Consider the following 143,242-nt stretch of genomic DNA (forward strand, 5'->3'; position numbering starts at 1 on the left):
TATTAATCTCATGAAAAATCTGCACAATCACCCCAGATCAAGTCATTGAAGAATCTTTACTCCTTCTGTTGTCCCATCTCCAGCTCAGTTTGCCAGCATAAACGTTGGCCATTGAAGTCCCCCTGGATGCCTTCATTCTGTTTTTGCGTTCCTTTCTGTTTTCTTTTCTTTTTTTTTTTTTTACTTTTTTTTTTTAAATATATTTTATTGATTTTTTACAGAGAGGAAGGGAGAGAGATAGAGAGCCAGAAACATCGATGAGAGAGAAACATCGATCAGCCGCCTCCTGCACACCCCCCACTGGGGATGTGCCCGCAACCCAGGCACATGCCCCCGACCGGAATCGAACCCGGGACCCCTCAGTCCGCAGGCCGACGCTCTATCCACTGAGCCAAACCGGTTTCGGCCCTTTCTGTTTTCTTGAGGTCTTCTTCTTCTTATACAGGTCATGTCTTGCAAGTCTATGTTTGGGTTCATTTTTCTTTGCATTATCCAAGGGATCATAAATCATGCCAAAGCCAGTTGTCTTGCCACCACCAAAATGGGTTCTGAATCCAAACACAAAGATGACATCTGGAGTGGTCTTATATATTTTGGCTAGTTTTCCCTAAATTTCTATCTTGGGTACTGTTGCCTTCCCAGGGTGAAGGATATCAAGGACCATTTGTTTCTGCTGAAGTAGACTGTTGGTCATGAACGTCCTAGTCCATATAGTTACTGTGTCATTCATGATAGAGTTTCATCCCCTTTTGGTTAATGATGTCACAAAATTACATCTTTCTACAGTGAAACCCACAAACATAAACTAATTCTTCTAAATGCATTAGTCTCCTAAATTATGTAGAAAACAAGACCTGCAGTTACAAATCAGTTACAGTAATATTAGCTTTTACATTACCAAGTTTTTCTTTGTTTTTTAAGTTGTAGAAAAAAGTAGTTACAAACTACTGTTACAATAATACTAGCTTATATATTGCCTATGCATTTACTTTCATTTAGATCTTCATATGTCTACATGGCTTTGAGATGCTGTCAACGTGAATGAATCATTTCACCTTGCAGTACTCTGTGAGCAGTTCTTGCTGGGCATGTCTAGCTGTCATCAACTACCTCACTTTTCATCTGGGAATGTCTTGACTTCTCCCTCACTATTAAGGACAGTTTTGCTGGATATACAACTCTTGGCTGACTTTTGTTGTCTTGTTTTAGCACTCTGAATATATTAGCCCAGTCCTCTGGTCTCCAAAGTTTCTGATGAGAAATCTGAAGACAATCTTATTGAGGAGTCCCTGTATGTAATAATTCACCTCTTCCTGCTTTCAAGACTTGCTCTCTTTTGAAAGTTTATGTTTCTTGGTATAGGTCCTTTAAAATCTTAATTGGAGTTTGTTCAGTTTCATGTATGTTTATATTTATATCTTTCATCAAATTGAAGAAGTTTTCAGCCATTTCTTCAAATATTCCCTTCCCCTTTCTCTTTCTGGGACTTCCATATGTATACTGGTCCTTTTGATTGTGTTCCATGGGTCTTTTAAGCTCTATTAGTTTTTCTTCAACCTTTTTTCTCTCTGTTTCTCAGCCTTGAAAATTTCAATAGTTTTATCTTCAAGTTCACTGATTCTTTTAATTGTTCAAATTGGCCCTTTAATCCTAGTAAATTTTTCATTGTAGTTTTCTGATCAAGAATTTCTTCTTGGTTTATTTTTACGGTTTTTTTTTGTCTGATATTTTCATTTTGTTCACACATTCTTTTCTTGATTTTCTCCACATCTTCCTTTAGTTCTTCCATCTTAAGACAATTGTTTTAGATCTTTGTCTAATATATTTGTCATTGTCTTTTTCTTAATGGACAGATTCTGTTTATTTTTTCATTTGAATGGGGCCATATGTTCCTATTTCTTTGTATGCCTTGTGATTTTTTTAAACACATCCAGTAATGTATTAACTGAAAATCAGATACTCCTCCCCAATGTTTTGTTGCTTTTTGTTTTGTTCAATTATTTTTATTGTTGTCAGCTGTCTCTTTGTCAAGAATAGGCCAGAGGTGTAAACTTGTTTTTCTCATGTCCTTCCTGAGTAAACAGTGGGTATGCAGCCACCTTCTAATTTCCCCCATATGCGTGGTTATGTTTGAATGTCAGTCTTTCATATCTGGCTCCTGAAAGGAGAAAAGCAAAAACTGAAGTGGGTGGAGGAGGGCACAGCCCATGAAGTTTCCCACTAGTCACTTCAGCTAGAGGAGGGGCTTGCAACAAGGGGAGAGGTGCAACAACAACGGCTGCCAATCTCTTTGCCTGCACCTTTGTGATCAGAAGTAGCAATCAGTGATGGGAGCACAGATCCCTAATAGTTAGGACAGGGTCTCTTTTACCATCCTAGCTCCCATGCTGTGTGCAAGCTGCTGAACACTGCCTGCCAGGCAGCTGGGGGTAGGGGAGGGGTAGCTGCTACTGTGCCAAGAGCTGAAATTGACCAAAATTAACCAGTTTACTAGTCTTTCCCTGGAAGTTGTAAGCCTTTAACAGACTCAAGTTCCAAAATAATTATATCATTACTGGTGTTATTTTAACCATATTTTCTGTGATTGATCCCAAAAAAACTTTAGTTATGCAACCATGTGGTCAATGTTATAAAAACACATGTTTATTGTTTCAATGTTCTTACATAACACCTCGCCATATACTTAGTCTTCATGTTGAATATAAACAAACAAAAACTAAACAAATCAGCAAAACTGCTGGAAGATCCCTCCAAACCATGAACCCTTATAAAAATGCAGAGAGGATGAGATGATCTTACCTTAAGTCCCCATGCTCTGAAGATTAACTGCAGCCACATGTGAGTGTGTAAGGAAGCAATAAAGACAAAGTGACGTGGAATCGCACAGAGCGAGCTGGGCAAGTCAAATGGCTCCAGGAACATTTCGGCAAAGTGTCATCTTTGTGTAACAAAGATCAGGGGCTTGACCTCAAACTATAGGGTAATTTCAGAGCAATACCAGGGCAGCATGGCCAGAAGACTTGGTAGTCACATGACTTCAGAACATGAGTTCCCAACGACCCACCGATGAGGAATACCTCCTCTTTACTCTGAAAGCCTGTCCCAGAGCCCTAACTCAAAACCAGGTTACTAAAAATGACTAAGGATCAGCACCTGTCTTGAAAATCCACAACCGTAGCAATACTACATGTGTGCATTTAATACCTGGAGAACTCTTGCTGCATTTCAAAACAGAAAGTTTTGAATGTTAACCTCAAGAGAAAGTTATGATATTTCGGCTAAAATACCCAGGTCAGGACTGGCCTAACGTGTCTTCCCTATAAAAGTTGAGATCTAAGTCCATGAGCAACAGGAGACACAGTTTCCTTCATCTTCTCTCACAGGGGTGCACTGGTGCAGGGGCCTGTCCTTGTCACAAGTCTCCCACGGTCCTCTTCAGGCTGGAGCAATGGAAACAGCTGGTGGGATGATCCCAAGAACTCACCACACCCAAATCCCCCACACAGGCATAGTTCAGCCCCAACAGTTTGCATGCCCTGCTCGGCCACAGCTCCGTGCCAGCAGTGCAGGATCGGACAGCCTATGACAGCCACCAGACACCCAATCTCTGAGTGCAATGGCAAAGATGGCCATCACCACTTCCCAGAAGGCATCCCACACTGACTTCCATGGTGGGTCAATTACGAGGCTCTGTGGCCGGGGGGCTCCGGACCGTGGACATGAGGTGGGACTTGTAGGTTTTGCTCAGGCCTGTCATCCAGAACTTGAGCAGTTTGACGTTGTCCTCCTCAGACGCTCCGAGGATACTCAGGAGCTTCTGTGTGTCCTCTTTGGGCCGACTGTCCACCTTGGTGAATTTGAAAAGGACCTTCACTTTGCTGCAGAAAACCAAACAAAACACTCAGATGCCACAGCACAATCACTGAGCTCTGGTCTGCAAGCAGAGCTGGAATTCAAACCCTCAGAAGGGACAGCACAGCAGGGCCGCAGACCACCTGCAACCTTAGGGTCTCTAGTTTGCCCATCAGTGACAGCCTTGGGTAGTATGGTTGGTGTATCAAAATGGAAAAAAAGGAGAAAAAATTTTTCCCCTTAAATTCATGAAAGAATTCGGTTGATCCTAAGCTTCGCTGTATTATTTGAAATCAGGATAATGTTTTACTAATTAAATTTGACAAAAAATTACTAAGAAGGCAGGAGGAAATAAAGTAACTTGCTTCAGTAAAACAGAAATACCTATTTATCTGACTTTCAGATTTTTAAAGTTAATTAAGCAGCAAAAATAAATGCTTCCCTTGGAGGCAGGTGTCACCCCTGTCTCATAGAGGAGCAGCCTGCAGCTTGGGGCACCAGGTCATTTGCATGGTGTCACCCAGCCAATATATTCGTAGAAGAGCTGGTGATTGAACTCGCTCTTAACTGCTCTCCGGTAGCCACAGCCTCACCTCCTTCTCTGAAAACAGCTTCTGGTTCTCCTTAGCAGACACATTGCTGCCGGCAATCCAGCCCTCTCATCAGCAATGAACGCCCCAGGAGTGCAGTGGCCAGTACTTACTTCATCCATTCTTCTTTGAGGCAGATGAGGCACTGGTCAACCACATCCACAGACAGATTCTGGTTGGTTAGAGCAGCTTCCATCTTATTCAGAATGGTAGGGCCCACTGGGAACAGGGAGGGGCACAGCAGGCGGGGGAGGAGGGTCAGCCCAGGAGGGGAGGCGCACTCCCTCTCCCAATCTCATGGTGCAGGCGCCGCCCAGAAGCACCCACCTCGGTCTGCAGCCACAGCACTCCCACTGGTCACCACGAACTCGTACTTGCTCAGAGACTGGTCGTCCTCACACCCAGCCGGGGGGAGGCTGGAGGGAGCGGCTGTGTGGACCTCCACTACGACAGCAAATTCTGCAGCAATACAAACACACTGCTCCCGGGAGTGTCCTCCACTCGGCAGCAAGCCCACCTCTGCCTGCTGTTCAAATCACCTGATCACCCAGGGATAACCCGTCTCCGGAGATGAACACTTGGGCATTTAAAACTTTCTGTGGTTTATTTGTACACAGTTAAGGTTTAACTTTGTTAGACTAACACCATATTATTTTATAATAATGCTAATTATATATCTCAATTTCCATACTACTAAACAGCCCTATGACTGCTAGAGAGAGGTGCCAAAATTCCCCCATTCTGTAGACAGGGAAACGGACTCAGAAGCCACGTGACTCGCCTGAAGCCACTAGAAGTGGTAAGACTTTAAGCCCATCCTGAAACCTGAGCCTGCGTTCTGAATCGGACCCAGGACAGAGGCCCAGGCTCGGTGCTGAATGGAGGCTGCTCAGGGCTGCGGAGGGCAGCCGCTCTGCCACTGCCCCGCCCACCACCCGAGCGCAGGGCTGCCCCTCGTCGGTGTTGGAAGCCCCGGCCGCCTTGGCAGCTGCGGTGGCACCCAGGCTGACTCCTGAGCTTCCTAAACCAAAAGTGAGGGGTGCTGATTAGCTTCTTGGTAGTAAGCTTGCGGGCGCGGAGGGCGGAGCCGGCTGAGCAATGGATGTGGAAGATGCAAATAAAAGGGGAGCATCTGAGATCATGCTCCCCAGCATGTCCTCAGTTTGGGCTCAAATAAGCTCTTGTTTTAAAAAAGACATGTAAAAGGAAGAAACACTTGGAGGGAACAAGGAAGTGTGACAGAACATGAGAGAGCAAAGGAGCCCACGAGACGCATGGACCATGAAGGCGGCTGTCGCAGCCCAGCAAGCCCCCAGCGCAGCGGCATCCCTGACTCACCTGCCCAGACGCAACGACAGTCCTTTGACAGCCACTGGCTGTTCCCACTCCCAGACTGCGGCCTGCCCGCGACTGAGAGCCACGCCCTGTAAGCCACCCTGACGATGAGGCTGCCAGTCCATCCTCCCCCGTTGTAAAGGCAGAAGGCAAAGGCCCAGGAGCACGGGGAAAGCTGGTCCTGCAGTGGGGGGCCCGGTCCCCAGGCCGGCAGGCGGCGTTCTCGAACGCACAGCGAAGGCCCGGCCCACGTCTAAGCCCTGGGCGCTGGGCCTCAGGTGAGGAGAGCACGCACCTGAGGAGAGCACGTGGGTGGGGATCTGCACGTGGGGGCTGAGCCCCAGGAAGTTGCAGCGGTAGGCCTCCTCGTACTGGCTGCTGTAAGGGATGACACGCACACAGCCCACGGGCAGCATGGTCTGGAGAGGAGAGAGAGACTCAGAACCCACAGCAGATGGAACAGCCTGGCCCTGCCTGTCTCCATCACCCACCTCCCAGGACCCTCCACAGCGCCGTCCGAAGTCTCCCTCCTCCCAGGAGGCGTCCCTGGTCACTCAGCCCCCTGGGTGTCCCCTGGCCATTGGTCAGGTGTAACTCGTGCTGCCTCTTGCTTTATGGTGCTAATTCCTATATAATTCTTGTATTGCTCAGACAGCGGTCTCTTCCCGCACCCAACAAAGAGACTCCATGCTTTCTGAGAGATTGTCATATTCACTTTGTGCCTCACAGGCCTACGCAGCAGACGGCAGGCATTCACACTTTCTAGTGACTTAAACACATGAGCGCCAAACCTGGGCCGTGGCACCCATCGCACCTCTGGGATGGGACAGCGTGCTGCCCCTGCACCACCCCCATCGGACTGTTGTGCAGAGGCAGTGCGGCGACCCAGGGCTGCTGCCACAGCAGCTGTGATCACCCCATGGCTTCTGCAAGTGACTCAGGGGATGAGGACGGGAGAGAGTGTCATTAGTTCTCAATCTATCAGGAAGCACAGACTCCTTCCACTAGAAATAAAAGCCATAAATAACTGTCATTTTTAATAGTGGAGGGAAACACGGATCTCAGGAAGGAGCATCAGTGCACCCTAACAATCACACCCAACAAATACTGTCCTGCTATAGAACAAGGAAGGACAGAAGACACCCTTACCCGGAGAACTTCAAACGCTGACAGGACAAGGTCTGTGTCCCTGCTTTTCCAGATCACCTGGTTCCCCATGAGAACGTGCCAGGCCAACATGCGAAAAGACGAGGCACCCAGGACCTGAAAAACAGAGCTCGGTGCTCTCTGCCCTGAATGTGCATTCTGTCCAACGGATGCTACTTGTGTGTCCATCTAGAACCTTCTCTGTACAGTAAAGGAAGGCAGGTCAGAGAAGCCGCCACTTAGCTTCTCGGGGAGGCTGACTGGCTTGCCCAGGTCAGAAGGCAGACAGTAGTCCCCAGATTTGTACCTAAAATCAGATCCTAAAACTCTTGCACATTTTTATAAAATCTTTTTCTCATTTTCATTTTCAAAGCCTTGAAGCAGAAAAAGTATTAGCAACATTTACCTTCTCTGGCTACACACTTTACTTTGCTGAACCACTTGAAAGCAAGTGGCAGGTATCAGGGCACTGCAGGCCCAGGAAGAGCAGGGGTCTCCACAGCCCTCACTCCACATCCAGACGCCGCCGATGTGGCAAACCCAGCATCCAGAGTCAGCCTGCTCCAGCCAGCGCTCCTCCCACCAGGCCTGTCCCCGCCACGCTGCTCCCCGCCCTGCCCACACTGGTCTCATCCAGACCAGCCCCTGCCCCCCGTTTTTAATCTTCTCAAGGATATGCTGTTTGTTTTAGTTACTGCTTTTGTAGAGAGAGAAATATGCTGTTTCACTGGTGGATTCCTGCATGTGCCCTGACGGGCATGGACCCGCAGCCACCAAGGAGGTTGGTGGTCACTCCTCACCACCCGTCCCTGCGGGTCTTGAACACCATGAGCCCCAAGGACCAAGTGTGCTGGAGGGGACGAGGGGGTGGGGACGCGGCTCTGGCCCTCTGCTGCCTACCTGTCTCATGTGCCGAAGGGACTGAAAGACGGACAGCTTTCGGGGCTGCCAGCTCTCACAGTCGGAGAGCGAGGAGGAACCTGTGGGGCATTTGGTCAGCTCCCGCCCCTCCGCACCCTCTGGCAAGACAGAGGCTTTTTCCTCTTCAGCCTCCGAGTTGTCCCAGCTTTCTGATTCCTCTTCTAAATCTGCAGGACGGACAACAAAGACAGCTATGAAGCCTGCCGCCCCCTGGACTCCCCCACTTCCTGGCTGCGATGGTCTCCTTGTGTGACCACTTCAGCCCAAGGCCCCTCATGGTTAAGCTACTAGAGGCCGTGGATTGCTGATTGGGGCCAGCCATCTCCACTACTCTTTACTGTTGTTAATTTTCACCCGAGGACATTTTTCCCATTGATATTTAGAGAGCAGAATGGAGGGGGTAGGAGGAGAGAGAAACACATCGATGTCAGAGACACATTGATTGGTTGCCTCCCACACACACCGACCAGGGCTGGGGATGGAACCTGCAACCCAGGTACGTGCTCTTGATGGGGAATCAAACCCATGACCCTCCATGCACAGGCCGAAGCTCTATCCACTGAGCGCACCGGCAGGCCTATACTTCTCTTACCCCATGAGCCTTGCGGTGAGGGCCCAGAGCCTCACTGCGTTGCCAGGCACCTGCAGAACTGCGCGGTTCCCACAGGGGAAAGGTCACGCAAACGGCACGGAGGACAGAGCCTGGCTGCCTGAGCTCCTCCACGGCCAGGACTACTCCAGGGACCTCCTCACCTCCTCACCCTTTCACCCTCAATACTATCCTCCTCATTTTAAAGATAAAGAAATGTCTATTATTTCAATTAGTCTTCATACAATCCTCACCTGGTGAGGCCCTCGGGGAGGGCTGTGCCCAGCACATGGAACAGAGCAGAAGGCAGGCCCTGCAGATGGGTCAGCCGCCCCCAGAGCCTGTGCTCTGAGCCTCCTGTGACCAGAACACAGACCAGGATGGGACAGAAGCCTGGAAGGTTGTCCAGATGCACGGGGCTCTCTGTGCAAGGAACTCTCACCACCTTCACTAGCCTGGAAACTTACAATCACTACAATAATGGACACTCTAGGGCCAGCCTGGCCATGACTGCAAAGTTTTCTCTATTTGCTTTTCTCTACTCAGGAGAGGGTTTGCGTGCAAGCATGTGGAAGTCACCTGACTGCAGGAGGGGCCTTGCGACAGCTCCAGTGTTTTAAGGTCAATTATCTGCCATTGCAGCACACCAGCACGGCTAGCAACAAGCTACACACACACCACAGTCGGATCTACCCACCACGCCGCTGAGACTGTAGACCTCAAACATCAGGCGAAGGCCCTCTGGAGGAAAGCACAGCCGGGCGGGACCAGGGGTTCCCGGGGAGTTCCTGAGCGCACGGGCCCTGCGCCCAGACACGAAGAGCTGACCCCACACCTGAGAGGACGGCCCAGACAGTGAAGCGGGAACCGCCGCCCTTGATGGGAACCCTGGCCCGGCGGCTGCACAGCTCTGTGCTGCTAGCGAGCAGAGTACGAGAATCTGGAGAGGCTAAGCACTTGGTTAACGATAAAACAGGGACAAGAAAGCTTCCCATCGGCCAATCCTTACACAGCCCGACAGGGGCTTTTCCCGGCTGCCTGGGTCACAGACGCTCCTGGACTGTCCAGGAGGATGAGACAGGAAATCAAGACAGGAGCACATGGGCTAAAGGGCAAGCCTCTCTGAGAGGCTCCTCGTGGGCTTACCCCAGGGCCCCCGGTCAGCTCTCTGCCAGCCTGGAGGAGGCCGCTGGCTGGGATGGCCCCAAGGCCGCGTAGGCAGAGGGCGCCCCCGCTTACCCGCGAGCTTCTCCATCTGGACCAAGGTGTCCTCGGTGGGCGCGCCCTCCAGGAGCTTCTCCGTCAGCCGGCTGCCGCACGCCTTCAGGAGCCTGAGAACAGAGCCCTCATGTCTCTCGTCAGGAGAAAGCTGAACCCGAAGCCCCTCAAGCCTCTCGCTCTAACCCCCAGTTTATAGAAAACGGCGCAAAAGAAACCAATGGCCCAGCTCCCCCAACAAAAGGCACAGGAAAAGCAGGGCAGGAGACACGATTCCAGATAAGAGATTTACAACAATCCACACACTGCGTGTGACCCAATTCAAAAGTCACTTGTGAGGGAAAGTGAATGTGGACTGGGCTGGATGGTACTAAGAAATTAGTCCATTTTGTCGGATATGATCATGGTTTTGCAGCTGAAATGATACAATTGACATCTGCTGTAAAAAACTCTAGAAAAATGTGAGGGGCACATGAAAAAGCAGATGCTGACAGCTGCCAAAGCTGGACGACAGGGATGCCGCGTGCACGGTGCTATTAATTCTACTCTGAGCCGCTTAGAAACGTCCCACATAGAAGTGACCTTTAAGAGCCAGGGGCGATGGATGTGGGAGGTGGGATTCGCAGGTCTTGGGAGCTGCACCCGAGGCCCCCCCTCTGAGCTCCTCGCCCACCAAGACCTTAGACAATGAGCCCTAGATTTCGCACTGACCGCACAGGAGTGAGAATGTGGGGGGGTCTTTGGAGGATCTTGTAATGGAGGGACTGAAACAATCGATGGCCAGAGGACAAACAGTCGTCATTTCAAATACATCACAAATCCATGGACGCTCCTCCCTTCCAAAGCGGAAGACTAACCCTCTCCTCCACCGAGGCTGGCCTCGGGGACACAGCACATTCCTAACAAACAGCGGGACACAGCCGTGTGGGCTGCGGCCGGTCAAGACCTTGCGTATCCCACCCCCTGCTCTCCTTGGCCGCTCACTCTGAGGGAAGTCAGCTGGTCTGTCCGCACCGCGGGGGCTGAGGCCTCTGCCCACAGCCAACACCCCCGTGCCAGCCCCGTGAGGGAGCCAAGCCGGATGGCGGAAACCTCCTTAGAACCTGAGCCAGACTGGCCAGCTAAGCCTCTCTCCACTCCTGACCCACGGAAGGTGTGGGGGGTAAATGCTCATCACTGGCTACAAAGAAGGGAGAAGATCCCTTGTCTTGGAATGCAACTATCTTTTTTTAAAAAATGTATTTCTACTGATTTCAGAGAGAAGGAAAAGGGAGGGATAGAAGCATCAATGAGGAGAGAGAATTACTGACTGGCTGCCTCCTGCACACCCCCCACTGGGGATCGGGGGTGTGTGTCCTGACTGGGAATTGAACCGTGGCCTCCTGGTTCATAGGCAGACGCTCAACCACGAGCCACAGCGGCCGGGCCTAGCTTTTTTTTCGAGGACGTTTATTAAGGCTGGGGACAGCAAAACAAAGGGCCTAGGAAAGAAGCAACTGGAGAGGGACTCGCTGGGGAAAGGCGTCTCAGCTGGGCTGCTTGGGCTCAGTAAGAAGTCCGAGAAAAGGGGGACTGAGGACAGGGCCAGCGGTTAGCCTGAAACGAGCTGGGAGCAGCCACTGCCCACTGGCCCCTGGCTGCAAGTCTCCTGGGGGCCCTTAGAGTTTAGGAAGGGCGCCTGTGGGGAAGAAGAGGGAAGGGAAAGGCACAGGCGTGCTCCTGGGAGGGAGTGTGCACGCTGGGACTAGCATTCAGAAACATCACTGGGAAGGGAGCTCTACAGGACACGTCTCAGGGAGAACCGGGTCCAGGTCAGTGCTCAGTACACTGCATACCAGGGAGGCACCAACACTGCTCTCCCCGAAGCCTCCCCTGCTCTCTCCAGAGCTGCTGAAAGGCTGCGGCCTCCTTACCACGCGAAGGAGGTGTGCAGGCACGCCCAGAGGTTGTCATCGCTGGTCAAGGAGGTGAGCGACCGGGCGGCGTTGCCGTTCCTCTGGTGCAGGAACGGGGTGAAGGCTGTGTTCATCCTCTGGGCGCGCTGTGGGCACCCGAACTGCTCTGCCTCAAACACCTGCAACGCAGAGGAGGGAGCCCTGTACCCGAGCACAGCAGCCAAGCAGCCTGGGCTCCCAGCCAGCATCCCGATGCTGCCCTGAAGCCTGTCCCCACCCCACGCAGAGCACAGAGCGCCAGTCTCGTGATTCCGACAGAAGGGTCTGCTCCCCGGCTGTCGGGACACCCCTGCCTCTCCTACGAAGGCCTTCTGGGGCGCTGGAGAGACACTGAGGCAGCAGGCGTGCTCACGGCCACGACTGTCATGCTCCACATCTGTCCAGTCCTCCCAGTCCAGGCACATGGAGGGCTCATCACACAGAGCATGTGGGAGGACACATGACCAGCACCCTCACTTCCCTCCAGCAGGCAAACAAGCAGCATGGCTGTCGGGACCCTACAACAAGCAGATCCCCCCAGTCCCTGCAATGGACAAGCAACCTGAGCCAGAGAAAAACTTGCCAGGCATCACTTGGCCAGCCCTGAGGTGCAAGGCCAGCTGGGGGTGGCGGGTCTGCAGCCTGGTCAGTGACCAGGCCTTTGCAATGGAGGCCAGAGGACAAAGACATCAGAGGAAGCCAGGTCTGACTGCAGCCAAGAAGCCAGAGCTGAACCAGACCAGGACATCAGAGACCAGAAAAGCAACCGGACTGACTGGCCGACTGCCGGGCCTCCGGCCACAACTCCGACCCTGAGGCCAGGAAACGACAATTCACTGGCAGACAGAGCAGCCACGGCAGGACCACCGCGCACACCCCGCCGCCCGCTCCCCCATCGGGGCCACCTTGAGCGCCTTGCCCTGGAGCTCATCGATGATCCCGCGGATCTTCCCGAGCAGGAAGGGCCAGGAGTTGATGAGGTAGATGCGGTCCATCATGATGGTGATGATGCTGTACCAGCGCTGGAAGCCGCGGGCCAGGCTGTCTTTGATGAAGAAGGTGTGGCTGAACACAAACCCGTGCTGCTCGTCCCCAAAGAAGATAGGGCCTTCGCGGCCAGGGCAGACCTGCGCCAAAGACAGTCCTCGCCTTGCTTCCAGGACAGAGTCAGCCTCCCGCTCAGATTCCCTTTCTGCACTCATCAGCCACGTTAATCACAGGGAAGGAAAGAGGAGGGACTGGGAGGAAAACTGCTCCCATCTCCTCCTGGGACCCAGCTGATTGTAATCATGGAGTGCAAGGGCCAGCCCAGTAGGCTCATTACATTTCCTACCTTGAGCCCTAAGTAACTCCTACACAAATAAACCTACCCCAGACCCCTATCTGCCAACATCCCTCTAAACGCACTGGAGAGCGGCAGGTGAGACAGCCACTGCAGAGCCCATGTGATAAACGTGCTGCATTTGTAGGAGGACTCGGGGCCCATGACAGCCATGCTCCCTGTACACACAACCCCTTCGGGCATGATCGCCTGCCAGCTAGCAGGTTAGGAGCAGAATAGCAAGAGGCGGGAAAGAGCCAAAGGTGGGCACAGGGAACAGTAAGTGAGCCCTGAGAGTGGGGCTCGGGGGTCTGACCAGGGGGGCACAGTGACAGGAAGTCTCAGTTACTGGATATGAATTCTCCCTGAGAGATAAAACCTGAAAGCTAAGACTGAACCGCAGCAGCAGCAGCCACGCAGCTTACAGACACTGGCGCCCCCTTCAGGAGGGTCTGAGCGCACGTGATGACTGACGGGTAAACTGCATGCCCAGCAATATCCCGTACCTTACAAATGTGTCCGTTAAGATGAACAAATAACCAAAGTTTGGTGCTTCAAGTGATAAGTTAGCAGCCACTAGCCCAGCACAGTGTGTTTTGGATTGTGGAGAAGGGGTCCCTGTAGCCGTCCCCCCCCCCAACCCCCGCCTGGCTCAGGGTCTGCCTGTGGCTTCTCTATAGGACTGACTCCTGTCTTCCTTCCCATAGCCCCCTGGGCCTGTTCAGGGAATCCTGGGGTACATGAGATCCCCCAAAACAGCCACCCCTCCCACACCGCAGTGCCCACCTCACAGCTCAGGCTGCGCACGCAGGCCTGGCGGACAATGCTGAAGAGCTGGGGGTGGCTGGGGTGCTGATGGCTGACATATTTAATCGAAGTCTCTTTATCGTGGCTCAGGTACCCGGGATGCCCCACAGCAAGTGACCGGCAGCCCTGCCCACGAGAAGGAAAAGAAAACCAGTTAGTCGGGAAGCAGGCACCATGCTTTCTGGCCCTGTGCAGAGCTGAAGTGGAGACTCCATACAGTCCTAACTGCATGCCAGTTATACTTCCCTGAGGATTTCGCTGTTTCCTGATGAGGACACCCAGGATGCAAAGACCACAAAGGTTTCACAGGGTACGAGTAACAGATCCAATATACTGAGCGCTTACATAGCAGGTGTTAAGAAAGCTCTACGGCCCTGGCCCGTGTTCTCAGTGGTTAGAGAGTCAGCCCACGCACCAAAGGGCATGTACCTGGGTTGCAGGTTCAATCCCCAGCCCCAGTCAGGGCATGTGGTAGAGGCAACCAATCGATGTGTCTCTCTCACTTCGATGTTTCTCTTCCCCATCCCTTCCACTCTCTCTAAAAATCAATGGGAAAAATATCCTTGGGTGAGGATTAACAACAACAAAAAGCTCCACACACATTATCTCTTTAATGCAAAGACCAGCCTTATGAGAAAATTAGTGAGACTGCCCATCATACAGAAGGGACAACTGAGGCTCACAGCTGCGAGTGGCGCACAGTGCGCTGTGCTGGCATCTGTCCTTGGTGTTGACACAGCCACTTGGCAGGAGTCTCAGGAAGAGGCCACAGGTATCAGCATCAGTGTGAGCCAGAATCCAACACTGCCTCTGATGGCAGGGCCCAACCCAGGTCCCTCACGTGAAGAAGTGACCTGGTGAGGGAACTTAAACTCCGCTTCCCAGAGCTCACAAAGCAGCACACAGGAGCCCCAAGACCCCGCGAGGAGGAAGCGCCGAGAACACCAGCCAGAGAGAATCGGAGCCTGGGATGGGCCAATGTGGACACGAGTGTGAACAGAGCGTGTGGTGGGGAGGCTGAACGGCAAATGGGATGGTGGTGGCGACAGTCTGCTGGGACAGGGCGGGTGGAAAGGCTGAGGCTAGGATGAAGGGAAAGAGCTAGAAGGACATAAAAGCAGCCAACTCCCTCCATGGAGAACGGTCTGCACACACCACTGGAGCCCACACTCCTGGGAGGCCCATCCACGGCACCACAGCCCCTGCGGCCCCCGGGAGGCCTCCAGCACAAGCGTCCTGGAGGGAGAGAAACGGCCCAGCCCCCGACACTTGCCTCGCACATGTCCGACTTCTTGGGTCCTGGGCTGCTGGACTCCGTGCTGGCCCCTTCCGCTGGGCTGTGCGTGCAGATGCCACTGCTCATCTGGATGCCACCCTCCTCCTCCTCGGCCTGCTCCCCCTGGCCAGGGCTGTCCCCAGCCCCCTTCGGAAGAGGGGCATGCAGAACCTCCGTGCAAAAGAGAGTGCGGGGGCCGTGGAGCTCACAGAAGTGGCAGAGGGCGACGATGGCATTCATGGTGCCCTGGAGACAGCACGGCCTGTGATGGGGAGGAGGGAAGGCCATCAGCTGCCTGTGGGCTCACACCACACACCTGCCAGCAACTCTGGAGCCTGGGACTGGGCAGGTATCGCCAGGGGCCTCCCACCGGGCAGAGGTGGCCACTCACCAGCCGAGCACCTATCCAGTGCCAGCACTGTCCTTGGTGCAGGGAGAACAAGACAATCCCTGCCCACGAGGAGTTACAGCCAACAGGAGGGAAAAGATACTTCGGCGATCACATAGACAGCCCTTCAGTCAGAGTGCTGAGCGGGCCTCGAGGCCACAGCACAGAGGGCAGTGCCGAGGGAGCTCAGCCTCAGGGGAGGAGGGGCATGTGAGCAGCTGCCTCCCCTGCACGATGCGCTCGGAGGGCCTGCACAGGGGTCCTGGCCGAGCCGCACCAGAGAGGGATGTGGTCTCGACAAGGGCTCCTCAGCAAGCCCTGAAGGAACAGCGGGCAGGGAGCCAGGGGCTGAGGCGGGCACGGCTGGGGGCTGAGTGTTGGCAAAGCTGAGGGAACAAGGGCAGAAAACCAGGAGGAAGAAGATGTTAGGGACCTTTCATGCCATGGCAAGACCCTGAACTTCTCTGGCAGAGATCAGAGCTTTTGCTGGGTTCTGCTGAGAAACATGATAAACATGAACTCTGAGTCGTGCCTGCGAAGTCTCCCAGGGGAGATGGTGACGGCAGAGGGAGCACGGGCTAGAGCTGAGCAGGGGGTCAGTCTGGTGGGGCCAGGGGCACCTCAATGGGGCCCAGAGCCCTCCCAGAGCCTCGATGTGAAAGGAGGGAGAGCTGGACACAGTGACAGATAATGGCAGGCAGTGAGGTGAACTCCAGTGTCACCTGGAGACCAAGTGAGCACCGTGGGAATCGTGAGGAGCAGAGGCCGGGGGGGGGGGGGGAGGCCGCGGAGGGTGGGCCCAGCACACAGCGGAGGGCTGGGCTTGGGCAGCTTGTTCATCTTAAGGGAGGGGAGCGGGATGTGAGTGCAGACAGTGTCCGCTAGTCGGTAGAACCAGGCAAGGCTGTAAAGTAGGAGCGTGTCCCCTGGGCTGGCAGGCAGAGGCGGTTTGGAAAGGAGAATACAGGCGCAAAGGCACGGAGGAGGGACAGTGACGGCGGCTGACAGCACGTGTGTGACGCGGGGGGTGGGGCTGAAAGACAGCAGCCGTGAGCCGGCACTGAGAGTGAACACACTGGAGGCACGTGCCTCCGTCCGTCCCTCACCAGCCACCTGTCAGGTGTCCCCCAGCGGCTGCGCTCACAGTGCAGACCACGGACCATTCCCACCGTCCCGGCAAGTTCTGCCAGGAAGCCTCGCTCAGAACAATCGAGGAAACATCCAGGTTCCTGAATGAGACTGAGGGGTGGACACTGCCAGGTTCTAAACCCTCTCTCCCACCCCCACTACAAGCCAAAGAAGGTGGGCAGCCTCTGTCCTCATGCACGTGTAGGCAAGGGCATGTCCACAGCCTGGCCACAACAGGGCCTGCCTGGGACATGAACCTACAGGGAAGCAAAGCCTCAGCGTGTGAACATGCACAGCGGGGGGCGGGGGGGGGAGTCCCCTGGGAGGGTGCCCCATGGGGGGCTGCGTCCTCAACACCCCTCCTGAGGTGCCCCTGATGTGCCTCCGAGCAGCCCCTGCTGTGGCTCTGCTCTGGCCATCAACCCCGCAGCTGCCACCACGTCCGCAGTCCTTGTCCTGGAGGCAGGGGCTGGGCTCAGTGGGTGGGGGCAGCAGACACTGGGAGGGAGAGTCAGCTGGTCCGACAGCGCATCAGGCTCAGACACGGACACAGGGTGCTGGCAGGTGTGGGAGCCAGGGCCCTGTGTTTCCGGGGAGTGGGCAGCAGGAGAGGAGACGGAGGACACTCAGTGGGAAGCCTCGAGTTACAAGCCTGGACTACAGTATCAGAGCAGCTGAAGAGAAAGGTCCCAAGCACTCCTCACAGCCTTGGCCTGACTCCCTCCTCACCAGTCAGCCTCTGCGTGCGTGTCCCCTGCCAGGAACGGCACCCCTCATCCGCCCACCCAGAAAAGCCGCCACTTCTCCCCTCCCACCTCCCCACTCTCTCCCCTCCCTGCACGAGCATTCCCATGTGAAGAGGCCTGGTCGTGTCCACAAAGTTCCCGACACATTAATAATTTAGGATAAAGTGACTTAGAAGCTGCCCACAGGATGTGGAGGATCATTGAGGGCAACAACCAGCAGGAAAGGCTCAACAACACAACCATGGGGAACACCAAGAGCCTAGTGTCATGGGAACCAAATAAACTGAATTTAAATAGAGTCCACATGACTGACTATAGTGAAGTCAAAGGAAACAATGGTTTAAAAATTCATTGTGGGGACAACATGAAATTTACAACATCCATATCATAGGGATACCAGAAGGAGAAGAAAGCAAGCAAGAGATAGAGAATGTGTTTGAAAAAATGACAGAAAACTTCCTGAGCCCAGTGAAGAAAAAAGTCACACAAATTCAGGAGGCACAGAGAGTCCCATACAAGATTAAACCCAAAGAGATTCATGCCCAAACACAGCACAAAATGTCAATAAAATAAAATAAATAAATAAATGGCCAAAATTAAACACAAAGAGAGAATCTTGAAGGCAACAAGAGAAAGTCAGTTACCTACAAGGGAGTTCCTATTTGACTCAGCTGATTTCTCAGCAGAAACACTTCCGGCCAGAAGGGATTGGCATGAAAGTATTAAGAGTGATGAAAAGCAAGGACCTGAATCCAAGATTGCTCTATCCAGCAAGGCTATCATTTAAAATAGAATGTGAAATAAAAAGCTTTCCAAACAAAAGAAGACTAAAAGAGTTCATTACCACCAAACCAGCATTGCAAAAAATGCTAAAGGAACTACTTTACGAAGAAATTGAGAAAGGATCATGGGCACTGGGAAAATAGCAATAAATATATATCAATAATAAATAACCTTAAATGTAAATGGATTAAAGGCTCCAATCAAAAGACACAGGGTAGCCAAATAGATAAGAAACACGACCCATACATATGCTGTCTACAAGTGTTCCACCACAGAACAAAAGATACACACAGGCTAAAAGTGAAGGGATAGAAAAAAATGTACCATGCAAATAGAAACGAAAAAAAGCTGGGGTAGCAATACTTCTATCTGACAAAACAGACTTCAGAAACAAAGGCCATAAAAGAAACAAGGTCAGACATCTCTCACAGCAATATTTTTGCAGATATGTCTCCGAGGGCAAGGGAAACTCAGGAAAAGATAAACAAATGGAACTACATCAAATTAAAAAGCTTCTGCACAGCAAAAGAAACCATCAGCAAAATGAAAAGAGAACCCACTGTGTGGGAGAACATATTTGGCAATGATACATCTGATAAGGGGTTAATTTCCAAAATATATAAAGAACTTACACAACTCAACACTAGGGAAAAGCCCTGGTCGGTTGCTCAGTGGTTAGAGCACTGGCCTGCAGAGAAGGATTGAGGGTTCAATTCCTGATCAAGGGCATGTACCTAGGTTGCAGCTTCCCCAGCCCCAGTAAAGGTGCACATGGGAGGCAGGCAATCAATGTGTCTCTCAGACGATATATTTCTCTCTCTTTTTCTCTCCCTCCTCCCTCCCTTCCACTCTCTAGAAATCAATGGAAAAGTATCCTCGGTTGAGGATTTAAAAAGAAAAATTGGGTAAAGGACCTGAATAGACATTTCTCTAAAGAGGACATACAGATGGCCAATAGACATAAAAAAATGCTCAACGTCACTAATCATCGGAGAGATGCAAATTACAACCATAAAGAGGTGTCCAGCTGGGGTGGCGCAGCGATTGAGCGTTGGCCTATGAATCAGGAGGTCACGGTTCAATTCCCAGGCAGGGTACACGGCCGGGTTATGGGCTCCATCCCCAGTGTGGGGTGTGCAGGGGGATAGCCAATCAATGATACTCTCTCATCACTGATGTTTCAATCTCTCTCGCTCTCCCTTCCTCTCTGAAATCAATAGAAATATGTATTTCTGAAAACTACAAAGAGGTATCACCTCATACCTGTCAGAATGGATACTATTAATAAACCAACAAACAAGTGCTGGCAGGATTCGGAGAAGAGGGAACCCGAGTGCACTGCGGGTGGGAATGCAGGCTGTGCAGCCACGGTGGAGAACAGTATGGAGTTTCCTCAAAACATTCAAAATGGAACTGCCTTTTGACCCAGTGACCCCACTTCTGGGAATACATCCTAAGAAACCAGAAACACCATCAGAAAGAATGTGTGCACTCCTGTGTTCATAGCAGCACAATATACAACTAGAGGCCTGGTGCACAGAATAAAAAGCGGTGGTACATTTACACATGGAGTACGACTTGGCCGTGAAAAAGAAGCCTTACGGTTTGTAATAACATGGAAGGACCGGAGACTATTCTGCAGGTGCAATCAGCCGGTGGAGAAAGGCAGCTACTCTGTGATCTCACTAATAAAATAAGCCGAGGAACAAAATGGCAGCGGAGCACGGTCCCATGGAGCAGACTGGACCGTGCCCGGGTGGGGAGTGACTGGATAAGGAACACATGCCCACCCATGGACACAGACAGGAATGGGGCCAAGTCCAGGAGGGGGGCGGGAGCATGGAGGTGGGCAACGCGGGGCAGGGGGACTCCTGCAATAATATCAACATGAAAAAATGCTTGGCTTTTTAAAAAAAATCCGGTGTGGAAGAGGGGGTGAGCAACCACTGATGGACTAGGAACCCCGGGGAGGCCACGCCCTCCGGAGGGCCCAGCGGGGAGGCGCCGTGTTGGGGGGGGGGCATAGGGGGGGACACAGAGGCAGCCGGTGGCCAAGGCCCGTCCCGCAGCGCGGGAGGCACAGGCGCCGTCCGGCGTGGACGGAGCGCGCAGGCCACCTCCACACGGTCCGCGAGGACGGTGCGGCCACACTCAGAGCTCATCCTGAGAGCAGGGGGCTCAGCCGGCCGGTCGCAGCCAACCGCGACCAGAGCACCAGCGAGGGTCCGGGGTCCCAGCCGCCGGTCCGGTCGCCGCGGCACCTCCCGGGCCGCGCACACACAGGTGTCGCCGCACATCCCGGAGACGGAGAGCCAGCCCTCTCCCCTCCCCGCCGGGGCTTAGGGGGCCGCGGCCCTGGAGCAGGGCTCCCCACGTCACACTCACCGGGAGTCGCCGGGCACCGGCCTCCCTGAGGGACTCGGGGCCCCCTCTGACGTCACCACCCCCGTGGCCCGCACTCGGCGGCGAGTTCAGGGCGGTCCAGGGCCGGCCCTCCTCGCTCTGCAGGGGGCCGAGCACACCAACGCCTCCTTCCCAGCAGCTCCCGATCCCGGCGGGTCCCTCTGCCCGCCCCCCGGGCCGAGCAGCCACGCCCCACGCCCCAAGCCCAGCCGCAGCCGGAACCGCCCCCGGGGCGCCTCCCGAGCCCCGCGCAGGGGGACATCGCCGGAGCCCCTCCCGCGGTGCCGCCCGGACCTGCGAGCAGCGGGGCGCGGCGTCCCTCCTGCGCCCTGGCGTCGGCCCGACCGGGAGGCGACTCCTGACCCGCGGCCTCCGGGGCCAGCGACGGCCTCAGCCACGAGGGACACGGCCCGGCCAGGCCGCGGGGAGGAGGGTGCCCGCCGCCCGCTCGCCAGGAGGAGTCGAGGCGGGGCCTCCTGTCACCTGAGGCCGCGGGAGGAGTCACCCGCTCCCGACCCCGGCGGGCGGGCGGCCTCCCCGTGGAGCAGCGACCCCCGCCTCCTCCGTCCCCGCCCATGAACCACCAACCCCCAAAAGGCTACCGGCGCCAACGTGACCCAGCGGACGGTTCCCCGCTGCCTCGCTCACTCCCCGAGGCCGCTTGCCTTTCGGCGGCGATCGATCCTCCGGCCGCACCAGGAAGGGGGCGCTGGCTCGGGCTGCGCGCCCCCGGGCCTCGGGTCACCGACCGACCCCGCCCCGCCCTCCTCGCGGCCCTCGGCCCCGACCACGAACCCCCGCCCCACGCACCTGCGGTCCGCTCGTCCCCTCCCGACTGTCCCGCGCCGGGCGCACTTCACGCCTCCGCCGAGGGCCCCACCCACGCTCGGGCCTCCGTCCGCACGGTCACCGCCGCGAGCCGGACTCAGCCGGCGGGCAGCACCGCCCGGGCCGCACTCAGCCGCCGAGCACCTGACAGCTCGCCCTCTCCCGTGGCCGCCCAGCGCCCTCAGCCGAGCGTCTCGGGCGCCTGACTCGGCCGGGGCCGCACCACCCGCCCGGGCCGCGGAGGGGCGCACGGGCCGCACCACTGCCCAGGCCTCGGAGGGGCGCACGGGCCGCACCACCTCCCCGGGCCGCGGAGGGGCGCACGGGCCGCACCACCTCCCCGGGCCGCGGAGGGGCGCGCGTCCGGCAACTCCGAATCTGGCCGGGAACCTGAAGCCCTGCCCACCTTGCTCGGTCGCCCCCTGTTCCTCGCCCCCCAACCAAGAAGTATGAAATGGTTCAATCCGTACCGGTGGGCCTATTGGAGGAAACCATTCCAAGAGGGGAAAATACTTAAATTTTTTAAAGAAACGAACACATTTTCAAGAGCTTTGATGGAAGATATAGCCGTTCTAGGGCTCCCGGTCCACATCGAGGACGAAAGGAAACAACATCGCGACGTTATAAAAAGCACTGTAATTTCTCGGAAAAACTGGGTTTTAAGCCACTGGTTTTTATTAAGTTGCCGGTGAGCCAGTCTTGGGGGGGGGGGGGGGGTGAAAGGGGCAGGTGGGGGCGTGGCCGCGGGGCGGTGGGGGCGTGGCCGCGGGCCGGGGAGGGCGCCTCAGAGAGCGCCTGGGGGCGCAGTGCCTGGGGCGGGCGGTGCCCTGAGTGTTGGGCGCCCGTGCGCAGCCCTCAGTAGAGGGGGAGTCAGTGTCTCTGGTCGCCGAGGTCACTTTCGCTTTGGTTCCGTGTGTTGCCGAGCAGAGGCCTGGAGAAGAGGACACTGCGCTGCCCTGGCCCTGCCCGCGGGCGACCAGGAGCAGGGGCCCAGCTGCCGGCCCGCAGCCCTTGCAGGTTCCTTATTCCCACCAACCAGCCCTCTCGGTAGCGGGCCGCACAGGCTTTTACGAGCTGGGCCGAGGAGGCAGATAACAAGGAATGTGATCCATACATACTGGTAAGTCACAGGAGACCCGGTGCATGACACCCGCGCCCTGGGGGGCGGCCCTGAGCCCCAGCCCCTGAGCCCTCAGGGGACGCCCGCCTGCGGCTTAGGCCCGCGCCGGGAGAAGTGATTGCCGCCAACAGGCAAACAACCCCGGAGAGTGAGCGAGCGGGGAGCGGGCCTAAGCCGCAGGCGGGCGTCCCCTGAGGGGCCCTTAGCGCTGTCGGGAGCCCGCCACCACTGCTGCAACTGCCAGCTGTCAACCCGGCTTCTGGCTGAGCGGGCTCCCCCTGTGGGAGTGCACTGGCCACCAGGGGCCTGCGTGGAGTGACTGCCGCCTGGTGGTCAGTGCACATCATAGCGACCGGTGGTTCCACCATTTGGTCGAGTTGCATATTCGTCTTTTATTATATAGGAGACTAGTGACCCATCTCACGAAATCCCCGAGACCCAGGACCCCTCCCCCCCTCCCCCCTTCCACGTGGGACCTTACCTAACGCTCTGGGCACAGACCCCTGCACCTGCTACTGAGGTGAGGTTCATGCCAGCGGCCATCTTGGCTACACCCGCCTATGCCTCGCACCCCTCACGGTCCGTCATTTTGCTTACTCACCTTAAGCCACCCTTCCGCCCAACACCTTAAGCCACCCTGGCCACGCCCCCTAAGGGCACCTGGGCTTTGCTCAGAGCCTCTTCCACAGCCAAGCGCCTGCGCTCCCTTGGCCCCGCCCCTGTCCTCCCCCTGGGTCCAAACCTCCTTCTAGCAGGACTTTCTTCCTGAGCCTCTGAGGGCAGCAAAGCCTCTCCCGACCGACCGGGCACACCTGGCGTACAGAGCTCTGTGACCCCCCCCCCCCCCATTGGTGTTCACTCTCCTGCTGCTGACTCCACATCTGTCCCTTGTTACCAAATCCCCGCTTTTTAAAAAAATATATATTTTATTGATTTTTTACAGAGAGGAAGGGAGAGGGATAGAGAGTTAGAAACATCGATCAGCTGCCTCCTGCACATCTCCTACTGGGGATGTGCCTGCAACCAAGGTACATGCCCTTGACCGGAACCGAACCTGGGACCCTTCAGTCCACAGGCCGACGCTCTATCCCCTGAGCCAAACTGGCCAGGGCCCATTCCCCACTTTTAACTCTAGTAATTCCTGTGCGTGAGTTTACCCTCCCGCAATCTCTGGGCTAGGCCACGGCACGCCCCTACCCACAGGGCCACCTGCGCGCCTTCCCACAGTTCCAGGCTCTGCTTCAGGTCTGAGCAGTACGCCCCGGGATGGCCCTGAGTCCTGGGGCCCCGGAACCACACGAAGCGGGTGCCAGCCCCGCCCCCGCTGCCCCACCCCCACTGTGCTTGACGGCGTGAGTGTTAACTTGCATATTACCTCTTTATTATAGAGGATAATACAAGGGTAAGCCTTCCTGCACTCACAGCTGTAGGCCTGCTTTGGCCCACCTGCGTATTTTGTCGTAAGTCACAAGACTGAAGCAGACAATGGCAGGAGCCCCATAAGGATGCACTGGCTTGCATTTCTCTTCTATTTTGGTATCAAGAAAGCAGACTTGAGTTGTATTGAGTTTGCATAATGCCTGGAAAGCCTTAGACCCCTGTATGGCAGTGCCTTTCCAATTTCTATAACAAAACACTTCTAACATTTGTCAAAGTGAAGAGGTTTCACCCTGAAAACAGCCACAGCAGCCCTGGCTGGTGTACTCAGTGGTTAGAGCATCACCCACTAAGGGTTGCGGGTTCAATTCCCGGTCAAGGGCACGTACCTCAGTTGCAGAGTTGATCCCCAGCCCGGTTGGGCACATGCAGAGTCTTTCTTACATCGATGTTTCTCTCTCTCCCCCTCGCTCCCCCCGCTTTTCCACTGTCCCTGAAAATCTATGAAAAAATGTCCTCAGCTGAGGATTAACAACAACAACAGAAAATGGCCACAGCAGCAATTGAGTACAAATCTGATTGGGCTCCACACTTAGTAAGCAAAGAACTTATAAAACTACAAGCAGATTAATTAGTTACCATGACCGATTTTATTTTATTTTTTATAGTAAACGGTGGAAATTTATCGAGAAACAAGCACAGACTCCCACATGGGGAGGGGAAAGAGTCCCATCATGACTAATGTTATTTAACGAGGAGACTAATATCACTTTTTCCGTAAAAATCCAATTATATATTTTATTGCATCAATTAATGTGAGGTCTGATCAAATAATTCAAGGGACACCCCGCCTCTGGGAATGACCTTTAGACCGCTTCCCAACAGACATTCCCTTTTGCTTAGCACTTGCTACGACCACATCCTCTTGCTAAAACCATTATCTCTCTCCTCAGGACCCGCCCAGAGAATTCTCTGCCTAGGGTCCTTTAAAACCTCTGACTCTCAGTCTTTGGGGGCTGGTGCCATTTTGGGGCTCAGCCCATTTGGTTTTCCAAATGACCTAATAAATTCATAATTCTTCACTCCTTCTGGCCTTGTACGTTCCTCCTTCAGCGACCCTAACATTTGGTGCTGAAACCTGGGAGGGTTCCACGGGGATGGGGGGCCATTGCCCCAGCTTCGGTCACCCCGAGTTTGCTACTTGGAGAGCTGTAGGCAGCGGCAGCTCGACCTGGGCTTACCTCCGAATCCTCCTCGGGTGACTCGACTGCCGGCCTCAATCAGGCCTCCCTCCCTTACGGGCCCTCCTGAACCAGCCGAGGAGGACGCGGATGGGGAATCGCTCCTCCTCCATCGCTGGCCCTCCATCCCACACCGGCCCGTCTCCTCTAGGTGAGGACGTCCCACAATTCCCCTCGTCTCGGGTCCTCTGCCCACTCTCTCTCACTGACTTCTTGAAAGTCTCTCGTCTCAAAAGTCCTAGCGCTGGGCCAGAAGCCTCGGCCATGTGACTTGGGTCCTTCTGGATTGGGGACGCCCAGTCCGGAGGGTCACCTCTCGTTTCTCATGGTGATTTGTTTAGCAATGGGGACGCCTGCCCTAAACAGTCCCCTTTGGACTTGTGGTCTGTCACTCACCCTTCCTCTCTCTGGGACAAACAGCGCTTTCCATTTTAACACACTGAGCAACTTAGATAATTGCTGTCACCCCAATGCAAAATGGTCAGAGATCCCCTCCATCCAGGCCTTTTCACCCTTCAGTCCCAGCCCTCTCTCTCCGTCCTGCTCTACCCGTCAGATCCTTCTCCTTCACACAAAACATCACCACCTAACACTTCTGGTTCTGAATCTACGTTTGGCCCAGCAGACCACCGACCTCCACCCCCTTACACACCCCCTCCCTCACCTGCAGATTCCCAAAACCCAGACCCTCCTAACCAGCAGCCACCTCCCGGCCCCTGAGAGCCCAACTCCCAAGAACTCAAGCGCCAAAACAGCCTTTTCCCACCTAACACTCGCTCTCGAGCCACCCAAAGACCACCCTCAACAGCCTTTTATTCCCACTCCCATTCTACCCGAGGAACGCGGCAGGAACTGAGGGTATCGTGGTTAATTATGACAAACTTAATGAAGTCACTCAGGGCCCTGATGAAAACCCAGCTCTCCTCCTCTCCCACCTCATGGAGGCCTTGCAGAAATTGACCACCTTAGGCCCCACCCCCCAGAGGGAACCCTTATGAACACCCATTTTATAGCCCAACCAGCCACCGAGGTACACCATAAACTTTGAAAAATAGACACAGGTCCACAAACCCCTCGAAAAGACCTCATTAACCTGGCCTTTAAGATCTTTAATAATAGAGCTGAGGAGACCCAAATCCAAAAACAAAAGCGTGATCAGGCCAAGGCTGAGGCCCATTAGGAGGCCTTCCAGCTCCTAGCCATCGCTCTCATGAACCCCAAACGAAGTGCCGGTCCTCCAACTGCGGGTAAGTCAGGGCTAAGCCTCTTCCGGGCCCATGCTTCAAAGGCAGCAAGGAAGGACACAGGGCCAAGTCCTGCTCAAACCCGAGACCCCTGCCTGGGCCCTGCCCAAGATGTGGAAGAGAAGGCCCCCAGAAATCAGACTGTAGTCTGGCCCTCCGGGTCGGACCTCAGCCAGTCCAGCAAGGCAGCCCTCTGGATCCGGCTTGGAGCTCCCAGACCTCCTGGGATTGGGCACTGAAGAAGCCGCCCAGGCCCTGACAGGGCCCCACAGACTTACATCACCAGGGCAGAGCCTCAGGGAACGACTGTGGTGGCAGGTAAGCTGATCTCCTTTCAACGGACACTGGGGCTACTCATTCTGCCCTCCCCGAATTCCCTGGGACCCTTGTTCCCTCCTCAGTCTCTATTATGGGGGTTGACAGATTAGTCTCACAGCCATGAGCCACCTCACCTCCACACTGCATCTTACTAGACACCCCCTTTATCCACTCTTTTCTCGTTCTACTTCAGTGCCCGGCCAGGGCTACCGTGCGTCCCCTCATAAAGCCCAGTTGTCCCAAACCTCGGTCACCAGCCTCAGTTTCACTCTCACCCCATAAGGCCCAGCCATTCCTTGCCTTATCTCCTCCATGATGGCCGCTCCTTTAAACAAGAAGTGGTCTCCTTTCTTGGGCTTGCTGCGTACTTTCCCCTCTGGGTTCCCAGCTTCCGTCTCCTCCCAAAGCCCCTCTATGACACGGCCAAGGGGCCTCACTGAGCCTTTAGGTCCCAGGGCCGCATTCTCACCCCTTTAATGTTCTGAAAACTCTCACCTCAGCACCTTCTCACCCCCCTTACTTAACAGTCCTGCTGCTATCAGAAGCTGAACTCATTATCACCCAAATCTTAGCCTGTTATCCCTGAGGAAAATGTGGCAGTATTAAATCCAAGCAGCTGGAGGCCTAGAAGCTGCAGTCCTAGAACAGGCCGTGGGGCCTCGTCCCCAGCGCACCCCCCACCCCTCTTCTCCAGCCTCATGTGCCTATACATAATTTTCCAAAGTCTTTGATAACTTAAAGGCTTTGGAGCATTGCTGGGTTAAATGATAAACATCTAAATATTTTTAAATAACATAAAATACTGAAACATTGAATGCTAGACAAGTTTTAAATTCACCTGCTCTTAGCTTTCATTAAAGATGGTCTCTTGTACTTTGTTGAAGGTATATTTTCTTGAAAGTAAGAGTGTGTTTAAAGTGTGTTGACAAATATCAATCTAAGAAATGCTGGCTGTTTACTTTTTGGTTATCATTGGAAATTAAGGTTTTTAAGTTAAGAATTCTAATTAAATTGGAAAGAAATTGTATGGTTTTGATAATAGAAGGCATGAAGAATGGACATGCATTTTGAAAGAAAAAGTGAGTTAAACTTGTAAGAATGTTTGTGAAAATTCTAAGAAGGTTTGTGAAAGTTACAGAAGGTTTGTAGGGAGAAATGTTAAAAGAAAGTTATATAAATGACACAGGACAGTAAGCCAGAACAAGCAGAATAGGGAAACTGAGATAGTAAAACAGCAGTTTGCAACCATTTAGAAAATCCAGGTGCCAAGCAGTCCACAGCCATCTAGTAAACCCTATCTTCTTAAACCAAGGACAAATGAAACTAAGAGAATAAACCCCATTTTGGTATATTAGACTACAACCCTCCAAACTAATGTCTCTTTCCTTCCACCAGACCATTTGTCATAGTTCTTGTTCTTCTGGCTTTTGCCCGAGTAATATGAAGATGTATAAAACAGTTTGTCTCCACTAGGTTAGGCAGCTTAAACCCCTGACCTTTTCCTCCCTAAAGATCATGTCTAGCCCTGACTGGTTTGGCTCAGTGGATAGAGCGTCGGCCTGCGGACTGAAAGGTCCCAGGTTCGATTCCGGTCAAGGGAATGTACTTTGGTTGCGGGCACATCCCCAGTGGGGGGTGTGCAGGAGGCAGCTGATCGATGTTTCTCTCTCATTGATGTTTCTAACTCTCTTCTTCTCCCTTCCTCTCTGTAAAAAATCAATAGAAATATATTTTAAAAAAAGAAGAAAAAATAAAAGAAAGATCACATCTAGGCCTCAGTTGTATTTCAGCTCCAGGCTCAGAGAAGCAGCAAAACCAGACAGTGACGCTGTGGCAGCCTCAGGACCAGCCTTTACCTCCCAAGTCCCTCAGCAGGATGCTCTCCAGCTGTCACCAGCCCGTCAGTCTCTCGGGGAGATCATGCTGCTGTGACCCTCGTCCAGCCGACTATCTAAGTCCATTCCCCTGGGATCTCGCTGTCCCCCCTCAGCAGGAAGTAAATACGGAAGATATGCTCTTCGTCCCTATTCCATAAAACAGACAGGCTGGGGTGTTCGCTCTGATCAGATAAATGATCTCGCCGTCCCCCTCAGCAGGAAGTAAATACGGAAGATATGCTCTTCGTCCCTGTTCCATACAACAGACAGGCTGGAGGGGAGAAACCAAGATGGCGGCATAGGTAAACACCGAAATTGCTGCCTCCTACAACAACTTCACAAATACAACAAAAAGACAAAATGGACATCATCCAGAACCACAGGAAGGCTGGCTGAGTGGAAATTCTACAACTAGAAGGAAAGAGAAAAGCACATTGAGGGTCAGGAGCTGCGGAAGTAAAGTGCAGAGGTACGGAGGCTCGAGCGCGTGCAGAAAGGGGCTGGTACCTGAGGACGCGGCTGTCTTTTTGAATCGGGAGGGAGTCACAAGCTCCCAACTGCTCTGAACTCCAGTTCTGGGAAGTCTCTGGGGACCCAGGACTCATACGGGGAGAAACTGGACTGTCTGGCAGTGGGCAGAACTAGGAACTCGAGGGCAGCTTTCCCTCAGAGGTGCTTGCAGCAATTAAATTACTGGGACACTGAGACGTGGGGCCTCTTAGGGCAGGGCTGAGGGTCAGTCATAGCTGCTTGCTCCGCCCTGTTGGTTCCTTGAGACCCCGCCCCACCCAGGCTGCAGCAGAGGCTTTTGCATATGAATGCCCTGGCCCTTTGCAACCTGAAAATTACCTAACAAATTGCAGCTGGGCCAGACAGACCCAGAACTTCCAAGAGAAGGCCCAAGGCCCCACAGCAGCTTGCATTGCTTCACAGCTGGGCCTCATCTGGGCACCTCCAAACTCCAAAAAAGGAAGGGGAATTGGCAGATCTTTTCGTAGCTCCTGCTGGGTAACCTCAGGCAGAGACTAAATTAGCACCTCCTTAGATCCAAGAGCCAGTGTACTCAGTGGTCAGAGTGGGACCATCCATATTACAACTCCTCAAATCCATAAGGGACACACTCAGGGGGAAGACTCAGTGAGCACCAAAGCCCCACTGAAGCAAGTCTTGCCCCAGAAGGGTGTCTTCAGCACAGAAGTTCTCCCACTGCAGACACAGCTGATTCTAACAGCCAATTGGCCTGGAGGTCAATTCCTCCCAGTGATACCTACAACAATCAAGGCTGAACTACAACAAGACTGTGCACAAAGCCCACAAGGGGGTGCACCAAGAGTGTCCACCTCAGGTAACTGGGGAGGCTGAGCCACTGGGCCCTATAGGACACCTAGCACACAAAGCCACTCTACCAACACAGGGAAGCAGCCAAAATGCAGAGACAAAGAAACAGGTCACAAATGACAGAAATGGAGGAAAGCAAATGACTGGATATAGAGTTCAAAACCATGTTTATAAGGTTTTTCAAGAATTTTCTAGAAACCGCCGATAAATTTAGTGAGACCCTGGAAGATATGAAAAAAGACCAACTAGAAATTAAGCATACTCTGACTGAAATAAAGAATAATATACAGAGATCCAACAACAGACAAGAGGATCCCAAGAATCAAGTCAAAGATTTGAAATACAAAGAAACAAAAAATACCCAACCAAAGAAGCAAAAAGAAAAAAGAATCCAAAAATATGATGATAGTGTAAGGAACCTCTGGGACAGTTTCAAGTGGACCAACATCCGAATTATAGGGGTGCCAGAAGATGAGAGAGAGCAAGATATTGAAAACCTATTTGAAGAAATAATGACAGAAAACTTTCCCTACCTGGTGAAAGAAATAGACTTACAAGTCCAGGAAGCGCAGAGAACCCCAAACAAAAGGAATCCAAAGAGGACCACACCAAGACACATCATAATTAAAATGCCAAGAGCAAAAGACTAAGAGAGAATCTTAAAAGCAGCAAGAGAAAAAAAGTCAGTTACCTACAAGGGAGTACCCATATGACTGTCAGCTGATTTCTCAACAGAAACCATGCAGGCCAGAAGAGAGTGGCAAGAAATATTCAAAGTGATGAATAGCAAGAACCTACAACCAAGATTACTTTATCCAGCAAAGCTATCATTCAGAATTGAAGGTCAGATAAAGAGCTTCACAGATAAGAAAAAGCTAAAGGAGTTCATCACCACCAAACCAGCATTATATGAGATGCTGAAAAGGTATTCTTTAAGAAGAGGAAGAAGAAAAAGGAACTCTTACCATTTGCCACAGCATGGATGGAACTGGAGAGCATTATGCTAAGTGAAATAAGCCAGTCAGAGAAGGATAAATACCACATGATCTCACTCATTTGTGGAATATAATGAACAACATAAACTGATGAACAAGGACTGATCCAGAGATGGAGAGGCATTGATTGGACTGTCAGGCCTTGAAGGGAAGGTAGGGGAGGGTGGAGGTAAGGGGGAAAGATCAACCAAAGGACTTATATGCAAGCATATAGGCCTAACCAAGGGACACGGACAACAGGGGGGTGAGGGCATGAGCGGGGGGAGGGGGTAACGTGGGGATAAGGACACATATGTAATATCTTAATCAATAAAAAATATATTAGCCGAAACCGGTTTGGCTCAGTGGATAGAGCGTCGGCCTGCGGACTGAGGGGTCCCAGGTTCGATTCCGGTCAAGGGCATGTACTTGGGTTGCGGGCACATCCCCAGGAGGAGATGTGCAGGAGGCAGCTGATCGATGTTTCTCTCTCATTGATGTTTCTAACTCTCTATCTCTCTCCCTTCCTCTCTGTAAAAAAATCAATAAAATATATTTTAAAAAAATATATATTAAAAAAAAAGGCTGAGTGTTAGGTCTGATCAGATAATTGAATGGACACCCCCTCCCCCGGGAACTGACCTTTAGGCCACTTCACAACAGACATTCCCTTTTGCTTAGCACTTGCTGAGACCAATAAGAAAATATATTTTAAAAAAATAATAATTTTTTACAGAGAGGAAGGGAGAGGGATAGAGTTAGAAACATCGATGAGAGAGAAACATCAATCAGCTGCCTCCTGCACACTCCCCACTGGGGATGTGCCCACAACCAAGGTACATGCCCTTGACCGGAATCGAACCCAGGACCCTTGAGTCTGCAGGCCGTTGCTCTATCCACTGAGCCAAACCGGTTAGGGCAATGAACACACTTTAAACATGCTCTTACTTTCAAGAAAACACACCTTCAAAAAAGCAAAAGACATTACATCAACAGTCCCAAATCCACTTTATAGACTTTCTATAATAAAAAGCTAAGAGCAGGAAAATTTAAAACTTGTCTAGCAATTAATGTTTTAGTATTTTATGTTATTTTTAAATATATATTTTTAAATCTTTATTGTTGCAAGCATTACTTATGTCCCCTTTTTCCCCACTGACCCCTTTACCCTGACCTGCCACCCACCCCAGGCTTCCACCCTCCTATTGTCTGTGTCCATGGGTTTGCATATATGCATACAAGGTATTTGGTTGATCACTTACCACTACCCCCCCCCCCAACACACATCCTTCCCCCGCCTTCCCTCCGAGATTCCACAGTCTATCCCATGTTGATCTGCATCTATTTTGTTCATTAGATTCCACATGAGTGAGATCATGTGATACTTGTCTTTCTCTGACTGGCTTATTTCACTTATCATGATACTCTCCAGGTCCCGCCATGCTGTTTCGAAGGGTAAGAGATTCGTTTTTTTTACTGCTGCATAGTATCCCCTGGTGTAAATGTACCACAGCTTTTATCCACTCATCTGCTGATGGGCACTTGGACTGTTTCCAGACCTTAGCTACTGTAAATTGTGTTGCTATGAACATAGGGTTGCATACTTCTTTCTGATTGATGTTTTGGGTCTCTTAGGATATAGTCCTAGAAATGGGACCACTGGGTCAGATGGCAGGTCCATATTAATTTTTTGAGGGAACTCCATATTGCTTTCCACAGTGGCTGCACCAGTCTGCATTTCCACCAGCAGTGCACGGGGGTTCCCTTTTCTCCACATCCTCGCCAGCACTTGTCATTTGTTGATTTGTTGATGGTAGCCATTCTGACAGGTGTGAGATGATATCTAATTTTTGTTTTAATTTGCATCTCTCTGATGATCAGTGATGGAGCATTTTTTCATATGTCCCTTCGCCATCTGTTTGTCCTCTTTGGAGAAGTGTCTATTTAGGTCCTTTGCCCATTTTTTAATTGGATTGTTTGTCTTCATTTTGCTAAGTTGTATTCCTATATATTTTGGATATTAACCCGTTATTAGATATATCAGTGCCAAATATGTTTCCCATACAGTGGGCTCCCTTTTCGCTTGTTGATGGGTTAGTTCACTGTGCAGTGGCTTTTCATTTTTATGTAGTCCTATTTGTTTATTTTCTCATTTTTTTTTTAGCCCTAGGAGATGTATCTGTAAGCATATTGTTACAACAGATATCTGAGATTTTATTGCCTATGGTTTCTTCTAGGATTTTATTGTTTTGCTACTTACATTTAAGTCTTTTGTCCATTTTGAGTTTATTCTTGTGTATGGTGTAAGTTGGTGGTCTATTTCATTTTTTGCATGTATCTGTCCAATTTTCCCAACACCATTTATTGAAGAGACTGTCTTGATTCCATTGTATGCTCTTGCCTCCTTTGTCAAATATTAATTGAGCATAATGGTATTTCTATTCTTATTGATACTGGTGCTACTCTTGGGGCTCAATCCCACTGTCATAAAACGGCCGTGCCTCAGAGTCAGAAAACAGCTTGAATAGTGAGGAACATCAACACATTCATATTTCTGAACATTTTTTTTTTTTTTTGCTTAAGTCTCTTAACATACACATTGGCTCCTTTGTTTTTTAATCCACCTGAGGATATGTTTTTTATTGACTTCTGAGAGAGAAAGAGAGAAATAAAGTAAGAGAGAAGAGAGAGGAACATCAGTGTGAGAAACATCAATTGGTTGCCTCCCATACGGGCCCAGCTGGGGATGGAACCTGCAATCTAGGCATGTGTACTGACCGGGAATCGAACCTGCAACATTTTAGTGTATGGGACAACACTCCAACCAACTGAGCCACACAGCCAGGGCAAGGTACACATTGTTTTATCCTTACTTCTCATGCCCTTACCCATTTATTAGGCGAGACTTCCTTGAGAAGTATAATGCTGGACTATCCTTTTCCCAAAAGGGGAAATAATGTTAGGGTTTGATGGTAACTGTCAGAATGGCCAATTAGGTGAATTAAATGGCCTTTCAACATTTTTTATTTGCTCCATTATTGATGGTACAGTGGTTGAATCCTATTGGACCAATTGCCATGTTTTTGTAAAAAATATATATATATATATTCTTACTGGTTTCAGAGAAGAAAGGGAGAGGGAGACAGCTAGAAACAATGACGAGAGAGAATCACTGATGGGCTGCCACACTCGGGATTGAACCCACAACCTAGGCATGTGCCCTGACCAGGAATGGAACCATGACCTCCTGGTTCATAGGTCGACGCTCAACCACTGAGCCACACTGGCCGGGCAGGAGTTAAATGATTTCTGTAGTGCATTCTTTAGTACCCCGTTGATGATGCTAGCCAATACCTTTTGCCTTCACTTAGTAAGGAAAACAACTTACCTGGACATTTCAGGGTTTTACTGAAAGCCCTTCTTATTTTTTACACACTGAAGACTTGTTTGGATGATATGATTCTCCCTAAAGATTCCACCTTATTGCAATATGTGGATGATTTACTTCTTTTTGTAATAAAAAAATTATTGTATTGAATTTATTAGGTTGATATTGGTTAAAAATTATGCAGGTTTCAGGTGCACAATTCTACAGCCCATCATTTGTGCGCTGTGCTATGTTCACCACCCCGAGTCAAGTCTCCGTCCAGCACCACGTATCCCCACACTCTCCTTTTCCTTCCCGATTGACTTCTTTGCCCTTCTTCCTTTCTCCTCCACAGGTCTGCTCACAGGAGATAGCATCCATCTGTTAGAACTTTTGGCCTTAAAAGGACATAAGATCCCTAAAGAAAAATCACTATTTTCCAAAATCCAGTTTGGCATTTGGGGCATCTGCTATTAGAGCAGGGACTCCGCCGAGGTCCAGGCAGGCTTCACGGGGTTCTGTCTCCCGAGGCCGGAACTGATTAGCTGTGAGGTTGTCTTGGTTAATGGGCTATTGCCAAAATTGGACCCCAAATCTCTCTCTTATGGCAAAACCTCTATCTGTCTTCCTGATCCAATCTGTGGGAAGAACAGGATGACATAGCCTTTAAGCCTATGGAGCATTTCATAAGCCCACCTGCTCTTGAGCACCCTACAGTTTTCCTTTCTTTTCTGTGCCTGAAAAGGAGGGGGCACTCACTACAAACCAAGGGATTACCAGCTGCTAGGATGCTGTGGCCAGCAGCAGGACCGCGTGGGGCACCCCCTGGCCTTCGGGCCATTCCTGCATGCCCTTGGCTGCAGAGGACGCCACCATGGGCTCCCCGCTAAGCAGGTTTGCACCTCACACAGCCGGAGCTCCTGGATCCTCTTCACATCAGGCATCTTCAGTCAGTTGCCTTCCTTCCTAAAAATTGTTTTTGTTAACTGCTTCCCACGTGAGGCTTCCACGTTGCAATCACCTCAGCCCGCTCCGCTCCCTGAGCCTGGCTGCCTGGCTGCGCCCGACTCCTGGGACGATTTGCAGGCCCCCGTCTGTCTCCATCAACCCAGGCTAACTGCTCCCCAGCCCTGGGGATTCCCTGGGACCTCACTCCACCCAACTGGCTGGCCCACCCATGTTGCTTCCAGTGGCTTTTCCATGCAAGTGGCCGGCCTTATCTCTCCCTACACTTTCCTAATATTTCTCAAAGGTCCACAAGCTCTAAACGAGCAGCATGGCCTTGGCATACCCAGGACCTCTCGCTAAGTGGCCCCAAGCCTGACACTAGGGCTGTCAGCCTCAGTTCACAGCCACTGGGCCCACAGGACATCTACTGCATAAGGCCACTCTACCAAGGCTGGGAGATGTAGCAGCTCTACCCAATTAATACCTAGGAACAAACACAGGGAGATGGCCAAAACGAGGAGACAAAAACAAAAAAATCTTGTTTCAAATGAAAACAACAAAACTCCAAAAAAAGAACCAAGAGACAAATATTCTACCACATGCAGAGTTCAAAACACTCAATGAACTCGATGAGAACTTTTAACAGAAAAAAAATATCTTAAAGAGATAGAAAACAAAAAAGAACCAGCAGAAATAAAGAACCAATCAGAAATAAGTACAATAAGTGAAATGAAGAACGACTTGGAATCAACAGTGGATTAGATGAAGTGGAGGACTGAATCAGCAAATCTTAAATCCTAATATGCAAATTGAATGGTGGAATGACCGGTCGCTATAACATGCACTGATCACCTGGGGGCAGATGCTCAATGCAGAAGCTGCCCCCTGGTAGTCAGTGTGTTCTCACAGGGGGACTGCTGCTCAGCCAGGAGCTGGGCTCATGGCTGGTGAGCACAGCAGCAGTGGTGGGAGCCTCCTGCCTTCGCTGCAGCGCTAAGGACCCCTCGAGGGATGTCCGACTGCCGGCTTAGGCCCGCTCCCCGAGGGCTCCCAGACTGCGAGAGGGCACAGGCTGGGTTGAGGGGCCCCCCCACCCCCCAGTGCAATGAATGTCGTGAACTGGGCCTCTAGTTGGAATATAAGGTAAAAAAAAAAACATAGCAAAAAAAAAAAAAAGAATTTAAAAAATGAGAGTTTAAGGGGGCTCTGAAATAACGTCAGGCTGAGCAGCAGTCCCCCTGTGAGAACACACTGACTACCAGGGGGCAGCTTCTGCATTGAGCATCTGCCCCCAGGTGATCAGTGCATGTTATAGCGACCGGTCATTCCACCATTCAATTTGCATATTAGGATTTAAGATTTGCTGATTCAGTCCTCCACTTCATCTAATCCACTGTTGATTCCAAGTCGTTCTTCATTTCACTTATTGTACTTATTTCTGATTGGTTCTTTATTTCTGCTGGTTCTTTTTTGTTTTCTATCTCTTTAAGATATTATTTTTTCTGAAATTCACATCATAGGATACCAGTAGGAGAGAGAAAGCAAGGGATTGAGAATCTGATTGAAGGAATAAGGACTGACAACTTTCCTACCCTGATGAAAGGCATAGACATACAAGCCCAGGAGGTGCACAGAGTCCCAAACAAGATGAACCAAAAGAGGGGGCCCACACCAAGACAATGTAATTAAATGCCAAGGGTTAACGACAAGGAGAGAATCTTAAAGTAACAACAGAAAAGCAGTTAGTTACCCTTATGATTAACCGCTGGTTTCTCAACAGAAACTTTGCAGGCCAGAAGGGTTTGGCAGAAATATTCAAAGGGATGAAAAGCAACAATATATAACCAAGATTACTATACCCAGCAAAGCTAGCATTTAGAATTGAAGTTAAAGAGCTTCACAGACAAGAAAAAGCTAATGCAGAGATCACCACCACCAAATCAGGATTATAAAAAATGTTAAAGGGATATATATATATATATATATATATATATATATATATATATATATAGTTGATTGGTTGCCTCCTGTACGCCCCCTACTGGGGATCAAGCACACAACTTGGGCATGTGCCCTTGACCGGAATCGAACCTGGGACACTTCAGTTCACAGGCCAACACTGTATCTACTGAGCCAAACCAGTTGTTAGGGTTAAAGGGATTTAAGAGAAAAAAGAACATAAGTATCTCTCTATATAAAAGCCTAAGCGACTGTTACAGCAGAATGACTGAACAACCAGAATGACTGGTTGCTATGATGCACATTGACCACCACGATCGCCTGATTGGGGGCCTTCCAGCCAACCTCCCAGTTATTCCCCCTGGCTGACAGGCACCCATCACCCGATGGGGATCAGGGAAGGGGGGTGAGTGGCGGCAGGCCAAGGCGGTGTGGGCAGGAGGTGGGGCTGGCTGCCAGCAGCCGGGGAAGGAAGGCCCTGGCCAGCCAACCTCCTGGTCCCTGAAGGCTTTTGAACAACCTCTTTCTGGGGAGGCTTTTCTTTTCTCCCCAGCGGCGCACAATTCAAAGGTGCTAGCCGCAGAGCTGCCTGCCACGGAGCCACCCAATCTCTCCCTGCACCCAGTCGGGTTGAGTCTGGCGTGCAGCAGGGTGGAGCACCCCGAGCTGCTGCCTGCAGGTGGGAAGCTGATGGGGTGGGGCGTGGATGCAGGGGCCTCAGAGCAGGACCACCCGGCCCCGGCATGCTCTCCACCTGGAGGCATCAGCTGCAGACCACCGACCCCATTACCTGGATCAGTGTGGGGTGAAGTGACCCGTGAGGGTGAGGAAATGAAACTTGGGGCGAGTACCACAGGTGCAGTCCCAGTGACCTCCCCCTCCCAGGATAATGCTGCGCTCCCTAACGTCCCATGCACCAAGAGATAATTGTGGATTCGCAGAGGCAGGCCCCCGAGGAGCTTCTGCTGGGGTGGCGAGAGGAGTTACTCACTTCTGACACCCCCTCCCGTTGCTTTAAGGCTGTATTCTCCTTCCCTAACACATGTTGCTTGAAGTACATGATGGTTTGTGTTTAGATATGCGATAAATGTGGGGAAAGCAGTTTTGTGCTTTAGAACAAGAGAGTCTGGAGTCTTTGGGGGTGTCTCTCTCACACACACACACACACACTCTCACTCCCTCCCCTCTTCCCTGGCCTGGCGAACCTTCACACAGAAAGTTAACCCTAGCTCCTCAGAACCCACCCTCACTGGAGTGGCCTCGGTTTTGTGGTTTTTCTCTCTCACACGTTTTCTTCTAACCTCTAAACCGGCAGTCAGACATCCCGAGTGGTCCCAGACTGCGAGAGGATGCAGGCCGGGCTGAGGGGACCCCCCTGCACGAATTTTGTGCACTGGGCCTCTAGTACATAATCAAATGACAGTAAGTATATACTATTACCAATTACTTTAATATAAATGGCTTAAATGCCTCAAAGTTGCAGGGTGGCTGAATGGATAAGGACACAAGATCCATATATATTCAGCTTACAGGAGACCCACTCCACTTCAGATCAAAAGACTAAAAGTAAAGAGATGGAACAAGATATTTCATGCAAATGAAAACAAACAAAAAAGCTGGCTTAGCAATACTGTATCAGACAAAATAGACTTTAAGACAAAAGCTGTAACAAGAGGTAAAGAAGGACCCAGCAGTTCCACTTTTGAGTATTTCTCTAAAGAAACCTGAAACACTAATTGGGAGAGACATTTGCATCCCATGTCTACTGAAGCATTATTTAAAATAGCCAAGATATGGCAGCAACCTAAGTGTCAATTGATAGATGAATGAATAAATGGAATACTTATTACTCAGCCATAAAGAAACACCTTGCCTGCAACATGGAGGGTCCTGGAGGGCATTCACTAGTGAAGTAGTCAGAGAATCCAGGATGGTGCGGAGGAGGCAGGAGCTACACTCACCTCCTCCCAGGACCCAACTGGAACTGCGGGTATACATAAAGTTGTACACCTGAAACCTATACAATTTTATTAACCACTGTAACCCCAATAAACAAATAAACAACACAGAAACAGTCACAGACACAGAGAGCATTCTGCTGCCTGCCAGATGGGATGGGTGAAAAGGGGAGGATGAAGATGTGCAATCTGCAGGTGTGAAGTCACTGCGTTGTAAAGGACAGGAGGACTCATGTGAGCCGGAGGACGCAAGTTTAGTCAGGGTCAAGCCCAGCCTCGGGAACACAGGGCACTGCTCACTGACGCATGGACGCTGTGGCTGCTTTCGGCAGCAAAGCAGAATGGCTACCATACGATCACAGGACCCCCCTCAGCCTCTCTATTAGGGGCACTTTTTACGTGACTCATGAGGTTCCAGAGTTTCCTTTTGTAAACAATGAGAAGTGGCTGACTACACAAGTTAACACATTTAAAAAAGTGGATGTTGCTAGTGAGAAACTTTTTTTATGGATCCAATTCTAGTTTGATCCCCTTTTCAAAGGCTCCCCCCCATTCCCTGCTAGATCCGTGAACCGTCAGAGGCCTCGAGCTCTGCGGAGGAGTGGCCTGAACCATGAGGAAGCAGCTGCCAGCGTGGCTGGAAACGCTGAGGAAGAGGGCCAGCCTGGCACCTGCCGCAGGAAACGCCACTCTCACAGAGCGTGTGCCGCACACACCCGAGGTTAGAAGCACTGCAACAGCATCTCTCTAATTCACAATCCATACTTCTGGCCTGCAAAGTTACTAAAATGCATGTTCATTTTAATTATAAAATACTCTGTCTTATGGCCGCTCATATCAACTTTAGATCAAAATCTCCAAAAGTTTCTAAAATCAATTTCTGTTCAAAATGAATGTTTTAAAAAACTTTTCAGATGGAAAAAAAGTGATGCAAAAGACACATCAATGTTTACGTAATTTAAAACAAAAGGGTAGATTTAATGCAATGACAACATTAATCTGAGGATAAATAAATCCACAACAGACTTTAAAGTTTGTTTTTTCCCCTTTGCAGAGAGAATGGTTTTCTGAAAGCACATAGGGCTGAAGAAGTCAAAACAAAATGTAATTTCTTAATGTCCAGGTGAAACAGGCGTAGTCCTCCCTGCTGCCCTTCTAATAGTTGCTACTGGCCATGGTGATAGTTCCTCTTGTTTAAATCAGGACGGCCATTTGTTTCAAGAATAACTGGATGGCTTGTTTCCAGAATCATCTTCTTGTGACCCCATGCTCTGTAAGGAGAGGGAGGCAGTGCATTTACGCTGGCCCTTGTCAAGTTTCCCACCGGCCCCAACAAGCACCTGTGGGCCTCCTAGAGGAGAGGGCCCCGTTTCTCTGTGCACAGCGTGACCCTCGTGAGCATGGAGAGGAATCCAGTCCAGGGACCGCCCTCTGCACCCCCTAAGCAGTCTGTAGTGTGAAAACGCTCTCAACAGTGTCTCTGTGAACACTGTTTCAGGAAGGTTTTCAAGAACTCCAGGCAGCTAAACCTTGAGCCTGAAACTGAGTTCACAGTCCTCATGTGGGAACAGCCCTCCTTCTCCACCCAGCCCACTTCTAGTTAATGAGGGGAGCCCTCAAATACCTTCTGCACAAACTGGGGGTTCACTGTGATCTCCTGGTCCATCGCCTTCAGCCGCTCGTCCAGCTCTATGCACTTCAGCATCTGCGGGATGGGCATGGCACGGCGGTTAGGATGCAGGTGTAGGCCAGTGGGAACCTAGGCTGTTAACGTGCGTGCTACGGGTTCACAGTCCCTCGACCTGAAACCACTGGAGCTAGACAAGCTTTGGAGTCAGAATTGTTGAATTCAGAAAGTTAATACAGTCCTAGGAGTAGGACCTAGGGAAGCACCCCCTAATCAAACACACTGTCATTTGCAGTAAAACCTAAAAACATGCAGACTAAGTAGGATAAATACATATAAATCATGTCAGGTGACATTTGCCGTCAAATGAATTACCAAAAAAACAAGCAATGCACAGTGTCCTTCCCCAGTTCCTTATCTCCAATTCAAAGTTGGGAAAACCCTGAAAACTCGAAGTCTGCTTTTTACGCTTTTGAGATGTAAGGCTTTGTTCAATTCATTGCCTTAATCTGAGGTGAGAAGCACAGACCACCCACACAATCCCGACTCGTCTGCAGAACCAGCGGCACTCAGAGCAGCGCGTGGGGGACGGCCTTCCTCCCTCCACCCGACTCCTGCAGGTGGTCTCCGACCCGACCTGGAACTCTGAATCCATTTGGCCACAGCAATGAGACTCTACCTCATAGGTGCCAGTTAAGTGTGGATAAAATCATACTGATTGTAAGACCCTTCAGATGACTGAGGAGTCCGAGCAGGCTTTGGTGAGCGACATGGGCACTCTACCCCACCATTCATTTATCACCAATGATCCTGAAGAGGCGAAGCAGCCCATTTTGTAATTACCTTTCGAGGAACTAAAGTGCTCCTAGAAGCTCGTTGGGAACTGCCTGCATTTATACTAAAATCATCCTGGAGCACAGGGACAGCGTTTCAAACACAACATCTCAAACACCAATCCAAAAATCAAAACCGGACGCTCATGCTTACCTCCTGATCGATGTTATGAAGCATGGCCGGGTTATTATATTTTTCAGGGTTATCATGGAAACTGACCATACCATCCTTCTGATTAATACTTGCAAAAATTTCACCATCTTCTATCTATAAAAAAAATCAGGGAAGAAGTTTAGACCTGAACACTATGGGAATTATAGTGATTCAATATAACCAGGGCAAAGCACAGAAAGCAATACATACATACACTTATATGTGTATTTTAAGCACAACTGTTTTTTCAACAAGTACTTACTGAATTCTGAGAATGTTCTAGGCACCATTATAGATGGTAGGGGGTGTAAAACTAATACACTCATAAAAATCCATGCCCTTACATTGTTTTACTTGTATTTTATTTTACATGTGAGGTAAAAGTCATTAATCATTTTAAAGTGTATAATTTAGTGGTATTTAGTACATGCACAGTGTTGTGCAAACTACCACCTCTATCTAATTCCAAAACTTTTTCATCACCCAAAAGGAAACCCACACCTACTGAGCAGTTACTCCCTGCTCTCCCATCCTCTCAGCCCCTAACCTGCTTTCTGCGCTATGGAATTGCCTCTTCTAGACCTTTCTATAAATGGAATCAGACAATATGTGTCTTTTGTGTCTTGTTTCCCCTAGCATAACGCTTTCAAACTGCCCTTGCATCTTTATTTATTTTTGCTAATCTTCACCCAAGGATATTTTTGCCACTGATTTTTATTTTTAATATATTTTTATTGATTTCAGAGAGGAAGGGAGCGGGAGAGAGAGATACAAACATCAATGATGAGAGAGAATCATTGATCGGCTGCCTCCTGCACGCCCCCTACTGGGGATCAAGCCACAACCTGGGCATGTGCCCTTGGCTGGACTCGAACCTGGGACCATTCAGTTTGCAGGCTGACGCTCTACCCACTAAGCCAAACCAGCTGTGACATGCCATTGATTTTTAGAGAGAATGGAAGGGAGGGAGGAAGGGGAAGGGGAAGAAAGAGAGAGAGAAACATTGATGTGAGAGAGAGAGCGACTGGTTGCCTCCCACACATGCCCGAGCTGAGGATGGAAACTGCATCCCAGGTATGTGCCCTTGACTGGGAAATTGAACCCGGGACCCTTCAGTGTCTGGGTGGACACTCAAACCATTAGCACACTGGCCAAGGCTGCCCTGGCATCTTTAAACATTAGCTTCATTGTATATCATTGACATTGCCCTCGCATTTTAAAACTGAAATGCTAACACATTTTTGCTTCACCCCAGTAGAAATTATTTTCTGGTCCTTCAAGAAAACGTTTCTGCCAATGCTGATTCCAAGGTGGCTTCAAGGTCTATGTTCTTTAGTTGCACCAATGACTGGGTATCTATTTGATTGATCCTCACAGCCAAATCCTGTCCATGAAGTTAAAAAGCAAGAAGCCAATAGAAGTCCCAAACAGGTACTGTTATTCCTAACAAAAGTGCTCCACAGGGTGGCGACAATGAGCCATCTATCACTGAGCTCCCTACACATGCCTGCTCCTTTCTAGCCTTGGGAAGGACAAGTCCTGTTTAGTGATACAGCAACCAGCCCAACACACACGATAAAGACTGCCTAATTCTCCAAGTGACCACAGAGAGCTGCCTCTTTAAAAAGTGGAAGGAATATATCCAAATATCTGAAATGCAGACTTAGGTCCACCACAGCAGCACTTTCTGTAATAACCATGTTCATCTAATTAGAATGGAAGGGTATACTCATACCGTGAAAACGGATGAACTACTAGTAAAACTACATATAACACCATGTATGAATCTCAGGTTAAGCACAAAAGCCAGGTCCCAAAAAATATATACTGTATGTTTCATTTTATTTTATACTACAGGCCCAATGCACGAAATTCCTGCAAGAGTAGGCCTCCCTTCCCCCGGCTGCCGGCACCGGCTTCCCTCGCAGCCCCAGCTGCGTCTGGAAGGTCGTCCGGTCTTATTTACATATCACACTTTTATTATTATAGACAAAGCTCAAAACAAACACAACTAGAAAAGGATGTGAGAAGTCAGGACAATAATAACCTTTCTGGCCAGAGCAGGTCGGGAAGCATGAGCGCGGTTCCTGGGTTCTGGCGGCATTCTGGCTTAGGACCTGGGAGCTGGTCGCACTCTTCCCTACGTGGGCTACACGTCAATAAAAGGTTTACTTTACGGCACCAGTCCCAGAAAGGCTCCCTGGTGAGGCCACCAGACGAGGAAGGGAGAAGTCAGGCCAATGTCTACCATCTCTCTCAGGGGACAGGGGCAGAGGGAACACTTCCCACGCCATTCTATGAAGCCAGCATTACCCTAATACCAAAGTCAGATAAAAATATTACAAGTATTAAAATGTTCACTCTCTCGTGAACATAGATACAAAAATACTCAACATATAAGCCAATCCAACAATATGTAAAAAGAATTATACACCAAAACCAAGTGGGATTTATTCCAGGTGTGCAAGGCTGGTAAAACATTGATGTTAACTCATCATGTCAGCAGGCTAAAAAAAGATCATGGTCAAATCAACATATGCAGAAAAAGCATTTCATAAAATCCAATACCCACTCGTGATAAAAACAGTAACTAGGGAGAGAGAATTTCCTCCACCCGATGAAAAATATCCACAAAAAACCTAGAGCGAGTGTCGCCTGTTGAGAGACTTGAGGATCCCCACAAGGTGCGCGGCGAGGCATCACACAGCCCGCTGCAGCACCGCACTGGAGGCTCTCGCCAACACAGTGAGATGATAAAGGGTATATATATAGATTGTGAAGAAGAAAGAACTATCTCTGGTCATAGAAGACATGACCATCTATGCAGACAATCTGCAAGTATCACCCCCACCAACCCAAACTCCAGCAATTACTAGTATAGCAAGGCTGCAGGATTCAAGGGTAATACACAGAAGGCAGCTGCTTTTGTATAAAGCAGCAATGAACGAGTGTAACCTGAAATTTAAAGCAATACCATTTACATGTGCGTCCCTATCCCCCAAAATGAAATACTTAGGAATAATCCAACAAAATATCTGTAAGATCTATCTGAGGAAAACTACAAAAATCTGATGAAGGAAATCAAAGAACTAAATAAATTGAGAACTACTTCATGTTCATGGCTACAAAGACTTGATATTATCAAGATGTCAGTTCTTCCCAACTTGACCTATAGATTCAATGCAATCTCAATCAAAATCACAGCCAGTTATTTTACAGATATCGACAAACTGACCATGTGGAGAGATAGTTTATGTGGAGAGATAAAAGGACACAGAAAAGCCATACAATATTAAAGGAGGACGAAGTTTGAAGACGGACACTACATGACTTTTAAGACTTATTATAAAGCTGCAGTAATCAAGACAAATAGATAAAGTGGGACAGAATCAAGAGCCTAGAAATAGATCCACATGAACACAGTCACTGGAGCTTTGACAGAGGAGCACAGGCAATACCACCAGCAAAGCTAGCCTTTTCTTTTTGTCTTTCCACAAATGGGTACGGGCTTTATTCTCAGTGCACAGCAGTATGAGTTCTGCTCATCAGCAACAAGTTTTATTGGTTCCAAAAAATTATCCCTTTTTTCCATCTTTTCAAACTCCTACTCTTCCTGTCTCAGTGGAACAACATATTTGAATTTCAGATTTGTCAGTTTATAGCATTTTGCCCCCCCTAAGAACCATATCAATACATGCAAAACACTGTACAGAGAGGTTAAATACTATCAAAATGCAAATACAGACTGGGTGCACTGTTAAGCCGAACTGCAAATTATGGCAACACACACTGGGGTACACATTGCTCTGGTATCACCATTTGCTTTCTGATGTCATGCAGACCACAGTGGCCTATCTTTTGTTTTTATTATTTTATTCAAAAAACAAAACACACAAACCAGTGCTTGCTATCCTAGTTACAGAAAAAAGAAAAAGAGAAGAAACTCAAAATTCCTATCTCCGTGCTGATTTGAAAAGAACGAAGTAGTTAGCAAAGTCAGCCTTTCCTACAAAGGGAGCTAAAACTGCACATCCACATGCAGAGAAAGAACCCAGACCCAGACCTACACCCTCCACAGAAAGTACAGGTCACAGACCTAAAGGTCAACGCAAAACTATGAAACTCCTGGAAGATAACACAGGAGAAATCCTAGATGCCCTGGGTATGGCGATGGCATTTAGACACTCTTACCATATGGTCCAGCTATCACACTTTTTGGTATTTACTAAATCGAGTCAAAAGCTTATGTCCACACAAAACCCTGTACAAGGATGTTTATAGCAGTTTTATTTATATTTGAAAGCTACCAAGATGACTGAGTAAACTGGACCATATCAGACCGTGGACTGTTGCTCAGCACTGCAAACAGATGAGCTGTCAAGCGGTGCCGATCCTGAGGGAAGCAGCCAGGGGAAGGCTGCCCCGGTGTGAGTCCCCCCAGAGGCCCTTGTGGAGACGCAAAGCTGTGGGAGTGAGGGCAGTGGCTGCCAGGGGTGGAGAAGAGGACATGCACAGGCAGAGCACAGCGGGCATGTAGGGCCGGGACACTACCGGGTCAGACCATAATGATGGGTATGTATAGTTACACATTGTCCAAACCCACAGAATGTACAAGAGTGAACCCAACGCAAACCCTGGACTCCGGGCGGCGATGGTGTGTCCTGGGCTCCTCTGCTGTAGCACATGCACCGCTTTGGTGAGGGCTGATGACAATGGGGGAGGCTGTGCTTGTGTGGGGACAGGGGTTAATGGGAAAGCTCTGTATCTTCCCCACAATTTTGTTTTGAATTTCAAACTTCTTTAAACAAAATCACGCCCTCATGGACTAACACCCAGGCCAGGCTTTTCCGAGCTCGGCAGTACTGGCACTTCGGGCCAGCGGATGCTTTGCTGCGTGGCTCTCCTATGCATTTAAGACATTCAAGAGCATCCTTGGCCTCTACTCACTAGACGCAAGTAGGGACAGCCTAGCGGAGGCAACCAGAAATGTCTGCAGGCCTTGCCAAATGTCCACTGGCACACAAACCCCCTGCGGACCCAGGCCTGACAGGCTGTGTCTGGGTTGGTTAGGCAGTATTCAAAACCCGTCCCCCTCTCTGACCCCTCAAAGCATTTTGCTGATGCCTATGTCTTGGCTGGGTCATCACCACCCATGTGTTTCTTCTTACCCCTGGGAGGCTCTGTGGCTTCGCACAGGGTTAGCAAGGTGCTCTTAGCAGACACTCCCAGGTTGGTTAAGTCAGACAAGTTTTGTTTGAGATGAGTGTTTTGAAGGGAAAAAAATCTCAAAACATTTGCAAATTGGCCTATGGGAATAAACTACTCCACTATCCAATGGAAAACAGTTGTATTCCTCCTCATCCTGATGTGGCAGGCTTCTGAGCCACAGGGGAGGTCAGAGCAGAACATGCAGATGCCAGCTTCCTGCAGACCGGCTGTCTTGGGCCAGGACAGGTCTGTCCTGGTAGAGCCATGTATCTCCATAACTAAGCAGGAGGTAGATTACAGTATATCAGCTCAGTGGGTTACCATGTAGTCAACTAAATGATGCTTATCCAAATATGGAGTGGGGAGATACAACTGGAAGTGACACACAGGGGAGTCAGGAATACTGGTAATATCTGATTTCTGAAGCTGGGTGCTGCACATAGGAGTGCCCGTTCTAGCACCCTTTATAGCAACACTATTCTAGTGCAGAAGGGGCTCGAGGGAGACCGCAGTCAGTGCCGTCACTGGGCACACTGCATCCCTGAGCAGGACTCTGACGGTGATGGAAGCAATGCCCTGACCTCCATATGGGCCCAAGTTCATGACCTTATCATGCACCAGTATGTTGAGTAACACGGCTTTATGCCTCTTTGTATATCATAAATATTTCATGATGCTCTAGCCTGTTTGGCTCAGTGGATAGAGCATCGGCCTGTGGACTGAAGGGTCCTAGGTTCAATTCTGGTCAAGGGCATATGCCCAGGTTGCGGGCTTGGTAGGGGGCGTGCAGGAAGCAGCCGATCAATGATTCTCTCTCATCATTGATGTTTCTGGCTCTCTCTCCCTCTCCCTTCCTCTCTGAAATCAATCAATCAATAAAGAAAAAAAAATTTCATGAGTGTTTTAAATGTTTACAAAAATTGACATGAGCACAAACAGGATGCACCCTATAAATCATTATAATTACATGATTAGAGAAACCCATAGATCGTTAAGGAAATAAACCAAAATGTCCACAGAAGTTGACTTTGGACGTTCCCCAACACCCTTCTCCTTTTTCACATTTTCCATAATGAACACCTGTTACTTCCACAAACACAGAAATCCACTAATAAGTTTTAACAATGAAAGCACACTTACCATGTGCAGGACATATTTTTCTGCCTCCTGTGGTCCAGATAATTGCACACGACTTGCCATATCTTGTAATGATAGTGTTAAAAAGGTCTGAAATTCAAAAGCAGAATTAATCACAGGTAGAAACTACTGAGAAAATAAATTTTATTCAATGTGTATAGAGTTCTACTCAATCACTGAACAAGTGCTTTCCATCACTGCACAAAATGACTTTTTGTTGTGAAGAGGACTTGACACAGAGGAGCCCAGTGGTTTTAGCACCACTTTTCCAGAGCAATGACTTCTAGAAGTGCAGCCTCTGTGTCTGAAATGACATGCGTGCACGGTTATCACTGCAGCACTGTTTGCAACAGCAAAAGGCTGGAACCACCTATGGGTCCATCAGCAGAGAACAGCACAGCACTATTATATAAACGCACTACAATGCAGTTGTAACAAAAACTAAGAAGTGAGACTTTCCTGTGAATCAAAAAAGAACCCAAGATATGTACATTGTTAAATATAAAAGAGGATGCAGAACAGTGCACCTAACATGTATGTAAAAGAAAGGGAAACAGTGTGTGTGAGAGCGAGTGGGAGAGAGCACTCTTGTACGTGCACAGACAATCTGGTGCCCCGGGAACTGCTGACACTGGGTGGCCTCTGGGTAAAGAAAAAGGGAGGCTGGAATATATGAACTGGGTGGGCATTTTTCTATCTTTTGAATTTTGTATTGTAAACTTATTACTGACTAAATAAATATGAATCCTTCAAAAACCAGTGTTTATCACTGCTCTGCTTGGGACATGATGAAACTATCTCTTCCAAGAACAAATTAAAAGAGCTCCTGCCTGGCTGGCCTGGCTCAGTGGTTGAGCATCGACCTATGAACCAGGAGGTCACAACTCGATTCCCGGTCAGGGCACATGCCCAGGCTGCAGGCTGGATCCCCAGTGTGTGGCCTGCAGGAGGCAGCTGATCAATGACTCTCATCATTGATGCTTCTCTCTCTCTCTCTCTCTCTCTCTCTCTCTCTCTCTCTCTCTCTCTCTCCCCCTTTCTCTTCCTCTCTGAAATCAATAAAAATACATTAAAAAAATAAATAAAGAGTCCCCGCCCCCCCCCCTCCTTAAAGAAAAATCAGCAATATTTATAATAATGGCATTTTTAGAGCAGGACACGTTAAAACTCTGATCTTAAAAATTCTTGACCAAAAAAATCTACATATACTTTAGTTTGGAGAATAGCACCTAAGAAAATAAAATTGTTAATTTTAAGTACATAAGTAGCTTAACACAAAGGAAAATTCAAAAGTGAACATTTCTAAATACATAGAACTATCAATGTTCTTATAACTAGAAACTGCCACTGGAATGCCCATCAGTCGAGGATTGGTTGAATGAATTACAATCCACCGTACAATAGACTACTGTTACTGTCACAGTACTGTGATAGAGGCTTATGTTGCCAGGGAACAAAGAGGGTTAAGACATATTGAACAAAAAAAGCAGAGTAGAAAACAGCATGAAGAATATGATCCCAATCACACTTAACTGGGAGTTCCCACATAGGCATAGAGACAGAAGATGGAGAAGAGGAGTCAAAACTTCCACCAAAATGCTAACATGGAGTAGATTCAACCTCCATGTGATAACCTGTCCCTAGTTGCATTCTAGACAGCAATGCTATGGGACATGGCTCCTGTCACTGACAGTCTACCTGTTGAGACTTCTTACAAAGCTTTTATTTTCTGACTTTCGAAAGGAAAGAGACATGCTGGGTAGAAAAACCTTAGATGTTTCCCCCTCTGTTATTCTGGCATAAGGACAGAATGCCAAAACGTTTAACAGCCACCATCAAAGACTTAACCTTAGACGCATCCTTTAATGACACTGTCCCTCCTCTATGTCCCCCGGGCAGTGCTTTTCAGCCCAGCGGACCCCAATCAACCATGAGTCAGCACATACAAGACTGAGCCACAGCCCCGGCCCTGGCTGACCACCTGAGGCTCTTCCTGTTCATGTGGTCAAACTCATGTTCTGGATTGATCTGATCTGAACCAGAGTAGAAACTACCAGCTTACTTCCCAGGGCTGGACTGGGGCTGACTGCTTCACACCGTTAACTGATGGTTTTTGCAGTTACCTACTTCCTAGATTGTTTAAGTTCTAATTCCTCATTTAACTGTTATTTAACTTTCTGCACTTAAATTTTTTTAAAATACACTGTCATTTAACCTTGGTAATATTTTGATTCTTTTACTTAAACCTCAAGTACTAATCACAAATGGGGTGCTGGTCTTCTACCTCCTGCTGGTGAGACAGGGATCTACTTAGAGTGGTTCTGTTGGCCCCTGGACCAAAGAGGAAATATTGTGGGGAGAACCAGGCTGCTTGTTATTCTGAGTCCCTTAGATCCCGGTCTTTTTTGTCTGTGGGTCAAGTTGGTTTTCCTCCGGCTGACAAGTTAATATTTGTGTGTGTGTGTGTGTTTTTTTAGTGACTTTCACATTCTTTATTTCCTCTTACAAATTAGCTTTCTACAAATTCTCTGTTGACCTCCTCATGTTAGCTAGCTACTCCCTGGTATTTGGGCGCTTCCTTTCCTTGTCCGGTGGCCACTCCTCACCTCCCTCCCTCTTTTCCGTGCGGTCTGACGCTGCCTCCACGACCAGCCCAACAAATTATTTCCCTCCAGCTCCTCCGCTCCCCCCTTCACCTGGGGCCCTGGCCCTCCCACCAACACACATCCTATTCTCTCTCGTCCTCTGCTTCTCCGCCATCACCCCGCTGCTGACATAAGGCAGAGGGCGCACACACAGACAGCTGCACCTTCTCATCAGTTCTTTACCAGCTTGACCAAAATACTTCTCAAAAGGAAAAAACAATACTCTATTTTTTAAGCTGCTCTTAGTCAGTTTCCTATTCCTTGCAGTTATGCCTTCCTAGCTCACATGGGATTTCATTTTTCTTTTAAAATTTTCTATATACAAAAACCATCACTTTGAAAACAAAAGTATATAATTGACTTATCTTCTAGAGTTCAACCACCCAGCTTCTTCACCTCTGGCCTGAATGGCCATGACCGTCACATCAGCACAGCCTGAGCGGCCCAGGCTGCTCGCGAGGACTTCATCTGCATTGTTACGTGAAGCCCCCAGCTGCCCACGGAACGCTTACCCCTCAGGCTAGCTTCCTCTGCCTCCCAAAGCAGCTGTAGCGCCCGCCGGCTTCCTCTCCACCCGTCCCTCATCTCAAATACCCTGAGCCCTGCACCTGCTCTTCAGCACCGAGAAGGGAAAGAGGAGGGGCAGCGCGCGGGAGACGGGAACGGCCTCGAGGGCCACGTGCCTCACCTTGGTCAGCCTCTGAATGTTCTTCTTGTAGAGAGAGGACAAGCACTGCTTCACCAGCCCCATGTTGTTGTCACGAGTAAACGTTTCGCTGTGCTTGTTCACCAGGTTTCGGAGTTCTGAGGGGTTATTGGTTGAATATACTTGTGCTAACTCGTGGTATGCATTACTAAGAGGCTAAAGGTTTAAAGAGGGAAAATAGATTAAAATGTTAGAGAAGTAAAATTCATTCAGGAAGCAAAACAAAACATGGCACTGTATTTTGAGCAAGTACATCCAATACCCTTTACTGTTACCTAACAAATTATAACCTACCCAACAAATGCTCAGTGAAGACCAAGGATACATTTTCACTATGGAGTAATTTATTATAAAAAAAAAACTTTGTGGTACAGAACAAATAACTGCACAGCAGGCGAAAGCGCACTGCATTTGGTAAAGACACACACATCTGTTTTTCCCCCTATCAGTGGCTCCTTTTTCTATTGGGAAGAAAGAAGGTAGAATTTTCATTATTCTCAACTCTCTCTCACGTCTCATTCACCCACATACACCTCCCAGGTGCCATGGGACAATCGGCTACTTTAGCTAAGAAGGAAGACGGCAAGACGACTGATGATGGCGGAGGACCTAAGGGCTGAGCTGCTTCAGGTATTTTACCTCACACACATTATTCTTGAAAACTGGGCAGAGGTCCAAAACATGTGGTCATGAGCAGAGGCGTAAACGGATTCAAACCTATATTTCTACTTTTGAAGTTTGTGGTCTTTTCAACCAGTTATGACACCATCATAAATAAACTGCTAATGCGTGTGGAATTATGCCACTTTAGAAAACCATTCCTGCCCAGCTAGTGTGTCTCAGTGGTTGAGCGTCAACCCATGAACCAGGAGGTCATGGTTCACTTCCCGGTCAGGCACATGCCTGGGTTGCGGGCTCAAATCCCAGTAGGGGGTGTGCAGGAGGCAGCTGATCAGTGATTCTCTCTCATCACTGATGTTTCTATCGCTTTCTCCCTCCCTCTTCCTCTCTAAAATCAATAAAATCATATTTAAAATAAAATTTAAAAAATCAAAGCATTCCTTCCAAAACAGGGCCACCTAAAGGAACCACGGGAGTTCTCCAAAATGATCTGCGAATGGCAACCCTAACCCTATCCTGCCTCCTTCTTCCATGGGATCTCTTACCCACCTTGCTGCCACCGCCAGCCTGTGACCAGGCAGCCTAGAGCTTGAGAAGCACGACAGGCTCTCAGGTGGAGAGCACGGGCTCTCTTCAAGACCACATAAGCATCTTCTCACCAGGAAGACTTTCAAACTGACACCCTGATCTGACTTTTGTACGGGGACAAACAGGGTAAAACTGTTATTAAAATGACTGTGACCTGCCCTGGCCGGTTTTGCTGTGATCAGGGTCTCGGGTTCGATTCCCAGTCAAGGGCATGTACTTTGGTGGCAGGTTCCCCAGCCCCAGTAGAGGCGCGTGGGAGGCAATCAATCAATGTGTCTTTCACACATCAATATTCATCTCTCTCTCTCTCCCCTTCCTTTGTTCCACTCTTTCTAGAAATCAATGGAAAAAATATCCTTGGGTGAGGATTGTGTTAAAAAAAAAGATTGTCACCTCACAATCTTTTAAATTGTTCCATTTTTTAAAATGTGTTTTTATTGATTTCAGAGAGAAGGGAAAAAGAAAGAGAAACATCGATGATGAATTACTGATCAGTTGCCTCCTGCACACCCCCAACTGGGGATCAAACCTGCAACCTGGGCATGTGCCCTGACCAGGAATCAAACCCTGACCTTCTGGTTCATGGGCTGATGCTCAACCACTGAAACACACCAGCCAGGGCTGTTCAAATTTTTTAAAATCATGAGCATGTATTTCAAAATATTTTTTAAAAGAGTTAATTTATTTTTTAATGTGGTCCCAAAGCTGGGTTCTCAAGGAACACACAAGTTCATGAGCAGAACCATGGTCTTCACACGATCTCCCAGCACATGCCAATTGAGAGCTCAATAAGTCAGCATTGCTTTTCCAGCATTTCACTAAATTGTAATGAAGAAAAAAAAATCAACCCTTATTGGAGCTCAGACATCTACAGCTATAAGTCTGAAAACAGGTTCCTGAGCAACATGCTGCTCCAATCGGTGATCAGAAGGTGTCTGAATAGGAGTGATGTTAGGGGTTCTACCAGAACTGCTGCTCCCAGGCTCCCTGCAGACAGTTAACAAATGTCCGCTAAATTGAAGCTGGTGGGAGAACTAAATCAGTATAAAATAAACTTATACAACCGTGTATCTTTCCATTTCCTTAAGGACTTAAGAAATCAGTTTTATTTTAAAAACTCACCTTAATGAATCTACCCACAATTTGAGATGTATATTTTGGTAGCTGTTGTACTTTTCCAAGTAATATCAAAGAAACTAGAATATACTTTTTATATGATTCCAACATGATATGACTGACCGCCATGGCAGGGGTAGTTATAGCCTGAGCAAGAGAAGAATACTGAATGTGAAGACAGCACACCACAGCAGGGAAGAACAATCAACTACAGGTATCGCTTGAATTATAAAACAATACTTACATTCAATGTCCCATTTTCTGTATAACATCTTTATTGAGATACAATGCACATAACCATTTTCCCTCTTAGAGTATGCGATTCAGTGGTTTTAGTACATTCACCACTACCTAATTCAGAACATTCCATCCCACCACAAAAGGAGCCCCATCTCCACCAGCAGCAACGCCCCATTCTCTCCTCCCCTCGGCCCCAGGCAATCGCTGTTCTATTTATGTTTCTATGGATTAGCCTAATGTGGCATCGTAAATATGTGGCCTTTGTGACTGGCTTCACTGGTGAAGGTTCATCCATGTTGCTGACACCTTATGCCACGTTACGGTTGGGTGACATTCCACTGCACGGGTGTGTGACACTTTGTTTATTCGCTCCTCAGTTGATGGCATTGGGGTGTCTCTACCTTTGGCCACTAAATGATGATGCTCTGAACACTTGAGTACACGCTTTTGTGTGCACATTTGTCTTCATTTCTCTTGGGTATATATTCCTAGGAGTGGAACTGCTGCATCACACGGTAACTCTATGTTTAACATTGGAGGAATTCCCAATTCTTTTTTCAAAGCGACTGTGCCATTTTATAATTCCACTGGCAACTGTGAGGGTTCCAAATCCTCCACACCTCACTAACATTTACCATTACTGGTGTCTTTTTAATGCAGTCACCGTAGCAAGTATGAATTGGTGTCTCAGAATGCTTTTGATCTGTATTTCCTTGATGACTAATGTTGACGGGTATCTTTTCATGTGCTTATTGGTCATTTGTATAACTTTGGAGAAATGTCTATGCAAGTCGATTGTCCATTTAGAAATTTTTGTTTTTACTGTTGATTTATTAAGAGGTCTCTGTATATTCTGGATGAAAGTCCCTTATAAACATGATCTGCAAATATTTCTCCCGTTCTGCGGCTGCCTTTTCACTTTCTCACTTGGATTTGTGAAGGTTAAGAACTGAAAACTATCACACCCAATCAACCCAATATTTCACATCAAAACTCAAACCATTGAGCCTATGAGGCACTTCTTTGAGATTATCTACAGAAACAGTCACCTCAGCACACGAGAATACAAGTATGACCCCCACTGCAACCTGCTTCGCAGTGAAAGAACAGAATCCACTCTCAGTTCTATCCATCGAGGACTAGTCAACTACCTGGGCCAGTCTGTGGCGCACTATGAGGAGATGAAGGTGCTTTCACTTTTTGCTTTATACAATGCTATACTCAATTTTTTTCAATATGTACGTCCTTCTTTTGGAATTTTTTTGAAGCAGTAAAATAATCAGTATCACCTTCTGAAATTAAGGTACTAATACCATCTATAATGGCATACATATTATTAAAATACAGTGGCTTGCCCTATTCGGTTTGGCTCAGTGGACAGAGCGTTGGCCTGCAGACTGAAGGGTCTCAGGTTGATCCCAGTCAAGGGCACATACCTCAGCTGCAGGCTCGAAGGATCCCTGGCCCTAGGAGGCAACCAATGGATGTGTCTCTCTATCCATGTTTCTCTCGCTGTCTCTCCCCCTCCCTTCCACTCTCTATAAAAATCAATGAAAAAAATATCCTCAGGTGAGGACTTACAACAACAACAAAAAACACACAAAGTGGTGTGGAGTAGACTAATACTAAACAATGCTTGTCCTTCGGGTGAATCAGGGAATAACTATATTTTCAGGTAAAAGGCTTCCACCTATAAATATAAAAAGTTTGGCCCTAACCGGTTTGGCTCAGTGGATAGAGTGTCGGCCTGCAAACTGAAGGGTCCCAGATTCGATTCCGGTCAAGGGCATGTACCTTGGGTGCCGGCACATCCCCAGTAGAGGGTGTGCAGGAGGCAGCTGGTCGATGTTTCTCTCTCATCGATGTTTCTAACTTTATCCCTCTCCCTTCCTCTCTGGGAAAAAAAAAAAAGAAAAAGTTTGTTTTTAATATTTTAACTATTTGATGGAAATATTTTTCTAAGAACATTGCGTATCATCTTGATATTTCTAGATCAGTATGCTAATCACTTATACCTGGCTGTACAATGATAATGCAGTCAGTGGCTATGGTGTTTATAATTTTCTGAAGAACTGAATTTTTAAAAAATATACATTTTTATTGATTTCAGAGAGGAAGGGAGAGGGAGAGATAGAAACATCAATGATGAGAATCACTGATCAGCTGGCTGCCTCCTGCAAGCCCCACACTGGGGAATAAGCCTGCAACCCAGGCATGTGCCCTGACTGGGAATCCAACCGAGACCTGGCTCATGGGTCAACCCTCAACCACTGGGCCACAAGGCTGGGCAGAACGGAAATTTTTGACTGTGTACTCTTGGAGAAGATTTTACCTGCCTTCTGGTGACCCTTTCCTAGGTTCTCTTGGTGGTACTTGTCAACCCCCACTCACGGAGACAATGCTCAGTCACAGATGTGTGCGTGTGTATTTAAATGTTAGTATTTCAGCTCCATGGTAAGCTCCTTAAAGGTTTAAATATCCTTTATTATTTTAATATGTGCTATGAATAAAATAAGAACTAACTGACATCTAATAAACATCTTAAAATACTAGAATTAGCCAATACAGGATGGGGCAAAAATATGTTTACAGTTCATGTAGAAGTTAATACAATAATTAATAAGTAATAATACAAGAATAAACTGTTTCGTGTACTCAGAGCTGGACACCTACACTTGCCCCCCTGCACTGCATTCTCCCTCTCAGACTCTAAGGAAACCTCTCCAGACCATTGCACCAAGCTGTGCAGTGTCACACTACATACTCCAGCAGCCATTACAGGCAGACACAGGGGCGGGGATTTTCCACTGTGCATACTTAATATCCTTTGAATTTCAACCATGAGAATATTTTACTTATTACAATAAAACTTAAGACACCACATATGGTTTTAGAACAAGACACTTCACAGATCATCCAGTTCAAACTCTTACCTACGTGCAAAGGAAGCGATGCAGGTGGAGACGTTTACAACGGAAGCCAGATTAGACGGTATCGGTGGCAAAGCCCGGCTCAGACCCCACCAGCAGCGCTCCTCCCTCCACGGCCAATGCCCTTCAACTGAAGGAGCAAACCACCACCATGGGCACCAACCACGTCAAACTAGCCGCCCTCAGGCTGCATGCGGGCCACACGAGTATTTTTGAGGCCCAGCCAATATAATGGTATGTAAGAAACGTTTAAATAAAAATTTTGTAACATAATTTTTACAATATCCTGTTATACATACTTATTAATAATGAACTACAACGTTCGCTAATGACTGATTACTATACATAATCATGTTGCATTCATTTCCCTCACACGCCTTACGTGCAGGCGCACCATTTCTCTCCACTAATGCCAGCAGCAAATATTTTAGCAGCCGATGGCCACGTCATTAGTCTTGTACTGACTTGTTGGGTGTGCGCAACAGGAAGTATTTCACTTTCGGAGAACAAGAAAAATAGGTTTGTGTGACGCTTATTAATTTGTGCAGTTGTTCAGTGTCTGGTAAGTTAATGTTCAAGACAAAACGTTAATTTTTATTAAAATGTTCTATCATTTTATGTTAACGATGACTCATTTATTTCACCCCTTTGTATTCAGCATGTCTCTATCGAAATAAACCTACGTTTCTATGAAAATTGAAGCTTTTATTTTTTTTTGCGGCCACATACACTAACAACTTGTTTATTTGGCCCGTGTTAGCCTGTGAGTTTGACATGCTGGGTCCACATGGTGACTGAGAAGCGGTCTTTGACAGGACCTCCACCTGGTACTGAGCCTGAAATCAATCTGCTCCAGGTGGGCACTCTGACCACACAAGTTCGAAACACCCCTAGAGATGAGGTTACCTGCTCATAAAAGTAGAGCGCTCTTTCGAAGTTCTTCAGCCCGGTACAGATCATGCCCCCGTAATAATAGTAACATAAGAAGTGCTTTGCGTCGTAGGCTCCATTCTCTTTACAAATATCCATCATGTCCACGTCAAGATATGGAAGGGCAGGCTTAAAGCATTTTGCCAGCAAACAAAGCTGTGAAAACATATTTGTATTAAATTGTCACTTTAATTGTACTCTGGCAAGCTTTAGCAGAAGCAGCAGATTCAGACTCCAAAAAGTTCAAGAAAATATTGTTTTACATTTTCACATTTAACTTATTGATTAAAAGGGTCTGCATATCAACATATTACTCTGCTTTCTTAAGCATTCAGAATAAAGTAGCATTTGTTGTTGTTTTTTAAAATATATGTTTTTATTGATTTCAGAGAGGAAGGGAGAGGGAGAGAGATATCAATGATGAGACAATCACTGATCGATGGCCTCCTGCACACCCCCCCATGAGCCAGCAACCTGGGCATGTGCCTGACTGGGAATTGAACCCTGACTTCTGGTTCACAGGTCAACGCTCAACCACTGAGCCACACCAGCAGGGCTAAAATAGCACTTTTTTTTTTTTAATATATTTTATTGGTTTTTTACAGAGAGGAAGGGAGAAGGGTAGAGAGTTAGAAACATCGATGAGAGAGAAACATCGATCAGCTGCCTCTTGCACACTCCCTACTGGGTATGTGCCCGCAACCAAGGTACATGCCCTTGACCAGAATCGAACCCGGGACCCTTGAGTCCGCAGGCTGACGCTCTATCCACTGAGCCAAACCGGTTAGGGCAAAAATAGCACTTCTTTATAAAAGATGAACCAACCATGAGATTCAGTACCCCACAAATGAATTAAAGTTCAGCTAACAATTCACTTAGTAACCATTCTGTTTACAGATGCACAAACTAATCACATAGAAATAGATCAGCATGCTATGATTAAAACTGGAGGTTTTTTTCTTTAATTATACTTTTTCAATTTCTAAATCCTTTACATAAGTGTAAGAAATTGTGCAAGTACATGGCAATGTCCTGTATGTGGGTGATGTGGCACAGGTGTAGACAAGGTACCAACCCCCTGAGCTAGCTGTTCACTTACTACTAGAGCACTTTATGTATTTTATACACCAATCACAAACGTTTCTTAAAAGATAAAACGAAAGAAAAAATGGGAAAAGCACACCTTCATTGAAACTAGAACATGTGATTAAAATAATCCACAAACCATGTTATTCATTAAGGAAATAATCTCAATACCCTATCGGGACTGGTTAAACCCATATTATGAAATACTCTGCAGCTATAAACCACTGATATGGAACCATCTCTAAGATACATTAAGTAGAGCCCTGGCCGGTGTGGCTGTTGGTTGAGAGTTGTCCCATGCTCTGAAAGGTTGCTGGTTCAATTCCTGGTCAAGGCATATACCCGTTAAGGGATCCATCCCAATAGGGGGTGTGCAGGAGGCAGCCTATCGATGTTACCCTCTTACATCGATGTTTTTCTCTCTCTCCTTCTCCCTCTAAAATCAATAATAAAAAACCATATTAAAAAAAAAAAAAAAGATACATTGCCCTAACCGGTTTGGCTCAGTGGCCTGCAGATCAAAGGGTCCTGGGTTTGATTCCGGTCAAGGGCACATACCTTGGTTGTAGGCTCCTCCCCGGCCTGGGCCCTGGTCAGGGCGCGTGCAGGAGGCAACCAATCGATGTGTCTCTTTCACATCGATGTTTCTCTCTGTCTTTCCCTCTCTCTTCCATTCTCCCTAAAAATCAATGGAAAAATATCCTTGGGTGAGAATTAACAAAAACAAAACAAAACAACAAAAAATAGATACATTAAGTAGAAAAAAGCAAGGGGGGAAAAAGCAAAAAGCAATGTACCGTATATACTTATTCATACAAATTATTACAATTTGTATAAACAAAGAGACAGCCTTGGCCAGGTGGCTCAGTTGGTTGGAGCACTAACTCGTACACTGAAAGGCTGCAGGTTCAATTCCCCGTCAGGGCACATACCTAGGTTACAGGTTTGATCCCCGGTTGGGTGTGAATGGGAGACAACCGATCAATGTTTCTCTTACACATCAATGTTTCTCTCTCTCCCTTCCTCTTTCTCTAAAATCAATAAAAACATTTCCTCCGGTGAAGATTAAATAAAAAGAGAGAAAAAATAGACATATTTGCTTGTACATTCATAAAATATCTTTGGAAGGATAAACAAGAAACTGCTAACAATGGCTGCCTTTGGAGAGAGAGGTGGCTGGGAGGCAGGGTGGCAGGGAGATGCATTTTGTCTGCTGGATTTTGAACCATGCACAGTAAAATAAACAAATAACATTTTAAGGTGTAAAGTTACCTGTGTTTATTCTCAGGTTCCAAAATTCCTTAAAAAAGAAAATAACTTGGTATTTTTTAAATGTCACAAGCATTAATTACTCTGTTCTACCAAGCCTACTAGCTGAGCACTGTTCTATAGTTTGTATCCAAAAACTGTTGAAAATTCTCTTTCTATAGATAGAGGTACCTATACATTCCAACTGCTAGGACATATCAGTCTCCACCAAACTGCCTTCATTTATCCAATCTGATGTTGAGCAAACCTACCACCAACCTTCCATCCCCGACCCGGTCTAACACTGCTGCTTACCTGGCAGAGATCGGCATGTACTGAGGTCAACTGGTTTGTGTTCATCTGCATCTTGTCTATGGCTTGCTTGAGGATGCCAATTCCTCGCAGGGGCTGTCAGAAATGACATCTTTCAGATAAGTTCTCAGAGATGGCAGCACATGGATCTTAGGTTGTCACTTACAAATAAAAAATCACACTAATTGACAGGCTCCTTGAATGACAACATGAGGTTTCCGTACTCTTTCAGGACTGTCCCAATTCAGTCAGAAAATGTTTCCTTACGCTGGTTCTTGTGCTATTTAGAGTAATCCAGCACCATTTTTAAAACCATAGAGCCTTTTTTACAATGAAGATAAATAATCAAAAGCAACATTACTTTCTCAACAGTTCATTATATTTACATCTAAACAAACAAATCATTTAAAACAGATGCCAGCCTACGCTTAGTAAACGTAACTGTGTTCAAGGACGCTGACATTTTCTCCTCGGGTCGCTGGGCATCACCTGGAAACGTTCTCCAACATCATCTCTTACCGGGTAATAAATTACGCCCGAAGCTGAGACGGCCAGTGATAAGGGGGCCTTTCCTGCCCTGATTATAACTAACAAGGCTGAGCTTCCAGGGAGGCACAGCCAGTTTCTGGACAGGAGCTGTGACTCAAGTGCTGAGTGACTGTAAAGGGTTTTCCAGTAAAGGCTGCTGGCAGTTTTTAACCCTCTCTTTCAAACCACCACGTACTCAGTCCTCCTACAAATACCAACCGCTTATTTCTGTTTCAGTCTCCTTCAAACAACTAGCCTTGAAGTTCAATTTCAAATAAAAGAGAAACACCTAAATTATAACTTGTGTCAATATCACAAAATTAAAGAAAGACCAAAGAACTGTTCCAGATTAAAGGAAATAAAAGTTGTGTGACAATGTAGCACAACCCACGAACTGCAATTTTCTTTTGTTATAAATAAATTAATAAAGAACTGGCAAAATGGGAGTAAGGTCAGTATATTTGTTAAAGAATGATATCAATGTTCATCTCCTGATGCTGATCTTCGTATTGTGGTTATATAAGACAATGTCCTATATTTTAGGCAACACTCAAGGGCCATCCTATCTGCAATTTACTTTCCAATGGCTCAGGAAAAAAGAGAGAGAAAAGGATAAGCAACTGTGGGAAGATATTAATATCTGGAGAATCTGGGTGCATGGTATATGGGAATTGTTTACATTATTCTTGCAACTCTTTATAAAGCTAAAATTATGTTACAATTAAAAGTTTTAGCAAACAAAACCCAGCATATTATCACGCAAAGGACACTAGAATGGGAGCTCCAAAACCATTACCACTGGCTGCAGCCTCAGAGGCTGGCCTCCCCGCACTGGAGTCTACACCTGCGGAGGGACTAGCTGTCCTTACCGCAAACGCTATGAGTACTTGAAGCGACCACCTACATCTAAGTGGTAGGACTCTTAGTACTAACCTGGAACCTTAACAAATTAATTATTGTCTAAGTTAGATATCTATCTATCTATCTATCTATCTAAAAGCCTAAGTGACCGTTTGCTATGACACGCACTGATCACCAGAGGGCAGAGGCATAACGCACAGGCATGGAAACATAGAACAGACTTATGAATCTCAGAGGGAAAGGGGGAAGGGGGGAGGACAGGAAGAGATTAACCAAAGATCTTATATGCATACTAGAGGCCCGGTGCATGCACGGGTGGGGTCCCTGGGCCTGGCCTGAGGGGATCGAGCTGAAACCAGCAGTCTGACATCCCCCAAGGGGTCCCAGATTGCGAGAGGGCACGGCCAGGCCGAGGGACCCCACCTAGTATGTTATAACAGAACTACAAACACTTGGATAACATTGCTTACCTGTTTTCTTTCCATAAGGGCGTTTGTTAGCTGATGGCAAAGCCCAGCAACTAGATACAATAACAAAATATTAAAAATATAAATGACTAGACAGGCAAAATACATTCAATGGAAAATAGCAAAATGCAGTTTGGCTTACACGTGTCTGTTGCATATCGAATGTGCTCCCCGTTACAAGTACTGATAAAAAGCTGAACCTGTGAGAATAATGTTTCGAAGTCAGGAACACTGGGCATAGAAAACTTCACAAATCTGGAATAAAGGGAAAAAATCAATTTATCTTGATATTTCATGGGGTAAAAATGTAGAAGCAACTGAGGTCAGAAATCCATCCTATCTCCAATGCTCTGTGAATTAAATGTGTCTCAGTATTTTTAAAAATTAAGAAACAGGATCTATGAGATTTTCCCGGCCTGTTTTTTTTGTTTGTTTGTTTGCACAATCAAGACACAACATAGATTTTTAAAAAAAGAAAGAAAAATATGCTTAGAAAAGAACAGCTTTTAAAAAGAAAAATTCCAGCCCTAGCCGGTTTGGCTCAGTGGATAGAGTGTTGGCCTGTGGACTGAAGGGTCCCAGGTTTGATTCCGTCAAGGGCACATGCCCGGGTTGTGGGCTCGATCCCCAGTGGGGGCCTTGCAGAAGGCAGCCAATCCATGATTCTCTCTCATCATGGATGTTTCTCTCTCCCTCTTCCTTCCTCTCTGAAATCAATGAAAAATATTTTTTTTTAAAAAAAGAAAAATTCCATTAAATGGGGCTAAATATCAAGTCTTCCTACTATTTGTGAAGGAACTCAGTATAAACTTATAACCAAAAGTTTAAGAAAATATTTTTCTTTTCAGTTCCAATGTGGTCAGGACTATTGACTCATTTTAAAAGCCAGCTGTTGCCTTTCCTGCCCTGAAGAGCGGACAAGGAAGCAGAGCTGTGGACCACAGAAGGCTACGGCCAGGATGGGCGACGCTGGGGTCCCTCTGGGAGAAAGCACTCGCTGAGGAGCAGGACGGGAAGAACTGGAGGTGCTGGGAAGAGGGAGGGCTCAGCTGATCCATCCTGACGCCCTTGGCAGACGGTGCCTTACAACTGCCCACGATGAACATTCTGGTGGGGGGCAGGGGGCAGAGACGGAAGGTTCGAAGATAGGTTTGGGGAAGAAATCACATAAGCTACCACCACTAAGGCACTGCTTACAAGTAAACTTCAAGCTCTTCTTTTTAGTAAAAAAATGAACTGTTGAAACTAATTTCAAGAAAAGTGAAATGGATAGTTTTGCCTATTCACAATTTCTCTAAAATCTTTCAATTTGTACTTCTATCCAGTTCAGTATTACTTGACTTAACATTATCTGTCACTGTACTTCCTTCCCCATTATCAAGTATGTCTGAATCAATTTCATCAGGGCTTTACAGTAAATTAATAAGGCATTGTCATTTCCATTTTATAAATAAAAACATGAAACTTGGGACGCCATACCTAATAATGAAAGAACATAATTCAAATCCGGGGTACTCAGAAACAAGGCCAGGCAGGTTTTCTTTTACTTAAATACAAGAAGAAACTGTTTTGTGTACTCACAACTGTAGCCCTACTTTTGCCCACCCCGTACATACATGTGAATTTGTGCGTATAAAACATGCATGCTAAAAAGGGGGGGAAGCCCCAATGAATAAAAAAGGTATAGCATGCACGCTGTCCTTTTAATCGGCGAACACAGACAGTGGAAGCCTTTCCTAGCCTGCGCATCCCACAGAGCTTTCTGCAAAAATGTGGGTAGTGCAACTGAGGAACTGAATCTTTAACTTTTTAAAACTAATTTACATAGATGTGGCTAGTGGCTACTGCACTGCAGAGCAAAGCGCTAGACCAGGGGTGGGGCCCATGAAATCATTTGGTCTGGCCCTGCCAAGGCATTAGGGATGAGTTAAATGTCTGACCAAATACAGCAGGCTAGTTTTTAAGTTGATAATTTTGTATGGCCCGCAAATGTTATAAATATCCAAATAGCCCTTGGCAGAAAAAAGGATCGCCTCTCCACCCCTGCTCTAGACCCTTTCATCCTGAATTTTTTCTCTAAACTCTATTCTTGACCCTACCTTTGTCTCAGGAATCCCAGTCCAAGTAAAGCCAGACCCTCGCTCTTAGTTCTTCTCAGTTTATTTATATTATTACAACTTTCACGACAACTTTAACTTCCCAATACTAAAACATCAAGAGAAAAATAATTCTACTGTAAGGCACCAAGAGTTACAAGGAACCCAATTAAAACAGGTCTATTTAACTTGATCTCAAACAGCTTAAACCTGTTAGCTGATGTGGCTCAGTGGCTGAGCGTCAACCTATGAACCAGGAGGCCATGGTTAGATTCCTGGTCAGGGCACATGTCCAGGTTGCGGGCTGGATCTTGGTGGGGAGTGTGCAGGAGGCAGCCGATCAATGATTCTCTCTCATCATTAATGTTTCTCCCCCTCTCTGAAATCAGTAAAAATATATATTTAATAAAAAGTTGAAGAGAATTCAAAGCAATGTTGCTTCTGGGCATTGGTGACTGCACTCAGCACACACCGCCCTGCCATGCTTCATCACTCCTCCCACTTTATTCCACGCGAGGAAATGTGGGCGATCCAAGGGACTACATACATAAAGCATTCAGATAAATACAAACTCTAGTGCCCACAAGTGAGATGGCCATTCATTTTTAAAATAAATTTCAAAATGTGTATAAATATAAACAAGAGTTAAAAACGATTAGTAGGGATAAGTGAAACGTAACTACGATGACATGACGCTAGTTGTGCGAAAGAGCTCCATGTTGTTTACATGGCTTACTTCCTGCACCAAAAAAAAGAGTCAGACAGTGCACAGAGTTCCGATTCAGAAAGCACAAAACCATCAGAGAAGATGGCCCTTACAGAACAGCAAGGACGCCCAAGGAGTGCTCCTGTACATCCAGAGCCCCAAGCACGGTGTCCAGATGGGATAAGTTCTTTGCAAGGAGTTCCCCGCTCTTGTTGATCAGCTCACAAAGCTGAGTCATCTGCCCTGAAAAACAGGAATAACACTGTGTCACTCAGTTACAGTACTAACCAAACCAAAGGTAGGACAACCAGACTTCATACCCCAGAGCAGAAATACCTGAAGATTATTCCTTGTATCGCCTTCATTTCAGATGAGGGCCGAGAAGGGCCAGAGGAGTGAAATGAACTAGACGCCCACATCCCTCTGCCCCCTGAAAGTTTCTCCATTCCCTCCATTCCTTCCTCTGGCTCCCAAGCCAGGAAAGTACACACACCATCACTACCACTCCCTGCTCCCTCTCTGTATCCAAATGTCAGTCACCAAAGACGATTTCCTTTTACTTCCTTTCGCTGTCCCCTGACTTAATTCATATCCTTATTTCTTATCTGAACTACATCATAACCCTTCTCAATGCCCACTCGTTCCTCCAGCCCATCTTCCACACCGGCACCTGTGCGGTCTTTCTAAATGAAAAATTCAACCAAATCACCCCAGTGGTTTTAAGACGTCCACGTTCTTCAGCCCAGTGACTGGTCTGTGCCTCCCCAGCCCTGTGTCCTGCTACTTCCCTTCACACACCTCGTCTTGGTCATGACAAGCTCAAAAGTCAATCGACACTCCCTGTCCTCTCACCTTTGTGCCCCTACACCTGCTTTTCTCCGCGCTGAGCATTCCTCCCTTCACGCTTCTCCCCCATGTCCTCCTCTACCTGCCTCACACTCTGCTCTACAGTCTGCCTGGTCTTCCCGGGACCCTCAGCCACCCTGCTTTCCCGAGGCTAACTTGGTTGGCTATCTGTCCGCTCCCCATCACCTGAGAGTAGGTAATTCAGCATAAACTCAGGTGAAGAGAGTCCCTTCTCCAGCTTAATAACAGTTTTTATGCAGCCAATCAATCAACAAGCAGCTTGATGAATCTAAGGCCCATTTTTCTTTCTCTTATATCACAATGTTATAATAAAAGTATAGAATCTAATTAGGCCCAAATTGTTACTCTGAACTAGCTTACCAATTTTAACAGGTTATTCTAATAACAGACATACCATAGATACTCTCAAACCTCACTAGCTGTCTTTCCATGATCTATTAGGTATCATTTTTCAAGACAATAATACAAGTTGAACTGGGAAAGACCGACTCACTATCACTTTATTAAAGACCTCATGGTCTGTATGAATACGCAGCATCATCTTCCAGTTAAATGATCGCCCCCTCTTAAACCCACTACTTGAAATAAGTTTACAATGATTTGAAACACCCAGAAATTAGCATTTCAGCCCATTAAATAATCAATGCCGAGCTGAGACTTAAAGGCTGGGCCATTATGAAATCATGAGAGTCAACTACTGCCGGGGAGAGTCCCCAGTAAGTGTAAGTGTCACTGACATGAGCCCTTAGAGATGTGGCAGTGAAATTTCCTCTGTCCCTTCATTTAAGCTCCATGTTAAGAAGTTCTCAACGAGAGCAGAGAAAGCAGACCCTCATCCACGCGCACTGGTGCACGCGGGGCGGTGCACGCGCGGAGGGCAGCAGCGGCGGCGGCCTCCGTCCCGTCTCCGCCGGCAGGCTGCTCCTGAGCGGCGCCGTGCAGGGCATGCGGGCAGAGCTTCCGGTGAGCGATGCCGCTGGAGGCTCCACGGCCAGAGGAAGGCAGTGGCCTGGACACGAAGTGAACGAGGCAGGCTCCCAACCCAACCTTCTACGCGCTGCGGCCCCGAAAACAGAAACGGAGTGTCCGCGCCCTAATGAATGGCGGTGTCTTCATTCCCAGACTCGAGGCCTGCGCCTCAGCTGCGAGCCGAACGTCTATAAACACAGGGGACGGGAGACAGAAGCCCCGCGCTCGGCCCTCTCCCTGTTGCACAGGGGGCCTTCCGGCAGCAGCGGGCGGAGGGAAGTGGGGAGACTGGCCCCGAAGGGGACTTGCCCGCGGCCACGCGGCCCCGAACTTACACCCCACGGCCGCCCCACGAGCACTAGTGACTGCGCCCCTGGACGGGCGCCTTCCCTCGCTCCTCTCGGCCCTGCCACCCCGTGGGATGCGGACTGACTTTATCTACAGATGAAGACACGGGAGGGTGACAGGGGCCTTCCAGCCAGCAGCGAACTACTTAATTCAGAGCCCAGGGTCCACCGTGATGAGATGAATGAACCCGAAAGCACGAAGATTAATTCGTCCGGCCTCCGCAGGGCGAACACGGGCGCGGGGGCTCGGGGCGCCGGCCGGCCGCGGGCCTGCAGCCCGGGCTCCCAGGACGGGCTCCCCGGGCGCCAGGGCACCAATCACCGCGGGCGAGCGAGGCTGCCGGGGCCAACGGGCGCCCGCGCAGGCGGCCAACGGAAGTCACCGCCCCCAAGTGTCAAGCGCAGCGCCGGGTGGAAGGGGCGTCCGAGGGTGCGGGCGGGGGAGCGGGAGGTCCCGGAGGCCCCGGGCCGGGAGGACGGGAGGCCGGGAGCCCAGCGCGCGAGGGGCGGCTCCCGCTCGGCCGCGCCGATCCCGTCCGGGCCTACGCGCCGCAGCCTCGAGCCCTGCCCCGGGCCCCGGCTCGGACGAGCGGCGGGGGCTGCGGGGCCGCCGGGCCTCACCTTGCGCCGAGAGCTGCCGGACACTGTTGACGAACTGCTCCAGGGCCGAGGCCATGTTCCCCCGGGCTCCGAGGAGCGAGCGGCCCGCGCGGGAAGGAGCCTCGCTCTGGGGTGGGCGCCGGGAGCCGCCGGAAGGCCAGGCAGCGGCCACGTCACTTCCGCAGCTCAAGCCCCGCGAGATCTCGGCCTGGGAACCAGTGACTGTTTCCTTGGAAACGGTCCTGCGTCCTGCTGCTCGCGGAGCTGGGGGGGGAGGGAGTGGGGGTGAGCTCTTCTCCTCTCCTCTCGGTGCTCGCCGGGGAACCCCCTCCTGTGTAAGGGGCGGTGGTCGGCGGAAGGCGCTAGCCCGCCATCCCCGGCGCCGGCATCGCGCTGGGCGGCGGAGTGGCCGCTCTCCCCGAGCCTTCCCGTGCGGAGAGCGGGCGCCGCCGCGGGGCGCACCCCCGCCCCCAGCAGCGCCGTGGCTGTGCGGTGGTGGGACGTGCTGTGCTGTCTTGCCTCCCTCTCCCGTGAAGTTCTGACAGTGACCTCGCCACCTAAAACACTTTCAGAATCATGTTCATTCACGATACCTGTTGAGGCGCTTAGCTTCCAGCCGGGCCTGGGAAGTTAAGGACAGAGCGACCCCGGCGTGGTAGCCATAGCTATTGATTGACGATGGAAGACTATACCAAAATAGAGAAAATTGGGGACGTACGGTACCTATGGAGTTGTGTGTAAGGGTAGACACAAAACTACAGGTCAAACAGTAGCCATGAAGAAAATCAGACTAGAAAGTGAAGAGGAAGGGGTTCCTAGTACAGCAATTCGGGAAATTTCTCTGTTAAAAGAACTTCGTCACCCAAATATAGTCAGTCTTCAAGATGTGCTCATGCAAGATTCCAGGTTATAGCGCACCTTTGCATACCTTTCCATGGATCTAAAGAAATACTTGGATTCTATCCCTCCTGGTCAGTTCATGGATTCTGCACCTGTTAAGAGTTATTTGTACCAAATCCTACAAGGGATTGTGTTTTGTCACTCTAGAAGAGTCCTAGAGACTCAAAACCTCAAAATCTATTGATTGATGACAAAGGTACAATTAAACTGGCTGATTTGGGCCTTGCCAGAGCGTTTGGAATACCTACGAGGGGTGGTCACACTAATAGCTCTCCAGAAGCGTTGCTGGGGTCAGCTCGCTATCCGACTCCAGTTGACGTTTGGAGTATAGGCACCGTATCTGCAGAATTAGCAACTAAGAAACCGCTTTCCCAGGGGGATTCAGGAATTGATCAACGCTTCAGAATTTTCAGAGCCTTGGGTAGCCCCAACAATGATGTGTGGCCAGACGTGGAGTCTTTACAGGCCATTAAGACTACATTCCCCAGGGGAAACCAGGAAGCCTGTCCTCCCATGTCAAAAACTTGGATGAAGATGCTTGGATCTTCTCTCGGAAATGTTAGTATATGATCCTGTCAAATGAATTTTGGGAAAAGTGGCACTGATTCATCCATATTTTAGTGATTTGGGCAATCAGATTAAGAAGATGTAGCTTTCTGATGAAAGTTTCCACATTTTGTATCAAGAACAGATATATTTTTACTGTCAACTCTATTTTTGTCTTCTTTGTTGTAAAACTTAAGCTATACTTCATCTTCTAACTTAAAAGTTGTAACTTAAAAATGTAAATATTATTCTATATGAATTTTAATATAATTCTGTATATGTTTGCAGATCTCACTGTAATAACTACTTCTTACTATAATAAAACTTATGTATAAATCTAATATATATATGTATTGATACATATATATATATATATATATATATATATATATTGATAAGCCGGCCAGCATGGCTCAGTGGTTGAGCATCAACCTATGAACCAGGAGGTCACCATTGGATTCCAGGTCAGGGCACATGCCCAGGTTGTAGGTTTGATGCCCAGTAAGGGGCGTGCAGGAGGCAGCCGATCAATGATTCTCTCTCATCATTGATGTTTCCCTCTTCCTTTCTCTCTAAAATCAATAAAAACATATCTTTTCTAAAAAAAAGATATGTTGAATTGATTTCCCCATATGGAATCGATTTGTCTTTCCTCTACTTGACTCCTCAAGCATGTTGCTCTTCTCATATAGCCACTTCTCTGTTGCAGAAGTTTGTCTTCATAATCCATACCCTATCCATTGCTTTTAACCTGCATGGAGTTCCTTGAGATCAAGCATCTGTCTTACCTCTGGACCATCTTAGGGCCCAACACATAGCGACGGAAGGTTGATGGCATCAATTCAACACCAAAGGAATCCCCAACTTGGGCTGCAGCAAAGAAGGAAACTTTATTCTGTGCAAACAGCTCAATTTCAGTGCAAACAGCTCAAATGTGACACAGCACGGCTGTGAAAATAGTCTGGGGCTAGGCCCCTCTCCAGTTAGACAGCTCTGTTCTGCCCTGCACTGGACTGTTTCATGCTGCTTGGGTCTGAGGAAGTAAACATGCATTTTAAAATGTCATCCAACATATGTTTACTGAGCATCTACAATGTGCTGTGCTAGGCACTAGAGATACACTGCAGAGTGGAAACAGGCGTGTCCTTCCCCCTGCAGATAATGAACAAAACAGACCCTAGAAAAGGGGCTGGTGCCCTGAAGGAGTGAAACCAGGGTGTGTAAGGTCGTGCAGTGAAGGAAGCTGACCTAGCCCGGGAGCAAGAGGGAAGGCATTCTCGAGGAAATGACACACACTGGCAACGTGAGGAACATTCTAACCTATGAAGAATTTTTGGGAGTTTGCGTCAAACTGTCAACAATTGCCAGGAAGCAAAATCTCAACGGATTGAGATAATGCTCCAGAGAATGGCAGTTTTGCACCTTATTTTATGCATCACAATCAAAAGAGGAAACGAATGTGGGTTATATGAAATCCATTGGTGATTGATTAGCGAAGCTGGAGAAAGCAAAGTGGGGAAACCTCTGGGAATTGATAAAAAACAAAATGATAGACATATACTTCTCTTTTTCAAAACATTTTTAAAAATATATTTTTATTGATTCAGAGAGGAAGGGAGAGAGAGATAGAAACATCAATGAGAGAGAATCATTGATTGGCTTCCTCCTGCATGCCCCCTGCTGGGGATCAAGACCGCAACCGGGCATATGCCCTTGACTGGAATCGAACCGGAGACCCTTAGGTCCGCAGGCCCACGCTTTATCCACTGAGCCAAACCAGCCAGGGCTCAAAACATATTTTTATTGATTTCAGAGAGGGAGAGAGAGAGAGAAAAAAACATCAATGATGAGAGAATCATTGATGGGCTGCCTCCTGTGTGCCCCACACTGGGCATTGAGCCCACAACCCAGGCATATGTCCTCACCAGGAATTGAATCATGACTCCTGGTTCATAGGTTGATGCTCAACCACTGAGCCACGCTGGCCAGGCTTCACATACTTCTTTCGTTTAGATGGGTATATGACAGTTAACAGGCAACAAGGAACTCAATAACAATGAGGGGATTTGTGGTCTCTGCAGAGTGCCTGTGCTTTGAGGGGTCCAGGAAAAGGAAAATTACTTTGACATTCCAAAGATATGTTATCATAGATGCAAAAAGACAATAGACAGGCTCAGTTGGGCTAAAGTTTCACCTTTGTCAGGGAAGATGCTGGTGTAGGACATGACTACCCGCCATGAACTGCTTTTAGTTAAAAAGTTTTAACTAAAACCTTGTGGTTATTTTAGGTCTGAGTTTGCAAGGCTGCCACACAGGCCTCCCCTGAGCCAGTCAGGTTAGCATGTGGCCCCTTTTCCTTCACAAAACTGAGCTCTAAAGAAAGAATAGGAGCAAGTAAGATAAGGGAGGGAGAACTTCCACCAAGTGAGAAGACGGCATGTGCCGAGACCCAGTGTTGGGAGGGAGCATGCTATCTGAGATGCAGGAACTGAAGGGTGGTATGAGGTGGAGCTGAAGGCAAACAGGGCCCACACCCAGGGGTCTGTGGTAAAGACCCTGGGCCTCCCTAGGAGATGGGGAAGCCTTTGGGACTTTGGTGCAGGAGAGTAGGGTGATTGCGTTTGCCTTTAGGGAAGGTTGTCTGGCTTCCCCTGAATAACTTCAGAGACTGAGCATTTTCCACATGCCTCTTGGCCATCTTATGTCCACTCCAGAGATTTTGTAATTGGGTGGTTTGTCTGCCTTTTGTTAAGTTGCATGAGTTCCTTATATATTTTGGAAATTAATCCTTTATCAGATGGATCATTGCCAAATATGTTTCCCATACAGTGGGCTCCCTTTTGTTTTGTTGATGGTTTCTTTTCTTGTGCAGAACTTTTTATTTTGATGTAGTCCCATTTGTTTATTTTCTCCTTAGTCTCCTTTGCCCTAGGACTGTGGTTGGCAAACTGCAGCTCGAGACCCACATGCGGCTCTTTGGCCCCTTGAGGGTGGCTCTTCCTAAGCCTTAGGAGTACCCTAATTAAGTTAATAACAGTGTACCTACCTATATAGTTTAAGTTTAAAAAATTTGGCTCTCAAAAGAAATTTCAATCATCGTACTGTTGATATTTGGCTCTGTTGACTAATGAGTTTGCAGACCACTGGTATAGATGTATCCATAAACACATTGCTATGAGACATGTCTGAGATTGTGCTGCCTATGGTTTCTTCTAGGATTGTTATGGTTTCTCGACTTACATTTAAGCCTTTCATCCATTTAGAGTTTATTCTGTGTATGGTGTAAGTGGGTGGTCTAGTTTCATCGTTTTGCATGTATCTGTCCAATTTTCCCAGCACCATTTATTCAAGAGACTGTCTTGACTCTGTTGTATGCTCGTGCCTCCTTTGTCAATATTGTGATGGTGGAACCCTGGAAGGGGCGATGGCAGGGGTTTGGGGCAGAAAGGCTTAGTATAATTTCTTCACTTTTCTGGGTCAATTGCCCATTCAGGACCCATCCCAGTATCACAACCATAGCACCATGCTCTCCGTGCATTGTTCCGGATGCATCCCCACCTCCTGTGGGCTTGGCGGGGTCGGGTCGGGGCTGGTGGCACCAGGATTGGGGGCAGCCACACTCTGCTGGTACTTGTGGCCCCTACGCAGCCTTGACCTCGAATCCAGAACCCCCTAAAGGGCCAGTCCTGGGTGACGCCGTCTCCCCTGGGCCGGGTCCCCACCTGAAGGTGGGTGCTCAGGACCAGCCCAGCAGAAACGGGGAGCCCGGCGGGCGGGGAAGAGCCCTGCGGAGCAGGTGGCTCCCAGAAACCAGAGGCCTGGCGCATGGCCCTTGGTGACAGGGAGGGAGGGGAGAGGCAGGAGGGCGCTTGGGGGTTTGTAAAGCTGCACTCGTGCCACGCGGGCCGCCCGGAGCCCCCGGGGAGGAGCGCGGCAGGGGCCGAGGAGGGAGGGGCTGGGGAGCCGAGAGATGCCCCACCGCCCGCCCCTGCCCGGGGGCGCGCAGCGGGGGTGAGAGGGAAATCCCGGCGGAAACCCCCACTGGGGTGGGGGTGGGGGTGGGGGTGGGGGTGGGGGCGGGGGTGGGGGTAGGGGCGGGGGCAGGTGACTGCGGCAGGGCCCGGCCCGCCACCCCCGGGGCACCCGCACCCGGACCCGGCGTCCCCGCAGCCTGCGGAGCTGGACGGGGCGCGGCCCGCAGCTCAGGAGGCGCCCCCGCCGGGGCCGCGTGCGCCGGGCTCCCTCCTCCGGGGCCGGGCGAGAGCCGAGCGCGCTGGGCCGGAGCCCGTCCCGCGGGGCAGCCGGGGCGTTTCAGGCGCCGAGGGCCGGTCCCGAGCGACCCGCTGAGGTCGGCACAGCCCCGCTGCCCGTCTGAGCGCGTCCCAGCCCAGCCCGGGGAGCTGGGGGGGGGGGGGGGACCTGGGGGGGGTGGGTCGCTCCCGCGGCGGAGGTCCCGGGCCCGGCACAGCCGCTTCTCTCCGACCCCGTTTCCCGCGCCGGCGGCCTCCACGCGGACGGGGGGCAGGAAGCCGACACGGATTTAGTTCAGAACCTCCCGCCGGGAGAAACGCACCTGCTCGGGGAGCACGAGGGTCGGGGCGCCTGCCGGGCGTGGCCACCAGGGGGCAGCACACCTCAGTGGAAATGCACTGGGGGGACGGGGGTGGGGGGGGGGAGAGAGAGAGAGAGAAAGAGACAGAGAAAGAGAGAGAGAGAGAGAGAGAGAGAGAGAGAGAGAGAGAGAGAGACAGAGACAGAGAAAGAGAGAGAGAGAGAGAGAGAGAGAGAGAGAGAGGAGGGAGTGAGAGAGGGAGGGAGAGAGGGAGGGGAGGGAGAGGAGAGCAAGATGCCTGCCAGCACTGGCGATGGCTGGGAAGAAGGGAAGACCAATTCTCGGGTCCTCCTGGACCAGCCTCTTCCGTCCTCACACCCCGCCCCCCCTTCCCCCTCCGCCCGCCCGCCGTGGCAGGTGGCCCGGGTGTGGGTGCCAGCAGGCTGAGGACCAGCCTCCATCCTGCCTGGTCAGCAGCAAACTTGTCTCCAGCCACAAACCTGGAACACCCACCCTCCTCAAGGCCTCAGTTCCTAGAGACGAAGTCTTCCCGCCTCTGAGCTGGGTCAGTGCAGATCCCAGGCTGGCCCTGGCCTGAGCCTCAGTCGCACAAAGGTAAGGGGGAGGCCCCTTCCCCGGGAGGAGGACCCTCCACAGCTGCCCGCCCCTCCCTGAACTCCTTGCGGCCCTGACTGCACCTTGCTGGGCACATGCATTTGCTTCTGCTTCTGAAAAGCTTTCTGTACCAAACCCGACCTCTGGCCGCCTGGGGAGCCAGCTTTGTCCCCAGCCCTGCACCGTTGCTGCAATAGGGGCTGGTCTGTGTCAGCAGCTGCGTTTGCCGATTTTTATCCAGAGCTGCCCAGTCCAGGGGGCTGGGCCTCCAGAGGGCGAGGCCAGCCTGAGCCACAAAGCTGCGCTCCTCAAAGACTAGGCTGGGCTGTGATGAAATGATTCTGAAGCAGGGGTCCTCAAACTACGGCCCGCGGGCCACATGCAAATACAAATATTGTATTTGTTCCCGTTTTGTTTTTTTACTTCAAAATAAGATATGTGCAGTGTGCATAGGAATTTGTTCATAGTTTTTTTTTAAAACTATAGTCCGGCCCTCCAATGGTCTGAGGGACAGTGAACGGGTCCCCTGTTTAAAAAGTTTGAGGACCCCTGTTCTGAAGGATAGAAATGCATGGGAACAGAGACTAGATCACCCGTCCTACGAATACCTCGGCCTTTTGGCAATTTGAATGGATTTTTATTTTATTTTTAATCCTTGATTAGATTCAGCGAAACTGGCTTGGATCCATAGGCTGGATTCCAAAGGAGGCAAGAAATGATCATAGTATTGACAAGCTGTAAGCCAGGGATGCAGCCTGTGATACAAGCAGGGTTTTCACCCCAATTCTTTCTTTTGTGAAAAGATGGGCATCTGCAGTTCACATTCGTGGCCACTGGATGGCGACAGACGACCAATTCTGGCTGGTTCCCCCCCCCCCCCCCCCCGCCCCCGCCCTCCCCCCCCAACTCCTGGACCAGACCTGCTTATGTTAGGGTCCCAAACTGGTGTCCCCAACCACTAGCATCTCTTTGTGACGCCCTGTGCGTTCTGTGGGCAGGGCCTGGACTGCGTGCAGAGGGGACCAGAGCTAATGATGGTCGAGTTAATGGATGAATCACATCAGCCTTAACTCCCACCTAAACGAGCAAAATATGTGGGAGAATGCGGGACTGGAGACCTCCTGGGTCCCTGTCCCCACCGAGGCCTCCCTGCTGTGGGGCCCCAGCCACGCTCCCCGTCTCCCTCCTTCACCAGGCGCTCCGTGCGACCGCACTGCCCTCTGCAGCCTCGCACACACTTCGCTGGCGGACAGTGTGTTTCAGGGACCTTTATAGCCCTCCTCTGCGAGCGTGGGAGCCTGGCCTGGGCGCTGGTGGCTGTCCTGGCTGAGCAATGCCAAGCAGAGCTTTGGCATCAATGTCCTGTCGCTGCTGCCAGGAGACTCGTCCCCACCCTCCATGGCCGGGCGTGCGCAGGTCCGGTCATCTCTGGGCCCGCGGGCCTGTAGTCCCTGACTGCCCACCCTAAGTGAGGCATGGTGCCATCTGCGCCAGCATCCCACACCGGGCTCGCCTGTGCTCCCCCCACCCCCCCAGCCCACAGCGCCCCCTCCTCTCTGCAGAGCCCCCCACTGGCCTCCCCCCCAGTCCTCGCAGCTTCCCAGCCGGCCCCCTCTGCCTCTCAGCGCCCACTTGCCTGAGCCACCACTGCGTCCCAGGCTCAGGACCGGCGCAGTGAGTGGAAGAAGGGGAAGGACCCCGCGTTACTGAGCAGGTGCCGGCAGGTTATCACGGCACCGACCTTCCTGCATCACTGTGCGGAGAGGTGAGAATCGCTCATTTTAACTTTGTGAACATTGAGGCTGAGGAGGGGAGCCCAGGCTGTGTCTGACTCTACACACCTTTGTCACTCAGAGCTGCCGAGGCTGCAGAATGAGCAGCCCAGAGAAACGGGAATGGGATGAGGTGGGCTGTCACCGCAGCCTCCCTGCTGTCCACGGTGGCCAAACCAGTGCGCTGCCTTAAAGCTGGAAGGTGCAGGCCTAGTGGACGGAGGGTTGTGGGAGGGAGCAGAGGCCCTGGGGTAGGGGAGGGAACTGATGCAAGTGCCCTGGGTCTCTGGAAGGATCGCTGTTGGGGTGCTGCAGCAGGAGCCCCCAGGTGAGGTGAGTCTTTTCCCACAGCACATGCGCCCGCGCACACACAGTGCACACACATACATGCATACACATACATGCACACGTGCACGCACGCACACGCACGCACACACACACACGCACCCCTGGCCCAAGAGCGAGCACCGGTATCTGCATTTTGGGGGAGTGTGGGCGCTAGGGTTGAGGAGTCAGACTGTCCCAGAAGGCTGTGACCCCAGAGACAATGGAGAGCCCCAACACAGAACCTTAGGGCTTGTCTGCTCCCTAAGTGGGGCAGGCTGTGGAAACAGATGGGACACTTGTAGCTAAACGCACCTCAGACACCAAGATGAGCCCCATGAATGATGAGCATCAAACTCCTAATCAAGAGAACTGGCAGCCAGGAAAGAGCATTAATGTAACAGAAAAAGAATCTAGAACAAATGTGCTGTGATATGGATCCTCAGAAAGGCTGACTGGAGAATTTGGAAAATTAGAATCTGGTCAGAGGCGACACCACTCACTGGGCTGCACAGCAGCAACGGCCAGGGCTGCAGAGCAAGTGTGTGATTGGTGAGCAGAGCTGACAGCTTATTGCAGTGGTTCTCAACCTTGGCTGCACACGAGAATCACCTGGGAATCTTTTTAAAATCCTGATTTCAGGGGCTCTGTTATGTTGTGGCCTCACCCCATAACAAAGAAACAGAATTTCCGGAGGACAAGACCCAGAAATCAGGATTTTAAAAAGATTCCCAGGTGATTCTCATGTGCAGCCAAGGTTGAGAACCACCGGCTTATTGGCTGCAGCACAAAAGGAGGATGCTAGAGGCTAAAGCAAACAGCAGTTAGCATAAAAGTGCAAAAAGAAACATCGGAAGGCCAATGGACTTTAATATTCAGCAGGGTTGGAAATCAGCACAAAACTGTCCTGCTGTGAGTGCAATGGCTCAAGGCAATTTCCTGGTCTGATAATCTTCACATTGTTTACCAAACTTTACCTTTGATCTGCCTGTATGCATTGCTAAAGGGCAAATGTGTATTCAAGTAAATAAAAGCCCACTAGGCCAGAAGTCAGGGTGCCTCTTCATGAAAGAGGTTTCCACCCGGCCCCCAATGCCTTCCAAATTCATATTTCTTGTATAGCATTTTCACTGTGTGTCGGCCCCTCCTGAACCCCGCTGCGAAGTTCGGGCAGACGAAAAGATGGAAAGTACAAAATAAAAATATGTGGAGGACACTCTGTTTCTTAGTCTGAAGGAGACGAGCATCCGGGCAGGGATTTCCCAGAACTGAGATGCAAAGGCTCCAGAATGCTGGTTAAGAGAGACGGCCTGTGCCGGCAGGATGAATGAAAAGAGACCCACTACTGGACAGCACACGGGATGGAAGTCCAAAATGTCACCAGACAAAACCCAGACTATTTGCAAAAGAACGAAATACTAGAAGCGGGAAGAAGCCATGCCCAGCCAGTGTGAGACTCCAACACATCCTGAAGACATGGTTAGGATGTAATAAAATGTAATAAAATAAAAAGTAACTTGTTGAAAACAAGTTGTTCTTGAAAATATTAACTGATGTGCTCAAGCAAGAAGAAAATGTAAACCACTGAATGGAACACAAGAAACAGTGGTGAGCAAAGAGCTAATGAAACATTAAATCTAAGTGAGTCAGAAGATTAAATCTGGAACTAAAATCACAGATGTTATCCACCAGGAGTTAAGGGGCTGGTGAAACAGGATGGAAAGTGTGCCAGAGCTCTTGTTGGAGCGGGAGCAGCGGGAGCTGGCTTCGGCTTGTGTGCCGGCCCCTCCTGCCCTTGGCCTGCTGTCACACCCCGACCTGTGCACACCCAGTCCCCCGGGGTGACTCAGCGTCTGCGAGGTCACGGCCTGCCTTTCTCAGCTGCATCGGCACCTGGCACAGGGCTGGCTGGTGCCCAGCGCGTGCCTGCGGGATGGGTAAATAAACAGACATGCAAACCAGTCAGCCAGCCTCACAGTGACAAGAACCACAGTTGCCTGGTGTCTGGGGACCTGTGGCCCTGTTTGGCGCTGGCGGCGGGGGAGGCTTCCAGAGGGCAAAGGGTGCATTTAAAGGGGCCACACAGGACCTGGCCAGGTGGCTCAGTTGGTTGGCGTGGCATCCCATAGGCCATAAAGGTTGTGGGTTTGATTCCTTCAGGGCACATACCTTGGGTTGAGGGTTCAATCCTGGTCGGGGCACATGTGGGAGGCAACTGATCCATGTTTCTCCTGTCGATGTTTCTCTCTCTTTCTCTCCCTTCCATTCTCTCTAAAAATCAATAAAAAATATCCTCAAGTGAGGATTTAAAAATGTAATAAGCCTGGCCGGTGTGGCTCAGTGGTTGAGTGTTAACCCATGAACCAGGGTGTCTGGTTCAATTCCCAGTCAAGGCACATGCCCGAGTTGCAGGCTCGATCCCCAGTAGGGGTGAGTCAGGAGGCAGCCAATTGGTGATGTTCCTCTCTCATCGAAGTTTCTATCTCTCTCTTCCTCTCCCACCCTCTCTCTTTAAAAATCAATCAATAAATATATATTTTTAAAAAGTAATAGAATAAAAAATGAAAATAGTCCTGGCCAGTGTGGCTCAGTTAGTTGAATGTTGTCCCATTGTTCCATGCACCAACAGGTCACCAATTCCATTCTGGGCCAGGGCACAAAACCAGGTTTCAGGCTCAATCCCCAGTTGGGAATTGAGGCAGGAGGCAGCCAATCAACGTTTCTCTCTCACATTGATGTTTTTCTCTGTCTCTCTCCCGCTCTCTTCCTCTCTCTCAAATCAACTTAAAGAAAACAACGGTCGAATGAGTGAATGAATGAATGAATGAATGGGCCAGACCGGGAGGAAGAGAAAGCCGTGCCCATCACCCTCCTGGGGGTAAAGCACCCTCTGGTAAACTTGAAGGGCCTCAGGGAAAGGCAACCCCAGGGGACCTGCTTGTCCTGACCCCCTGGGGGCTTTGATCCCTTCCTCCTGGAGCCCGGAGACCCACCCATGCCCCTTCCCTCCCTCCGCCCCTACGGCAGGGCTCTCCTCCTGGTCCTCAGGCCTGGGAGCTAGTCCATCAGGCTCTGCCACTCTCCCCAGCTCCGCCCCCTTCTGCTCCTGGCGTAGCCCAGCCTGCCTCTGGCAACTCTGTTTACAGCCCTGGGATGGCTGAAGAAAACATTTAAAGACACAAAATGTTAACAAAATTAGCAGCTGGGTCCACGAAGAGGTGTTCCAGCTGACAGCCAGCACCAGCCACAGGCAGGTGAGTGAAGAAGGATTCAGCTCCTCAGCCCAGCCACCACCGGCTGTGACACAGGAGAGACCCTGGGCAAGAGCGGCCCAGCTGTGCCAGCTGGCGCGGAGCCAGAGAACAGTATCAGCGACTCGGACCTCTTGCTATGTGTGGGTGGTTTGTTTGCAGCAATAGATCACCAAACAAAGTCAAGTGCCCGGATCTCTCTCCTCTTCTTTTCCTTAGCAACCCCACCCCCTCCCCAGCGGGCAGTTAGGCCCTGGGACAGCCCTCACCAGGAGTGAGCGCCCAGCGGGCAGTTAGGCCCTGGGACAGCCCTCACCAGGAGTGAGCGCCCAGCGAGTCGCTGGCCTTTCCGTTGTCGAGAGACACACAGTTCCCAGTGTCCCCAGCGGAAGGCGCCCTGGCTGCTCACAGCTGGTGCCCACTCATTAAGACAGCACCTCACTTCCCATTCCTCCCCTGGGGTCACCTTTCTTTCAAATAAGCTGCCTGCACCCAGGGCCTTGGTGCAGGCTCTTCTTTTGGCAGAACCTAAACTAAAGCACAGGGGATCCCGTAAGTAATGGGAAGGATGTGTAATCCTGTCTAATAAAAGGCTGTGGCCGCAACACCGTAACGACCAAACAACCGGTCACCAGGAGGTGCATCGATGGGTCTCGGACAGCCAGGAATCCCACTCACCGGCACCCAGGACCCAGACAGCAGGGCAGCGGGAGCCCCATCCCTCCTGGAATCGGCCGTTGGCCAGCTTGCTGTCAGCGGCCTGACAGCCAGGAATCCCACTCACCCACACCCCAGACCCTGACAGCAGGGCAGCGGGAATATGTCTAACGACCAACTATTGGCACAAAGTTCCTCTGAAGCCAAAAGAAGCCATTATTGGCGACAGAATGTATCTGAAGGCCAACTATTGGCACCAGGTATCTCTGCAACCGAAAGAAAGCGTCGTCGTCAACAGAATATGTCTGAGGACCAACTATTGGCACAACACACCTCTGAAGCTGAAAGAAGCCGGCCTCGGTGACAGAATGTATCTGAAGAGCAATGATTGGCACCACATACCTCTGCAGCCAAAAGAAAGCAGCATTGTCAACAGAATATGTCTGAAGATCAACGTACCTCTGAAGCTGAAAGGAGGCAGTGGCCTCGACAGAATATGTCGAGAGAACAGTCATCAACAAGTACTACCAATACTGGTAGGAACTGCCTTCTCAGCGAAAATGGAGTACATGAGGATGCAATCCTCGAACATAGTTGTGGTGGAATGACTGTTACATGTCAATTTTGCCTATCACTAAATTTCTCTGATGAAAAACCATCTGATGGGAAATTTACTCGATGTTGTAGCAAAGGTAAGGTTTGTCCAAATGATATACATTTTCCAGAACACCCGGCATATTTAAAAAATTTAATGATAAATAAAGATTCTTTTTTTTTTATTGCTTAAAGTATTACAAAGGGTATTACATATGTGTCCTTTTTTCCCCCCGCCCTTGACAGTCCCCTGGCCTCCCCCATCCCCCAGTGTCTTATGTCCATTGGCTATGCTTATATGCATGCATGCAAGTCCTTTGGTTAATCTCTTATCCCCCTCTCTTGCCGCCCCCCCCCCCCCCCCGGCCTTCCCGCTGCAGTTTGACAGTCTGTTTGAGGCAGCTCTGCCTCTGTATCTATTATTGTTCAAAAGTTTATAATGGTCTCTATTATCCATGAATGAGTGAGATCATGTGGTATTTTTCCTTCATTGACTGGCTTATTTCACTTAGCATAATGCTCTCCAGTTCCATCCATGACGTTGCAAATGGTAAGAGTTCCTTCCTTTTTAGAGCAGCGTAGTATTCCATCGTGTAGATGTACCACAGTTTTCTAATCCATTCATCTACTGATGGGCACTTAGGCTGTTTCCAGATCTTAGCTATGGTGAATTGTGCTGCTATGAACATAGGGGTGCATATATCCTTTCTGATTGGTGTTTCTGGTTTCTTGGGATATATTCCTAGAAGTGGGATCACGGGGTCAAATGGGAGTTCCATTTTCAGTTTTTTAAGGAAACTCCATACTGTTCTCCATAGTGGCTGCACCAGTCTGCATTCCCACCAGCAGTGCACAAGTGTTCCTTTTTCTCCACATCCTCTCCAGCACTTGTCGTTTGTTGATTTGTTGATGATAGCCAGTCTGACAGGTATGAGATGGTACCTCATTGTTGTTTTGATTTGCATCTCTCGGATGATTAGTGACTTTGAGCATGTTTTCATATGTCTCTTGGCTTTCTGAATGTCCTCTTTTGAAAGGTGTCTATTTAGGTCCTTTGCCCATTTTTTGATTGGATTGTTTATCTTCCTTTTGTTAAGTTGTATGAGTTCCCTATAAATTCTGGAGATTAGGCCCTTATCAGATATGACATTGGCAAATATGTTTTCCTACACAGTGGGTTTGCTCGTTGTTTTGTTGATGGTTTCTTTTGCTGTGCAGAAGCTTTTTATTTTGATGTAGTCCCATTTGTTCATTTTCTCTTTAGTTTCAAGTGCCCTAGGAGCTGTATCAGTGAAGAAATTGCTTCGGCATGTCTGAGATTTTGTTGCCTTTGGATTCTTCTAGAATTTTTATGGTTTCCTGTCGTACATTTAAGTCCTTTATCCATTTTGAGTTTATTTTTGTGTATGGTGTAAGTTGGTGGTCTAGTTTCATTTTCTTGCATATAGCTGTCCAATTTTCCCAACACCATTTATTGAAGAGACTATCTTGGCTCCATTGTATGTTCTTGGCTCCTTTGTCAAATATTAATTGAGCATATTGTTTCGGGCCGATTTCTGGGCTCTCTATTCTATTCCATTGATCTATATGCCTGTTCTTGTGCCAGTACCAGGCAGTTTTGAGAACAGTGGCTTTGTAATACAACTTGATATCTGGTATTGAGATCCCACCTACTTTGTTCTTTTTCAGGATTGCTGCAGCTATTCGGGGTCTTTTTTTATTCCAGATGAATTTTTGGAGAGTTCGTTCTAGATCTGTGAAGTATGCCGTTGGTATTTTAATGGAAATTGCATTGAATTTATAGATTGCTTTGGGTAGTATGGACATTTTAATGATGTTGATTCTACCAATCCATGAATACAGTATGTTCTTCCATCTGTTTATGTCTTCCTCTATATCTTTTTTCAACGTCCTGTAGTTTTCTGAGTCGAGGTCTTTTACCTCTTTAATTAAGTTTATTCCTAGGTAGCTTAATTTTTTTGGTGCGATGGTAAACAGGGTTGTTTTTATAATCTCTCTTTCTGAAAGTTCACTATTGGTGTATAGAAATGCCTCAGATTTCTTGGGGTTAATTTTGTATCCTGCTACATTGCCAAATTCATGTATTAAGTCTAGTAGCTTTTTGATGGAGTCTCTAGGGTTTTGTATGTATAATATCATGTCGTCCGCAAATAAGGACAGTTTTACTTCCTCTTTTCCAATTTGGATGCCTTTTATTTCTTCTTCTTGCCTAATTGCAATGGCTAACACTTCCAGTACTATGTTGAACAGGAGTGGTGAGAGGGGGCATCCCTGTCTTGTTCCTGTTCTTAGGGCAAATGGTGTTAGTTTTTGTCCATTGAGTATGATGTTGGCTGTGGGCCTGTCATATATGGCTTTTATTATGTTGAGGTATGATCCTTCTACTCCCGCCTTACTGAGAGTTTTTATCAAAAATGGGTGTTGGATTTTGTTAAATGCTTTTTCTGCATCAATTGATATGACCATGTGTTTTTTTTCTTTCAATTTGTTTATGTGATGTATCTCGTTTATTGATTTGCAGATATTGTACCATCCTTGCATCCCTGGGATAAATCCTACTTGGTCATGGTGTATGATCTTTCTGATGTACTGCTGGATCCGATTTGCTAAGATTTTGTTGAGGATTTTGGCATCTATGTTCATGAGGGATATTGGCCTATAATTCTCTTTCATTGTGTTGTCTTTACCTGGTTTTGGTATTAGGGTGATGCTGGCTTCATAGAATGAGCTTGGAAGTGTTCCTTCCTCTTGAATTTTTTGTAGTAGTCTGAGGAGGATAGGTTTTAGTTCTTCCTTGAATGTATGGTAAAACTCCCCTGTGAAGCCGTCTGGTCCTGGGCTTTTGTTTGATGGAAGCTTTTTGATGACTGTTTCAATTTCTTCCATAGTTATTGGCCTGTTGAGATTTTTAGATTCTTCCTGATTGAGTTTTGGAATGTTGTATTTTTCTAGGAATTTGTCCATTTCCTCCAGGTTGTCTAGTTTGTTGGAGTAGAGCTGTCCATAGTATTTTTTAACAATCATTTGTATTTCTGTGGGGTCTGTTGTTATTTCGCCTCTATCGTTTCTGATTTTGTTTATTTGGGTCTTCTCTCTTTGCTTCTTGGTGAGTCTGGCTAGAAGTTTGTCAATCTTGTTTATCCTTTCAAAGAACCAGCTCTTGGTTTCATTGATTTTCTGTATTGTTTTTTTGGTCTCTATGTCATTTATTTCTGCTCTAATCTTTATTATCTCCTTCCTTCTGCTCACTCTGGGGGTTTCTTGTTGCTCTCTTTCTAATTCTTTGAGTTGTAGAGTTAGATGATTTACTACCATTTTTTCTTGTTTTTTGAGATAGGCCTGTAGAGCTATCAACTTCCCTCTCAGGACTGCTTTCATTGTGTCCCATAGGTTTTGGATTGTTGTGTTTTCATTGTCATTAGTTTCCAGGATGTTTTTAATTTCTTCTTTGATCTCATTGGTAACCCAATCAATATTTAATAACATGCTATTCAGCTTCCAGGTGTTTGAGTATTTTGGGTTGTTTTTATTGTAGTTTATTTCTAATATTATGCCATCGTGGTCTGAGAAGATGCTTTTTATGATTTCAATCTTCTTGAATTTGGGGATACTTGGCTTGTGACCCAATATATGGAACAAAGATTCTGACAGTAAAAATTTCATGGAAAATATTTGTTCCATAAATAGTTCTTTTGCTTCCATGGGTGCAAATATTGCATCGCCATCAGGATATGGGCCATGCTGTTTTAGAGTACAGGGACAAGTTTATCACCGTACTGGAACTTTACATCCTTCGGATGGTGTTTCTCAGAAGTTTGCTCAACTCTATATTTTAGATACGGCTGAAGCAACAAGTAAAAGATGAGCAATGCCAGAAAACCAGGGCTGCTCAGAAAGACTCATGATCAACATCAAGGTTTCATGCATGAAATAAACAAATTAACAAAATCGTACAAGATGCTACATGAGGTAGAAAAGGAAGCCCAATCTGAAGCAGCAGCAAAAGGTATTGCTCCCACAGAAGTAACAATGGCGATGAAATACGATTGTAACAGTGATCCGGGTAGATATAATTCTCCCCGTGTAACCGAGGTTGCTGTCATATTCAGAAATGAAGATGGCGAGCCTCCTTTTGAAAGGGATTTTCTCATTCATTGTAAACCAGATCCCAATAATCCAAATGCCACTAAAATGAAACAAATCAATATCCCGTTTCCTACATTAGATGCAATGACATATCCTATTCTTTTCCACATGGTGAAAAAGGCTGGGGAACAGATATTGCATTAAGACTCAGAGACAACAGTGTAATTGACTATAATACTAGATGAAATGTAAGGACACGAGTCACACAAATGCAGTATAATGGATTTCATCTCTCTGTGCGGGACATGTTCAATACTATTCTAAATGCAGGAAAATTAACTCAACAGTATATCGTCAATTCATATTCAAAAATGGAAGCCAGTTTGATAAATTTCATTAAAGCAAACCAATCTAAGTTGGGAGTTGAAAAATATAGTGGTTTGATGGATTATCTCACATCTAGATCTGAAAATGACAATGTGCCGAATGGTAAAATGATAACACTTCCGATGTCTTTTGAGGGTAGTTCCAGAAATATGCAGCAGTGATATCAGGATGCTATGGCAATTGTAATGAAGTATGGCAAGCCTGCTTTATTCATAACCATGATGTGCAACCCAAAATGGGCACATATTACAAACAATTTACAATGCTGGCAAAAAGTTGAAAACAGACCTGACTTGGTAGCCAGGGTTTTTAATATTAAGCTGAATGCTCTTTTAAATGATATCTGTAAATTCGATTTACTTGGCAAAGTTACAGCTAAAATTCATGTCATTGAATTTCAGAAACGCGGACTGCCTCACGCTCACATATTATTGATACTAGATAATGAATCCAAATCACAAACGGATGATGACATTGACCGTATAGTTAAGGCAGAAATTCCGGATCAAGACCAGTGTCCTCGACTTTTTCAAATTGTAAAATCAAATATGGTACATGGACCATGCGGAATGCAAAATCCAAACAGTCCAGGTATGGAAAATGGAAAATGTTCAAAGGGATATCAGAAAGAATTTCAAATGCGACCATTGGAAATATTGATGGATATCCCAAATACAAACGAAGATCTGGTAGCACCATGTCTATTGGAAATAAAGTTGCCGATAACACTTGGATTTCCCTTATAATCCGTGTTTGTGCCTTAAGTATAACTGTCATATAAACATTGAAATCTGTGCATTGGTTAAAAGTGTCAAATATTTATTTAAATACGTCTATAAAGGGCACGATTGTGCAAATATTCAAATTTCTGAAAAAAATATTATCCATCATGACGAAGTACAGGACTTCATTGACTCCAGGTATGTGAGCGCTCCTGAGGCTGTTTGGAGACTTTTTGCAATGCAAATGCATGACCAATACCATGCAATCACAAGATTAGCTATTCATTTGCCAAATGACCAGAATTTGTATTTTCATGCCGATGATTTTGCTGAAGTTATAGATAGGGCTAAAGGCATTACTCGACTTTGATGGCTTGGTTCTTATTGAATAGAGAAGATTCCAATGCACGTTATTATTATTATTATTACTATTATTATTATTATTATTATTGGGAGGTTCCACAGCATTATGTGTTTAATAATTCTTCATGGAGAAAATGCCGAAAGGGTGGGAATAAGTATTAGGTAGACTGTTCAATGGAGCTTTAGAGAACCAGAATGATATTATCTTAGACTTCTGCTTCTGCATGTAAAAGGTGCGGTAAGTTTTGCTAATCTGTGAACTATAGGAGGTGTAATTTATTTATTTTTTTAAAATATATTTTATTGATTTTTTACAGAGAGGAAGGGAGAGAGATAGAGAGTTAGAAACATCGATGAGAGAGAAACATCGATCTGCCGCCTCCTGCACATCTCCTACTGGGGATATGCCCGCAACCCAGGTACATGCCCCCGACCGGAATCGAACCTGGGACCCTTCAGTCCACAGGCCGACGCTCTATCCACTGAGCCAAACCGGTTTTGGCGGAGGTGTAATTTATGATACTTTTCATGAAGCTGCTAAACATCGAGGATTATTAATCGACGATACTCTCTGGAAAGATACGATTGACAATGCAATCATCCTTAATATGCCCAAACAACTACAGCAACTTTTTGCATATATATGCGTGTTTGGATGTCCTTCTGATGCAGACAAATTATGGGATGAGAATAAATCTCATTTTATTGAAGATTTTTGTTGGAAATTACACTGAAGTGAAGGTGCCTGTGTGAACTGTGAAACGCATGCCCTTAACGAAATTCAAGAAGTATTCACATTGCCTGGGATGAAATGTTCGCATTTCCAACTCCCAGACTATCCTTTATTAATGAATGCAAATGCATGTCATGAATCATATCAGCGACAACAGGCAGAGGTTTTGATAAATTCTCTGAATGATGAACAGTTGGCAGCCTTTCAGACTATAACTTCCACCATTGAATATCAAGCTGTACACCCCAAGTGCTTTTTCTTGGGTGGTCCAGGTGGTAGTGGAAAAACATATCTGTATAAAGTTTTAACACATTATATTAGAGGTCATGATGGTACTGTTTTACCCACAGCATCAACAGGAATTGCTGCAAATTTACTCCTTGGTGGAAGAACCTTTCATCCCCAATATAAGTGACCAATTCCACTAAATGAAACTTCAATTTCTAGACTCGATATAAAGAGTGAAGTTGCTAATACCATTGAAAAGGACCAACTTCTCATTATTGATGAATGCACCATGGCATCCAGTCATGCTATAAACACCATAGACAGGTTACTAAGAGAGATTATGAATTTGAATGTTGTATTTGGTGGGGAAGTTCTCCTTCTCAGAGGGGATTTCGACACTGTCTCAGTGTTGTGCCACATGCTATGCGATCAGCCATAGTACCGACAAGTTTAAAGTACTGTAGTGTTTGGGGATGTTTCAGAAAGTTGTCTCTTAAAACAAATATGAGATCAGAGGATTCTACTTATAGTGGATGGTTAATAAAACTTGTAGATGGTAAACTTGATAGCAGTTTTCATTTAGGAATGGATATTATTGAAATCCCCTGTGAAATGATTTGTAACGGATCTATTATTGAAGCTACCTTTGGAAATAGTACATCTATAGATAATATTAAAAATATATCTAAATGTGCAATTCTTTGTCCAAAAAATGAGCACATTCATAAATTAAATGAAGAAATTTTGGATATACTTGATGGAGAGTTTCATACCTATTTGAGTAATGATTCCATCGATTCAATAGATGATGCCGAAAAGGAAAATTTTCCCATCGAATTTATTAATAGTATTACTCCTTCGGGAATGCCATGTCATAAATTAAAATTGAAAGTGGGTGCAATCATCATGCTATTGAGAAATCTTAATAGTAAATGGGGTCTTTATAATGGTACTAGATTTATTATCAAAAGATTGCGACCTAACATAATTGAGGCTGAAGTATTAACAGGATCTGCGGAAGGAGAGGTTGTTCTGATTCCAAGAATTGATTTGTCCCCATCTGACACTGGCCTCCCAATTAAAATCATTCGAAGACAGTTTCCTGTGATGCCAGCATTTGCAATGACAATAAATCACAAGGACAAACTCTAGACAGAGTAGGAATATTCCTACCTGAACCCGTTTTTGCACAGGGTCAGTTACATGTTGCTTTCTCTTGAGTTCGAAGAGCGTGTGATGTTAAAGTTAAAGTTGTAAATACTTCATCACAAGGGAAATTAGTCAAGTACTCTGAAAGTGTTTTCACTCTTAATGTGGTGTACAGGGAGATGTTAGAATAAGTTTAATTAATTTATCAGTCACTGTTTGTATCAATGTTGTTTTTATATCATGTTTTGTTGTTTTTATATCATGTCTTGTTGTTGTTATATCATGTTGTTATTATTTTAGTGTCTATTTTGTTCATATTCTAATTTTCCTCTTCCCTTTTCCTAATCAATGTTTCTTTTTTTCATGACTCAATCTTTTCCTTTTCCTTTTCTCTTTACTTTTTCATCTGCTTTCTCACCTTTTTTCCCTTTCTTATTTTAGGTCTATCTGCTTTCTCCTCTATTTTCCTTTGAAATTTATTTTATTTTATTTTCTTCCTCCTTTAATTTTAAACTGTTTTCCTTCCCCTATTCCCCTCTTTATTCTTATTTTCTTTATTTCAATTCTGCACCTACATATTCCTCCCCTCCCCTTTTATTTTTGTTTTGTTTTGTTGTTTGTGCTCTTTTGTTTGTTCGTTTTGTTTTCTCCTCATATTTTTCCTATCATTCTGGCTCTCTGTTTCTGATTCTCTCTTCTCAGGTGGTTGTTTTGTGTGGTGCTGTAGGGGTCTTGTGTATGCTTTTTTGTTTTGTGTTTTGTTGTGTTTATTTTGTTCTGTTTGGTCAGCGCTTCCACAACAGCTTGCACAACATGATCGAGGGTGAACCACATAGTCAGCCAGCCTGAGAGAAGGCTCCATCCACAAACAGAAAAATAACACTCATGACCCAATTATAACAGGAGAACTCAAAAAACTCAAACGAGGGGCTTTCCTAGAACACCCACTCAGGAGAGCTAAGAGACTGCACCATTGGGCTCCACAAAACACCTGCTACATAAGATTACCTGACAAAACCTGGGAGGTGTAGCAGTTTGATCTAATACATAAAAACCAAAAAAAGGGGACAGCAAAAATGGGGAGACAAAGAAATAACCCTCAAATGAAAGAAAAGGAGGAATTGCCAGAAAAGGAACTAAATTAAATAGAGGCAAGCAATTTGTAAGATAAATAATTCAAAGTAGCCTTAGCTGATTTGGCTTAGTGGAGAGAGCATCAGCCTACAGACTGAAGAGTCCCAGGTTCGATTCCGGTCAAGGGCACATGCCCAGGTTGCAGGCTCTATCCACAGTAGGGGGCGTGCAGAAGGCAGTCAATCAATGATTCCCTCTCATCATTGATGTTTCTATCTCTCTCTCTCCATTCCTATCCGAAGTCAATAAAAATAAATTTTTTAAAAAGAATTCAAAGTAATGGTAATAAGTGTGCTCAAAAAAGTCTGTGAGAACTACAAGCAACTTGAGCTATACCAACATGAAAAGAGGTTGAAACAATAAATAAGAATCAATTGGAAATAAGGAATGACATAGCTGAAATAAAGAACACCTGGGAAGGATTCAAGAGTAGACTAGAAGAAGCTGAGGACTGAATTAGCCATTTAGATGACAAGATAGAAAAAAAACACCCATGCATTCCACTGTTTGTGTCTGTCTCCAAAGGGTGGGGCTGCAAAAGGAAAAATAATTTAAAAGCAGTAGGAAAGTCTACGGGAGCTTTGGGACAACATGAAACATAATATTTGCATCATAGGGATTCCAGAAGGAGAAGAATATGAGAAAGGAATAGAGAACTTGTTTGAAGAAATAATGGCAGAAAATTTCTCTAACCGGGTGAAGGAAAAAGTCAGACAAGTCCAGGAAACACAGAGAGTCCCAATAAAGATGATCCCAAAAGACCCACACATAAACACATCATAATTAAAATGGCAAACATTAAAGGCAAAGAAAGACTCTTAAAGGCTGCAAGAGAGAGACAGAAAGTTAACCAACAAAGGTGTCAGCTGATTTATCAATAGAAACAATTCAGGTGAGAAGGGAGTGGCATGAAATATACAAAGTAATGAAAACCAAGGAACTGAAACCAAGACAACTCTATCCAGCAAGGCTATCATTCAAAATAGATGGTGAAATAAAGAGCTTCCCAGACAAAAAAAAAAAAAAAAAAAAAAAAAAAGGCTTAAAGAGTTTAAAACGATGAAGCCAGCACTGTAAGAAATGTTATAGGGACTGCTATAAGAAGAAGAAATAGAAACAGAAGAAAGGCAACAAATAAGTACCTATTGTATATAATAAAATCCTAATATGCTAAGTGTCGGTTTTCTGGTCAGCCAGTCAACCAATCAAAGAGTAATCTCTATATATAAAACCCTAGTATGCAAATAGATTAATGGTGGAACAACTGAACAACTGGTCGCTATGACGTGCACTGACCACCAGGGGATGCGCACAGAACATGGTGGGCGTTGGCAGCAGGTGGTAGAGCACGGAACATGGCGGGCATTGGCCATGGTGGGATGGTGGAGCAGGTGAGCAGGGGTGCCAGACCAAGGTGGGGAGCTGGTCACTGTCATAGGAGCGAACCTCTGGTGGTTACTGAAAGTTCTCTGCTCCCGTGCACCATGGTCCCACTGGGTGATCGCACCTGCTGCCAGTGCTGGCCCTGCTTGCACCCGCTGTCAGCGCCTGGCACCAGCCCTGATCGCTCAGCGCCGTCAGCAGTGTGAGAGTCGGCTGCTGGCCCCAATTGCCCCTGAGGGCTTTTCCATCCCCCCTGCTCCTGAGGGGTGATTGGGGCAGCAGCTGCAACTTGCACCCACTGACAGCACCAGCCCCGTTCACACCACTGCTGGAGCCGGCCCCAGTCAGCAGATGCAAGTGGGGCCAGCACCATCAGTGCGTGGGAGCAGTGGCGGTGGGAGCGGGGCTGTGGCAAACAGGGGACCAGGGGCCATGGCAGGAGGGGCTAGGCAGGGGTGCAGAGAATGGACCAAGACCCACTCCTGTGCCCACCACAGCCTTGCGGCCCACAGTTCCTTTCAAGGTGCACGAATTCGTGCACTGGGCCCCTAGTCAATAATAACCTTGAATGTAAATAGCTTAAATGCTCCAATCAAAAGACATAGGGTAGCTGAATGGATAAGAAAACATGACCCATGTATATGCTGTGTACAAGAGATCCACCTCAGAACAAAGGACTCACACAGAATAAAAGTGAAGGGATTAAAAAAATATTCCAGGCAAATGGATATAAAAAACAAAACAAAACCTGGGGTAGCAATACTCATATCTGAAAAGTAGACTTCAAAGTGAAAGCCATAACAAGAGATAATGAAGGTTGCTTCATAATACTAAAGGGATCAACACAACAAGATGCTATTACTCTGGTAAACATACATGCACCCAATACAGGAGCATCCAAATATATAAAAAACTTCTAAGGATTTTAAGGGAGAGATGGACAACAATAAATCATAGTGGGGACCTTAACACCCCACTAGATAGATCTTTCAGACAAAAAATTAACAAGGAAATAGCGATCTTAAATGATATACTAGATCATATGAAATTAATTGACATTTCAGAACATTTCACTCCAAAGCGACAAATATACATTCTTCTCAAGTGCACATGAGACATTTTCAAAGATAGATCACATATTAGGACACAAACTAAGTCTCTACAAGTTCAAGAATATTGAAATCATATCAAGCATCTCCTCAGATCACAATGGCATGACATTAGAAATCAACTACCGTAAAAACACTCAAAAACATTCAAACACCTGGAGGCTAAATAGCATGTTATTAAACAATCAATGGGTTACCAAAGAGATCAGGGAAGAAATTAAAAACTTCCTGTGAACAAATGAAAATGAACACACAACAACCCAAAACCTCTGGGACCCAGTAAAAGCAGTCCTGAGAGGGAAGTTCATAGCACAATAGGCCTGTGTAAAAAATAATTAGAAAGAGAAGAACAAGAAAAGACCAGAGTAAGTAGGAGGAAGGAAACAATAAAGTCTAGAGTGGAAATAAATGAAATAGAGTCTAAAAAAAGATACAAAAGATCAATAAAACAAAGAGCTGGTCCTTTGAAACGATAAAAAATAGTTCGATGAATCTTTAATCAGACTCATTAAGAAACAAAGGGAGGGAACCCAAATAAACAAAGTTAAAAACAAAAGAGGTGAAGTAACAACTGACCCCATAGAAATACAAAGGATTGTAAGAAAATGAACAACTATATTCCAACAAGCTGGGTAACCTGGGTGAAATGGACATATTCATAGAAAAATACAAGCTTCCAAATCTCAATCAGGAAGAATCAGAAAACCTGAATAGGAGAGAACCAAGATGGCGGCATAGGTTAACGCAGGAGTTTGCTGCCTTGAACAACTACTTCAAAAGTGAAACTAAAAGACGGAATGGACATCACCCAGAACCACAGGAACGCTGGCTGAGTGGAAGTCCTACAACTAGGAGGAAAGAGAAACGCATACGGACACTCAGAGGAGGCGCAGTGCTGAAGTCAAATTCTGAGGTGCGGAATGCGTGGAGCGGGCTGGCAGCGGAGGGCGCGGTTGGCGTTTTCAATCGGGAGGGCGTCGCAGACTCTGAGCTCCAGATATGGGCGAGGCTTTAGGGACCCAGACTCAAACGGGAGAAGCGGGACTGTCTGGCTTCGGTCAGAGCGAGTGCAGCTTTCTCTCCGAGCTTTGCAGCCGGTGCTGGGACTCAGAGAGGCAGAGCCCCTGGGGACAGGACTGAGAGCCGCCATAACTGCTCTCTCCGGCCCACCCTGTTGATCCTGTGAGACCCGCCCTGCCCAAGCCCTGCACAGAGGCATTTGCCGGATAGCCTCAGGCAAAGGCTAGATTAGCACCTCCCTAGAGGACAGAAGTTCTCTCACTGCAGACACAGCTGATTCTCACAGCCACTTGGCCTGGAAGTCAAACCCTCCCTGGCATTGGCTACAACAATCAAAGCTTAACTACAAGACTGCGCACAAAGACCACTAGGGGGTGCACCAAGAAAGCATAACAAAATGCGGAGACAAAGAAACAGGACAAAATTGTCAATGGAAGATATAGAGTTCAGAACCACACTTTTAAGGTCTCTCAAGAACTGTTTGGAAGCCGCCGATAAACTTAATGAGATCTACAAGAAAACTAATGAGACCCTCGATGTTATGTTGGGGAACCAACTAGAAATTAAGCATACACAGACTGAAATAACGAATATTATACAGACTCCCGACAGCAGACCAGAGGAGCACAAGAATCAAGTCAATGATTTGAAATGCGAGGAAGCAAAAAACACCCAAACGGAAAAGCAAAATGAAAAAAGAATCCAAAAATGCGAGGATAGTGTAAGGAGCCTCTGGGACAGCTTCAGGTGTACCAACATCAGAATTATAGGGGTGCCAGAAGATGAGAGAGAGCAAGATATTGAAAACCTATTTGAAGAAATAATGACAGAAAACTTCCCCCACCTGGTGAAAGAAATGGACTTACAGGTCCAAGAAGCTCGGAGAACCCCAAACAAAAGGAATCCAAAGAGGACCACACCAAGACACATCAAAATTAAAATGCCAAGAGCAAAAGATAAAGAGAGAATCTTAAAAACAGCAAGAGAAAGAAACTCAGTTACCTACAAGGGAATACCCATACGACTGTCAGCTGATTTCTCAACAGAAACTTTGCAGGCCAGAAGGGAGTGGCAAGAAATATTCAAAGTGATGAATACCAAGAACCTACAACCAAGATTACTTTATCCAGCAAAGCTATCATTCAGAATTGAAGGTCAGATAAAGAGCTTCACAGATAAGGAAAAGCTAAAAGAGTTCATCACCACCAAACCAGGATTATATGAAATGCTGAAAGGTATCCTTTAAGAAGAGGAAGAAGAAAAAGGTAAAGATACAAATTATGAACAACAAATATGCATCTATCAACAAGTGAATCTAAGAATCAAGTGAATAAATAATCTGATGAACAGAATGAACTGGTGATTATAATAGAATCAGGGACATAGAAAGGGAATGGACTGACTATTCTTGGGGGGGAAAGGGGTGTGGGAGATGCGGGAAGAGACTGGACAAAAATCGTGCACCTATGGATGAGGACAGTGGGTGGGGAGTGAGGGCGGAGGGTGGGGCGGGAACTGGGAGGAGGGGAGTTATGGGCGGGGAAAAGAGGAACAAATGTAATAATCTGAACAATAAAGATTTAATTAAAAAAAATAAAAAAGAAAACCTGAATAGACTGATAACTATTGATGAAATTGAAGCAGTAATAAAAAAATTCCCAGCAAACAGACACCCTAATTTGGACAGCTTCACAGGGGAGTTTTACCAAACATTTAAAGAAGAATTAACACCTATACTCCTCAAACTATTTCAAAAAAAATCCCAGAGGCAGGCATACTTCCAAGCTCTTTATATAAGGCCAGCATTATCCTAATTCCAAAACCAGATAAAGACACTACAAAGAAAGAGAATTACAGGCCAATATTCCTGATGAACACAGATGCTAGAATCCTCAAGGAAACAGTGCTCCTAAACAACACACTAGATCAGATGGAATTAATGGCCATTTTCAGAACATTTCACCCCAAAGCTACAGAATATACATTCTTCTGAAGTACACATGGGACCCCGTATTAGGACATAAGCTAATTAAAATATGAGAAAATCAGATCCAGCAATGTATTAAAAAGATCATACATCATGACCAACTGGGATTTATTCTGGGGATGCAAGGCTGGTACAATATTCACAAATCAATAAATGTGATGCATCACATAAACAAATTGGAAGATAATAATCACATGATCACATCAATTGGTGCAGAAAAAGCATTTGACAAAATCCAACACTTAAAAAAAAAAAACCTCTCAGCAAACTGGGAATAGAGGGATCACACCTCAACATGATAAAGGCCATCTATGACAAACCTACAGCCAATATGACACTCAATGGGCAAAAACTAAAACCATTTCTCCTAAGAACAGGAGCAAGACAGGGATGCCTTCTTTCACCACTCTGTTCAACATCGTTCTGAAAGTTCCAGACACAGCGATCAGACAAGAAGAAAAAATAAAAGGCATCCAAATTGGGAAGGAGGAAGTAAACGCTAATTTTTTCATAGACGACATGATATTGTACCTAGAAAACCTTACAGACTCCACACACAAAAACTACTAGATTGAATAAATGAGTTTGGCAATGGAGCAGGATACAAAACCAACACCCCAAAATTGATGGCTCTTTTTTTTAAAAAATATATTTTATTGACTTTTTACAGAGAGGAAGGGAGAGGGATAGAGAGTTAGAAACATTGATGAGAGAGAAACATCGAACAGCTGCCTCCTGCACACCCCCTACTGGGGATGTGCCCGCAACCAAGGTACATGCCCTTGACCGGAACCGAACCTGGGACCTTTCAGTTCGCAGGCCGACGCTCTATCCACTGAGCCAAACCGTTAGGGCTGATGGCTCTTTTATACACCAATAATGAATTCGCAGAAAGAAAAACTAAAAAAAAAAAAAAAAAAAAAAATCCCATTTACCATTGCAACAAAAATTAAGATACTTAGGAACAGACTTCACCAAGGAGGTAAGAGACCTGCACTCGGAAATCTAGAGGGCGTTGAAAAAAGAGATAGAGGAAGATATAAATAAGTGGGAGAACACACCGTGTTCATGGATTGTAGAACCAACATCATTAAAATGTCCGTAACTCCCAAGGCAACCTACAGATTCAATGCAATCTCTACTAAAATACCAGCAGCTTATTTCAGAGACCTAGAACAAACACTCCAAAAATGTAGATGGATCTAAAGAAGAATCCGAATAGCTGCAGCAATCTTGAGAAAGAAGAACAAAGTTGGAGGACTCACAATTACCAGATTTCAAGTTATACTACAAAGCCACTGTAATCAAAACAGCCTGGTACTGGCACAAGAATAGGCATATAGATCAATGGACCAAATTAGAGAACCTAGAAATTGACCCAAACCATTATGCTCAATTATTATTTGACAAAGGAGACAAAAGCATACAATGGAGTCAAGACAATCTCTTCAATAAATGGTGTTGGGAAAATTGGACAGACATGCAAAAAAAAAAAAATGAAACTAGACCCACTTACACCACACACAAGAATAAACGCAAAATGGATGAAAGACTTAAATGTAAGACGGGAAACCATAACAATCCTAGGAGAAGCCACAGGCAGCACAATCTCAGACATGTCTCATCGCAATATGTTTACTGAAACATCGCGTAGGGCAAAGGAAACTAAGGAGGAAATAAACAAATGGAAATGCATCAAAATAAGAAGCTTCTGAACAGCAAAAGAAACCTCAACAAAACGAAAAGGGAGCCCACTGTATGGGAGGATATATTTGGCAATGACACATCTGATAAAGGGTTAATATCCAAAATATATAAGGAACTCATACAACTTAACAAAAGGAAGACAAACAAGCCAATTAAAAAATGGGCAAAGGACCTAAATAGACACTTCTCCAAACAGGACACACAGATGGCGAAGGGACATGAAAAAATGCTCAGTCACTGATCATCAGAGAGATGCAAATTAAAACAAAAATTAGGTATCATCTCACACCTGTCAGAATGACTACCATCAACAAATCAACAAATGGCAAATATTGGTGAGGATGTGGAGAAATGCAGACTGGTGCAGCCATTGTGGAAAACAGTATGGAGTTTCCTCAAAAAATTAAATATGGAACTGCCATTTGACCCAGTGATCCCACTTCTAGGCGTATATCCTAAGAAACCCATAACACCAATCAGAAAGAATGTGTGCACCCCATGTGTTCATAGCAGCACAATTTACAATAGCTAAGGTCTGGAAACAGCCCAAGTGCCCATCAGTAGGTGAGTGGATAAAACAGCTGTGGTACATTTACACCATGGAATACTATGCAGCAGTAAAAAAGAAGGATCTCTTACCCTTTGAGACAGCATGGAGGGGCCTGGAGAGTATCATGCTAAGTGAAATAAGTCAGTCAGAGATAGACAAGTATCACATGATTTCACTCACATGTAGAATCTAATAAACAAAATAAACTGATTAACAAAATAGATCCAGAGACATAGAAGTATGGAACAGACTGATGAATTTCAGAGGGAAGGTGGAGGTGCAGGGGGGAGAGGGTGATTAACTGGGGAACTTATATGCATATATGGGCACAGACAATAGTGTGGTAACGGCCTGGGAGGGGCAGGTGTGGGGTGGAGGGCATCAATGGGAAAAAAACAAAGGGGCATCTGTAATACTTTCAACAATAAAGATAAAATTTTTATGAAGAAAATAGTTCAAAAAAGTTTATGCCAAAAAATTGGACAGTCTGGAAAAAACTGATAAAATCTTAGAAACAGACAATCTTCCAATACTGAATCAAGAAGAAACAGCAAATCAGAACAGATCAACTATAAATGAAATCAAATTAATAATTAATACACTCCTAGCCAATAAAAGTCCTGCACCAGATGGCTTCACAAATGAATTATACCAAACATTCAAAAAAGAATTAACACCTAGGCCCTGTCTGGTGTGGCTCAGTTGGCTGGAACATCCTCCCGTACACCGAAAGGCTGCGAGTTCGATTCCTGGTCAGGGTGCATACCTAGGTTGTGGGTTTGAACCTTGGTCAGGGTGCGTACAAGAGACAACTGATTGATGTTTCTCTCTCACGGATGTTTCTCCCCTGCTCCCTCTCTCGCCTTTTTTCCCTCTCTCCCTCTATCCCTCCCTCCCTTTCCCTCACCCTTCCTCTCTCCCTTCAGTTCTCTCTAAAAATCAATAAAAAAATTAAAAAAAGAAATCAGTTGCATTTTTGTTGTTGTTGCTAATCCTCACCTGAGTATATTTTCCCATCAATTTTTTGAGAGAGTAGAATGGAGGGGGAGAGACAGAGAGAGAGAAACATCGATGTGAGAGAGACACGTTGATTGGTTGCCTTCTGCATGTCCCCGGACCAGGACTGGAGCTTGAGCCTGCAACCGAGGTATGTGCCCTTGGCTGGAATTGAAACTGTGCCCTTCAGTCTGGGTGCTGATGCTAGAGCCACTGAGCCAAACCAGCTGGGACTCAGTTGCATTTTTTACACCAACTAGAGGCCCGGTGCACGAATTTGTGCGTGGGTGGGGTCCCTCGGGGTGGCCTGCGGGGATCGGGCTGAAACCCACAGTCCAACACCGCCTGCTGCTCCTGCCTGCTGCTAGGGACGGGATCGGCTGCGGTGCCCAAGGCCAATTTCCAGGAGGCTGGCGGAGCTGTCGGGATCGTGCAGGTGGCACTGGTCCTTCAGTGCCTGGCCCGTTCTCCAGAGATTGGACCTGCAGGACTACAGAGGGAGGGAGTGGCTGCTGCCCGGCTAGTGAGCCACCAGAACGGGTGGTCAGCTGAGCAGCACTCCCACTGGGGGGAGTGCACTGACCACGAGGGGGCAGCTCCTGCACTGAGCATCTGCCCCCTGGTGGTCAGTGCATGTCATAGTGACTGGTCATTCAGTTGTCTAGGCATATATATATATATATATATATATATATATATATATATATATATAGAGAGAGAGAGAGAGAGAGAGAGAGAGAGAGAGCCTGGTGCACGAAATTCATGCACATTAAAAGGGAATTAATTGCCCTAACCGGTTTGGCTCAGTGGATAGAGAATCAGCCTGCAGACTCAAGGGTCCCAGGTTCGATTCCAGTCAAGGGCATGTACCTTGGTTGCGGGCACATCCCCAGTGGGGAGTGTGCAGGAGGCAGCTGATCGATGTTTCTCTGTCATCAATGTTTCTAACTCTCTATCCCTCTCCCTTTCTCTCTGTGAAAAATCAATAAAATATATATTTTTTTAAAAGGGAATTAATTAGCAGAGATAATTTAATATTGCTAATTGCCCTTTCTCTATAATAGAAGTGTGAGAGATGAAAGGAAATTAGTAAAATGTATATGAAAATCATATATAAATTTATTAATAAATAAACAGTAACAAAAGGATATAACAACAATAGAGGCATGATATAAAAATGACAAAAACATGATATACAAACAACAGTGATGCAAACAATGACTGATAAAGTGATTAAACTTATTCTAACATCTCCCTGTACACCACATTAAGAGTGAAAACACTTTCAGAGTGCTTGACTAATTTCCCTTGTGATGAAGTATTTACAACTTTAACTGTAACATCACACGCTCTTCGAACTCAAGAGAAAGCAACATGTAACTGACCCTGTGCAAAAACGGGTTCAGGTAGGAATATTCCTACTCTGTCTAGAGTTTGTCCTTGTGATTTATTAATAGTCATCACAAATGCTGGCATCATGGGAAACCGTCGTCGAATGAATTTAAATGGGAGGCCAGTGTCAGATGGGGACAAATTAATTCTTGGAATCAGAACAACCTCTCCCTCTGCAGATCCTGTTAATACTTCAGCTTCAATAATGTTAGGTTGTAATCTTTTGATAATAAATCTGGTACCATTACAAAGACCCCATTTACTATTGAGATTTCTCAATAGCATGATGATTGCACCCACTTTCAATTTTAATTTATGACATGGCATTCCCAAAGGAGTAATACTATTAATAAATTCGATGGGAAAATTTTCCTTTTCAGCATCATCTGTGGGATCAATGGAATCATCACTCAAATATGTGTGAAAATCTCCATTGAGTATATCCAAATTTTCTTCATTTACTTTTTGAATGTGCTCATTTTTTGAAGAATTGCACGTTTAGATATATTTTTAATATTATCTATAGCAGTGGTTCTCAACCTTGGCTGCACATTAGAATCACCTGGGAATCTTTTTAAAATCCTGATTCCTGGGCCTCATCCTCTGGAAATTGTTTCTTTGTTATGAGGTGGGGCCACAACATTAGTAACAAAGAAACAGAATTAAAACTTTATTGTGGGGAGCTGCTACAGTGTTTTTGACAGGTTCAAGACTTGGACTGATGAGAGGTCACAGTCCTCTCATTGCCATGTGCAAGTCCCAGCTTGGAGGGCAGGGCCCTCCCAGCACAATTATAGCCAACAGCTGTAGTTGTAAGCTTGAACTTATGGTCCAAACACATGGCCCCACGTGCCTGAATGATGTAGGCTTGATAGAGTTCAGGTGCATGTAGTTGAGTAGGATTGAAACCCAGGAGAATGTTGTAAACATCTTGGTCACGCCCTTACTTTGCCTCGTGGCATCTGCTATAAAATAAAGACACGGCTGTGTGCGTGGTCACTGTGTCTCAGAGAAGCAGTGTCCCACCGAGACCCGGCTTTCATTCTCTTGTCTGTCTTTTCTAAGCCTTTCAGCTGCCCCCACTCAGGTTCACCCCTGGCCGTGCTGGAGCGTGGCACACTTTAGAAAGATCTGCTTCCACGCTCCCAGGGCAGGTTCCTGCCTCAAACCCCATCCTTACAGGAAACAGCTTGGGGGAGGGCGCAGCTGTTGCCAAGACAACCCCTGCAGGACTGACTTCCTCCTGCTTGGTCGTGGCAGTTCTTCTGGATGTGATGAACACCACCCATGGTTTTTATATAAGTAGATATCTCCAACTATCAGATGAGAAATTAAGAAAAAAATCCCATTTACAAGTGCATTTTTAAAATACCCATGAATAAATTTAACCAAGGAGATAAAAGACCTCTACTCAAGAAAATATAAGATACTGAAGAAGATACATATAAATGGAAGTTTATACTGTGCTCATGGGTAGGAAGAATTAACATATTTAAATGTCCATACTACCCAAAGCAATCTATGGATTCAATACAATCCCTATCAAAATACCATGATAGTTGTCACAGAACTAGAACAAAAAATTTAAACTTTATATGGAACCACAAGAGCCCTCCAAAAGCAGGTACCACTGGTATAAACACAGATCAGAGGGACAGGATAGAGCCCAGAAATAAATCCATACCTCTACAGTCAATTAAGCTATGACAAAGGAGGCAGGAATATACAATGAGGTAAAGACAGTCTCTTCAATAAATGGCTCTGGGAATACTAGATAGGTACATGCAAAAAGTGAAACTAGACCACTTTCTTACACCATATACAAGAATAAACTCAAATGGATTAAAGACAATATAAGACTCAAAACCATAAAATTCCTGGGAGAAAACATAAGTAGTAAATTCTTTGGCATTTCTCTTAATAGCATTTTTTGGGATATGTCTTCTCAGGCAGAAGAAACAAAAAAAATAAACAAATGGGACTACATCAAACTAAAAAGCTTTTGCACAATAAATGAAACCATCAACAAAATTAAAAGGGAGCCCACTGAATGGGAGAACATATTCGCCAATGATACATCTGATAAGATGTTAATATCCAAAAATACATTAAGAATTTATACAACCAAGACCCCCCAAAAAATCCAATTAAAAAATAGGCAAAGGATCAGAATAGACACTTCTCCAAAGAGGACACACACATGCCAAGAGACATATAAAAAGATGCTTAATGCCTCTAATGATCAGAGAAATTAAAATTAAAACAACATTGAGCCCTGGCCAGGTGGCTCAGTAGTTTGGAGCATCGTCCCGTACACCAATAGTTTGCTGGTTTGGTTCCCTGTTAGGGCATATACGGGAGGCAACTGATCAATGTCTCTCAATCTCAATCAATCTCTCTCTCTCTCTCTCTCTCTTCCCCCCTTCCTCTTTCCCTAAAATCAGTTAAAAACCATATCCTCAGATGAGGATTAAAAAGAAAAAAACTACACTGACATATCACCTTACACCAGTCAGAATGGCTATCATTAAATCAAGGCACAAGTGTTGACAAGATAGTGGAGAAAAGGGAATCCTTCATATATAAGTGAGATCATATAATATTTGTCTTTGTCTGTCTGACTTATTTCACTGAGCATAATGCCCTCTAGGTCCATCCATGCTGTTGCTAATGGTAAGATATTCTTTTTTAAGGCTGAGTAATAGTTCATTGTATATATGTAGCACAACTTTTTCATCCACTTGTCTATTTTCTTCAGATAATAACCCCAGAATTTGAATTGCTGGGTCATAAGGTAGTTCTATTTTTAATTTTCCACGTTGTTTTCTACAGTGGCTACACAAATTTGTAATTTCACATACAATGCATAAGAGTCCCTTTCTCTTGTCTTTTTTTTTTTTTTTAAATTGACTTCATAGAGGAAGAGAGAGAGAGAGACATCAATGTGAGAGAGAATCATAGACTGGCTGCCTCCTACATGCCCCACACTGGGGATTGAGCCTGCAAACCGGGCATGTGCCCTGACCAGGAACCGAACTGTGACCTCCTGCTTCATAGGTCTACGCTCCAGTGGCCATGCCGACTGGAGAGAGTCCCTTTTCTCCTGTGAAAAATGGCTTTGGGTTATTCCATTGGGTCCCTAGAATGCCTCAAAGATTTGTTCTCTCTCGCTCGCTCTCTCTAATAAATTTAAAACAAATTAGGCATATTTGGTATACTAAAATTATATGGGAAGCTTTGTCAAATGAAGAAATAATTTATCGCCCTAGCCCTGTGGTCTGCAAACTGCGGCTTGCCAGCCACATGCGGCTCTTTGGCCCCTTGAGTGTGGCTCTTCCACAAATACCACAAAATACCACGTGCGGGCGCGCATGTACAGTGCGATTGAAACTTCGTGGCCTATGCGCAGAAGTAGGTATGTTGTGGAAGAGCCACACTCAAGGGGCCAAAGAGCCGCATGTGGCTCGCGAGCCGCAGTTTGCGGAGCCGCAGTTTGCCGACCACTGCCCTAGCCAATTTGGCTCAGTGGCTAGAGCATGGGCCTGCCGACTGAAGGGTCCTGGGTTCAATTCCAGTTATGGGCACTTGCCCAGGTTGCAGGCTCAATCTCCAGTGTGGGGTGTGCAGGAGGCAGCTGATCGATGATTCTCTCTCATCATTGATGTTTCTATCTCTCTCTCCCTCTCCCTTCCTCTCTGAAATCAATAAAAATGTGTTTTTAAAAAAGAAATAATTTATTGTATTTGCTTGCATAAATTTATTGCTAAATGAATGTTCTAAAGATTACAATCTTCAAGAGCATACAATGCCCTGATATAGTTATTCCACTTGCTATCTGAAAAGGTTACGTTAGAGGTAAAAGCAAATCTCTCTTCAAGTGCGTTGTCGTCAGGTCTATAGTCCTGCCATCTGATGTGATGGTCACTCACAGCAGTGCTCACGGCTCACTTCACGCTGCTCATGCCTGTGCTTCCGGCAGGACGGCGTGCCCGTGCGTCCAGCAGGACAGCGTGCCCGTGCAGTCCAGCAGGACAGCGTGCCTGTTGAGGTGCCTCTCCCAGCAGCAGGTGTTATTAGAGATTTGGTTTTGCTAAAATCTTGGGGAAAAAACATTGTGATGATCAGCTTGAGCTCAAATGGATGAAACCCTACCAGGTTCTTTTAATAACCCATCCCTTTGTTAAATCGATCCAGTTCTTTGTGTGTGTGAATCCTCACTTGAGGATATCTCTTCCATTGATTTTGAGAGAGAGAGAGAGAGAGAGAGAGAGAGAGAGAGAGAGAGAGAAGAGAGTGGAGGAGATAGAGAGAGACATTGATGTGAGAAACATCAATTGGTTGCCTGCTGCACGTGCCCCGACCAGGCCAGGGATGGAGCCTGACAACAAGGTACGTGGCCTTGTCCACAGAATCGAACCCGCAACCCTTCAGTCCACAGGCCGACGTTCTAACCATTGAGCATTACCAGCCAGGGGCTGATCCAGTTCTTCTTAAGAACTCCCAGGATGTTCTCACCACCACCAAAAATCCATTCCAGAAATCAAAAGGATGTTCCAGTTCTGGCCACAGACACACCCCAGCAGTCACACTCATCAACCCCTCACAGGTCTCGTTACAGTTTAGGCGAAAAAGCATAAGCCGCACAGCTCACCTCTGAGCGCCTTCCCTTCACCTGCCTGCATTTCCAACACCGCACCTGCCTTCGACCCCCTCCTCCGCACCCACACAATTCAATTCGCTTCCTCTGCGTTTATTTAACCAACCGAAGGGGTGTCCCCAGGATCCGCCTGGCTGCCTGGCTGCCTGGCTGTCAGGAAGAGGTTTGGCCAGTGTTTGGCAGGGCCTTGTCTCCCTGGTGGGGAATGGGAGCCTCTACTTCGCACAGGTGGGCGGAGGCTCGTGCGAGGCAGCTAGAAAAGCACCGTGGCCAGGATCCCAGACCAAGAGCGCTCGCGAGGCGCTCCCGCAAGCCTTGCTCCCTCTGCACGCCACCCCCCACTCCGCCCGTGGGCCGCGCCCGGCGGGCACGGAACACCGCAGCCGCACACGTCAGTGGGCAGGGAGAATGCCATCGCACTTGTAATTAGAGGAGAGACTCTCAAGAAGAGAGGAATTCACCCAAATCTGTAGGTATTGCAGCTAAATCTGATGGCGAATAGGTGTCTGGCTTCTTAGCCATGAGAGGCTGTTTCAAGTTTAATCTGAAAATTCTTTAGGAGAATTCTAGCTAAGCAGATTTAAAGGGGCCTGTGTGCGTAATCACTATTCTTGCTGGACTTATACATATAAGCCGGCCAAGCTTATTGACACCAGATGTTGTAAATAAATTAGCTTTACTTTGGCCATCTTTGGTACAGATGGATGATTTTAGAGACACGACGGCGTTTCAATAGGAGCTAAAACACTCCGTTCGGAGAGTAGATTCTAGACTGCCCATTGTCTTTTGAGTTTTCTTTTATTTTCTGCTTGAAAACCAGACTGGATTCTGAATTCTTCTAGTGACTTGGAATCACTGAGAACTAAAAATTACCTTTTCCTGAACCTTGAAATTGCAAACTGCAGAGAGCTGACCTGATACACATTTCAGAGAAATTGCCACAACGGTTCATGCTTGAACAACCTGCGACTGAAGCTGCAAAGCCACAGTTTCCCTGAGAGCTGATCACACACCAGAGACGTTTCAAGTTGCAAAGGTGCTTCCAGTCTCCACACCCGGACACTGGCTCCTCATTTTCTCTGATCATTAACTTGGTTTTCTTTCGTTTTCATAAATCTTTTCAAATATTGGTGGCATGGCATCTCCCCGGCACAGACAGGTGTGTGGCCGTTCTGTGCTCACGCGCTAAGGCTGCAGCAGACCCCCGAGCGTCTGTGGCCTGGGGGTCCTTGGACACGGGGCTGCTTCCCACCGCTTGTTAGCTGAGCAAGGAAATGTTCCTGCCGCGACCAGCTCATCATGGCTTGGGTCCTCGGGACACAGCAAAGGCTCTTCATTCTCTGTCCCGTGTGAGCCACAGGTGCGCTGGCCTGCGGCTACCGCTCCTTGCAGACGTCTCTGCTGGAAAGTTCCACACCCAAAGTGCCCGCTCTGAGGCTCAGGGGCCATCGTGAAGAGCCACATCGGAGGAGCACAAACACAAATCCAGCTCCATCTTAAAGCGAACCCTCCTCTTAACTGCATCTGGACCCGGTTGGCTATTTCCCTCCAGACCGAGGCGTGAACAACAAAGGGGGAACCAGCAGCAGAACCAGCTCCGTATGGGCCTGTCCTGTGGACCAGGTGCTGAGTGGTTTCTCCGAGATGACAGACCACACCACAAGCCATGCAGCCGAAGGTGGCAGCCAAAGGTTGCGGATGAGAGAATTCTGGCCCCCCGCAGGTGCACACAGAACAAAGGGCCCCGCAGTTACACACACGGGACCCTGGAACCAGGAGCCGGGACCCTGGAACCCTTGCAGAAGCCAAGGACCCGCTGTTCAGGAAGATCTGGTATTGGCCCCCCTTCACCATCAGTGACCAAGCTCCGAGGGGCAATACCTCGCCAGCACTTCCACATGACTGCTCCTTCCGGCCCCTCAAAACCCTCGGCCTGGCCCAGCCGGCAAGACAGGTTTGAGGCATCACCAGGTCTCTCCCTTGTTGGTTGTCACCTTTTTGGTTAGTAAGCCTTTCCTTGCTCCACACCCTGAGGCCGAGTTCTGGCCTTTGGAGGCGTCCGGCACGTGGCTCCGACCCAGCAACAGGAGGTCAGTGTGCCCCGCTGTGGGGGTGCTGATCCGGCCACTTGGTTAGTGGGGTCTGTCTGGTTCCTTCATTGGACTTATTTTTTTTCCTTTATGATTAATAAACATTTGGGAGGAGATACTTTGCAACTGCACAAATCTTGTTTCTCCTTAAACACTGCCCCCGATAGATGGAGAGACAGGCTGAGTGGCACATCCGTACAGTGGAATGTTACTCCGTCTTACACAGGGAGGGAGTCCTGACACATGCTCCTGCGTGGTGAGTCTTGAGGCCATCACAAGCGAAATGAGCCAGTCACGAAAGAACAAATACTGTGTGATTGCACCTTGATGAGGTGCTGACAGTGGTCAGTCAGAGACAGCAGGGAGAATGGTGTTGCCGGGGCCGGGGGTGGGGAGAACGGGAGTTAGTGTTTCATAGAGTACACTCTAAGTTCTGCCAGATGAACACTGTTCTAGGGGTGATGGCAGCATGACAATGTGACTATATTCAATGCCACTGAACTGTACACATAAAAATGGTTAAAAGGATAAATTTTGTTAGGCAAATTTTACCACAATCAAAAATTAAATCTGTTTCTAAAATTAGCCAGGTATTCTAACTGCCGCGTTGTTTTGGTGCTGCTTTATGGAGTGTTCAATGCGGGACCATCGTGACCAGACAATTAATCTCACTGGGTTAAAGGCAGAATCCTGGCCAGTTTCGTCTTGTCCATAGGCCTAGGTCCACCTGCTGGCAGGAGACCCTCATTGCAAGCCAAGTGCACGGCTTTCTTCTGCTCCGGGGGCCAGAGAGCGCTGGCCAGTGCCTCACCCAGGCGCTTGGCACACGCTGCCAGCTTCTTGGCAGGCACCACGGGGCCAGTGAGGTGAAGTGCTGGGGTCCAACCCCAGCAGGTCCAGGGGTCCCCAAAGGTGTGGACGGAGTCGGCGAAGAAGGAAGGACACGGAGGCAGAGTTCAGTTGATCATCATAGCCAGGTTCTCTAGGTTCTCCAGCCAGGTTCAGTCACCAGGTTCTAGTCAGGTTCTCTTGCCATGTTCTATCCAGGTTCTGTAGCCAGGTTCTGTCTCTAGGTTCTGTCTCTAGGTTCTGTGGCCAGTTTCTGTCCAGGATCTTTTGTCATGTTCTCTCCAGCGAAGTTCTGTCTGTAGGTTCTGTGTCTAGGTTCTGTGTCTAGGTTCTGTGTAGGTTCTGTGTCCTGTTGTCTTGTTACATCTGTATTTATACCAGTTGATTCCAATCCTATCAATCTCTATTCCAAAGGTTAGGGCGTTTCTTATCTCCATTCCAGGGAGTAAAGATTATGTAGCTTAAGCATGATTGTTCGTAGTTAAAGTGGTTAATTACCCGCCCGGCACTTAGTTAAGGGGTTTTATTCCCTCCCTAACTTCAGGGGAAAATCCCTACCTGGGGAAACAACCTTTCTCAGAGAGGTGACCTTGGTTAAAACACATAGTGCCAAGAAGGTGAGCAAACATATTAAGAACAGTATGCCATATATGCCAGGTCCCTTGAAACAGCAAGGATGGACCGGCTCCCGGCAGTGAAGGCGGTCCTTTGCTTTGACGCAGCTCAATTCCACCTCCTCCTCCCCTCCCCCCGCAAAGGAACGGGACTGGAAGGGCCAGAGAGACGTGCCCCCCGGTGCCCACCGCCAGCACGTCTCTCTCTGCCTCTGCCTGCGGGAACAGAGCAAACAGAGGTTCAGGGAGACACACAAAAGAGGAGGAGGCTGGTGGGTGCCAACCTGCCGCTCACCTCGCTGCCGGCAGGAGGCCGCTGGGAGCTGAAGTCCTCCCGGTGCAGCTGTGCGCAGCCCGGATCACAGGCGCCTGGGCCAGGCTCCCAGGAGGCTCCTGACGGCCCCCAGCTTTTCGCACAGAAAACAGCCGGACGGCACCCGCGGCCCTCGGCTTCCCGGGGCAACGCGCTCGGCTGGGCTCCGCTCGGCTCGGGAGGGCGTGAGGCTGGCACACCGACAACACTGCGGTGGTGCCAGGCCCTCGCGAGCGCCAGGCACCAGGGCGGCGGCCCGGGTCAGTGCTCAAGGCGAGGCCAGGGTGGGACCCGTGGTTTGGGGAAAGTTACCGAGTTTGGGGGCCTCGGCCTTGCCTGTGAAATGAGGCTAACGATGGACACTCCCTCTTCCTCAGAGCTTGGCGGGGACCCACTGCTTTCAGGTGCTAATTTGTGAATGTCCAGCGGAAGCAGCTGAGGAGGGACCTGCCCCCCACCCCCAGCCCTCCAGGCGGAGGCACTCAGGCAGCCAGGAGGACCAGGAGGCAGCGGGCCTCCCTGTCATGATGGGCGGTTTGAATCAAGGAAGTTGCATCAAGAGGTCAATCCTGCCCTGGCCGGTGTGGCGCAGTGGATAGAGCGTTGACCCGAGGGCTGAAGGGTCCCAGGTTTGATTCTGGTCAAGGGGCACGTACCTCCGTTGCAGGCTGGATCCCTGCCTCTGCTCAGGTGCATGCAGGAGGCAACCAATCAATGTCACTCTCGCATCCATGTTTCTCTCTGTGTCTCTTCCCCTCCCTTCCACTCTCTCTCTCTCAAATAAAAAATAAAAAAAAATAGATAAATAAATAATGAAAAAAAATATCCTTGGGTGAGGATTAACAAAAAAAGGAAAGAGAGGCCGATCCTGAGCAGACTCTTCAAATGCCCCCTCCATGGAGATCACCTAAATCTCCGGGCACTGCCCACCTGTCCGCGCCTGGCTCTCCACAGTCCCTGCTTTTCAGATGAGTCTCCCTGATGCCCCTACAAATCCTCAACCACTTTGAGTCCTCAGCTGGTGGGGGCCGGGGCCGGGGGCGGAGGGGGGCACGTAATAAGAACAGAGCCACAGCCGCTGTTAGAGAAGACCAGAGAAAAACCTAGCACCCTTAGAGAAAGGGAGGTACACAGCTTTTTTATGCCGGCGGACTCAGGGAAGGTTGTCTCTCAAATTCTGAGTAAACCAATATGGTGGAAGCCCCTCTTTTATCCTCTTTTGGTGTCTTTGTCCCCCAAATATGGGTTATACTTCCGGACCTTTCGCGGGCTTTGCAAAAAGCCCCAGGTGTTGGGGGTCTTGAGATCATACCTAAGGGCCTGGACTGGCACCAGCGCTGATAACTCCCCTCTGGGGGCTGTGTCATGGTTTATGGCCTCTGTAAGATGTGAGCACTCAGGTTACAGGTCTTGCAAGACCAGTTTGTGGAGAAAGGGGCTATGACTTAATTGTAGGTTATCAAGAATGTACACTGGGCTTGCTGACACAGATTCAGATTGCTACCCCCCCCCCCCCCCCCAGGTATCAGGGTTACATTGGAATTAGCCTTTTAGCCTTCTCACTGCTAACAATTGTTCACCTCACTAATAATTACAGATGAGAAGCTTCCCCACAGACCCTGGGCCCCGGCGGCTGAGCGGCTGTAACGGATAAGACGTCTCGCTGGGTCCAGACTCAGGAAAGAAATGCATGTTGAGAACAGACCAGGGCAGGGCACGCTGTGACTCGGTGGCTGTGCCAGACCCTGACCCCCTCCGGAGTTTCTCTCAGGGACGCTGACCATCCTCTGGGCCCAGGCGGCGGAGCTGTGTGTCCCATCACAGGTCAGCCCCCTTGCTAGGGGCTCTGAGCTCCTGAAGGCCGGCCGCAGACCCTCCCTCCCCTTTCCCTGTCACACTCACAGCTGCATGTGGCAGTCTCTCCCGCGAGCCTGTAACCAGCCAGCTGTGAGGGGGTCAGAGCAGGACTCCCCATGCTGCTGGCAGGATTGGGATAAACACTCAGATGGGATCCAACCCTGTCTCTGCTGAATTTGGCTCAAGCAGGGGCAGGCGAACTCGGACCCACCGTGTCTGCTTCACAACCATTTTCTGTCCAACGCCTGGGCCCTCCCCAGGGAGCCTCCTGCAGGCACATCTCCATCCTGGGCAGTCACTGGCGTGTCCTTTCCACCCGAGGATCCGCCCCAGGATCCGCCCCAGGATCCATCCAGTCGCCAGGCGCTCTTCCGGGAAGCTTCCCCAAGGACGCCATCGCCCCTCTCTCCCACTGCCCAGTCCAGTAACGGAGGGAAATGCTGTGCACGTCAGTGCCGGGCACACCAGCAGCACTCCGCACGTCTCAGGAAACCCCCCACACACAGGCTTTTGTGACTGGCTGGCTTGGGCTCAGGGCATGTCCTCAGGACTCCCTCCATCTTCTAGTCCTTACGGCTGTTTTCCTGGGCCTGTGGAACCCAGCAGTCCTGGGAGGTGCGGCAGGCAACGTGACCATGTGGGCAGGAGAGGCACATTCCCAAAAGGGGGATGCTAGGATGACGCGTGGAAACAGCAACAGTCCACTCCCATCACCTCACTGCCAGGCCCACCTTTCTCTCCGGGGCAGTCCTGGGCTCCTCAGGGTCAGGGTCCGTTTCTCTGCTCTGATAGCAGAGAGTAAGTAGAAATGACGGCCTCATCCTGCCTCTACTTGCATACCTTCTGTGACAAGGAGCTCATTACCCCCGGACGTGATTCCTTCTGTGGACGTGGTCTCCCTCTGTGACTGTCACTCACTGGGCCAGTCCTGCCTAATATCAAAGAACACTGGTCACCCGTCGCCATGTTTCTCCTCCCTCCCCCCCTCCCTTTGGCCCCCGGTCAGCAACGGCCAGGGCTGGCTGTGCAGGGCCATGGCCCAGGGCAGTGCCAGTCCCGTCTGTCTTTTGGCCTGAGAACATTAACCAGACGCGCTGCCTTTGCAGATAGCCTGTTTTCCCTTGCCTAAAATAGCACTTCCTTCTGGGGGCGCAGGGTGGTGAGGAGCCAAGAAAGGGGTGTGGCCAGGCACCCCGAGGCGGCCTGGCTTGGAAACATTCCCGGAAGGTCAGTGCTGACGTCAGCCACACCTCAGGCCAGGCCCTTCCCGCCACTGACCCAGCACGAGCAGAGCGGTGAGGAGAGCCAGGGGTCAGGCCAGGCGGGCAGGCGACTGGAGCAAGGCCCGGAGAATGAATGCCTGCGGGCCGGCTTTCTTCTCAAAGAATCTGTCGTTGTTTTGCAGATAAGGCTGATGCCTGCTACCCCTTTTCACATCAGAATGAGGTGGCAGACAGCGGGCACTGTTGGGTCATATTAAATGAGATACATGGCTCTTGTAAGATGATAAATTGTTTCCTCTCACGGTTGCATGAGCAATCTCAAACTTCAAAGACAAGTTTGGAGGTGTCCACCCTCGCTTTCAGTTCTGGCCCTGGTCTCCTGGCCAGGCTAGCTCCTGTCTGGGGAGTCATCTTCCAGGCACCCCTACCCCGTCCTCCCCTGCATCTGTGGGAGCCGGCCTTGCCTTTTCCATAAACAAGGGTTTTCATTGCATCCAGAGTTGCATTCAGATCAGCCCCTCCCAGGCGCTCCCTACCGCCCCCCCGCCCCCCTGCAGGGTTGACGCAGCACAGGAGCCCCTCTCCCGGGCTCTGCAGTGCTCTTCAGGGGCCGTCCCCCAAGAAGGACAATTGCACAGCTGAGGAAATCACATGGGGCTCCGGGAGCAGACAGTCCCTTCCCAGTTCTCGATGGTCTCACCCCCTGCACTGGCCGCCTTGCTGTTCCCAGACTGGAGGGAGCTGTGCTCTGAGCCCTCACCCGGCCTGGCCCACCGGGTGGGGGAAGAGGCAGCGTGGGCTGGGCAGGGTGCCGGAAGGGGGTGTGGGCTCCTCTGAATAGGGGAGTGTGAACTTAATCCCAGAGAGGGGCTTGGGGGCAGGGTTGGAGGAGGAAGGGTGCAGGGAAGGTCATTGGCTCTATTGGAATTCTTTTTCTTTAAATTAAATCTTGATTGCTGAAAGTATTACATATGTCCCCTTCCCCCCCCCCTCCGCCCCCCCATGGACCCCTTCTAGCCCCCCCTACCGCTCAATCGGAATTGTTAACAAAGCAGGAGTGCCCTTCAGCCCCAGGACTCCAGTGGCGCCTCCAGCGCTGGTCTCAGTCCGGGCCTTGCTCCTGAGCACAGAGGAGGGGCTGCCCGGGTTCTGAGGCCCGCCCAGGAGAGACAGGGTCTCCGGACCAGGACTGCTGGGGTGGGCCGGGTGTTTCTCATGCGCACCAGAGCCCTGTGCCGAGTGTGGGCCTGGGCCAGCGTGTGGCCGCGTGTGGCCACCACCTGAGACTTGCTAGAAATGCAAACTGTCAGGCCCCACCGAACCTACTCAACTGGAATCTGCATATTAATGTCTCCTGACCCCTCTCCAACCCAGGAGAGGCAGAGCTCAGGAGCACCGGAGGCCATCCCGAGAACCCCGTGAGCAATGAACATGCTCAGCTATTAGATCATGGAGTCTGGAGATATAGGCAGAGGCTTTATTTATTATTTTTTAGAGAGAGGAAGGGAGAGAGAGAGTGAGAGAGAGAGTGCGCTGTTGCTCTATTTATTCATGCATCCATTGGTTGATTCTTATATGTGCGCTGATTAGGGAGTGCACAACCTTGACCTATCAGGAGAACACTCTAACCAACTGAGCTCTCTGGCCAGGCTGGCACACCAGTAGGCTTTAGTTAAACGTTCCCATGGCTTCGGTGTTCACGTAGCTGATCGTCAGAGATTTCAAAAGCCTGTGAGTCATGTTCCAAAGGCCTGCGGGTAAAGCAAGTTCCCGGAGAAGCCCTGTGAGCACACTGTGCTTGAGAAATAGAAAAGTATCGCTAGTCAAGTGCAAAGCAACAGCTTAAACAGTAACAGAGGTCACAAGAGGCCTCATTTCTGCTTTGCTTTAAAGGTAACGTCACTCACACACAATGATGAGATCTTTTACAGAATCTTCAACCCAGCACCACTTGTTTTCACAATTTAGTTATAAGTTGTCAACATGGTGGCTCTGTGATGCGGGGGGAGGTCACTTCAGGGTCTCGAGAATTTATGAGTTTGTTTTGCAGAAGGAAAGATGTCTCCAAGGCCAGCTGCTGACACCCAGGAGCCTGTGACTGAAGAATCGCAGGCTCCTCGCTCAGTTCTCTGAAGCCCCCACCCCACTCTCAGCTGCATGAAAACTCCCGGCTTCTGCTGCAGGGGGAAGATGCCCTGGAGGCACCATCAGGTCTCCCAACTTCTTGGTTTGCACCTTCTCAACCAATAAACCTCTCCTGTGACGTCTGGCGTCTGGCCTCCGGAAGCAGCAGGCACAGAGCTTTGGTGGCGTCTGGAAGCTGCTATGCTGGAATCCAGGCTCTGGCAAAGCTACTGTTCTATTCAGAACCCTGAGCCCAGCCAGGTCCCCTGTGCACGCACCTGAGCTAGGGTGGTGTCGTGGGCAGAACTGTCCAGGCATCTGTGCCGCCCCAGAGCCTGGGAGGTGACCTTAGGAAATAGGGTCTTTGCAGATGTAATGACCACCTTTGGGGTGAGATCGTCATGGGTGGTCTGGGGGGCCCTCCCTCCACCGGCAGCGCCCTCACAAAAGACAGAAGAGGAGACCCCGACCTCGAGGAAGGCGCGTGGAGACCAGGCAGCGGTCAGAGTGATGAGCACAAACCAAGGACTGCCAGGAGCCCCCGGAGCTGGAGGAGGTGAGGGAGGGCCCTCCCCCAGAGCTCAGAGCCCTCCCCCAGAGCTCAGAGCCCGCGCGGCCCTGCCCACACCTTGACCTCTGACTCTGGCCTCCAGGGCTGTGAGAGAACAAATCTGTGTCATTGTCAGTCACCCAGTTTGTGGCAATTTCTTACGATGATGGCCTTTTCCAACCATGAAAGAGAAGGGTGGCCGAAGGAACTCAGGAAAGAAGCCATGGCCTGGTCAAACCCAAGTTACAGCAATTTTAGCTTTGTTCCCAGGATGAACTGCCTTTCCCCTCAGTTCCTTATTTCCTTTTAATGCTCCATGAAACCCACGTACAGCTGAGAGCAGGGTGCGTGGGCTCGCGTGGCTGGCTGGTCAGCAGACCATCGAGCCCTCCAGGAGAGCTCCTTCCTCTTCCAGGCAGAGCCACTTTATCTGTACTAACTCCCTGTTGGAAATTACTGCTTAAAGCAGCTGAGACAATGGAATGGAGTCATACATTAACTGCTTTTTAAAAAAATATATATTTTATTGATTTTTTACAGAGAGGAAGGGAGAGGGATAGAGAGTTAGAAACATCGATGAGAGAGAAACATCAACCAGCTACCAAGGTACATGCCCTTGACCAGAACCGAACCTGGGACCTTTCAGTCCACAGGCCGACGCTCTATCCACTGAGCCAAACCAGTTAGGGCAATACATTAACTGCTTAAGTGCCACTTAAAAACAGGCTTTATTTAGCAAGCAACCCCATCAGGACTGAGTTTGCTGAGCTTAGATGACATGCATTAGATTAATATAAAGCAGCTATCTTAGTACTAGATTTGAAGGGACAGAAACTCTAATGCAGGGGTCCTCAAACTTTTTAAACAGGGGGCCAGTTCACTGTCCCTCAGACCGTTGGAGGGCCGGACTATAGTTTAAAAAAAACTATGAACAAATTCCTATGCACACTGCACATATCTTATTTTGAAGTAAAAAAACAAAACGGGAACAAATACAATATTTGTATTTGCATGTGGCCCGCGGGCCGTAGTTTGAGGACCCCTGCACTAACAGCTTTGGAGCATCTGGATAATTTAATTGTTTCTTTTTAAAAGGTTTTCAGGATTCAAATACAAAGATTCAGGGCAGCAGTTATCAGCTCGGGCTCACTGGGGATCACTAGGGGGAGCTGAGAAATAGCGCAGTGTTTCAGCCTCTACCAAACCAGGAACCAGAATTTCCCGGAGCCTCTAGGAAATACCCACCTTGCCTGGCAGAGCCTACACCCTGTGCCAGACCCTGCTCCCAGCCGCCCATGTAGCCAGGGCGCAGGCGTGGGCCCAGGGCTGGCCAAGCAGGCACACCCGGCCTCTGTGTCGGGCCTGTGAGGCAGGGAGGGCACCAGGGTCCGTCCTGCGGTGAGGACCGCATGTCGGGTGCATCCAGTGTTGCCCGTGGTGGTTGCACCTCTGAGAGCAGAGGCTCGGGAGGTCTAGGGACTGGTCTAGGGTCCCAGGACTAAAGACCAGCAGAGGGACTTACCAGGCCTTCAGCTCGGGGTGCCACACGCCCTCCCTGGACCTGCTCGGAGCCGAGTTCCACACACTGTTCTGGACGGTACGGCTCCCAGACCCAGCCTCTGACCTTCTTTAGTGCCCCTTCCCACTCTTTTTATTTTATTTATTTTTTAAAAAGATGTATTTTTATTGATTTCAGAGAGGGAGAGGGAAAAGGAGAGAGCTAGAAACATCCATGATGAGAGAGAATTATTGATCGGCTGCCTCCTGCACGCCCCCCACTGGGGATGGAGCCAAAACCTGGGCATGTGCCCTGACCCGGAATCAAACTGTGACCTGGATCATAGGTCGCCGCTCAACCACTGAGCCACGCCGGCCAGGCTGTCATTTTCCATTTCTGGCCTCGTTGATGATGCAGAATTCCACTGAAGAGGGGAGGGAGGCAGAGTCACGGAGGCACATTCGTGGCTCATAGATGGTGGTGCTGCTCGGGCGCGAAGGCCACAGGAATCCCCTCTTCTGGCTCCTGCCGCACCACCCCAGCCCTCCCAAGAGAAGGCCTTGTGTGTGTGTGTGTGTGGGGGGGGAGGGGGCAGTTTGATGGCGCAGCTGATCAGAGTCCAGGGCGCACCTGGCGGCCATCGACCCTCCTGCTCTCAGTAGAGTCTTTCTGACCCGCAATACCCTCCCGCCCTGGGCAATTATTGTAGCTGTCCTTTAAAAGGCTCTCTTCTCCTCTCCTCTCCTCTGCTCCTCCCGCCTGAGCCTCAGGGAAGGTTGTGCTGATGGGATTAAGGCCAAGGTGAATGATCACTGAGAGAATAGATTCTGGTTTTGGAGGGAGTTTAAAAAACAAGCCTCCCAATTCCTGTTGGACCCTCACAGATGGAGTGCAGGCTGCGCTGGGTCTGAGCAGCCTGTCCTCCCAGAACAATCGCAGAACTAAGCACGGTGGACGCCGCTCCCTGTGCAAGAAGTTGTCCTCATTGTTAAAATCCTAAATTTTTTTCTCATGAAAGAGCTTTGAAAAGACAATGGGCCTCAACATGAGTCCATTTGAATCCACTTCAGACACGGCCTACAGCTGCTTTCCATTCGCTGCTCAGAGCTTCCTTTGAACACGTCCGTCCGTCAGTCCGCCCGTCAGGTCAGCTCAGGCTTTCTTAGCCGGACTGGCATCCCTAAAGCGGTTTCCTGGGGGCTATTGAGAGGGTTAGGTTGGTGAGAATGAGAGAGAGAAAACCCAAAGGAAAAATTTTAAACTCGTTTTAAAGTCATAAAATGAAGGCACCACCCAAGTCCTGCTTCCTCTGGTCAGGAGCGGGTCTGCTGGGCTGTGCAGAGCACATGTCTGTCCAGCTCCACGGGCGGGCCAGGCTGGGAGCAGGGCAGGCCCTCCGCACGGCACAGAGCTGGGGGCGGTCGGCAGAGGGGCCGCTGGAGCCAGGCCCACCCGGTGGAAGGGCGGGAGCGGACTTGATGGGGCTAGAAAGGGCAGATCTGTGTCCCCCAGAGGTGACAGGAAGCTGCTGAGCCGGGTGCCCCCGTGCCCGCTCCCAGGGAGAGGCTGGAGAGCGACGCCTCCACCATGCATGTCCCTCTTGGCTTCTCTGAGCCCCAGCGGCTGCCATGTGACGCCTCACATGTTAACGGCAATCACCTGACTGTGGCCACGTCGTCGTTCCTCCTACCAGAATGAAGCTCCCTGGGCTCCAAGGGCCTCACAACTTCTGGTGTGGGTGCTCAGGGTCCCCAGGTGACCCGGGGACTGTGCCACAGCACCTGCTCCAGCTACTTAGGTAACGCCGCGCGCACTCATCTGTCAGCCAATCACTTTCTTCCTTGCTCCCCAACTGGACTCCCCAGTGACCATTCATTCAACATATTGTTCTGAGGTGGGTCTCTTGTAGACAGCATACAGTTGGGTCATGTTTTTTAATCCATTCAGCTACCCTATGTCAGAGCACTTAAGCCATTTACATTTAAGATTATTATTGATAGGTACTTATTTATTGCCATTTTAATTCTGTATGGCTAGGTTTCTCTATTTCTTCTTCTCATTACAGCTGTCCCTTTAGCATTTCTTGTAATGCGGGTTTGGTGGTGATAAATCCCTTTAGCCTTTTTCTGTCTGGGAAGCTCTTCAGCCTTGATATAGTAATCTTGGTTTCAGATTCTTGCTTTTTAGTACTTTGAATACTTTATGCCATTCCCTTCTGGCCTGAAAAATCAGTGACAGCCTTATGGGAGCTCCTTTGTAGGTAACAAATTGCCTTTCTCTTGCTGCCTTTATGATTCTCTCTTTGTCTTTAATTTTTGGCATTTTAATTATGATGTGTCTGGGTATAGGCCTGTTTGGGTTCTTCTTGCTTGGGACTCTCTGTGCCTCCTGAACTTGTGTGACTTTTTCCTTCACAGGGGAGTTTTCTGCCATTATTTCTTCAAACACATTCTCTAGCCCTTGCTCACTTTCTGCTCCTTCTGGCAATCCAATTATGTGAGTATTGTTACATTTCATGTTGTCCCACAGCTGCCTTAAACTGTCCTGTTTTTAATTGTTTTTTCTTTCTGGTTCTCTGATTGAACGCATTTTTCTACTGTCTTCTAATTCACTGTTCTGATCCCCAGCTTCCCCTGATTTTCTGTGTATTCCTTCCAATGTGGTCTTTATTTGTGCTGTGTCATTCTTTATTTCCGACTGTCTTTTTCATGTTTATCAGTGTCTCTCCAGCTAGTCTTCAATTGGTTTTTCAGGGTTGGTTCTTTTGTATTTCCACTTTGGTCCTTGGAGAATGTCAGTGTAGCTTCCACTTACTCTGCCACCGTTTTTTCAACATATGGTTTTTAATCCCTCATTCGCACAGTCAAGTCAGTGAAAAAGGATTGAGGACTCCTGTGCAAGCTTCCTGCTGAAAACACAAAATTGTGATTCTGGGTTACAGGTTTGATTCCCTGATCCTGGTTGGATATGTGGGAGGCAATCAATCAATGTGTCTCTCATATTGATGTTTCTCTCTCTCTCCCCTACACTCCCTCTAAAAATCAGTGCAAAAAATATTCTCAGGTGAAGATTAACAAAAAAAAAACAAAAGTGAATCATACTCGAAAAAAATTTTCTCCAGTAGATATGTTTTTGGCCCTGGCAGGTGTGTGGCTCAGGTAGTTGAGCATCATCCCATGCACCAAGAAGTCACCATTTGATTCCAGTCAAGGCAGGCTTGATCCCCAGTAGGGGGCAGGCATGCAGGAGGCAGCCGATTAATGTTCTGCTCTCATTGATGTTTCTAGCTCTCTCTCCCTCTGCCTTCCTCTCTAAAATCAGTAAAAACAGTTTTTAAATAAAATATGTGTTTTTGTTAATATATTTAAAATGAATTAATATTATTTTTATGTTAAAAACTATGTAAGGAAATTATCATTAAGGATGTACTTGAGGGCTAGTAACAGAACTTCTTTTTCCCACCTGATAAGAAGCCTGGCAGTTGGCCTGTGCAACTGATTAATAAACCGTCAGAGACCCAAGCTCCTTCTCTATTTGTATTCTGCCATTTTTTCACATTAAGGCCTCATGATCTCAATATGGCTACAATCTCCAGGCAAGCCAACAATGGTTGCCAGATGCACAATACCGCCTACTCTGGAGCTGGGCTCAAACCCTCTCCTGTTACCAGCCCCGACTATTTCCGAGGCTGGGAAAACCTCAACAATGTGCATTTTCTGTGAATTTAAAACCAATTGAGGTTCTGGGGAGGCAGCATAAATAAGCTGGAGACTCCTGATCACTGGGCTCCTCTTTGGCTCCTGATTTCTTCCTGCTGTCAATTTCAGTTCTTCCTTTTCCCAAGGCCCAGTTCTCCCAATGGTGCACGACCTTAAGCACGTCATTCAGCCTCCCTGGGCGCCAGCATCCCACCTGTAAAATGAGGGAGTCCTACGAGGCAGTCAGTTGGAGCACCAGGGCGTCTCTCCCACTGGCCAGGGTGGGGGCAGGGAGGTTCTTACACTGAAGGGCCGAAAGGTAGGAAGGTGAGTGGATAGAGACAAAGGCCTCGCCTCCCTCCCCTGATAGGGACGGTGGGCTTGAGCAGGAAGAGAGATGGCCTTTGACCTTGGACTCTGCCAATCTCGGTCTCCCAGGTTGTGTGGCTCCTAAATCAAACCTCTTTCCTTTTGCACCAGCACCTGCCTCACGAGTTTGTCTTTCATGGCAGCAGGCAGCTGAATCTCAGTTTTTTGTCTGGTTACAGGTTTTTTGTTTGTTTGGTTGTTTAGTTGAATTTTTTTTTGTGTGTGTGTTTTTCAAAATATATATACTTTTTATTGATTTCAGAGAGGAAGGGAGAGATAGAAACATCAATGATGAGAGAGAATCATTGGCTGTCTGTCTCCTGGGACACCCCCCACTGGGGACTGAGCCAGCAACCTGGACATGTGCCCTGACCAGGAATCAAACCATGACCTCCTGGTTCATAGGTCGATGCTCAACCACTGACCCACACTGGCCAGGCCCGTTACAGTTTTTGGCAATTCCACCAGGACAGCATGGAGCTCAGCAAGTCCTGGAGGGCTCTGATGAGTCCCAGCGGCCTGTGGCAGGCTGGCCCAGGGACAGTGGGGACTTGCCGGCAGCTGCCAAGAGCTTGTCCCGGGGAATTTGCCTGCACTCCTTCTCTAGGTGTCAGCCACCTGAAATGCTTGGCTGGTGAAAGGAAATGGCCTATGTACACTTTATACTATGAGGGAAAAATAGGTTCCCTAAATGACTACCCCATCATACAGTTGGAATTATTTTGCCAATGGTCAGGGAAATAGGATGAAATCCCTTATGTCCAGGTGTCCATGTTTTTATAGGATACGGATTCGGCAAAGAAAGGGAACAACTTAATGATCCAGAGAAGGGAACAGGCTCCAAAACCCCCTCCAATAGAAAGACACAAGAAGAAAAGGAGAATGAGGAAATGCGTCTCTAACGCCCAGCCACAGAGGGACCCAGGGTTAGCAGCAGGAGGACTCCCCCACCATCACCCCCGCTGCTGACGCCCCTGAGACAGGGCCAGAGGGGGGGCAGCCCCACCCCGTATGATGAAGGAATGGTCTCCCCTCAATGACCCGCAGGGCACCCAATTTGGCCAGGGAGCATCCCTACCCGGAGCAGGACAATCCCCTTTGAGGCAACACCATATAAGCAGAATAAACCAGAAAGGCCCGTCTGCTGGCTTCCTTCAGGCCCACACTCCGTTTCTACCTCAGATTTGCTGAATTGGGAGAATTTCAACCCCTCATCTAGGGAGAATCTGATAGTGGGGAAGGGCATGTAATGAGAAGAGAGCCCCAGGTCTTTAATTATCACACACCTCACTAACTACAGATGAGAAGCTTCCCCACAGACCCTGGGCCCCGGCGGCTGAGCGGCTGTAACGGATAAGACATCTCGCTGGGTCCAGACTCAGGAAAGAAATGCATGTTGAGAACAGACCAGGGCAGGGCACGCTGTGACTCGGTGGCTGTGCCGGACCCTGACCCCCTCCGGAGTTTCTCTCAGGGACGCTGACCATCCTCCGGGCCCAGGCGGAGGAGCTGTGTGTCCCATCACAGGTCAGCCCCCTTGCTAGGGGCTCTGAGCTCCTGAAGGCCGGCCGCAGACCCCCCTCCCCTTTCCCTGTCACACTCGAAGCTGCATGTGGCTGTCTCTCCCGCGAGCCTGTAACCAGCCAGCTGTGAGGGGGTCAGAGCAGGACTTCCAGGGTGACCGCCTGCTCCCCATGCTGCTGGCAGGATTGGGATAAACGCTCAGATGGGATCCAACCCTGTCTCTGCTGAATTTGGCTCAAGCAGGGGCAGGTGACCTCGGACCCACCGTGTCTGGTTTCAAATCCTCAGAAAATGGCAGATCTTATCTCCTCCATTTCTGCCACTCACATCCGACCTGGACAGAGGGACAGGCTCTCCTTGACACACCGCTAACAGCAGATGAATAGCAGCTACTTCCGTGACTCAGCACAGGATCCTGCAGCTGTCCACACAGTCCTCTCCCCAGAGCCCCCAACCCCAGGCAGCTCTCATCCACTCTGCCCTCCCTCTGCCAGAGCCCGAGGTGAGTGGCCACAAATGAAATTTTGTGCATTGGCCCTTTAAGAGGGTGCCTGTGTTCCTAGCCATCTCCCCCGAGTGGACAGAAACCATGCGGCTCTTCACAGCCAGATGTTTGTGGGTACCTTTCCCGTTCTGGTGCTCTGGGCTAGGAGCCTGGCTTGGGCGTTAGACCCCAGACTTCTCAGGGGAACCCCCACAGCGAAGATGGAATACGAAAGCAAAGGGGAAAGACCCGCGGGGCGCCAATCAATGTGCCTGTTGCAAAGAGGAAGGCCACTGGAGAAAGGACTGCCCAGAACTAAAAAAGAAAAAGGATAGAAACACTCACCAAGAAATGGGCTCCCCTAGACACCTCCTGCTATCAAACAGGCAAAAGAGATTTTAAAATTGCTCGAGGCAGGGAATCTGCCGCACCAGGTTGCATGTGCCCTGCCCAGGACACCGAGGGCAGTTCTGGGAGCCCAGCCTGTTGGAACGTAAACCCCATTTCGCAGAAGGAGATGAGGAGGGGCCATGAGTGGAGATTCTCTGACACGGACCAGATTCCACGGACGATCAGCCCTCGGGGTACGACCTGACTCCCTGAAGCTCCAGTATATCCCACCTCAGACACCAGCATGCAGGGACGCACTACGGAAAAGACGCTTTAGTGGCCTCACTGGGCCACATTTGTACAACATCCAGGGCAAACACTAACAATTTTGCACAAGTTGGCTCACTGCGGGTCTATCTACCCATCTGGCGAGCCCTTACACCCATTCCAGCCGGAGTCTTACTAAAAACCTGAAAGGCTCGTCCTGAACAGCCGTTAGCCGAGCAATGGGCCAGTCCCTGTGATAATCCTGCTGACAACACACTCTTCCCTAAAGCTCCCAGGAATCAAGCCTCGGATCCACCCCTCGCGGGCAAAGCAGGTGCTGCCTGGAGAGGACTCAGATCTGGCGGCTGCTGCTGATACTGCAAGGGAGAGCTGGACCTGCAATCCTGAAAGAGATTTAACATTCCGCTTTCAGGGAGGAACAGCGCCTCCCAAAGCTAAGTGACAATATTACTTTTCCTTTTACTGTTTTTTTCACAATTGCTCTCCTCTTTGCCCAGGCTTAGACTGATAACACCTTTGCATTTCCCAGAAAGTGGCTTCCTTGGCAAACGTACCCTGCTGTAGGGTGTGCCACCCAAAGCCCCACTCAGGATTAGATCATGCCGACCCCTCAGTCTCTGCAGCCTCTGATGTCACGACAATTCCCCTGCACGACTAGGCACACCCCTCACTGAGCACTTGATCGTTTGGCTGCCCAATAGGTCTCACTTTGGAAGCCCATCGGCAACACTGGCTCTTGAAACATAAAGCAGAAAACCAGCTTCTTGTTCACGGTGCCATCCTCTGCACCGCGTATACTGCCTTCAGACAGCAATCTCCCTCAAGTAAAGGCTTCCCTCCACTCTCGACTCTCCCTTCCTTAGTAGATAGTAAGAACCTCTGGACAGGAGGATAGTAAGGCTACCCCTTTGAGAGCAGGAAGAAACTACAGAAGAAGAGGTCTTCATCCATTACTCCTGTAAGATTATAAGGGTCCAGAGTGCTGAAGGGGAATTATTACCTTAGACCAGGGGTGGGCAAACTGCGGCTCGTGAGCCACATGCGGCTCTTTGGCTCCTTGAGTGTGGCTCTTCCACAAAATACCACGTGCGGGCCCGCACATACAGTGTGATTGAAACTTCGTGGCCCATGCGCAGAAGTCGGTATTTTGTGGAAGAGCCACACTCAAGGGGCCAAAGGGCCGCATGTGGCTCGCGAGCCGCAGTTTGCCGACCACTGGCTTAGACAGACAGACAGAGCACTGAGGAGTCTCTCCCATTGACCAAGATGGTGCAGGGGGAGTTCTTGCATGGAGCACACCAAAAGCTACAGACGAATGGAGAGGGCTCTGAGCACGACAAAAGAGAGCCAGGTAATTGAGTAGAAAATAGTCTTCCCTATCCCTCTAAGAAAGGGGACTTGAGCAGGAAGAGAGATTATCTTTGAGACGGGAGTCATGTGGCACCTGAATAAAACTTCTTTCCTTTTGCACCAGCGCCTGCTTCACCTGTTTTTCGTGGGGTTACAGTAAGAGGCAAGCACCAGGACCTCTGGTTCGCAAACAACTCTATTCTCCTGTGGTTTGGCCGAGAGCTCCCTCCTCTTCCCCTGGGACAGCTCTAGGCACAAAGCTGGTGCCCAAAGCATGGTGTGTGGACAGGCCAGGGAATCTCCTGATAGCTCTTAGGATCACATAGTTTGTTTGAGCCAAGGAATTGCCAGGAAACATTAAAGCTCACAGAACCACATGTTCAAAGCCAGGCGATACGGAGAAGATGCAGGACAGTGGGACAGAGGCCACCGTCCTCTCCATGCCTCTTCCGCTTGTCAGCTGGGAGCTTGGCTTCCACAGCTTGGACGTGGGTGTCCGTGTTACAGGCTGTCTCCTCCCCTCCCCAGAGGTCTGAAAACCCAGCCTCGGACCCAGCACACCGTTCGCAGCAGCATGTGTCCTGCCCTCTTTAGCACTCCAGCTGTACAATCATCCTATCTAATAACAGACAAAGATGAAAATTGACTGTACCCCTGCTACACCCACCATTGGCTAATCAGAGCGATATGCAAATTAATCACCAACAAATATGGTAGCTAATTTGCATATACAACCTGGGAGCAAAGACTGAAAACACTGTAGAAGGAAGCCAGGCAACAGAGCTGAGGTAGCGGAGACAGGCGGGGTAGGAGTGGCAGAGGAGGGCAGGGTAGGAGTGGCAGAGAAGGGCGGGGTAGGAGTGGCAGAGAAGGGCGGGGTAGGGGTGGCAGAGGAGGGCAGGGTAGGAGGGGCAGAGACAAGAGCAAAGCCCTATTCTTTTTTTTTTAATTTTTTAAAATATATTTTATTGATTTTTTACAGAGAGGAAGAGAGAGGGATAGAGAGTTAGAAACATCGATGAGATCAGCTGCCTCCTGCACATCTCCTACTGGGGAAGTGCCCACAACCCAGGTACATGCCCTTGACTGGAATCAAACCTGGGACCTTTCAGTCCGCAGGCCGATGCTCTATCCACTGAGCCAAACCGGTTTCGGCGAAGCCCTATTCTTGCAGGAATCTTCCTGAAACGGGCTTCTCATTTTTATCTATAACTTCACAACTGGAGTTGGTAGTCAAGAGTCAGAAGACTTACAATAAATCCAATAAGGGGAACAGAGTAACTTCTGGGAAGGGGAAGAATGAAGAATGAGGAAACCAAAAAGGCCATCATGAAAAAAAGGTTTTTTGTTTGTTTGTTTGTTTAAGGATTAGCAGAAGGTGTTAAAGTTCAGGCTACTAGACAGAAAAAATCCTGGCTAAATTATAATTTGAATGAAAATGACTCAGTAAAGAGATCAGAAAGAATATGGTATCAGAACAATAATGCACCCATTTTAGAAAAAAACTAGGTCCTAGAATGTAGTGCTTCCGCTGTAACAAAAGCTGGTGGAAGTCTGGTTTAAAAAAAATAATAATAATGGGAGAACTTAAGGGGAAAATTCTGAGCCTGAAAGAAATATAGGCCAACCTGTATGCTGAAATGCTGCAAAATGAGTGCTTCTGAGAAATGAAACCACTAAAAGCATTGAGAAATTTGGCATAATGGGCTCTCTTAGAGTAAGGAGAGCATAGTTGAAAGGAATAAAAAGAAAAAAATCAAAGTCCAGCGAGGGAGGGCGATGCACGGGTGGGGCTGAGGAGAAAGAAGGCTTTTTGTCTCGAGGTGTAACAGTGAATTGCAGTGGAGTGAGCCCGCTCCTGCTGTGGCTGGGACTGCATTTGGCCTCACAGAGATTGCAGCCTACATGTTTTTTTTTGCTCACAAGGATCAAAGAAGCATGTGGCTTTCCCATCCTGCCTGCAGCTCCAGGCAATCAAAGAAAAGGATGAATCCTAGTAAAACTATAGCTTTGATGGAAATGCCCCGATCATCCAACGACGTGATCGGTAACAGTTCTCACGATGACTGCGATCGCAATGGCTGTCGGACTCCGCGTCGTAGCAGAAACGTGTCACAAGCAGATGCACAGGTCTTGGCAGCAGCGCCACTCAGAGTACTGCAAGTTCAACTCTCGGATGCAGGCCGGGCTTTGTATTTGTTCTTGTAACGGTTTCTTTCATAAGGAATAATTATGAGGGGTTTTTGAGAAATTAAAAAATCCAGCAGTAGGAGCTGAAGTTCAAATAGCGCTTACGCTACGGCAGGTATGGTTTGAAGCCATGAACTCCTGTAACCGTTACAGCTTCCTTAGTAGGTTCCAACTTGCAGATGAGGAAACTGAGGCAGGAAGGTTAAATGACTTGTTCACGGTTACACGGCCAGGGAGGAGCACAGCCTGGATGCGGAGGTACCCAGCTCTCATGTGCTCACGTACTGGCAATTGTCCACATTTTTTCTATTTGCTTTTTAAGTCCACGTACCTATAATATATAAGAACTAGAGGCCTGGTGCATGAAATTCATGCATGGATGTGGTACCTAGGCCTGGCCAGCGATCAGAGCTCAAGTGTCTGGCATGGAAGGGCAGCTGACTGCTGGGCCCTGGGCAGCACCTGGGCCCCTGGGCCCCTGCACACCCCTCTCTGCCTGAGTCATGGTGCCCAAGTCCCCATGTGCAGATGTGGTGAGTGCAGCCGGATGCCCTGCGGGCTGGGGTGCAGCGTGGGCCTCTGGGCTGCCCAGCAGCGACATACGGAAGCTGGGCAGGCAGCACACTCTCTCTCAGCTGGCCTCACAGACTGGCTCCTGAGCTAACCCACGGGGAGCCCGTAGGGTAGCAGGGGAGTGAGAGCAAGCTTGGTGGACCTCGCACCTCCATCCCCATCACCCCCGCCCCCAGGTACCAGCTAGAGGTCACAGTGCCCGGGAGGTTGGTTGTCCTGGAGGATGGTCGCTGCCACCCACCCCCAGTTCCCAGTCCCAGCTCGGGGGCTGGCTAGTTTGGGTGATCAGGGCCTGTGGGCTGCCCTCTGTGGGGTGATCGGTCATGCCTCAGTGCCTGGGAGCTAGGCGATAGCCCCACCCCACGCCGCCACCACTGATCATTGTCTGTGGGATGTTCAGTGGGGCGCGATTGGGGCCTGCCTGCACCCCCCTTAGCCTGGCGCTGCCTGCTCACCTGCTCCACCATCCTGCCGTGGTCCTGCTCTTGTCAGGGCTCATTGGGGCCGGCAGCGCCTCCACTGCCAGCGCTGCATCGCTGATGCCTGCCATGTTCCACGTTGCCCCCTGGCAGTCAGTGCATGTCATAGAGAACGGTGGAACTCCCGGTTAACAATTTGCATATTAGTCTTTTATTATATATTTTAAAATATAACACTGCACGGAAAGTTGCAGTGCCTGTTATATTCCCATCGCCTGTCCATGAATGTGTTTTGTATCTGCCTCAGCTTATTGGTAGTGACGGTATCGCTAGGAATGCCTGGGGCACTCACCTGGGCCCATGCCTCTGGGGCCATCTCCACAGAACCTATGCGGCTGGACTTCCTTTGTAATTCTTGAAACCAAGGGTCTTTGTGATGTTGATTAATTTAGTTTTAAGTCCTAGCTCTAGAAATAGATACATTTCCCTCATAGGCCTAGCTTTCCCTCCAATAATCAGTGACACCGAGGCAGCAGAAGACAACAGCCGGAGACCTCTGAGGCTCACCACCGTCCTGTGGCCGCAGCCCCGTCTGGTCCTGAGCACTAGAAGATGGCTGTTTGAATCGATGTGTGCTGTAAGTATAAAACACACGCTGGACTGCTAAGACAGTATGAAAAACAGTAAAACGCCTCTAATAATTGATTAGGTTGTAGTGGATTAAATAAAATATATATTAAAATCAATCGTGCCTGTGTGTGTTCTTCATGTAGCTACTAGAAAATCGAAACCAACATATGTGGTGATGTGTGGCTTCCATGATCTGTCCGCCAGAGAGCTCTGATCTAGACCCTTCCTTTAACTGCTGGCAGCTGGGTTTTGCTAATTGGTGAAGGAGCAAGCCCTAAATCTGAAACATCAGGACATTTACTGTTCACAGATACTTCCTAAGGGGTTTCTGTGGAACCGCCCGTTCAGCCTCGGGGGCGTTGCAGGGCTGCACAGGAGGCTGTGCGAGGTCGCGCTCCTTCCAGCAGGATGAGCTGGGCCCCGGGCCTGACCTTGGAGCTGCCAACTGCACTGGAAGGGCGCTTTGAGAATCTGCCTCAGACAGCAGCGGCCAAGTAGCTTCATGTGGTGGCGTCTCTAGCGACGCACAGCCCTTACCTGTCAACAGGGTATCTGTTTTCTTAACTTCTAATGGAAGTTATGAACAGACACATTTGTTGTGGCAAGTTTAGCTTGAATGAAACCAGTAGGCTTGACACCCACTTACGATGTTATGAAGCCAGCTTTACTCTTCGCCACTAATTCATTATATTAACTACTTTTAGGGCAAATTGTCAATGCGACATACTCTTTCATGTTCCCTATGTTTTCAATTTGTCTTCTTTAGCCGTGTCTATTTATACCGAAATCATTTTTCCCGTTATATAAAAGAGAGGTCCTCATTATTCTGCCAACATTAAAATTGAGGCTTGTGATGAAGTTATAAAACACACTGGGCCCTGGCCAGGTAGCTCAGGTGGTTGGAGCATGTCCCGTGCACCAAAAAGGTTTCCAGTTAGATTCTCAGTCAGGACACATACCTGGGTTGTGGTTCAATCCCCAGATCAGTGTTTCTCTCTCACATCAATGTTTCTCTCTCACTCAAAAAACAAACAAAAATCAATAAACATATCCTCAGACGAGGATTAACAAAAAACACACAATGGGGGTGGGGTGGGGGTGGGAAGAGATTAACCAAAGGCCTTGTATGCATAGTAGAGGCCCGGTGCACTGGGGTCCCTCGGCCTGGCCTGCGGGGATCGGGCTGAAACTGGTCTCTGATACCCCCCGAGGGGTCCCGGGTTGTGAGAGGGCCTTCTCGGGTGACGCACCGGAATCAGGCTCCCTCCTCTCTTCTCCCAATATTACGTCACTCTCTCTGTCTTGCTTCATTCATCTCACTTTACCCTAAGTTTGGCGGTAACTGACGACTTGTGGGCATTTAGCTGCAAAATGCAATTATTTAGCAAACAAGGTTTACTTAGCCTGGAATCTAGTGGGCCCAGGGCAGGACCCTGCTCAGTGCCAGGCTCCCGTCCAGAGAGTCCTGTGGTGCTGGAGCCCCTCCTTCCCACCTGAGCTGGTCCCTGCCTCCTCCCCTTCCGGAGGTTGCCCGCAGGCACTACTGTCCGCCTGGGAGGAGGGAAGCCGCTGCCGGTTTCCCAGCTGAGTGTGGTGGGAAAATTGGCTGCCTCCACTGGAAATCAATATTAAGCGGATAGGCCGGCGCAGGTATAGGTCCTGCATGTCTCATCATTTTGCTAATTGAGTGGAAGTTTCTGTAAGGGCCAGACCCACGACCTCTGCAATGGGCTAGAGGCCTGGTGGGGAGCCAGACTCGAAGTGGGGAGCAAATGGGCTAGAGGCCCGGTGCACGGATTCATGCACCGGTGCGGTCCCTCAGCCTGGCCTACGGGGATCAGGCCGAAACCAGCTCTCCAACATTCCCCGAGGGGTCCCGGATTGCGAGAGGGCAGTTCTCAGGTGATGCACCCCAGAATTAGGCTCCGTCCTCTCTGGTTCCAGGTGTGTCACCTGAGAACTGTAGCTACCAAGTCACCCCAGCTTGGTAGCTCCTGCAATGAGCGTCTGCCCCTGGTGGTCAGTGTATGTTATAGCTACTGGTTGGATGGTTGCTTAAGCTTTTATACATATAGATAAGCATAATCCATGGATGTAGAAAATAGTACGGTGAAGGCCTGGGCGGGGGGCAGGAGTGAGGTGGAGGAGGTTAGTGGGGTTAAAAAAAGAGAGGACATCTATAATACTTTCAACAATAAAGATAAACACACATACACACACACGAGGAGAGAAAAGATGGTGCACGATTGCCATGGGGATATTATTGATGAACTAGAGGCCTGGTGCACGAAATTCTTGCACTGGGGGGGGGGGGAGGGGTCCCTCAGCCCAGCCTGTTCTCTCTCACAGTCCAGGAGCCCTGCAATTGATCACCCCAAAGAAGTAGGCCTTGTCCACACAGCCAGGGCTCCGTGATGGATCACCCCTACAGAAGACCCACCCACTCGCCGCAGCACCGCTGCTGGTAGCCTGGGCCTCCCTCTTTGGGGCAAATTTGGAGCCCCTCAATTGATCGATCACCCTGCTGGCCGATGGCCTGGGCCTCCCTCTGAAGGGCGATCATGGGGTGATGGCCAGCCCCCGACCAATTGCATCGCACCCGCCTTGGCTGGCCTGGCACCAGTGGGCGTCATAGTGTGGTCTGGAAGGTCGTCCAGAAGGACGTCTGGAAGGTCGTCTGGTTGTCCTGTCTAATTAGCATATTACACTATTATTATAGATGTTAGATTGCTTTTTGAACTCTGAATAAAACTTTCACTTTAACATTTCAAATCATAAAGTTACAGAACTGGTAGGGATCTAAGGTCTCCTATGTGTTGGTTAAGACCATAGCTTGGTGCCAGGCAAGCTGTGTGACCCTGGGCCAATGTCTCAACCATTGTAAACCTCCCTTTCCTCACCTGTAAATGGGGAAACTGACATCCACCTACTAGAGCTCGTTTGTGGATTAAATGCGATAATGATTGCGACTCTGTTCCTTATATCTCCTTTTATTCCATGGTAGTTGTGATCATGACTATTATTATTATTACTATTGTACTAGCATTGCTTCCCCAGATGACTCGGCAGGTATACAGTCTCTTCAGCAACCTGGTCCGACCCCAACAGCACTTTCTCCTCCCTCTGGACCAGACTCTCGAACTCTTCCCTTAGTGGAGAGGCCCCCGGTTAGCGGGAAGGAGGCCTCAGCCCCACTGGTGCCTGAGCAGTGGCGGCTGACAGCTGAGCTGAGGGCATTGCTGGCGAGCCTCCAGCACAACCTCCAGCATCTCTAGTTCCTTCTGCAAACTCAAGTCCCAGGATCTGCCTCCATCAACTGCTCCTGATGCGCCTGAAAATGATAGCATTAATGCTTGCCTTGGGGTCGGCCACGGGCTCTGGAGTGTCCCTGCCCGTGTTGCTGCCTGAATGTGGACTCCTGGCCTCTTTAGGGCCCAGGATGGCCACCTGAGGAAGGACGAGCTGCCTGGCTCCTATCTTCTCCCCCCAGCGGCCAGGCTGAGGATGGCTGACCCACTGCCTAGAAATTATTTTTATTTTGAGGAACAGAACCCCAAACCCACCAGAAGCCCCCCACCTTGGCCTAGGGCCCTATGATGTCCTTAAACCAAACCTCTGGAGGTTAATCATGTATCTGCAGAAGTTAGAAGGCAGTGCAGGCTCTGCTATGACCCTGAACTAAAGATTTCAGAGGAGAGGAAATGGCCCACAGGGACGGAGGATTGGCTCCTAGGATCTCGTGTTTATTCCTGACACTAACCCCTCTGCGGGACGCCTTCGCACCGCCCCCACATCTCGCACAGCATCCAGAAGAAGCGCACGAAGCGTCTAATTCTCAGTTCTTCCCCACCCAGCGGGCGGGCGTGGCGGCCTCTGCGCCCGGTCCTGGGGCTGCGCAGGGTCAGCTTCGTCCTCTCCGCCTGGAGGCCTCTGGGGGTGCGGGCTGGTCTTCCATAAGAATTCTCAGGGCCGTAGGTGAGGGGTGTCCCCTCCGCTCGCAGTGCAGCCGGCCCTGCGGGAGCCCCCCACACCGCCCCCCCCGCCACCCCCCAGCCCAGGCCGGGCCGCGCTGACCGTCCATCCAGGGCTCCCTCTACTTGCTGCCTGTGGACCCTCTTCGTCCACTGAGGAGGAATAAGATGTTTTTCTGAAATAAATCTCCGACTTCTGAAGGTTCCAGGAGTTAGCTGTCTCCACAATCTTCACCCGCCAACCGCCTGTTGCCTAGTAACGGCGGCGCCTTTGCCCCGCCCCGCGCCCTAGTGCGCACGCGCACAGCCTCCAGGCCCCGCCCCCACGCCCGCGGCCCAGCGGAAGTGACGCGTGGGCGGCCGCGCCGTCCCGTTCCGTGACTGGGCGGCTGCTGGCGGGTTCCGAGCGCCATGGCCTCCGCCGGGTTGGCGGCCGGGCGACCGGCCGAAGATGCGATTCCCCCGCCGGCCGAGCCGCCGCTGGCCGAGCCGAAGCCGCCGCCGCCGCCCGTCGCTGCGCCCCCGCAGCCGGCGCCGAGGCCCCCGTCCCCGGCGGGCGCGAAGGAGGACAGCTACTCGTTCCTGCCTTTGGTCCACAACATCATCAAATGGTGAGGCCGCGGCGCCGCCGCTGGTAAACGGGGCACGGACCCCGGGGGAGGCGCCCTTCCTTGCGCTCAGCAGGTGCTCCGAGCCCAGAGCTGCCCGCGCGGGGGGCCCGGCGGCACGTCCGGAAGGAAGCGGCTGCCGGGGCCACGCTCAGACCCGGCGCGAGGCGGCTCCGGCCGCGGGTGGTTCGCGGTGCGGGAGGGGTCGCCCGCCTTTTCCTGCACCTCCCGCAGGCGTGGCCCCCTCCCCGGTGCGCGTCCCCAACAGGGGGCTCCGTCCCCAACAAGGGGCTCCGTCCCCAACAAGGGGGTCCATCCCCAACAGGGGGCTCCGTCCCCAACAAGGGGGTCCATCCCCAACAAGGGGGTCCATCCCCAACAAGGGGGTCCATCCCCAACAGGGGGCTCCGTCCCCAACAAGGGGGTCCATCCCCAACAAGGGGCTCCATCCCCAACACGGGGCTCCATCCCCAACAAGGGGGTCCATCCCCAACAAGGGGGTCCATCCCCAACACGGGGCTCCCGTCCCCAACACGGGGCTCCCGTCCCCAACAAGGGGTTCCCGTCCCCAACAAGGGGGTCCCGTCCCCAACAGGGGGCTCCGTCCCCAACACGGGGCTCCGTCCCCAACAAGGGGGTCCATCCCCAACAGGGGGCTCCGTCCCCAACAAGGGGGTCCATCCCCAACAGGGGGCTCCGTCCCCAATAGGGGCTCCGTCCCCAACAAGGGGGTCCATCCCCAACAAGGGGGTCCATCCCCAACAGGGGGCTCCGTCCCCAACACGGGGCTCCGTCCCCAACAAGGGGGTCCATCCCCAACAGGGGGCTCCGTCCCCCAACAGGGGGCTCCGTCCCCAATAGGGGCTCCGTCCCCAACAAGGGGGTCCGTCCCCAACAAGGGGCTCCGTCCCCAACAAGGGGCTCCGTCCCCAACAGGGGGCTCTGTCCCCAACACGGGGCTCCGTCCCCAACAAGGGGGTCCATCCCCAACAGGGGGCTCCGTCCCCAGCAAGGGGGTCCATCCCCAACAAGGGGGTCCATCCCCAACAAGGGGGTCCATCCCCAACAGGGGGCTCCGTCCCCAACACGGGGCTCCATCCCCAACAAGGGGGTCCATCCCCAACAGGGGGCTCCGTCCCCCAACATGGGGCTCCGTCCCCAATAGGGGCTCCGTCCCCAACAAGGGGGTCCATCCCCAATAGGGGGCTCCATCCCCAACAGAGGGCTCCATCCCCAACAGTGGGCTCCATCCCCAACAATGGGGTCCATCCCCAATAGGGGGCTCCATCCCCAACAAGGGGGTCCATCCCCAGTAGGGGGCTCTGGCCCCTATAGGGGCTCATCCCCAACGGGGCGTGCAGGAGGCAGCCGGTCCATGATTCCCTCTCCCTCCGGCGCGCAGTCCAGGGGCCGCTCTCCCCCTGCTGCTCGCCAGCTACGAGGGAAGATGCCGTCCACAGAGTTGGAGGGTGACGGTGGGAGACGAGGAGACAGGCCTGGAGGCTGCCCGCAGCTGGTCCCTGTCGCGCCGGGCCTGGCCGGGTCAGCAGGTGCTTGCGTGCTGTCGGCCCGTGGGCAGGGTCGCCCGTTTTCAAACGGACCCCGCGAGGAAGCTGAAGCGCACAGCCTAGCAGCCTCCCGGCCCCATGTTGCCGAGCCATTTTTACTGTTATTTATACCCACATGAGACAGGATGTAAGCCCTCAGCTCATAGCCCTTACTTACCCATCGAAAGCCAAAACAAGAAGCTAAAGCGAATGGCTGTTACAGTGAGGCTCCAGGGAGCGTTTGGTGCTCTTGGAGCTGTTGCTGACGTGCCAGGCTATTGGCAGTGAGTGGTGGCTGTTGCTGGCCCCGCGCCCTTCGAGGGCGGCTAGACAGGTTCACTTGATGGGGCGACCTGACGCGTCCCCCATGTTCTCAGGTCAGAGCCTGGCTCCACGTGGCTGCCCGGGGTGTGACCAGGCTCCCTTCTCCTTGGCCTCTGCTCACCGAGCAGCACTCCTGGCAGCAGGAGCTCACAAACACAAATCAGGTGCAGACCCTGCCGTCCCAGCAGTGCCGGAGTTCACACGCTGGTTTTAAGAAAAATGGAAGCACAAAATGTACACATTCTCAGGGCAGCCCTTGGACCCAGAGTATGTTCTGGAGCCCTGGTAGGCGGTTGCGTTGGGCGGCCCTTACGGTGGGCAGTGTGGTGCCCTAGAGAGAAATGGGCTTTGAAGTCACGGAGTCGGATTCACATCGCATGCTGCCTGCTTGCCTTGCCATCTTGGTGAACACATAACTCTTCTAGGCCTTAATTTTCTAAATCTGTAATACGTGAATAATAGTAATGGGCCTCAGACAACGGATTTAAACTACAGCTCTGTAGTGTGCTGACTGGATGACCTTGGTCAAGCAGCTTAGCTTCTCTGGGCCTCTCTTTCCCGTGTGAAATAGGACTAAAACTATTTAAATCATAAGATTGTGTGAGGTGTACTCAAGAGTCATGTCCCGCGAAAGATAGTGGGTTGAGTACATGTGTTTGTCTGTTTCCTCTAAAATGACAGTGAGGCCCTACCTGGTTTGTCTCAATGATTCCCTCTCATCATTGATGTTTCTCTCTCCCTCCCCTCTCCCTTCCTCTCTGAAATGAATAAAAATATATTAAAAATAAATAAAACAACAGTGAAAACTTTTTTTTTTAACACAAAACTAAAAAGAACATGAGAGGAGATAATTGACACAAAGCAGATGGCCAAGGGCTAAGCCACCTGCCAGCCCCAAAAAGCAGCCAGACCATGGCCTCCCCAAGTCTCAGGAGTTGGCAGTGCCAGGGACTTTGGAAGTGGAGGTGAAGGACCGAGAACAGGAGGGTTACTTCCAAGTCTATTTAAGAAGGAGATCCCCATAGCCCCCCCCCCCCCACCCCCATGTCCAAGCAGACAGCGAACTACCCTTCTTCCATGTTGGAAGACACAGCATTGCTCTTTCCCAGGATTTACTCTTAGGAAAGAACAGCTCAGAGAGTGTGGGGGGGGACACACCAGGCTGCTGCAGGAGTTTGAGGGAGGGACGGCACTGAACACAGTGTGAGAGCAAGTTCACACACTGAGCACTGCTGGGGCCCCGCCTCACCTTCCCACCTGGCTTCTCGACTGGCAGCTGAAGGAAGTACCTTCTCCTGAGTGTCTGACAGCCCAAGAGGAAAGTTTGGAGGCTCCCAAGCAAGAACCTGGCTAGTCCATATGACTGGGTAGCCAGTGTCACTAGGCATGTGAAGAAAACCCCTCGTAAGGCAGCACAGAACAGAAGAGCAAAAGGAGCCACTGCGCAGAGAGGAGGAGCGGTATTGTAGCCACGAGGAAAGGTTAGGGTGCAGCCCTGGCCGGGGCCCAGTGGTTAGTGTCCGCCCACAGACCGGAGGGTCTTGGGTTCCGTTCCCAGTCAAGGGCATGTACCTCTGTTGCAGGTTCGAGCCTCAGCCCCGGTCCCAGTCCGATGTGTCTCTCTCCCCTCCTCCTCCCTTCCACTCTCTAAAAATCAATTAAAAAATATTCTCTGATGAGAATTTTTTTTTTTTAAGAAAAGGTTAGGATATGATTTCACACTATGTCTAAGTATGTATTTGAGTTTATAGGCTAATGAGGGAAGGAGGCAGACTGGTCAAGACTTGGTGGGAGAGGAGACTCATGAAGCCTGGAGGAGTCAGAGCTTGATAAGGGGTGATGCCAACGATATGTCTTCAATTATGAAAGGGAGGCGGGAGGGAGGGGCTATAGGAAAAGCACGTGTGAGGATGGGGCGCCAAGAAATAGCATAAAGCGTCGCCTGCGGGCTGAAGGGCCCTGGGTTCGATTCCGCTCAAGGGCACATGTTCAGGTTTTGGGCTCATCCCCAGTAGGGGCTGTGTAGGAGGCAGCCAAATCAATGATTCTCATTATTGATGTTTCTATCCCTCCCCCATCTTCTCTGAAATCAATAAAAATATATATATATTAAAAAAAAGAAATAGTGCCCTAACCGGTTTGGCTCAGTGGATAGAGCGTCTGCCTGCAGACTGAAGGGTCCCAGGTTCGATTCCGGTCAAGGGCATGTACCTTGGTTGCGGGCACATCCCCAGTAGGGGGCGTGCAGGAGGCAGCTGGTCGATGTTTCTCTCTCATCGATGTTTCTAACTCTCTGTCCCTCTCCCTTCCTCTCTGTAAAAATCAATAAAATATATTTAAAAAAAAAAAAAAGAAAGAAATAGCATAAACTCAAGAGGGTCCACTCAGTTTGATGGGCTGGAACACAGATCCAGGGTAGGAAGGGAGAGCTGGGAAGGTGGGGAAACCAGGATCCTGGGGGCAGGGCATCCCCTGAGGGAGCCAAGGAAGCGTTCGAACCAGGAGTCTGGCCCGATTGGTGCTGGGGATGGATGTGGCGTCTTGGCTGACAGTGGGGAAGCCAGGGAGGAGGACGGTGCCTGGCAGGCCTGGCGAGGGCAGGGCCAGGGCCAGCTCAGTCACAGGCCCTTGCTCTCTTCCTCTTCTCTAGCCGCTCAGGTGGCCCTTTCATTACGTGTTTACTCCTGGCCTAGGGGGTGAATAAGGAAGTAAAAGATGAAGTAAATTTAACCTTCCTTGTCTAGGAAGAATCCAGAGTACTGCATCATTAGGTTTTTAAAAACATTTTATTTTTTAAAAGTTAAAATTGCAAATTCAGAAACATGTAAAATGAAAAAGGATTCCTTCCCCTGTTTCCTCACCACTGTTAACTGTGTTAATGCAGTAAGTATCCTTCCAGGAATTATATATGCATGTCTTTTCAGAAATGTTTGCAAAGTAAGATCATATTGTACTTTGCTTTTTTCACTTAATAGTCTGCTTTGGACACTTCTGTACTCACACATGAAAGTCTGCCTCAATAAGGTGCCATATCATAAATTATGTAATGTCTTCTGTTTGTGGACTTTTTGTTGTTGTTAATCCTCACCTGAGGATATTTTTTCCATTGACTTTTTAGAGAGAGAGACACATCAATGTGAGAGAGACATCTGATAGTTGCCTCCCACATGTGCCCTGACCCGGCGGGGCGGGGCGGGGTGGGGAGGTGGGTGGATCTAACCTGTAATCCAGGTACATGCTCTTGTCCAGGAATCGAACCCGCAATCGTTTGGTGCAAGGGCCACGCTCTGACTACTGAGCCACTGGCCAGGGCTATCACCATTAACTTCTATATATTTTTTTTATTGATTTCAAAGAGGAAGGAAGAGGGAGAGAAAGATAGAAACATCAATGATGAGAGAGAATCATTGGTCAGTTGCCTCAGCACACCCCTCAGCAGAGATCAAGCCTGCAACCCGGGCATGTGCCCTGACCGGGAATTGAACCATGACCTCCTGGTTCTTTTTTTTTATTATTTTTTTTATATTTATATTTTTATTGATTTTTTACAGAGAGGAAGGGAGAGGGATAGAGAGCCAGAAACATCGATGAGAGAGACACCGAATAGCCGCCTCCTGCACACCTCCCACCAGGGATGTGCCCGCAACCAAGGTATATGCCCTGGACCGGAATCGAACCTGGGACCTTTCAGTCTGCAGGCCGACGCTCTATCCACTGAGCCAAACCAGTCAGGGCGACCTCCTGGTTCTTAGGTCCATGCTCAACCACTGAACCGCGCCATTACATTTTTTTAAATACCCACACACACACACACACACACACACAGACACACAGTGGGGCCTTGACTTACGAGTGTCCCGACCAACGAGTTTTTTGAGATATAAGCTGTCTCTTGGCTGATTTTTTGCATTGAGTTGATAGAGTAATTTGAGTTAACGAGCTCGGTCTCCGAACGAGTTAAACTCATAAGTCAAGGCCCCACTGTGTGTGTGTGTGTGTGTGTGTGTGTGTGTGTGTATAAAATTGATTTTAGAGAGGAAGGGAGAGGGAGAGAGAGATAGAAACATCAATGATGAGAGAGAATCATTGATTGGCAGCCTCCTGCACGGCCTTCACTGGGGATCAAGCCCGCAACCCGGGCGTGTGCCCTGACCGGAATCGAACCTGGGACACCTCAGTCTGCAGGCCAATGCTCCATCTACTGAGCCAAACCAGCCAGGGCTACATTTTAATTTTGGCTAATCTGATTGGTCAGAAATGATACATTATATCAATCTGTCTGTTATGATATGAGGTAAAGCATCTTTTCATATGCAACTTTATATGTCATTTCTCATTTTTTCCCTATAAACTTCCCATTTTTCTATTAGGTCATTTCTCTTTTATGGGCTCTTTGTATATTAAGGAAAGTATGTCCTTTGTCAAGTGTAGTTTAAATCTTTTCTTCTGACTTGGGGGTTTATTTGTTGTTCGGAAGCTTCTTGATTTATATAGGACAGGTTTGTTAAGAATTTCCTTTATGGCTTCTGAGTTTTGGTCTAACCTTACTTTCAGATCTATAGTCGCCTCTTAATTCGTCTCTTTGCCTTTATGCTCTCCTCTTTCCAGTTTGTCCTGTGTGAGTTAACAGGAAGAACTAGGGCTCTTTCCAAATTGTTTTGCCACCTTTTAGCCTTCCATCCAGAGAGCTCTGCATACCATCCTCAAGTCTTCTGCCTGAACTACAACAAAGCCCAGATGTGGGTGGCGGAGTCTTCCCGGCTTGTACGCACTCCAGACCCTCCGTGGGTGTGCCTTCGTGGCTTCCTGCCCTCCGTGTGCCCAGAGAAATGCCACATATGCCACATATTTTCAAGGACTGGCTCAGAGGCCACCTCTTCCCGCTGCGTAAGCTTCTGGCTCCTCATGCTCCTGGCGGAGGTGCACCCTGCCTAGTGTTAGCAGTCCCACAGCCATAACTTCCATCCTTCCTAGCATCTTCCCTAGTTAAATGAGCAGCCAAAACTACGCATTTGTGTTATTTTCAAAGATTGAGCAAAAGGAAAAGGAAAAATCTTATTTTTATGCCTGTAAGAAAATTTATAGGTCTCAGGTATTTGAGACTATTTCTGGTTTGCATAGAAGCCACATTACAGAAGTGCATCTATATATATAAAAGCCTAAGCGACTGAACGACCAAACGACTGAACGACCAGTTGACCGGTCACCATGATGCTCCCTGACCACCAGGGGGCAGACGCAGAACGCAGGAGCTGCCCCCTGTTGGTCAGTGCACTCCCACAGCAGGAGCACTGCTCAGCTGACCATCAGGCGCCAGATGCCGCTGGGCTCACGCCTGGCAAGTGCAGCTGCAGTGGCATGAGCCTCTCCCGCCTCCGCGGCAGTGCTACCGAGCGGCGGCAGCGCTACTGAGCAGCAGTAGTGACAGCAGGTGCAGTGGGCCAGGTTGAGCGGGAGTGGCGCAGTGCCTGGCCCGGGCTCCTCCCTGGCCGCCTGCTGCTCCGCACTACTACTTCCCCTGAGGGGTCCCAGTTTGCAAGAGGGCACAGGTCAGGCTGAGGGACCCCACTGGTGCATGACTCCATGCACCGGGCCTCTAGTATATAATAAAGGAGGAATGAAAGAGGCCTGTGGACCAGAGAAAGTTATAACTTTTTTTTCCTTCAAACTTGCCAAATCTAATGTAGTCTGGAATGAAGTGTCCCTGCCTAGGAATTCTGAATTGCAGTTGTCACTGCCTTGCGTGATGGTTTTGGTCACCTAGTAAATGTATTCTGTCAGTACGGGTACTTAAACATTTTTCAATTTGAGTTTTTAGTTGTTGAATGTTTTTAGGTTGCTGTGGCCCGGTGCACGAATTTGTGCACATTGAAAGAAAATTAATTAGAAGAAATATTTTAATATCGCTGTTTGCCCTTCTCTATAATAGAAATATTAACCAAATTCACAATCAACGATGACAGATCGAAACACATGCATGCGATTGGCACCAGCGAGAGCTTTATATGTATTGTGCATGCACGAGTCAACTTAGCCTTTTATAGGAATAGAATAAACTTGCTTAATTAGACCTGCTTTCTGATTTAGCTAAACTTTTTCCAGCCCAGTGAAGCCCCCCAACTTCTCTTTCAGGTAATTGTCAGCAGCACGGCAGTAAATATCAACACGAAGCAGATTATTATTGTAGATCACGCAGGGAGAACAAAGGGTAAAATATTGAACTGCAGCAGTGGTTGACTATATTCTGTGCAGTGAAAAAGCCTGAAGTCATTTTCAAGGTCCACCATTTCTTCTTTTCAGTTGGGTCAAGTTTCTAAGCTTTCTAAATCTCCGTTTTCTGGCTAATGAAAAGAAAACAGGATTCCCCCAAATCTCCTATCTACCTATTCCAGGACTTCTGCGAGGATCAAATGAGATGAGGCACAGGAAAACGCATTGCTACATGACATCATTATCCGGTGCCCACAGCCACCATTTCAGGGCTGGGCTGGGCTGTGGGCCGCATTTTGCGCCATAGGGTCTTGGCAGTGTTGGTGGGTTGTTGCTCTGGGGTGGTGCTGAGGCCTGTGTCCCACTTGGGAGAAGCCGAGTGTTGCTTTGTGGGTGTCAGGTCACGGTGCAGTTTCTCTGTAAATGGCCAGAGTGTGTCACGGCAGCTCCTACATTGTGTGTCTGCCCCCTGGTGGTCAGTGTGCGTCATAGCGACCGGTCGGATGGTCGGACACTTAGCATATTAGCCTTTTATGTATATGGATGTTTTTAGGTTGCTGGGTAGGTAGAGGGGAACCATCATCTTTGATGCTGCAGAGGTAGTTCAAGCCATGAGCACACTGCTTCGTCCTTTAACCTTAGGGTGGAGCCATGTTGCTTAAAACAAGTTCATTTGCTGTGGAGGCAGGTCAGCAGGACCTCAGAGCCCTGGGGAGGCTTCTGTCCGGGAGTGGGGTATTATGGGCCTGCTGCTTCCCACACAGGTGTCTGCTTTGATCTGACAGGGAGGCCTGTCGGGGTTTCACAGGAAGCAGCCTCCACATTGGCAAGCGAAGAGGTCGACAAATGACCACTGGCTCCCAGGGCTTGTCTCTGCTCGTTTTACTGCAGCCTCCCTCGCTGCCCTTCTCTCCTTCCGAGTCCCAGTGAGAGGATGAGCCCCGGAGAGGGGACATTCCTAGGCTGCCTGGGGACTGTTTCTGGCCTGTGCATAAGCCTCTGCTCTTCTCTCCACCTCGCCAGCCCTCCAGCCTGACCTTTCAGCACCTGCTGGAACACAGGCTCTGTGAGTTAGTCGTTCATGCAGTGCTGATGCCACGGCAGACCGTTTACCCTGCGTCTTGGGAAGAGGGGAGGCTCCTTGTGGTGGGCCTGGGTAGCTCCCGTCGAAGTGAGCCTGTCTGGCAGGTATTGTCTGGAAGGGGTAACCACCTGAAGTTGTTAGCGCAGACTTAAGTTTATATGGGTTGGTGGGCAGAGGTGTGTCAGGAGGAGGAGAAGACCTGGGTCTGTAGGAAACGAGTGACAGTACGAGGAGGAGGTGGGGGGTAGGGGGAGGGAGGAGGTGAGCTGGCAGGACTGGCGCTGGGTGAGCATCGGGCACACGGAGCTTCACCATAGCGTGTGGAGGGAAGGGGGGAGGGGGATTAGCTCAGTAGCTGAGGGGGTGGGAGCAGATGGACACACTCTCAGCTGTTTTGTTTAGAGCAGTTTCTTCCAAACTTCTTTTGACAGCAGAGCCTCTTACTCCTCCTTAAAAGTATGTTTTTCACATGTAAGTCAGTGAGTAGATAAAAGCAAGGGCATGAGTGAGGTCCCCTTAAGAGCTAGCAGAACTGGAGTAGAGAAATAGAACTGGCCACGAGGAAGTGATATCTGCTCTCCAGGGTGTGAGGAGTCCCGGACTCCAGGAGTGTGCCTTTGGTAATCTGCCCAACTTTGTAATATATGTAACCTTTGACCCAGAAATCACACTTCTGGGAACTTATCAAAGTAATTGCACAAGTACATACAGATATAGCAGCGGTTCTCAACCTGTGGGTCGCGACCCCTTTGGGGGTCAAACGACCCTTTCACAGGGGTCGCCTAAGACCATCAGAAAACACATATATAATTACATATTGTTTTTGTGATTAATCACTATGCTTTAATTATGTTCAATTTGTAACAATGAAAATACATCCTGCATATCAGATATTTATATGACGATTCATAACAGTAGCAACATTACAACGAAAATAATTTTATGGTTGGGGGTCACCACAACATGAGGAACTGTATTAAAGGGTCTCGGCATTAGGAAGGTTGAGAACCACTGAGATATAGGTATAAAATGTTGGTTGTCACTCTGATTGCAAGTGATAAATTGCAAACATCCAAACACCCATCAACAGCCAAGTCATTTAGCTAATTGTATATGTGTTAACATGAAAAGACATCCAGGATGCATTGTTCAGGGGAAAAGGCAAGAATAAGACCGTGTGCCCTGCTGGTGTGGCTCAGAGGTTGAGCATTGATCTATGAACCAGTAGGTCATGGTTTGATTCTGGTCAAGGGCACATGCCTGGGTTGCAGGCTCAATCCCCAGTAGGGGGCATGCAGGAGGCAGCCAATCAATGATTCCCTCTCATCATTGATGTTTCTCTCTCTTCTCCCTTCCTCTCTGAAATCAATAAAAATATATGTAAAAAAAAGTAATAATAATAATAAACCCTAACTGGTTTGGCTCAGTAGATAGAGCGTCGGCCTGCGGACTGAAGGGTCCCAGGTTCGATTCTGGTCAAGGGCATGTACCTTGGTTGCGGGCACATCCCCAGTAGGGGGTGTGCGGGAGGCAGCTGATTGATGTTTCTCTCTCATCGATGTTTCTAACTCTCCCTCTCCCTTCCTCTCTGTAAAGAATCAATAAAAAAATATATTTAAAAAAAAAAGAATAAGACCATGTGTGTAGTATGGTCAAAACAAATAAAAAATTAAGTGTGTATTTGTATGTTGCTATATATTTTGACGCATTCTGAAACAGCATATGCCAGTTAACAGACATGATCTCCGGGACGTGGTATTAGGGATTTTTCTAAGCCTGGGTGCCTGTCGTTTTAACTTTCCCCTTCAAACACCTATTACTGTCATAAACAGCAACAACAAAAGCAAACACTGTTTAGAAAGATGTTAGTGTGGGAGGAGGA

General features: G+C 48.7%; 3 protein-coding genes and 1 pseudogene across 6 annotated transcripts in view; 2 read left to right on the forward strand and 2 right to left on the reverse strand.

Annotated features, from left to right (window-relative positions):
* Nucleotides 1–918: 918 nt before the first annotated feature.
* On the reverse strand, nt 919–21,468 carry FLCN (folliculin). Of its 2 annotated transcripts, XR_013997022.1 has the most exons (13): nt 21,248–21,442; nt 14,987–15,251; nt 13,693–13,839; nt 12,491–12,712; nt 11,565–11,725; nt 9,673–9,764; nt 7,824–8,011; nt 6,927–7,040; nt 6,073–6,196; nt 4,770–4,901; nt 4,556–4,661; nt 2,800–3,878; nt 919–2,158 (listed from the first exon to the last, which is right to left on the reverse strand). XR_013997022.1 is itself a non-coding variant. In XM_081110752.1 (12 exons), exons 2-12 carry the CDS (start codon nt 15,227–15,229, stop codon nt 3,677–3,679), a joined length of 1,731 nt encoding a protein of 576 aa, XP_080966878.1. In that variant the 5' UTR covers nt 15,230–15,251; nt 21,248–21,468; the 3' UTR covers nt 2,622–3,676. The 2 variants fall into 2 exon arrangements, 1 of the variants encoding a protein (XP_080966878.1); XM_081110752.1 differs by lacking the exon at nt 919–2,158 and having other exon boundaries at nt 2,622–3,878; nt 21,248–21,468.
* An 18,462-nt stretch (nt 21,469–39,930) lies between these two features.
* On the reverse strand, nt 39,931–68,334 carry COPS3 (COP9 signalosome subunit 3). 2 transcript variants are annotated; one of them, XM_081110754.1, is made up of 12 exons: nt 67,830–68,334; nt 65,139–65,268; nt 62,366–62,478; nt 62,227–62,276; nt 60,371–60,463; nt 57,698–57,877; nt 53,628–53,768; nt 51,279–51,452; nt 47,949–48,035; nt 41,601–41,714; nt 40,611–40,691; nt 39,931–40,257 (listed from the first exon to the last, which is right to left on the reverse strand). In XM_081110754.1, the coding sequence occupies exons 1-12, from the start codon at nt 67,882–67,884 to the stop codon at nt 40,204–40,206; spliced, it is 1,272 nt and encodes a 423-aa protein (XP_080966880.1). In that variant the 5' UTR covers nt 67,885–68,334; the 3' UTR covers nt 39,931–40,203. The 2 variants fall into 2 exon arrangements, with proteins under 2 accessions (XP_080966880.1, XP_080966881.1); XM_081110755.1 differs by lacking the exon at nt 67,830–68,334 and adding an exon at nt 65,362–66,051.
* A 152-nt stretch (nt 68,335–68,486) lies between these two features.
* On the forward strand, nt 68,487–69,360 carry LOC308532530 (cyclin-dependent kinase 1-like; annotated as a pseudogene). The gene is made up of 2 exons: nt 68,487–68,816; nt 68,978–69,360. The product of its transcript is annotated as a cyclin-dependent kinase 1-like (transcript).
* Nucleotides 69,361–131,961: 62,601 nt separating this feature from the next.
* Nucleotides 131,962–143,242, forward strand: part of MED9 (mediator complex subunit 9) — a 17,986-nt gene continuing 6,705 nt past the window's right edge. Inside the window, exon 1 of the mRNA XM_081110765.1 lies at nt 131,962–132,198. Coding sequence (XP_080966891.1) covers nt 131,999–132,198 — 200 coding nt within the window. The 5' untranslated portion in view covers nt 131,962–131,998. The remainder of the gene's footprint in view (nt 132,199–143,242) is intronic.

This window comes from Myotis nattereri (assembly GCF_964212035.1).
Source record: "Myotis nattereri genome assembly, chromosome: 16".
Lineage (NCBI taxonomy): Eukaryota > Metazoa > Chordata > Mammalia > Chiroptera > Vespertilionidae > Myotis > Myotis nattereri.

What these genes read in the sequence shown, in the direction of transcription:
- FLCN (XM_081110752.1), bottom strand. Translation starts at nt 15,229, where the DNA reads ATGAATGCCATCGTCGCCCTCTGCCACTTCTGTGAGCTCCACGGCCCC. An exon ending in CCAGATGGAGAAGCTCGCGG is followed by an intron (nt 8,012 to 9,672) that starts GTAAGCGGGGGC and finishes TCCGTCCTGCAG; the next exon opens with ATTTAGAAGAGGAATCAGAA. An exon ending in CTCAAAGAAGAATGGATGAA is followed by an intron (nt 3,879 to 4,555) that starts GTAAGTACTGGC and finishes GGTTTTCTGCAG; the next exon opens with CAAAGTGAAGGTCCTTTTCA.
- COPS3 (XM_081110754.1), bottom strand. Translation starts at nt 67,884, where the DNA reads ATGGCCTCGGCCCTGGAGCAGTTCGTCAACAGTGTCCGGCAGCTCTCG. An exon ending in CGCTCTACTTTTATGAGCAG is followed by an intron (nt 53,769 to 57,697) that starts GTAACCTCATCT and finishes TCTCTTGCTCAG; the next exon opens with GCTATAACTACCCCTGCCAT. An exon ending in ACCCCCAGTTTGTGCAGAAG is followed by an intron (nt 40,258 to 40,610) that starts GTATTTGAGGGC and finishes CTCTCCTTACAG; the next exon opens with AGCATGGGGTCACAAGAAGA.